Genomic DNA, 102,694 nt, shown 5'->3' with positions numbered 1-102,694 from the left:
TGTTTTCGAAATTTGTCAGCATTGACAAAGATCTTTCCAGCGCAACTCATCAGCAGACATACATTTCCTGTCCTACTTACTGTTGAAGACATCCTTTTGAAATTCGCATTTGTTATTCAAATCAAATGTTTATTAAAACTTTTTCACAACATTTAGGATGCAGTTTTTTTGCTCACCTTGCCAAAGGCCATGTGAGCTATTGCCATCACTTGGGGTCTGTCGTCATTGTCGTCGTCTTCATTAACAATTATACAAAACTCTTCTCCTCTGAAACTACCTGACTGATTAGAACCAAACTTGGTATAAATGTTCCTTTGGGTATCCTGCATAGAACTGGTGTGGGGATTTTTGATTCTTTGAAAAACCTGGCAGCGGTTACTGAAAATAGGTTGGTATAAATGTTTCTTGGTGTATCCTGCATAGAACGGATTTGGGGATTTTTGATTCGTCAAAAAACATGGCAGCCGTTACTAAAAATAGAACATAGGGGTCAGACAGTAGTTTTTCCCATAAATTTCCAAAACCGTTAGGTTTAGCCAAATTCTTTACTGAAATGATCCTTATTATTAGGACTACAAAAGTCTTCAGGGATAAAAGTTGTCAGATGACTCCTTGTAAGTGTTATTGCCCTTGAAAGGGAAAATGACTCTTTTTTTAACAGTTTTCAGTCAATATCTTGAAAGCTATGATAGATTAAAAGAAACTTTTAATTGTTGAAATGATCCTTATGATAAGCCCTACCAAAGACTTCTTGAGTGAAAATTGTTGGACAACTTCTTGTTAAATTTATTGCCTTTGAAAGGCAAAATTCAACCAGGTGGGCGATTCAGACTCCTGGGAGCCTCTTGTTTAATTCTGGTTATGATTTTAAAATTTCAAAACAGTCTATCATGATTACTATCATTTTTGTGATCGTGTTTGAACACATTTACATTTATTTGATCATGATCATGATAATATTTTTCAGTGATCATATTTCATGTTCAAATCTGATCAAAATTGATGTTCAGTATTCAAAATGACAGACACTGTCATCATTCAAACTCAACCTAGGCTTTTAAATTATGGTGTAAAATGCTTATCTGAAAGCCATCTACTGAAACTCTATGTAGGTATGATATATGTTTATATATAAAACACTTTCAAAGAACATGTAACAAAACCGAAAGCTATTTATATACAAGGATGATGTTGATGAAGATTTACAAAGAAAAGTTGCACTGCAACAACAGATGTTGGAACAATCACAGAATCAACAGTCTGAGATGGAAATTATGGAACGGGTACGACAACAACAACAATTACTGGAAGCTGAGAAAACACAGCAGGTCTGTCATTTAACTTGCTTAACTTTACTGATTGATAAACAATATCTGCAATTTCATATTTAAAACTGTTTCTTGAACAGTCCACCATTAGAAACATTTCAGTTCACCTTAACCTGATCATGAATGGTTTGTGAGTGGTTTTTATATGAATATAATAAAAAAGTAGTCATATTATGATGTTATGGTGTCATCCTCATCGTTGTCTGCCATGTTGTCTGTAGAGCATCTTGAGTTTAAGTGAATAGATTTTTATGAATATATACCATAAGGTGCCATACCACAGAAGGAAGGCTGGGATTGATTTTGGGGGTTGTGACTTGAATTATTCATGAAGTAGGGGTAAAAAAAAAGGGTCCAGAATTTGGCAGAAACAAGCATTTTATTGATTTGGGGACTGTAACTTGAGTAAATGAAAATGGACCTCTTCAAAATTGTACCACAAAGTGTCATACCTCAGTAGGAAGATTGGAAATTATTTTCAAGGTTGTGTTTGGGAAGAAGCAATTACATGATATATATAGACAATAACTTATCTTTGAAATTATACCATAATGTGCCATACCACTAAAGAAAGGCTTGTATTGATTTTGGATGTTATGAATTAAACTGTTTAACTATTGGATTTTTGTCAAATATGTATTGTGTGTCCATATTTGCCACAAATATTCAGGGTTCAGCCTCTGCAGCTATATTTAGCTGCACCCTTCAAAGCAGTTTATCTGAAATTATTCTCAGTTTTGTAATAAACAGGGGGGATTTAAATTCACATATTATTTGGTTATTTTTTTTCTTGCCTAAAAGCTAGTAAATAACAGTGTTTTTTTTTGCAAAGTAATTTGTTGCAAGATGCAAAGTATGAATGATTTTGATTTATTTATTTTCAAAAGTCTTTTAATTATAAATTTTTTTGTAATTTTACACTTAGATCTTGTCAGGTATAATCAGTTGCGCTTTACCTTTGAATAGTGAATGAATATAAGTTTGAAATGATAACTATGAAACAAACTTATTGGTCACTGAATATTAGACAGCCCCTCGTGGGTCCCCTGGTATTTTACCATAAAATTATCATATTGAGTTTTGTGATTAGGTTTAATAGGAACCACTTATACTACGTTAAACATATTTGGTTTGCAGTTGCATTAGCATCACTTTATCACAACTTTTTACTTTTTCATGCATATCATATGCCCCCACAGTCTTTGTCTATTGGCTTTGAAATTTCAGATTTTACATTAAAATTTATGTTAAGTTTTGTGATTTGGTCTTTTGAAAATGAACCACTTGTACTAAGTCTGTTGTATTTTGTATGTAGTTGCATTTTTGCATTACAACTTCACAATTCCATATCTATTTCACATATGCTCACACAGTCACAGTCTATGTACTAAAACTGTTAAATACTGAAACTTCACATTGTCACAATTCCATATATTCAAACAATGAACTATATCTGAGGAAACTGTCCACTTTGATGGTGTTAAATGGTAGTATTGATGTTATAAATTGTCCATAATATATAATAGCATCCATGTGCGACAGGTGAAACATGTCTCTGTGATAATAGTTTATTTTATTTGGACCTATGTTTCTACTTATATGAGTTAACTTTTAACAAACTATGTTTTTATTCAAAAGTTAATACAACAACAACAGCAGGCAGAGATGGAAAGGAGAATGAAGGAAGCTGATTTATTGAGGACACAACAGCTGGCTCTGCTGGAGGCACAGAAAGAAGAACAACAGAAACGTCTACAAGAGGAACAGATGAGACAACAAGCATCTTCAGGTAGCCAATAAACAGTTAATTTTTTAATTTGCATTTTGTTGAAGTACGTGAAATAATTTAATTTCAGAAGTTCCATGCTTTTTGATTGGATAAGAAATTTTGTCTATCATCTCATGGAAAAAAATTTGACTGTGATGTCATAACTAAATTTTGATACAGTGAAAGTTCTCCAAACAGGCCACCACTGGGACAAGAAAAAATGGCCGGTTTATAGGGGTAGCCAGTTTTGTGAAAAATAGCAATGCATTCTAAGAACTGTTTCCATTAATGTGTTCTATAACCCTACATCTTGTCAGTTTGTTGCTCAAGACATGTTGAATGCCAATTCAAAACTTTTGGCCTTTTATTACATTTCAAAGCTTGCATCATTTGTAAATGATTTGATTTTACAAACAGTACTACTGACAAAATAATGTTCACGGTTTTGAAAGAATGTGTATTAAAGATCAAAGGGCCATTGATGGTAATTAATCATTTGTATTGTTTTCGTAAATTATCTATCAACAAAGTCTAATAATTTCACCCCTATGTTGTTTTGGTTTGGAAACAGGTCACATTAATTGACAGTTAAAAGATCATAAAGATCGTACTATTAAATGACCCCGTAAACTGTGATCAAACAGGTTGTTGGTCATGTACCTACAACAGTTTTCAGTACAGCATGAACTTATACAGTATTTAAATACATGTTTTAATTTTGTAAAACAAATAAGAGTAATGATGGTTTTGATGATTGTGTGTATCTTATTGACCTTTCTTTTTACCATAACATCATTATTGACTTAAGGATTACATAACATATCAGTGCTTTATTTAAATTACACCAATATACATCATTCCATGATATAATAATTTGCTCATGCAAAGAATATGTGTGACTGGAAGCAGATTTTACTACAAATCTTGTAACTTATAGTACATGTATACTATGGTTATTTATTATTTGTGGGTAACCAGTGTCCATGGTTTACATTGGTATTGTTGAACCACAAAATTATAAATCCAACCTACAATAATCTTCAAGGATAATGTAGTCATGTTTTATTGACTGGGATGTTCAATCTAGGTATCTTCCAAGTTGCATGTGGTAAAGCTATTTAAAGTAATGCATATCCTGTCATTCTTTTTTTATGTTACAGTACCCAGACCTTCTATACCACCACCAGCAGCAGGGCCCCCACAAATTCCTTCCCTGATGGCTCAGCCAGTCAGACCTCCAGCATCAAATACAGGTCCACCACCTTTAATGCAGCAGAACGTTGCCCCATCACCACAACTACAGACAGCCAGAGAACAAGTGGCTATACCTCCACTTATGGCTACTCCTGCTGCACCAGCCATTCCACCATTGATGCAGACCACTGCAAGTCCATCACCTGTTCAACCTCAGATGCAGCCTGGTGCAGCAATACCACCACTCATGTCACAGTCAGTTTCAGCTCCACAGATACAGGATGGTCCACCTAGACCATCCTTACCGCCACCCGTAAGTGCACCTCGAGGTCCAGCCCCTGTCAGTCAGCCACAGAGACCACCTGGTCAGTTTCCACCCCAGCAGATTGGAACCCAGAGTGTAACACCACCCCCTAGGCCACAACAACCCCCTCAGCTTTCACAGCCTACTCCACCAATGGTAAGACCTTTGCAAGGAGGACAGAGACCTGTATTAGGTGGACCACAAGGCAGTGGTCCAGTTACCAGACCTCCTGGACCAAGACCTCCTGTTCCTTCAAGTCAACCTGTTGAAAAGTTACCTCCACCAAAGGTATGATGCATTATAAAATTAATTATAAACAAATTAATGTACAAAAACACTAGCATTAATGTCTAAAGTATATTTTAAATAATTTCTTTATAAAACAATTACAATTTTACATTGGAAACAAAAAGTTACCATATTAAATGAAATTTTTAATCCTTATTTGTTAATCTAAACTGGCTTTCTAGTTGACTTAAAAAAATTGAAAATCAGTTAGGTTACTGGTATCTTACAGTATACATTTGCCGAATGGAACATGGAACAAAGCTCAAAGTCATATTCTCATCTGTCTCTAAGAAGATGTTGTTACTACCATCTCTTATGATTATTCATTAGATGAAGACTTCAGACATATGATGTCTACCTCATAGTTAACTTATATATATAAATAGGAAAGTTCAAATAAAACACACTTCCTTCATATTCCATCATTTATTTATCTTTGAAAAATAACTTTTAATGTTATATTTAGTATACCATAGTTCCGATTGTGTGTTCCTTTGTATAAATTTTTATGGTATGGATTGAAAAGCTAAGAATTGAATTTCTCTTATGATATTTATTTATAAAACCTGGCTGAAATAAAGAAAAAAAATCAGTAAAATAAAAAGTCATGGTGACCATTATATCTGGATATCCATAATACAACAATAAATAGATATTGTGATGAACATTATATCTGGATGTCCATAATACAACAATAAATAGATTGGTGAACATTATGATTTTATTTACACTGGTGTTTATTAAGAGGATGTCATGTTGTAAAATACTACAATCAACATTTTATATACGTGTAGTAACTGGTTTATATAAGCAGCATGTACTCATTATTCATTCTGTCAGTAAATATTGTTTTGAGTATTGATAGAACATCTTACTAGATATAATTGGTGTATTGCTCCTTATTTTTAAGTCAACTTGTCTTTAATTGTATATTTGTTGTACTCATAGTGTTTAGGTACATGCAAATGTAATTGATTTTCATTTTGGAAAGTATTTTGTACAGTTAAAGAGTAATCAAGGGAACCAAGGTTATAGCGGTAATCAAAAGAATGTAATCCAGGGACAAAGACCAGACATGGAAAACAGACACACACAAAAAGAACATGAAGTAACTAAAATTAAACATACAAAGTAACAAAAGCAAATGAGCAACTCAGACTCCACTAAAAACTGGGAGCATGGACCAGGTGCACCGGTAGGGTAAGCGTCCTCTGCTTTTTTAGAAACACTCGCCAAGTTGCTCATAAAAAGTCAAGTCCAGGGTAGACAAACGAGGAAAGGAAAACTATGACCCGTTGAATACATCAGTTTTCATGGTGCTGATGGATACACCATAACGATCCACGAGTTCATGATGACGACCATAAAACTTCTGTAGTGATGACTTCAATCTTGTAGCAACATAACCTGGCAGATAATTGAGCCTCATTAGAGCCAATATTTTGCTGCATTTTACAGGGATGATTTTATTCCATTTTTAGCGGAATTCTGCTATTTCAAATCCGATTCTTTTTTTGCTGTATATTTACTTCCCATTTTGCCAATTCCCACTTTGTTTGTAGACCTTGTAAAATCTTCTTTTATTTTATATGGATTCTGTAGGGAATTTTCAATATTTTAAAAACTTCTGAAAAACTGGTTGATAAAATTCCTTATAACTTTATATAAAGAACACTTTACTGACATTCTTTCATAATTCAAAACAAAATTGGGTGTCACTGAACTCTTTTTCTTTCAGTATTAAAAAAACTAAAATTACCTATACATTTCAGTAGAAGATTTTCCCTTCAATTATCTCCCTTGATATAGGCTTTTTAAAAATAATGTTTTTAATTTTACCATTCTAATTATCATTTGCAATAATTTGAATGTATTATTTTTACATCATTTCAAACAATATTGGTTAATAGAATTTTTATATGTCTGTATGATTTTGCTAAATGACAGCAAAAGTATACTCTGTTTACCTGAATAGCAATACTTAGAGAACAATTATAGAATTTATTGTTTGCTTGTTTTCTTTACCTATTTCCTTGAAATTAACAGGAACATAATGACTATTATCACATTTTTTCAATATTCTGAATTACTATTATTTCATAGTTTGAACCTCCAGAAGAAGAAAAGAAAGAAGTCAAACTTCCACAGGCTTTAGAGAAAATTTTGGCCTTCAAAGATGTTAGAGCTCAGGAAGTTGGTGTCTCAGTTGAAGAAATTGAGGCAATGAACAAACCAAGAAGTAAGAATTTGTAAAAGTTCTCATCTCAAAATACTTTCTGTACATACAGAACAATATATAGATTGCAAACTTAATAACCTTTCACCACCAAGACATGATGAAGGAACATAACTAAAAAAATTAAAGAAATGTAGAATAAGGGCAATGATACTTATAATGGATGAATTTTTGCAATAAACAAAAGAGTTATTTTGTACCCCTTGCAAACAAAGTATATGAGTGGACATAAAGAAGTCACAGAGTCTGTCTTTCTATAATAAAAGGAAAAGGAATGTCCCTTTACGAAAGTAGCACTAAAAAAGTCCTCTTTAATGTTTTTCTATAGTTTTAAATGGAATGACTTGAAGAAAAGATATGTTTATTGTAGCACAAGAGAAAGAAGAGGTTGAAGAAGGTGATGATGATGTTGGGTATGAGACTTACGATATAGATGAAGAAATTGACAAAACTGATGTCAGTAAAGAGGTAATACCTAGTTATATTAAAGTAAATTGTTGGTATCTTTAAATACACACAAAACTTCTCTTAAAGCTATTATATCCCTGCAGTCTATTTATTTCTTTACTCCTCTGCCTATATATCCTGAAAATCAAACTCTGCCTAAATATTTCAAAAGATTTTGATGAAACTTTGTATGAAAGATAGACATCATATATAAATGTACTTTAAAACAGATTGTTAGATTCATACAAGGCCACTGTCTTTTAATTTGTTGGTTTACAGGTCCGCTGACCCAATTCGTGCATATAGGAGAAAAAAAAATAAAATTGGAATTTCAGTTTCTAATTTAGTATAATTTTTACTGCCACCATCTACAAAAAAATTGGCTAGTGCAAAATTGTAACATCTACTTTTTGAAATGAAGTTATGGACAATGCCTGTTTCTAGTTTTATTCATTCAACAACTTGACGAAATTAATTCAATGATGAGATAAAACAAAAATGGCTGCATAAATTTCACCACTACTTTAAAATCGTGCTTAAGGGTTTTGGTAGTTATGAAAACAAGTGAACATTGGCTATAGATCATAAAATCAAAATATCTTTAATTGAAAAGAATGTATACAGTTTTCATAAATTATTTAAGAGTTAAAAAACTTTGTAGGTTTGCGTTTATTCTCATCAGGAAGTAGATAAATAAAGGGGAGATAATTGGCGGGAAAATCAAAGCTATGAAGTTTTGTGTGGAAATAAGCAAGAGAGCTTATAAAACAATTGAGAAAATTCAGTTAAAACATTTGTTGTCTTCTTCTTTTTGTGAAGACCATTTCACCCTCCATAATAATTGAAATTTTATAAACAATTTTATTGTCTTCTTATTCTTAACAAATTACTACCGTATTTTCCGGACTATAAGTCGATGTGGAGTATAATTTGAATTGCCTAATTTTGACCAAAATAAATGAAAAAAACATAGTTAAATCGAATTCGGCAGATAAGTCGAGGGTCAGACCTGTGCATTTATATCGTATGTGCCAGCGGAGATCCGAGTTGAGCGTTTCGTTTTCAACAGCATATTATTCAAGCAATGTTACTAAGTATAAGATTTCTGAATTAAATAAATATCTGTGTTTTTGTTTAAGTGTACTTTGTCCGCAAGTTCAACTATTTTTATTGAATGGTGTGTCAATGGCTCTGAAGCCATAGATCATCAGGAGTACAAAATCGTAAACATGTCCAATGTGGGCAGCCATGTGTGAAATAAGCGGGAAATTCATTCGATGAATTGGTCATAATTACGAGCAGTAATTAGTAAACAATATTACTTGGTATTACGAAATACAATAAAAAAATAATTGTTACCTGCAAATTTGGTTGCAATTAGCCATTTAGATAACACTTTAATTGAATTATAATTTGAGCCACATGTGAATGTGTTACGAAATACTGTAAATGGGTATAAATTTGCATATTACAGGACTGATAACTCCAAAACACTCGATAATGTTTTCCAAGTTGAAAAAAAAGAGTTTTGTTAACATATCTTCTGAAGTTTATTTATATATTTTAATGGTTGTCATCTATATTTTAGCGTTTTCAACTTGTTTACACTAAAACAATGCTCAATGATAAATTAAAACAGTACGTTTTTGTCCAACCTTGCTTTTAAACTTTAATTTCCACATTGATTTTAGTGAAACTTTTTAGTCACTTTTTACCACCTTTATTTTAACAACTTAACTATATCATACTGTAAGGAAGGCTATAGATACAAAAAAAAATAGAGGAAATTAACATTGTTTAAGTATTGAACATTGAATTTATTAGACATTTAAAAAATTGAGAATGAGAACATGTGTTTATAAATGATATGTAGACACATAAATTAGATTAGAATCCAACTTTTAATCTATGTCAACTAAGATAATGAAATTTTTGAAAATAAAAAGAATATTTTTATTTAAAATATAAATAGTAGATATGTATTTCTGGTTCCCACTTAATTTTTTTTATTTCTTCCAACCATCTGATCCAATTTCATCCAGTCAAAAATCTGTAAACCAACAAGTAAAAAAAATATGTGGCCCAATGGGAAATAAAAAAATCAAGAATTTTAAATGTTTAGAACTGAAAAACCGAACTTCTCCATAACTGATCAGTGAACTAAGATCAATTATTAGGCAAAGTTTAGGCAACATGCTTAGTTGATTGCAAGGGAAAATAATCAAACTTAACATGGCCACCCATCAGAACCAAAAACTATATTGTACCTATATTTGTGAATTGTAAATGTGTAATCTGTATATATGTTGATCAGAAGTAGTCAAAAAAGTTAAGAATGTGTAATTGAAAAAAGCATTGTTTTAATTTCCATAGTGTTTATACACATATTGAATATATTCATGTGCTGCCATTTATATATAACATGCAAGTTCAGACATGTAATTGGTCTAGTTATATGATTAAAGGTGTAAAAACAGGAATACTAGTTGCAAATTGACCATAGCAATATACAAGACTGAACTCGACAATATTAACTATTTAAATAGGAAATTTTTAATTTGCCTTTAACTTTTTTTTATTGTTTTAATTATACATTTTGTGTTATTGATCCTTTTCCATGTGTTTAGTTAACTTGTAAAACAAGACAACATATATTTTAAGAGTTTCTAGATAACTTACCATTCTGTATCCTTGTTAATTTAAGTCTAAAAATCGAAGAAAGAAAAAGAAAAAGAAGAAGGCAAAGAAGAATAGACTTGCACAGCAACAACAACCAATTCAGAGTAGTACAAGTGAAGAAGAAAATGTCAATGTGGAGTCAGTAGCTCTTAGTCCTTCCTTTAACACAAGTTGTAGTTTTTCACCTCTGAGATGTTTACAGGGTTTTAGGGAAATTTTTATGTTTTCATCTCATACTACAATTCACTTTACCTTTCTTAACATAATCTTGGCTTTAAGGTTTAAAACCAGACTGCAAGGTTCACTGGACGGAAAAGTTACTAAAAACATACTTAATATAATGTAAATCAGTTTATATTCCCAGGGATAATTTTTTTCAAGGATACCTTAATGAGGAGAGAAAATATTAATTTCAGCAATAGCTTTGGGTATTTTACACTCTGTTATTCTGTAAACAGTTATGACTTATTATTATAGGTGCATCAGAGTGGAATATTTAAGTTAAGATTAATAAATAAGTGAACAATAACCACATTTAAAAGGTAAAAGGGAACTGAATACAAATAAAACACATAAAAATATAGAAAGTGAAGCCAAAACTTTTGGCCTTACAGCGTTCATCATGTGCAAAAAAAGTTCTAATTGTGAAGACTGTTGACCCAGACTGTTGGTACAAGGTGTCCTTTAAAATTGAATTTTTTAAGTTGTTCCCTTGATAAGTGTGGCTTAAATTGTTATGAATTAATTATATTAATTATACCTCTCCTACAAAGTGACCAAGGCATTTACTTATCCACATCTTGTAGCAAATGGGGGCTTTTGATTGGTTTGTTACCTGTTGGTACAAATCTAATTTAACTTGACTAAACCAGTAAATGTGTTTCTGATAATTTTTCAGCACAATATTTTATTATTTGTGCAATATAAATCAAATATAAAATTAAGATATAATCATCAAATCAACTGAAGATTTGAGGGACTTATTTTTGGTCTTGAAAGATGTTTAGTAATAAAATTGCATTGAGGTAATTCAGTTCTTGTAGTAATGTGTTAAGAGTAATCAAGGGAACCAAGGTTATAGCAGTAATCAAAAGAATGTAATCCAGGGACAAAGACCAGACATTAAATATGTTAAGCCTGTTCCATTTTAAACACTTATCAGTCAAAATATTCATCCTATCATTAATATTATATGAATAATAAACAGGAAGTGAAGAGGAGTTATTTTAACCAAGTAAAATTGGTGGGAAAATTCAAATTAATAAAATGTGTCTAGTTTTGGAAAATCTTTGTTCATCTAGGAAATTATTTACTTAAACTGAAATTGGTTTTATTTGAGTATAATTATAGTGTAGGATAAATGCAGTTAAAATAGCCTTTGAAAGTTAATGCAAATAAACTTTTGGACAGGTTTAAAAATTTGGGAAAAAGTGAAATGGAACAAAATTTGTTTATGTGTGCGTAGTTGGATACTGTTTAACTATTGATTACAGTTTATACTTCAGAAATCAGTAGTAATGATTGACACTCAGTTTATACATTTCAAGAGAAAAAGAAACGTTCTAAATAATATGGGAAGCACAAATTTATGATAACAGTTTTATTTTACATTATGTAAACTTTAAAGTTTGTACATGCTTCTATATTCACTAGAGTAAAAAACATCCAGTGCTAACAGCACTTTGATTTCTTGTTTCTATCAATATTTTATGTATTAGTGTATGGAAAACAATTGTTTTCTTAGACTTGGTTTGAATCGCTGATTTCTTCAATGACTTGTATAAGAATAATTTAAGTCATGAAGTATAAGTATGGATTTCTTTGATCTGTTGAATGTATTAAAACGATTTTTACTCAGTTTTCAACTTAGTTCTAATAGGGGTAAAAATAAAGCTTTGCTTGATTTAATTCATGGGATTCTATTATATGCTAAATCCTATAACCATATGTACATTTTTTTTAATTTTGGCCCAGTTTTTGAATTGTTCCAAAATTAGATTTTTTTGATTTCATCAAAAAATTGTATTTTTTTGGTTCTTTGATAAGCTGAGTCTAACCTTATATTTTGATTTTGAATTTTGGGCAAAGTTTTTAAATATTTAGCAATAATATGTTTTTTTTATATTTCGACTAAGCTAGGTATTTCACAGTTTACAGAGAAATGTTTAAGCCAAACCGTGCTAAAAGCAAACATTTTTTTTCTGATTTCTGATTCTGGGTAGTTACTTAAATAAAATTGTTTGGATTACCATGAAATTGTACTATTAGGTTTCATATCACTTACAAAGGTTTTGTCGGACTGAAGTAATTATGGCCCTTACTTTAAAGGTATAAAGGATGAAAAAAAGAAATAAGCATGTTCTTAAATTTAGTATAAATTGTTATTTCATATTCTAACCATACAGTTCTTCATTTTAACATTTTATTACAATCCAAATTAAGAGCTTTGTCGAGTTTAAATGATGTGTTCATACTTGTTTCTACTGTTCAAGGTTCAGTCTCTGTGTTCTTGTCAAGCTGTGCCCTGTGAAGCATTTTATTTTAATTCATAAGATAGATATTATATTTTTCTTTGTAGATATGTTCAGGAGCAATTAGAACTTGATCCTACTGATCCTAACTACTACACATTTGCTAAAATATTTGAAGCTTTTAAAGTAAGTTATTATGAAATATAATAAAGCTGATTGTTATCATTACAACTTTTGCTGCTTTTTAATGGAATTATGAGATGCAATTAACTTTTGCCTTTAGCCTTTTGGAAATTAAAGTGAAAGTTTTGTAGATAGTACATGTAATAATGATATTTTAAAAAAGTCTATGAATGTATAAATTTTTAGATCTCTGAAGCAGAGAAACCTAAAGAGAAAGCGCAAGAAGAAAAGAAAGAAGAAAAAAAGCCTGAAGAGGTCAAAGCCAGAGGAATGTTTGAGGAAGAAGATGATGAAGATGAAGGCATGGAGACAGAGGTTGGATTTAAAATGATTTTTCACATGTTTTGTCTTGTCTGATCTAAGTTGCTTCGAAATTTGCCATTACACAAATGTTCATTTAAGGTCTGTTTTCTTTAAAACGAATATTCATTTTTGTACCTTAATCTTAGTCATCAAACTTTCCTTTTAAAAATAGAGGTGTTTTTTTAATGTTGCACTATATCTCAAATATACCTTATGCAAATTGTTTCAATGATGCAAACAGTTGTTTATAATAGTGGTCTCAAGATTTGTATAATTTTTGGTAAAAGTGTGCTTTTTGTTTCTGAGTTGTTGAAATTAATCACTCTTGTTTTTGACATTGTGTGTCTTATCAAATTGTTCTTAGCCCAAAGTTATGATTAGAAGTGCCTTTTTTATTTTGTTCTGATTGATAAAGGGCTTGTAAGTCTCATTCTTGATTTTATTTCATACCAAATATCTACTGTTGAAATCATAAAAAAACGAAAACTGATTTGTATTTAGTATGCTACTTACTGGTAGATCAACATGATGGATAGTTATTTGATTATCAGCTTGGTTCACTATACTTATGTCCTAAGAAGTATTAATATCCCATATGCCCCTTTTTTCAGGAGCTTAAATATAGCATCATAGCCAATCTATTTTTGTATACTGTTAAATGTGGTTGAGATCCAAAATAAAATCTTGGTAAACATTTGCTTCAGTAATACAACACAAAATCAAATCTAAGAAAGATATAGCAAAAAATGTCAACAGAATGTTTTCAAAAATGACGTTATCAGTCTTACCCTTATTTCCTTATGAATGTTGGACATTGTGAACCAATATTTTTGATTGGACCAAGCCACTAAAAGGGTGGTTAAAATTATACTGGGGTACCCCCATTCCATTGGTCAAAATAATATTCTTCCGATCGAGTTACTGATTTGACCAGACGACACTAATATTATTTATAAAAATAAAATTAGGACATTCTACTTTCCACTTCTGTAAATTATGTTATATGCATGTCTTGATTTAATTATTACACCAGTGACTGAAAATCAAATGTCAATCATCCGCCATTATTGTTGTCGTACCCCAAATCCATGCATTTCCGGTTCAGAGATTAAACAAGTATGGGGAGCCATATGGAATACAATACATTTCCACTAAATAAATAGAAATATGCTAGTATTGGATTTATTGAAAAAAAAATATAGCACTGGACAAAAATAACTATATAGAATCTATTTTTTTAGTCTATTTAAAGAGAAATATTTATATGTGAGAATTTAAACACTTCATTTTTTTAGGCAAATTATTTCAAAATGATGTTTAACTTATTTCAATTCCTATTCAAATAATCATTTGATTGAAATTTATTAAGAATGGAAATCATTTAGAATATTTTAGATTACTTAAAATTGATATACTAGGTGATCTCAATCATTAGATTATTGAAACTTGCTAATTTTTAATTGATAAATATTTAAATATTCTTCTGTAAGTATTTCATTTTTGAACAACTTATTTTTCATTTGATATAATTCTAAGTTAGCAAATTACATCATTTATACATTTGAACAACTTTGATAAAATCAACAGCAGCAAAAAAACTAAAACAAAAAATATCCTTTCGGTACTGCATTGGAGGCAGATTTCTAAGCATCAGGGTGATACTGTTTTTTGTTATTTTTTTATATATCTGTAAATAAAAAAATATACCAAATTAGCTTAAATTTGTGCATTGTGAAAATTTTCTAGTATTAAATACTGCTTAACTATTAATTTCCATTGAATTTTTGTGTGCAGAATGTTTTTTAAAATGAGGGAAAATATGTTTGATATTTAAATTAGTCAGATCCTCAGAAAATGTTCATATTTTGTTAATCTGGCTATCCATATATAGTTAATTGGTATGACACATTTCGTATTTTGGTCACATGATTGTGGTTTGGGAAGCTTTGCAAATGGCAGACGATAAATCAGTATCGATTGATTGGTTTCATGCATATTTTTTACATTTCTAAAAGGGATTAAATAATATGGCATATAGAGGTTTTGGAAAAGTTGGAAATATTCTATGTTGAGCTTAAAACTTGAAAATTGCCTGGAATGCTGGCAATCTGATCTTCATTGTTGTTATTATGAAACAGGCCCGGTTCAGTGTCAGGAACCTATGACCTCTGACCCAAGCACGTGCAATCAGTTCCATACAAAAAGGGATATTAATAATACATCGGAACTAGGTATACATCAGAAAGAGGGTACAGCAGTATGATTCTTTGCAAGTGTTTCAGGTTTTACCTGCCGTATATTATTTGTTAGTAACCTACTGGCAGTCAGTCAGTCTGTTAAATCAATTTTCCACCTTTTTTTCTGTTTTGCTTGCAGATATACATGTGGTATTTAGTATATTGCTTTACCATAGCAAGTTAAGATCAAGTTCATCAAGTTCAAATTTTGTTCTGGCCATAACTTGGAAAATATTTCACACTTTTCTTGTTCACAAATTATGCTTGAAATTTGCATTCTGTTCTATTCAACAGAAATTTCTTTGGGTAGGAATCTTGTTTTATTACTGTATTTATACATTTAAGATTGTAGTCTGTTCTCTTTTCCTATACTTTTGAATGGAGGTTAGGGACACATTCTCGTGAATTCACAGGGTCACGGTACAAGGCTTACAAGCCCTATTGTAAAATGATTGGTAATAAAGGATCCTTAAGAAAGGAAGGCCTGAAAAGCAAAGAATTATTTTTGTGTGGTCTATGATGATAAATGATATCTAACAATCTTTTCTGGTTTACAGGATAGTAAAAAGGAAGATCAACCAAAAATGTCAAAGAAAAAACTAAAGAAAATGACTCGGTTAAGTGTGGCTCAGTTAAAACAGTTGGTTAGTAGACCTGATGTGGTAGAAATGCATGATGTCACTGCCCAAGACCCCAGGCTTCTTGTTTGTCTTAAAGCAACAAGAAATACAGTACCTGTCCCCAGGCACTGGTGTTTCAAGAGGAAATACTTACAGGGAAAGAGAGGTATAGAGAAACCACCATTTGAGTTGCCAGACTTCATTAAGGCAACAGGAATTATGGAGATGAGAGAAGCTCTGCAAGAAAAGGTTTCTAAATGACTTACTTCTATATTTAAATCATCTCTGTCAGAATCCAATGCTGCGTCAAATATTTACCATTATTTTTATTAAAAAGTTGTTGTTCTTTGTGATAAAAAAGTTTTATCTTGTGGTTCTTGAAGAAAATTGTATTAAAGTTTTGAAAAGTTTGTATTTAAAATAAAATCATCACTTATACCATTTGTGAATTCATATGCTTTTTGTTGGTAGTTATTCTTTAGAAGCATGGTTGAAAAATTCATTAAAAACTTAGTATATTGTTTTAGTTGTACTTAAATTTGTCTGTTTATTTCATGATATTTATATACTATGTATTTTTATTGTAGGAGGATCAAAAAACTTTGAAATCTAAGATGAGAGAGAAGATAAGGCCAAAGATGGGTAAAATAGACATTGATTATCAAAAATTACATGATGCCTTCTTCAGATGGCAAACCAAACCTAAAATGACAATTCATGGAGATTTGTATTATGAGGTAGGCTTAATCATAGTAAATTACTTTTGAATTCATATTCAAACTAGTTTTAAGATACTACTTATTAGGCAAATTGGGTCTCTTGAGATGGAGGTAATTTTAGTTTGTGAATGTTGTTGATGAACTATTTATATATATTGAATGTTGAAGGGAAATCAAGGGAATCAGGATTCAAATGGAAATCAAAATAATATAATCCCAGGATAATGACATTACAGAGAAAAAAAGACACACACATCAAAGAATTAGAAATAAACAAAATAACTTGTACAAAGAAAAAAAAGTAAATTGGCATCAAGACTCCACTAAAATCTGGGCACTGGTAGGTATACACATCCAGATTGTGGAAAGAGGAAAGGGAAAACTGTGACCAGCGGAACAAATTATTTACATGTTTGTTTAATTTGAATCAAAATATGTATTTTTCTTTTATGTATAGGTTATAAATTAACTGCAAAAAACTCTGTGTTTTGCATCGTACAAATGTAATATGAATTATTTATGTTATTCAGTTTACACATTGTGATTTTGTATGTATTGTGCCTGTACATGTACAATACTTGTAAAATATTTGAACATACATGTATTACAACAAATTACATGACAGGGTCTAAATCACTAAGAAAAAGAACAAAACTTACTGACAATTTGCTGTGATGGAATAGTAAAAACGATTGGATAAACGTGTATTCGTACATGATACACTTGAAATACACATCGTTTTCATTTTCATCACTTGCACTATCCACTCTTTATCACCAATGTACAAATTATGATGCTTGTTCTGCTTTCATCCACTTGAAGACAAGTTTCGTGTACTTCCTCTTATTAATTAATAGTTAATCCCATACACGTAGAACAATATTTATAAAAACTCAAAGTGAAGTGTGTTCCTGTAATCTGATACCAGAAATTAGTACATGTACATTTGTGTAATATGGAGAAACTTTTCTTTATTACAAAACATTTCAAAACTTCCATGACTTTTGTATTGAGTTTTGTGCTTGTAGGGGAAGGAATTTGAGACACGGTTGAAGGAAAAAAAACCTGGTAATCTATCTGATGAGTTACGGACAGCTCTTGGTATGCCAATAGGACATGTAAGTAGAATATTTAAAAGAAAAATTCATTTTGTAGGCTCTCAGTACTTAGAGGAACATTCATAAGACTTTCAATATAAAGAAAAAAAAATCTTAGATTGTTAGAGGCATGTAACTTGTAGCTAGATATTAATTTGAATACTGTTAGAATCAAACTTGGGATAGAGAAGAAAGTAGTAACTTGGAAACATGGAATTTGTCAAGGGACAACACCCCTATCTAACTGTGAAGAAAACCGCTGAAGATAATCTAACAACCTTCAATGAACAAGGAGAAATTTCTTTACACCTGGAGTCTGCCTTCAACTGGTCTCTGATACAACAAATATACCATTTCAGTGAAATGGTCATGAAATAATTTAATAACAGTAAACCTAGGACAACTACCGTATATAATAGCATATAAGTCAGATTTTTAGGACTAATTTTTTAACGGCTGGGAAGGTTTCCAACTTATAGACGAGATCTGGACTATGAACTAAAATTTTCAGCTTGTAAATGTCAAAAGCTTGATAATAGACATGAGTCTGACACCAACATTGAACAGCCAGACCGGTGTTGTTTACCCCAATGTTAAAAGTTGTAAATGTCAGTTTTAGGAAGACTGTCTTCATCTTCTATCTTTTACAGCTAAAATATGATGCAGTAAAAGAATATTTACTGTTTAGTTTTTATTTTGCCACAATTCTGATTTTATTTGTATTTCCCACTCGTCCATTTTGTGTATTGATTTTTACCTGTGAACACTCATATAGCCAAAAACCCAGAGGTATAATAGAAATATGACCCAATAACATACCGTAATTCGTGACAAAAGTAATAAATAGTTTAGTTGGTAATGACAATTCTTATTATGAATTTCTTTTTCTTTAAGATAAAACTTCTTAACTTACTGAAATACCATCAAATGAGTTGTTAGAGTATCATAAACTTTCTGTTTTATTCTTTGTTGTTCACTGTATTTATGATTTTAATTTAGTTATTGGTTGTACCATAATTATAATGAATGAGAAAATGGCTGAATCAACACAATCCACATGGCTTATTAAGAATTTAATTACTTGCTACTATAAAAACAACTCTGGTTTGGAATTATTTATTTCAATATTTATTGAAGTTATGAAAACAAACAGGTATACTCATTGTAATCAGGGGTAAGGAATGTTAGCAATGCAGCTGTAAGAAATCAGTCAGGCTAATACATGGGTCAAGGCTATGTTCCACAAATATTGGGCTGAAGAGGGGTGTTCGACTTATACCTGATTATATACGGTAGCAGTTACTGACATGCAGGCTCCAGACCTCATATGAACTGACAGAAAGATTATGTCTCATCAAACCACACATCATCTATAATACTACCTTATATAGGGTTCAGTATTTTACACTTTGATCTTTTTAGTCTTTTTTAAATGGATTGTCCAATTGATTAGTGTTTTTCACCAGAGAGAACAAAGTGGCCTGGGCTTATATTTTTATTTTATGGTAACTTGGCCCTGCTTTTCACCTTAATTATAAGTTTGCAAAACCAGTGAAAAAGACATCTAAAATACTGTATTTTTAGCATGCTTACCATAATATATGTATGCATGAAACATGAAAAATGTGACAGTGAAATTATTGAAATATTGGTAAATACAATTTGTAAAATTTTTGAAACTGTGGACTAATAGAGAAGTCTAACTATGATAGATTTGCCCATTATAACTTTTTTTCTTAAAATAAACATGATTATATGATTTCAAATATGTAGATGACACTTATAGGCTTTTTGCAGTTACATAGATTTGAAAAAGAAAATATTTTTTAGCAGTTTTTTCCTTTTTTCAGGCAAACTTTATGATATCATCATTTTGAGATTTGTTATTTTGCTGGAGCAGATTAAATTGATTATCAATATGGGATAGAATTGTTGTACTATTTCACTCTTTTAAGATTGACAAAAGAATTTAACACTATTCATTATGATATGCCCAATCTCACTGGTAACTTACATATTTCTTTGGAAAACTCATTGTACTGGTAGATTAAAATTATAGTTTAGTCAGATTATTATTAAATATTTTATTTACAGAATGCAGAGAAATTTCCACCTCCCTGGTTAATTGCAATGCAGAGGTATGGTCCTCCACCATCTTATCCTAACCTCAAAATCCCAGGACTGAATGCTCCAATACCAGAGGTAAGTTATTACTGTTATAAATAAAAAAAACTCTAAATGCTTCTTTATCTGTTGTAAGTTATGACTAAAAATCCTTTAACTGAACCCTCAAGTACCATATGTTGATTGTGACTCCATAAAAATTCTCAGACTGAATATGCCAATTCAAGACCAGATGTAAGTTATGACTAAAATCCCTGAAATCAACGCTCAAATACCGTGTGTTAGTTATGGCTCCATAAAATTTTCTGGACTGTATGCTCCAAAACCAGATAAAGTTACCAGCCTATAAAATACATAGATTGAATAGTCTTTTACTAGAGGACTAACCCATTTCATTTAATTTTTAGAGAAAAAAATAAAATGAAAATTAGAAACCTATGTTTAATGTTTGTCTTTGTAAGACGTGGTATTTAAATTATTTTTATTGCAATAATTAATGGTTTATTACTTGTATTATATTTTATCTTGATTTTAGCCATTCTTTGATAATTTAATCTTTTACAGGCTTGTTCATTTGGTTATCATGCTGGTGGTTGGGGTAAACCTCCAGTAGATGAGAATGGTAAACCCCTTTATGGTGATGTATTTGGTACCCAGAGTTCTGATTTCCAAGTAAGTACCCCCATACTCTTTAATAAGAATTTTTTATCGTAAGGAGGTTATTTTGTCAATACTTACCAGCATACACTTTTTTTTTGTTGTTGAAAAAAAATGTAAATAGGCAATAAATTGCAATTCTTATTATCATTGGATAAAAGAATTTGCTCATCTACTATTACCGATAGCTGTAGGAATAAGCTTGAACTATACTTAATTATATAGTAGGGAACAAAGAATGGGAATTAAATTGTACATTAACTTCTGTAATTTTTGTCACATAATCTAATTCATGTTTTAAAAATTGTTTTTGTTCTTCCTACAAAAGTAATTTAATGCTATTTCGCCCTAGGTCCCTGTGAAAGAAGAGGAGATTGACAAGACATTATGGGGAGAACTAGAAGAAGAGTCATCAGAGGAGGAAGAATCTTCTGAAGAGGAGGAAGAGACTCCTGATGAGACTGGTCTTATTACACCTGGTCCCGAGGGGTAGTTACAATAATGCATATGTTCTCCAAGAATGAACCTAGGCTTGGTAGTGTGTGAGCTGCCTCTATCATATTAAAATATTTTATCATCAAAGGATATTTGTTTTGAGCAACTGCACGTATAAAAAGTTGCTTGTTAAGAAGATTTCTTTCGAGAGAAAGTATTACTACCTATCTGAATCCATACTCAATATGACACACATTTTTATTTCATTGAACTCAGCCATGATTATTTATGACCCTGCACCTAAGTCGGGGATGTACCACTTTATCTTGTGTGACCATTTGTTCATCCCAATTATTTTAACAGTTTACTCTATAACTAGCCACCTGATATTTTGACACAAGCTTTATATAGCTTGCCATACCATGTGATTTGATAACGGCTTTATATAGCTTGCCATACCATGTGATTTGATATCGGGCTTTATATAGCTTGCCATACCATGTGATTTGATATTGGGCTTTATATAGCTTGCCATACCATGTGATTTGATATCGGGCTTACGCAACAATAACTTCAGGTTTGATGACTCAGTTTATATTTAGAACAAGTCAGTTTGGGATGTGGTTGAATGAATCTCTAGTAGGCATTAATTTACAGATTTCTTGTTAGCATGTTCTTTGTTTTAAAGAATTTTGTTACCTTGAACTCAAATATTGTCAAAAAGTAATGAATATATGTGAATTAACTTACATCTTGTCATATATCTTATTTTTTGTTGTTTATTTTTAGATTAGTAACCCCCAGTGGCATAACCTCTGTACCTCTTGGTGTAGAAACACCTGATATGATAGAGTTAAGAAAGAAAAGAATAGAGGATGCCATGGACCAGGGAGAACAGACTCCTGCATTATATACCATACTCCCCGAGAAGAAAGCTGGAGTAGGAGGTGCCATGATGGGATCTAGCCATATATATGATATGACAGGGGTAAGCTTCTGAAATAAAAAATGTTGATTGGAATAAAATTGGGTCAATACTACACTTAGCAATTTTTTTACAAATATATTATAAGCAATTTTTTTACAAATATATTATAAGAAATTTTGACTATGTAAGACATCTATAATGAAGACTCTTATTCTGAATAAGACACACTGCAGTATATACTTTTTGTTTTGAAACTGAATATGTACTGTGGCTGAAGCTGATAACAATTTTATATCTAATGATTTTTTTCCCAAGCAGCTGAAGATAGATAATGTGGTTCGAAGAACAAATAATGTAATAAAAAATATAATTTTTTTGCGAATCATATTTCATATTCTAAATAATTGTTACATCTTTTTCAGGTTCAACCTGGAGCAAAGAAAACTGATAAAGTTTCTACAGAAGGTATTGAAGTTGCTCTGAATCCTGAAGAATTGGACCTTGATACAGCAGCAATGCAGGCTAAATATGACCAGACAATGAGAGAACAACAGTCCCAGTTGGAAAAGGAAGATCTTAGTGATATGGTGGCAGAACATGCAGCTAAACAAAAGGTTAGTAATTATGTCATACTTTGGCTCAATAATGACATTGAACCTTGCATTTATAGCTCACCGGACCAAAGGTCCCTTTGAGCTTATGCCATCACTTTGTGTCTGTCATATGTCATTTATCGTCCTTAAACTTTTCACATTTTGCTCAACTTCATGAAAACCCTTTGACCAATTTTAATCAAACTTGGAAGAAATGATGTATGCAAAAGCCTCTACAAAAGATCAACTTATGGTTCTGCTTTATTAAACTTCTGATTGGCCAATTTTCAAAGATCAACTCATATGAAACCACAGGTGGCAATGTTTTAAAACTTGATAGGGTTAATGACCTCAATGCACTCTACAAACAATCCATTTGTGTGGCTGAGGTGGTTCAGCGCGTGGCTGTGGCCACTCACTCAAAAGTTGCCATTGAAACCCTATAGGGAATTACATTTTCAAATAAAAATAATCAATGTTGTGAAGTGGCTCAAATTAAACGTCAATAAGAATAATGAATTTATGAACGATAGCCACATTTAAAAGGTAAAAAAGGAACTAAATACAAATAAAATATAAAACGTAAAAACAAATTGATAAATGTGAGCCTAAATTTTCTTTTAACTTTAATTGATCAAATGATATGACCGCATGAATGACGATTTCAAGTTCTCCAGATGAGCCATTCAGGCTCTCTAGAGGCTCTAGTTATGTTTGTAAACAAAATTATAGTATAAAGCAACTTTTTTTACTGTACCCACCATGGAATCCACTAAAGAACCGTCATAGGTAGTCATGTCAAGGAATGTTAAGGTATGCTGTTATACACTTGCCCTTCACACTTTTCACAATACCATTATCTCAAAAACATTTTCAGCTATATCCATGAAACCATGGTGAATTTTTTTTTTCTTTTGATGTAGATTCTTTTTCAATTTTAATGAGTTATGACTCTATATTTTTGAGTTTTGAGACTTTTTTTAAAAAAATGGGGAAATTCCCTGTTTTCAGACTATAACTCATGAACACTTTTAGCAATATTTTATTTATTTATTTTTTTTTTTCTGAATTTTTCAGTGACAGAACTTTAGTAGGGTTATTCTTCTATTTTTATATTCTGCCACACTAAGTAGTGAAGTATTATTGGATACCCTGCGAAAAGTTGCATGTCCATCTGACTGTCCGTCTGTCTGTCCAACCCCCAACTGTTTTCAGATGATAAGTTGAGAACGGATCAATTATTTTCATAATAATTTTTTTAGTATAAGGGAGTTAGAGGTAAAAAGGACAAGCATACTATTCTCTGATGGTGCAGCTCTTTTTTTATTCTTGGGCTATTGCAATTACTTTGTAATCCTTGTTAACTTCTTTAAATCTTCTCTGAAGACATTGAATGAATGGTAACCATACTTGGTATTCACTTTATATTGCCTAGCAACGCATGCAAGGCTAACGATAGGCATTCAGTTAAACCAATATAAGACAGGTCCGCAGAATGGGGTCAGGGATGTGAAATCAAAGTGAAAGTAGCCTTTAAAATTAATATATGCAATTCAAAAATAAAGGAATAATAAAAAAGAATTATTTACAGTGTCTAGATGTATGCTGATTTTTTTTTACAATGAACAACCATTTACCTATGCCTAACTAATATCATTTGATTATGCTAATTAAATGCCACCAATATTACTTATAGAACATTGGGATACAGTTTATGTCCAAAATTATAAGAAATACTGAAAACAAATGTCACCTTTTATCTCTTACTTGGAAAGCTTCACAAAATCTTGGTTGTATGAAGACTCCTGATAGAAGCAATTCCCCTCGTAAGATACAAAAAGTATTTGAATCTTTGAAATGATCCTTATAAGTCCCTATTAATCAAGAGTTGTACATTAACTCCTTAAAGGAGTTGTTGCCTTTGAAAGGCAGAAATTGATTAAAAAAATTAAAACTTATAACTTTCAATTGAAGAAATTATCCTTAGAATAAGGCACACAATAGTTAAAGCTATACAACAAATTCCTATAGTTTTTGCCAAAGCAACTTATATAAAAATGGCTTACAAAAATCAAAGTTGTATGAACCACTCTTATCAATTTCCTTTGATAGATCAAAAATTACATTTTTTGCTGTTTTTGGCACCTATCTTGCAAACCATACATGTAAAAGGAACTTGCTGAAATGTTTTTTTGTATATTTTTAAACCTACAGATACAAAAGTCTTTGGGTTTAAATTGTATGGTATTTTATACTAAGAATTATTCCCCTTGATGCCAAATATGACTTTTTTGCTGTGATTGGTATATTAACTCCTTGTAGGTGATATTTTGCATCAATAATCATAAGGTTATACTATTCCATTATTCTTTCCTTTCTTTTTTTTAATACCTATAATATTCATAATATTTTGGGGTTATCAAAAAGTATTTACTGGTATTGTAGGAAAAAAAGTAGATTTTGGAAAATATTTTTTGTACCCGAGATCAACTGCTGTGAAGCTGCATACATCAATATGTTGACATGATTGGATAATATATAGATTTTACTTATATAAAACTTTCAGTGCCTTGTTAAAGCTGTCATTTCAATTGTATGAAAAAATGCTTTTTAGAGTAGATCTCAAGAAATATTTTTTGCAAATGTAACGAAAGAATGATATATGAGAAGGTTCTAAGGCACAATCCACTTTCAGTTCCACTAGATTGAACCAAATGGCCACCAAAGGCACAATCCACATTCAACTTTCAGTTCCACTTGATTGAACAGAATGGCCACCAGAGGCCTAACTAGCCTCTGGTATCTGAGTAATTCAGGAGTCTTTTTAAAAGGAACTTAAAAAAAACAACAACACTAAAATATCAAAGAAAACTGAACATGGGCTTATATTTGTTATTTATGGACACTTCTTGTCTATTTTCAGAAAAGAAAAAAGCAACAAGACAGTGGAAAATCTTCAAAGAAGTACAAGGAGTTCAAGTTTTAATGACATTATTATAAATCAGACTTTCAAATATGTCATATTTTATGTAATTTGTGTATTAAATTGTCTGTCTATGGTTTTTCTCTTTTTGTCTTTTTTATTTGATATGTCCTGAATGAAGACCTCTGAAGAGTGCAGCATGTTGAACTCTGTTTACTTGGAGCACTTAAGCAGAGTGATTTACAGTTCATTATCAACACAACAACTGGTTTGAACACAATATAGCACAAAGTTTGAAATTCAATAAAAGGTGAAAAAAGTTTTGCTTTGATGGTGCTAATCAAAGACCTTTGCCTTCAATTCCTGTAACTATAAAAACATAAAAGATGTAAATCTGATGAAAAAAATGCAGGCTTGTATTTTCATGAGGAATCCAATAAAAAGAATTCAAAATCAGCCCCCCCCCCCAAAAGTTAATATTTTGGGGCATAGCCTCCTTAGGCCCCTTGTAACATAAGATAACTGAAATCAATTGAAAAATGCAGGCAGGAATTTTCAACATCAGACCAAAAATAAATAAGGCCTATCTTTGTACCACTTTAACACCATAACAGTGAAAGACAAGTCAACGATGTAAAAAAAGTTTTATTTAAAACATAATTTCAAAAGGAAAATATTGATATCTGAATCATCAAAAACAAAATTAGCAATTAACTTGTTCTACCAATCCTATTGATAACACCCATTTTCTACCCTTTTAGCACCTTATTTTCAACAGGGTGGGGAAAAATCTGTAAAAATCTAAGGGTCATCTGCCATGTTCCTAGGAACAATGTTAAAATTTCAAAAAGGATCTGGTAAGTTTACTCAAGTTTATCTGCATATTTAGATCCTCTTGTTTTGGGCCACTGTGTATGTGTTAACTGATCTATTACCATATGCTATTTGTGCCAAAAACCGAAGCTATGTCAAATGTATAATCACAATTCAAACCAGAAATCATTGAACAAAATAAGGCCATATATATGAAATTGATTGCTGCATTTGCATGGGGAAAAAACTTACCAACTCAAAATTTTTAGTTTTTAAAGCTGCACTCATATTCAATAGAAATATTTATCAGTTGAGGAAGAGGTATGGAATCAAATATATTCTGGACACGAATTTTTCACTGAAAAAAAACAGGAATTTGACCTTGAGAAATATAACAAATTTTAGAGGATATAGACAAAATTAAGGACATACCATTAAAAGCATTGAATAAGGACAAACAAGTCGGAGAACACACATAATAGTTCAAATATGGAAAAAAAAAAAGGATTCAATCATATTTTTAATACAAATTGGTATTTTTTTTAATTCTGGTACTAAGGGCCTGTGGGGTTATCAATGTATTGAGAGAGTGCTACAGTGAAACAATTGAGTTAATCAGGTATAGATGCTCTACACAAAATCTACAAAATCTGATTTATTGTGTGTGAATCAGATGGTCTATATATTTAGGAAAATGATAAATACCAGATGGCGTTTTCATTAATAACACCTGATATTATCCATGGTGATAGATATAAATCTATCAAAATGAGACATATTCTTATATAGAATTAAATGAAGACAAAATTTAATGAAATGCTTAAAATAACTACATTTTATTAAGTTTTTGGTATCAACACTGTGCTTTATTCCATTTGATACAAGGAAAAATTTAGTTTTCGAACTAGTGTAAGATGATTTTCAACATATATACATGTTTATTGCATTAGTTGATACTAACTAGGTTCAAGTTGAATAGTGTAATCGCAGTAGTTGAGTTGAATAAACATTAATATATTGTGCAAGTTAATCTTAAGTCCTGCGAGAGTTCACCTTCGTTTTGCATTAATATATAAAGTATTTCTAGTACAACAAAAAGTCGTCATTTAAAGTTTTCACAGGAAGATCATAATCCGCGGTAAACAAAATCAACAAACATTGGAAAATAAATACATGGAAAACTTCAGTTCATTTATTTCAAAAACTGGATGCAAAAATTATGGTTAGAGTTACGTGCTCTTCGTTTCGTCCCATTGATTCCATAATAAGGTTTTTTTTTACAAATGATTACTTTAATCATAACTTCTGCCAGGCGCGTAGCTGAGGCCAAATTGAAGTGTAGGCAAAATTACGGGAGGGGGTCTGGGGGACGCTTAAGGCCCCTAGCAGGTCCAGGGGGGGCAAAGCCCCCCTCCCCCGTAGCTCCGCGGAGATAGCGTTTTAGAGCATCATTTATGCCTCTCCTGGATGTGTTTTATCTAAAAAAAAAATTGGCAAAATTAAGTGCAGGCAAAAGCTTTTTTGGCTAACGGCAGCTACGCGCATGTCTGCCTAGAAAATACATGGCAAATATAGAACTCTATTTTTCCCTTTAAAAAAGTAGAACCATTTCGACCTGTCAAAAATCTGAAATACGCAGTGAATATTTCATCTACATTTCAACACAAAATGAAACGTAATTTTTTATAAATACATAAAAGAATTTATGTCTATGAATAAGGTTCTTAGTGTTTGGTATTTTTTTAATGCACAATTTCTTGGGAAAAAATGAAACAATACAACAAATATTTTCTCTTCTAACTAAGAAATGATATTTCTAAACTTTTGAGCAAAATAGATATTAAAAATTATGTATAAATATATTAGTTCTAAACACGTCTCAACTCCTCTCCAACTAACAGTAAACTGTCGCGTCACACATCTCAACTGCACCAATACCAAATTGTTTACCCGATTCAACGACACCAAGGTAAAGTTGACCGAGTTTAAGGATCTTTCGTATTTTGCAATTTATGTTAGGCTTTGTGGGTAGTTTTGAAGTATCTCTACAGTTTTTTTTTTTTTTTTTCATTTTAAGCTCACCTTGACAAGGCCATGTAAACTATTGCCTTTATTTGGCGTCCGTCGTCGTCGTCGTCCGTCATCATTAATTATTTTTCAAACTTCTCCTCTACAACTTGACCAATTAGAACCAAACTTGGTATGAATGTTCCTTGGGGTATCCTGCATAGAACTGATGTAAGGATATTTGATCTGTCGAACAGCATGGCCGCTGTTACTAAAAATAGAATATAAGCGGTCCGTCAGAAGTGTTTCTCATACATCTCCAAAACCGTTAGGTTTAGCCAAATTCTTTCAATTGCCGAAATGATTCTTAATATAAGGCCTAAAAGTTTGCAATGAATCAAAGTTGTCGGACGACTCATTGTTAGAGATATTGCCCTTGAAAGGCAAAAAAAAATGAAATTTTTTGTTCTTAGCAATTTTAAGCCTAGATCTTGTGAAGAAACTATGATAGATAGAAAGAAACTTTCAATTAATGAAATGATCCTTTTGATAAGTCCTACCAAAGTCTTCATTGAGTCAAAGTTGTCGGACAAATCCTAGTTAGAGTAATTGCCCTTGAAAGGCAAAAATGTAACCAGGTGAGCGATTCAGGCTCATGGGAGCCTCTTGTTTAATGTTCACCCCATGACAAGGATGCACGTTTTCTTTACGTGAGGTGTGATATGCAATCAAAGAGAGTCATTTTAGCTCACCTGTCCTCAGGCCAAGTTAAATATTGACATCACTAGGCGTCCCTCGTCGTCGTTAACAATTTTTCAAAACTCTTCTCCTCTAACACTACTTGACAAATTAGGACAAAATGTGGTATTAATGTTCCTTATGGTATTCTAATTAGAAATAATGTGGGAAATTTGATCTGTCGAAAAACATGGCTGCTGTTCCTAGAAATAGAACATAGGGTTTAGACAGATGTTTTCTCCATATATCTATCTCCAAAACCATTAGGTTTAACCATATTTTGACATGGATGAAAGTGGCGGAAGCTCGGGAGCCTTTGCTTCCATATAATTTTGCACAAAAAAAATGAAATGAAATACAGTGAGATAAAGAAGGAAGAAGACGATGTGGTAATTTTTAAGTGGAATCGATCACGTATGGGGGTTTCTATGCTGTTGATTGATTTACTATGTCCTCATTGAATAAAGATAAGGGTTTATTATGTGAAACTCTAAATCCCATTTTCATGAAAGTAACATATAGACGTTTTTTACACAATTTTAATTTGTCAAACCTCAAAAGTGATCGAATGACATACAATGTATACTGTGTGTGGACCAGTTGTCGTTTCAAAAAGGGCTTTCACAGTCATAATGATGAATAGAGATGACGGTTTTCAGGTAATAAGTCAGTTAATATAATGATTGAACCCCCTAAGAGGTCAAATGTCAACGTTGCCCATGTGCCAGTACTTTGTATCATACATAAATTACAGATTCAAGGTCATTATGATAGCTTTCAAATAAAACAGATAAAAACAATCAGACCTCATAGATGGAAAACATATAGACTCAGGCGTGCTATCGCAGAATGGGCAGCATTACCTATTCAAAAATTAATTAATCTCAAGACACGAATGGGTTTTCCATAACGATTTACAATATTGATGATGATTGCAATAATGACTTCAAAACTTGATTAACTGATTATTTATCTAAAATGTATCAGACAGTTGATGGAATATGTTGCATAAATAGGGTTTTTTTTTTCAAAAGCTTAAAAATCAGGTTAACTATGCAACCCGAGTCGAGATACAATTATTTCCGAGACCGCTGTAAGGAACAAATAGCAATCAAGGGAACCAAGATTCTAGCGCGAATCAAAAGAATGTAATCCAGAGACAAAGAACAGATGGAAATCGACACACAAAAAAGAACATAAAATAACCAAAATAATACGTACAAAGCAACAAAATTAAATAAGCAACTCGGACTCCACTAAAACCTGCGAGCAGGGATCAGATGCACCGGTAGGGTACGCGTCCTCTGCCTTTCTCGAAAGCCGTCGAGGTGCTCACAAAAAGTCAAGCCCGGGTAGACGAAAGGGGAAAGAAAAACTATAATACGCCGAGCAAATCTGTCCTCACGGTGCAGATGGATACACCGTAACGATCCACGAGCTCACGATGACGACCATAAAACTTCTGTAGTGATTTCAACCTTGTAGCTACATAACCCTGTTCCAGAAGCCTAATTATAAGAAGTCTAGCGCAGCACAAAAAAATCCACAAAACGCCTCACAATAAAGCCATTTCAACATAAATTTTGACTAACTTTCATGGGTCTAAAACGCTCAGACACCTGGAGCTACCTGGGCCTTGAGCGGGCCCCTAGATCCCTTACCGAAATATGGGCTTCCACTTCAAAGAAAGTCTGGCTACTCCTGCATGTGGGCATTTTTGATCCGTCGAGGAACGTGACCGCCGTTACTAAAAAATAGAACATATAGATCAGACAGAAGTTTCATACATATATCTCCAAAACCGTTAGGTTAAGCTAAATTCTGACATGGGAAAAAGAGTTCAGCATGATGAGATCTATCCGTAGTAAATTTTCGTTTTAATCTGTTGAGTCACATTGCATTAATTGCCTTTTTTCGATGTTTTTGTTTTAATTTTTAACAAAATTCTGAAAATGCTTGACCAATTTTGACCAATCTGAACTTAATTTGTTATGAATGTTCCTTGGGTATTCTGCATAGAAGAAAGGATTTATATATTTAACTCCTTGATAGAAGCTATGCGGGGATTTTTTATCCGTCTGTTTTTAATCCTATTTCTTTCAAAAATCTCTTCTGATACTACCTCACCAATAAGAATCAAACTTCGTATGAATTGTTATAGGGTATTCTGCATAGATTTGATGTGGGAATTTTTGATCCGTCGAAAAACATGGCTGTTGTTACTAAAAACAGAACTAAGGGCCAGACAGAAGTTTTTTTTTCATATTTCTCCGGAACTGTTAGGTTTAGCCAAATTCTTTCAATTGCCGAAAGGATCCTTTTATAAGGCTTACAAAAGTCTATTGGATCAAATTTGTCAGAAAGTCGAAAAATAAAATTGAAGTTTTATATTGATCGAAATGTTGAAAAAGCTAATTACAAAAACATTGTTCTAAGTCTATGGTGTACGGACTGGTTCAAAAGTATATATTAGTGATAAAGCGATGTATTTAAACTGATTGCCGGATGTGCAATAAATTAAACCGACTAATTAGTAAAAAATACCGATTATTCGGTATTTGCAGTTTTTTTTACCAGTTAATCGAATTTATTGTGGATCAATTCAATATTATTCTCAACGTCCCCTTTCGTTCAAAAGAAAACCATATAAATAGGTCCCGTCAAATTGACGGGTATATTTAAAAACAGGATTGAACCATAAAAAAAATACATACTACAAACTAACGAAAGTCGTAATGTTTAGCAACTTGTATATAATTATCAAAAAGCTGTGCATTGTACATCGCAGACAACATGCTATTCACTTTGATTGACGCATGAACCCGCCTCCAATCTATAGAATTTCTTTTACTACATACACCTAACGACTAACGCCCAGGTAGGCTACCCATCTATGAGAGACTACTCTGACATAAACCGGGCAGATCATAGCTCGTACTCGGATGGCGGTGGATCTAGAAGATGGGAACCTTGACGGCAAATCTCTTGGTCCTCCAGGTTGTGGGTTGAGCACAAAATTGATTACCTCGTCTCACAACAACCACAATAGTTACGGAAACCAGACCAGTTAACAAAACAAATTGCAACTGCATACCACGGGATGTTAGTGGTCATGACAGCAGTATGACTGTTGTTAGAGAAGGCTCAATCGAAGCTAACAGGGGCTGATCCAGAATTTAAATAGACTAGGAGGTAGCACAGTAAAAAATATTTTGAGGTAAAATTTTGAAATATTCTTCTACAGTGAGTGAAATGTGGATATCTTTTGCGGTAAAATTAGCGAGAAATTAAAGTTTCAACCTAATAGCACCAAAATCTATCCTTGGCAACCCTTGTTTTGCAAATTTTAGGGGGGCGGGGCGCACGCCCGCCACGCCCCTGCCTGAATCCGCCCCTGGCTAACAAGAGGAACAGCCATCTGGGACCGTAAGAATATCTTAAGATAGGTGCGTGGAATGTGCGCACAATGTATGAATGTGGAAAGACAGCTCAGGTAGTAAAGGAGTAATCAAGGGAATCAAGGTTATAGCGGTAATCAAAAGAATATAATCCAGGGACAATGACCTGACATGTAAAACAGACATACACAACAAAGAACATAAAGTATATAAAATCTTACATACAAAGTAACAAAAGCAAATGAGCAACTCGGACTCCACAAAAAACTGGGAGCATGGACCAGGTGCACCGGTAGGGTAAGCGTAATCTGCTTTTCTAGAAACGCCCGCCGAGTTGCTCATAAAAAGGCAAGTCTGGGGTAGACACACAAGGAAAGGAAAACTATGACCCGTTGAATAAATCAGTTTTCATGGTGCAGATGGATACACCATAATGATCCACCAGTTCATGATGACGACCATAAAACTTCTGTAGTGATGACTTCAATCTTGTAGCAATATAACCCTGTTCCAGAAGCCTATTTGTTTGAGTTCTAGTGCGATACAAAAATTCTACGTAGTTTTGGCAAGCTCTGGCATAACGTATATGTTGTGATATGAACACTACATACGCAGGTGCTGAAGGGATGTTGCCACAGATGAAAGGAAAGATGACGATGCTGAATGAAACGTCCTCACGTTTGTCGTAAAGTTTGGTCAATAGTTTTCCTTTACCATCGATTTTTAAGTATAGGTCAATACGAGGCTGACTTCACAGTGTCTGTAGTATCCTTTATCTCAAGTTCTTTGGGGTAGATGCGATGTATCAAATCCCCGAAATTAGGATTGTTTAAAGATAATACGTCATCTATATAGCGAAACTGAGATTAAAGGATCTAGCCAGACGATATTCTTTCTTTCAGATCAGATCAGGTATAAAGTCAGCCTTATAAGAGTGAAGGAATAGGTCAGCAAATAAAGGAGCACAATTTGTCCCCATTGAAATTCCGACCGTTTGTTGTCCATTCAAAATTCCAGCATTTTGTGAACATCTTCCTCTGTATTTTTGGGAGATGATTAGGAATTATTTCTTACAAAGTATGAGGAATCTCTAAAACACGTCCACCACACTAGACAAATATGTTGTCCATTAAAAATTCCAGCATTTTGTGAACATCTTCCCCTGTATATTTGGAAGATGATTTGGAATTTTCCTGGATCCACATTGAATTAATATTACTACGGGAGTAACAAGTGTTGTGGTAGGCCTGCAGACCCTCTTTGACAGTTGTGAGTATAGAAGTTAAAAGTTTTGAAAGAGGTTTGGTGGTAAATTTTGCAGATCCAGCTATGAAACGTTGTTTGTATGGATTCTTGTGGATTTTAGGAATCCAGTACATAGACAGTAAATCACAATCAACGTCCTTGGTAGAGAGACCAAAAGAGGTTAGCACAGATTTATGCTTTTCCACAATCTCTTCTTTGGAGAGTGTGGTAGCAGTACAGGTCTTATCACTGCTATTATTTGCTACGTCTACCTCTGATAATAAACATTGGATGTAAAGGAGATGCAATCTTATAACACTGATATCCTTGGAGTAAGTTAATGAAGGTGGACTGACTGTGGATCTGTTACTACACCTACTGGAGAGACAATTCTATACTCCAGTAGAAAAGATAACAAATATCTACAAGGTGTTGCTATAACCATGAACAACAACGCCAAGCAAGCACTCATCGAATGGTCACCAGTAGATGAAATATTGATTGTAGCAAGATTTCATTCTAAATTTGCAAAAATGACTTTGATACAGTGGTATGCACCCACTAATGAAGCTGAAAATGACTCAAAAACATCATTTTATGAGAAATTACAAAGCACCGTGAGTAAAATACATCGGCATGACATTCTTATAGTCCTTGGAGATTTGAATGCTAAAGTCGGTAATGACGACGATGGGAAAGAAAGAATAATGAACAAACACTGAGTTGGCAATATCAATGAGAATGGAGAATTTACTAACAGATTTTTGTAGTGTCAATGACCTTAAGGCTTATAATTGGAGGTACACTGTTTCAGCACAAAGTTGTACACAAGATCATTCGGAACTCTCCAAATGGTCGAGACAAAAACCAGATAGACCACTTGATGATAAATGGACGTTGGAAAAACTCACTGTCCGATGTAACGGTAATAAGGGGAGCAGACTGCTAGACCCACCATCTAATAATTAGAAAAATCAACCTTAAATTAAAAAAGGCTATAAAGAAAGTAATAAGTAAGAGAGAAATGTTTGATATAGACAAGCAGAAACAACCTGAGGTACAAAAGAAATTTTAAGGAATAGACTTAGAGTTTTAGAGAACTTACAGGATTCAGACACTGATACAGTGGAAAGCTTAGAACGGGAATGGAATAAGATTAAAAATATTTACAAAGACACTTCTAATAACATACTTGGTTACAGGAAGAGTGAGAGAAAGCAATGGATAAGCGACAACAACTGGAATAGCATTCAAGGAAGAAAAGACATTAAGAATACACTAAACAACGCAAAATCTGAAAGAATTAAAACCGCCTTGCAGACAGAATACTCTGTTAAAGACAAAGAAGTTAAACAAAAAGCTAAGGCAGATAAAAAATTATCTTGAGACACTAGACATGGAGGCAGAAACAGCAGCCTCAAGCGGACAACTTAGTTCAGTATGTAAGATCACAAAACAACTAAGTGACAAACAAACCAACACATGCAGGTCTAAAGATGGTAGAGTTTTAATATCAGAGATACAGCGGCTTGAAAGATGGGCTGAGCACTTTAAAGAAGTTCTAAATATTGATCATCAGGGTGACATCCCCAATATAGAACAGTTTGGAGAAGAATTAGATACAAGCATTGAAAAAGTATCGAGGCAAGAGATCAGGAAGTCAATACTTAAGCTAAAAATGTGAAATCACCTGATTTGGGCTCTATAACATCAGAACTACTGAAAGTAGATCTGGAAACCAGCACAGAAGTATATAACAACTTATTTCAGCACATCTGGAAATATGACACAATTCCTAATGACTGGGCAAAAGACTGTAGCATTATAAAACTACACAAAACAGGAGATTTAAGTGACTGCAACTACTGGCGGGATATAACCTTACTACCAGTACCCAGCAAGATACTGTTAAGAGTCCTGTTAAATAGAATAGTTGTTGTATTAGATGATCTGCTAAGGAATGAGCAGGCAAGGTTTAGATCAGGCAGAGGATATATTGACTACATTTTTACCATCCGTAACATTATAGAACGAGGTATTGTTAAAGCATATGAATTACCATAAAAATAGCTGTCTTAAAACAAGCTTCCTACAACAACTATGAATGCTGTGTATTACATAATGGTCAAAAGTCAGATTAGTTCCTGGTGTCACCTGGGATACGACATTTCTCCCCTCCTATTCATCACTGTAATAGACTGGTGTATGAGAACAACACTAGGAAATAAAAACACAGGCATCAGACGGACCATGAACTCCTTCTTAGAAGACTTTACCTTTGCTGATGACATCTGCCTTCTGTCTAGTAATGTTAACAACATGCAGAGTAAAACAACAAAATTAAATGAAGTAGCACAAAGTATAAGCCTGAACATCAACGAAAAGAAGACCAAAGTAATAACTGTAAACAGTGATACAGATCAATCAGTCACACAAGAAAATAACATCATGGCAGAGGTTGAGGGTGAGGAATTCAGATATCTAGGCAGCATGTTAAGTAACACCGAAAGACATCAGAGCCAGAATAAGCAAGGCTAGAAATGCATTCTGCCAACTGCAATCCATATGGAGAAGTGGGTCAATCAGTATGAACACCAAGCTGTAAATATACAACAGTAATGTAAAGTCTGTGTTATTTTATGGGGCTGAATGCTTGAGAATAATGCAAACTGACATGAAAAAAACTATCCTCATTCCACAGCACCTGCCTTCGAAAAATCTGTAAAATTTATTGGCCTAAAAAGATATCAAATAAAGAACTATACCTTAAGACCAATTAATGCTGCATGGAAATAGAGATAGAAAGAAGGATGTGGCGTTGGATTGGGCATGTTTTGCGAAAAGGAGGAGAAGATATCACTAAGATTGCACCAAGATGGACACCTGACAGGAAGCGAAAAAGAGGACGCTTAAAAGAGGCATGGCGAAGGATGGTCGAACAGGAGATGAAAGATATAGGGAAGACCTGGGGGGAAATAGAGAAGAAAGCAAAAGATAGGCAGTTGTGGCGTCGGCCGGTTGAGATCTTATGTGCTGATAGGCACGAAGAGGATAGATAGATAGATAGATAGATAGATAGATCGGTGAAAAAAACTTTTGAAGCATGTGGATGTTCACAGAAAAAAAATAGCGGTTAACCACTAATCAAACAAATTTCACTAAACAATTGAATATGCGATATAAATTGTCGATTATACGGTTTTTATTATCGAATAAGCGATATCAAATACCGAATATGCGTTATTTTTTGTCGATTAATCGCTATTTTGATATCGATTAATCAACTTTTCTACTGAAACTCACAAATACATACTTTTGAATCATTTCGTATACCATAAAGGTCCTTAAAATCCTCGTTTGTGCTTAAGCTGCAATACATGATATCTATTGTCAATCCGTTCATGATCATCTTTCTCGCTTGATCCATACCGTGGAGTTGTTCTGGTATATTTTGACGGGGGTGCATTTGAAAAAAATTAAAGCAGTACCCATCTCGTATCTGAGCTTAAGCCTAGATTACTATACCCAAATTCATGTTCGAAGTCATAATCAACCTGATTCTAAGCGAACAATATATTAGAAAATTACTTATCTAATAAAAAACTAATGTAATCATGTATACTGACAAAACATTCTTGACCCGGTATTTCTGTTCATTTGGTAAAACGACATCCATAATATGGCAGATATCATTCATAAATTAAAAGGGTACTAAATATATGTCTACCAGGTAAAAACGGATACCTAAAATCAGTGCAAAATTTTCTGAAGAATGGACCCATAAAAATGCACACCCCATATCTCGTATATCGGGAGTAACCCAACTTCCCCACAGCGCTTGACACTAAGGGGAAACAAAATTTCCTAACCAATTTTCACCATCGGGAAATAATGTTTTGTGCAATACTTTTTAGAAGCATACTATTGTCAAGATAACCATAGCCGCAATTGTAATTATGACTGGCATCCTTAATGGAAGAGTTGAATTAATATTTGCTAACTTACGTAAGTGAGCTGAATTCTTCTTGCGTTATGAGGTTTACAAGAAAATTTAAACACGCATAGACTTATAAGTTAACAGATCTAATACATGTAGCATGTTATAAAATATCAAAAATGACCAGTTCGACATTATATCATATATTTAGATTGAAATATAACTTTTTTGTATATGCATAAGTGTTTGTTTAAATCTTACATCGCATACCCTATATCACACTCCAAGACTTGTATCGCATACCCTATATATCTCACTCCAAGACCTATATCGCATACCTTATTTTGCACCCCTTCACAGACCATACTTGAAATATGGTTAAAATATATGATATAATGAACATGACATCTTAAAATCTGTATCACATGCTGTATCAACCCTGGACCTAACGGTAGACCTTGAGGTGATATAGGAGTCTCGGGTTGATACAGCATATGATACAGCTTTTGACATGTAGTATTCAGTAAGTGCTCCTCTCATAGCCGATTTTTTTTCCTAGACTGCTACTACTACGTGGGCTGAGATACCCCCCTCCCCGTGCACCCCCCCCCATCCACCATGATTTTCAGGTACCCTAATACCTCCCATTTACGAATCTCTTTGTCGCCAAAAACTAATATGAAGCATTTTTGCATTTTTTGGCTACTTTTTATACCTCGTTGAGGCATAAATTTATTTTTAAGTTTTTTGATTCTACGAACTTCTTTTTTCTACAGAACCTACTAAAATGACATATGTATGTATCATCATGTAGCCAAATGTCAATAGTACCAAGAAAGTTGCGGTAACACTAAGGATTTTGCGATAAAATGCGAAAAATGTACCCCTACCCCGCAGAAAAATCGCTAAATTGACATATTTTTCAATGTCAAAACCCCTAGAGTATTAATGCTTCAGTAAAAAATAGCTTATTTGGTATTTTCTGTTTGGGATTATCACAATTTATACTTCTGGGGTTCGTTTGATGAATTTTGGCGATTTTAGTAGTTAGAATTTATCAAAAAAATGCAAAAATGGGATTTTCGATTTTTCGGTCAAAAGTCACATAAATTCGACTCTACAAGTTATTACTCAACAAAAACGTCTCAAATTTGGTGTCATTCGATAGATAATTTAATTTTCTACATAAATAAACCACACAAAAACTAATTTTCATGAAAGAATTTTCAAAACATGTTAAAAATATTACCCACACCCCTAGAAAACTGGTTTCAGTATCAAACAGAATTCTCATTCACAGCATACCGACACCGTAAAACTCATATTTAGGTATTCATTAGTAAGATAATGATGTTCCCAATATATCTAATAAATTTAGGCGCTTAGATTTTCTTTTTTGGGGGGTAATAACTACTATAAAATCGTAAAAATAGGAATTTTCAGAATTTTAGAATTTCTTCTATATCACCCATTATTTCCATTTTTTTCAGAATACCGTAGTTCGATCAATCTTTTGTGCGATACGGTTCATTAATACAATGTCTTAGCTTCAAAATGAGCTCAAGTAATGAATATTTGAACTTTTCTAAGACAAGTTAGATGGAAAATTGCCATACCTACCCATAAATAAAAATCCCTCAACATGAACTCAAATGTTTATAATTAATATATAAACGGTGTACAATAGACATGTTGGGTACTGTTGTTTTAATTATCGATGTATTCAACATATATTCTCATTTCAGGGGCGTATTTTTCATTTTCAATGTGACAATAATGAGTTTTTCATAAAAAGGGAGATTTTCAGAATTTCATATTTCCTTCCATTTCACCTATAATTGACATTTTTTCAATACCGTACCTCAAATAAGCTTTTGTATATTTAAATACAAATATATAGTGTCTTAGCTTTGTAATGAGCTCAAGTAATAAATATTTAAACTTTTCCAAGTCCAATTAGGTGAAAAATTGTCACCCCCACCCATCAAAAATACCTAAATATGAACCAAAATGTTAATTTTCAGCACATAATCGATGTAAAAAAGACATGTTGGGTACTATTGTTTTAATTATCGATGTGTTCAACATATATTCTCAATTCAGGGTCGTATTTTTCAGTTTCAATGTGACAATAATGAGTTTTCATAAAAAGGGGAATTTTTAGAATTTCATATTTCCTTTCATTTCGCCTGGAATGGGCAACGTTTTTCAAGTACACTACTTCAAACAAGCTTTTGTATATTCAAACACATTTAAGTAGCATCTTACCTTTCTAATGAGCCAAGGCAATGCACAATTAAACGTATTCCAGGCCAATCTGATATTCATGTAACAACAATATGGCAGGCCGTTGTGGAATTTATAAACTATCTATTAATATCAATAAATGAATTATTGATATTAAGGATTAATTGTTGATACCAATAAATAGTCAATATTGTTATCAATAAATATAACATTTTTATTCACACGTTGATAAAACATTTATATCAATAAATAATTTATGTTTGTTACATATTTATTAGGATGTTGATAATTAATTATTGATATCAATAAATTGTACGATTTATCAATACGTTAATAAATATTTATTAACGTGGTATTACATCATTTATTGACATTACTAAATAGATGAATTATGAACGTGTTGATAAAGAGGGTGCCAGTAAAAGTAGTTTAATCGTGGTCGGAAAAGTGTTTGTAATTGCTTATTTTATTGGATATTGCCCGGTATGCACGATCTGGAATGAAATTAAATAACACATTAATTAATATTTATTAACATGTTCATAATTCGTTTAATTTAGTGATATCAATAAATGATTAATCAACATGTTAATAAGTATTTATCAACTTGTTACTAATTCATATATTTATTGATATCAATAAATTATTTTTGCACATGTTAATATATATTTCTTAACATGTCATTAAACGGCTTGCCATTAAACAATTTTGAAGCATGCGTAGCAAAATGTTTCATATAGTAAGTAAAGGGACCACTCGATTAATGTTACAGAAGAGTAATTAAGGGAACCAAGGTTATATAGCGGTAATCAAAAGAATGTAATCCAGAGACAAAGACCAGACATGGAAAACAGACATACTCAGCAAAGAACATAAAGTAACTAAAATCATACATACAAAGTAACAAAAGCAAACGAGCAACTCGGACTCCACAAAAAACTGGGAGCATGGATCAGGTGCACCGGTAGGGTTAGAGTCCTCTGCTTTTCAAGAAACACCCGCCGAGTTGCTAATAAAAAGTCAAGTCCGGGGTAGACAAACAAGGAAAGGAAAACTATGACACGTTGAGGAAATCAGTTTTCTTGGCGCAGATGGATATACCGTAGCGTGTAACCCAACCCCACTCACCCCCACCCCCCCCCCCCCCAAAAAAAAAACCGGAATAATTACCGAAGTTGGTTACTATTTATTTAATGATGTGGGATTTCCGGTGAAGAATGGCAGATGCAGCCAAATATCAAAAATTAGCCGCAGAATATGCTAAGGTTTATCGATCTAAACAACAAGTCACAACTTAAAATAACGACCAGTCTTGCTAAATATCATAGCAACTCGTTTCCATTGATTGAATGTTATATTGTTCTACATTACATGTTGCAATTATGGAACGCCCCCTTTCTTTACATCATCGCAAAACAAATGTTTACATCTCTTCCTCCACCAAACTGTCATATTAAAAGCATTTCATCTTATAATAATTGACAGAGAATAAGTCCTTATTTCGCAATGTTACAACAATGATCAGTGGGTAAAATGATCATGTTAAAAAGTTATGCTATGTCAACCTTTGTGTGAGAATTTGTGTTGCCGACATTACATTACAACTGTTATATTTTAAAAATTTCTGCTAAGGTATTGATTAACTCTGGGACTAATAAGTTGTATTTAATCCCAGATTAACTTAAAAATTCTTACTGGTTTTCACTATCTATCTTTACATAAAAAAATATGTAATAAGTCTTTTTTGCCTAGTTTATCTACCTTCACAATTACCCATTACAGTTCTTTCAATATCAAGTGAAAAATCGATTGCTTCTATTTTAAGTGCATTTATTATAATGTTCCATATGTCTTGTTTGGTTTTAAAAATACATACCATTTTTTGTTGTGGACACTGCAAGCAAACTCAAATGACACATGCAATCTTTAAAAATTTAGATTCATGTTAATAATGTTCTTTACTAGTCTAAATTACATGTGTGTAGAATAATAATGGGACATTTAAATGAGTACTACAGTATGTGGTTTATTGAGACAAAATTTACCGTATAACATGGCATCAATTATTTCTAATAATTATACAAATATAATGATATACCGTATATACTCATGTATTAGCCGGATTTTTTGGGGCTAAATTTTCAACTGTTGGGAAGGGTTCCGACTTATAGACAAGATTTAGCTTTGAACCAAAATTTTCAGCTTGAAAATTTGACAGTTCTATCATTGTTGGGAATTTTTCAGACCCTTCTATACTTATATTATCTTCCCTGTATCAACTTGATCCGATGGAGCAGTCTAGCAAATAGAGTTGTCACATTCTGAGACATTGTATAATATTGATTTGTTGTGACATGCATCATTAATTTGATCCTCTGTCGTACATTATAACACCTAGATGAACTGTCCCGTACTACCATACATCGTGTACTAAGATACAGCCCTAGATTAATCCTACTAGGAGGAATGACCCAGCCAGCGAAAGCTATATTTTTATAGCCTATCTGGCAGAATGGTCTAGGACGTTGGACTTTGTGCAGGCGGTGTTGCCATAGATGTCACAGCGGTATGAGTTCGAATCCCATGGAGGGAAAGACCAAAAATTTGCTTTGTAAATTTGACAGTTCTAACATCATTTGGAATTTTTCAGACCCTTCTATACTTATATTATCTTCCCTGTATCAATTTGATCCAATGGAGCGGTGTAGCGAAATTAATTTTCACCAAATTCTATGTTTGAAATAAATATTCTATGTTTGAAATAAATATTTTAAAGTTATTTTAGTGATCAAATAAAATTACATTATATTTCTTAGGAAAAACTATGAATTGAAAAAGCTAGTGCGGACTTTACAAAGCACATATGTCTGCCAGATAACTAGGCAGTTTTGAGCTAGAGTCTAGTTTTATGGTAGATACATTAGTAGCTATACTGCTTTTAATTTGTAAAGAAAAGAAGCATAATTCAATGTGCACAAGCAGCATTCCAAAATAGACACATATTTCAGACGCTATAGAGTTTTGGGATTTTTTTATGCTAGCTGTGAAAAATGTTACATTTTATCAAATTTTGACTTAATATTTACTCAAACTTGCATATAGTATTTATATAACATATATCTCTTACCTCCATTTTGCATAATTTGGCATTATTTTGCCAATATTTTGTTCATTAAAGCATAGCCTATTGAATAAATAAAGAGTAATAGTTTTACTCTTATTTGGTAGTTATCACTATAAACTTTTATAAATCTCTTAAAACTAGAACATGTAAAATAAAACAATTTTTAGCTGCGGCGGCATACACAAAAAATACCCCATTTTTTCAGTACCTGATCTTGAATATTTCTATTGTATGGAACATGGAAGTACTATACATCATATGACCTGTTTGGGCTACCATTTGGTCATTATTTGGTCATACTTACTGTGGATTGTAACATAAATTTAAACAAAGTCTAAGATGTTAACTCCATCTTTCACATATGCCCTGCTAGATGTAGTGGCATGATATATGATGCCCTCTGAAAGATTTTGAAGCTGATTGTCTGTAAACACCTGACAATATTATCTAGATCATAATTTAAAATTTATTGATGGATTTTTTTCCAACTTTTCAGTGTTTTTAAATGCCATGTCATACAGATCAAGTTCCAATTTCATGATCATCTGTTAGATTACAAAAAAAAAGTATGGCAATTTTTAGATAATTTCTAATTTTTGTTGAGTAAATTTGAGTAGTCTTATCTTGAAACAACCCCACATTGATGTATTATGGGAGGAATTGGATTATCTTAGAATTTAGTGCCAATGGCCATTAATTATTCACTTACATTGGATTGGAGCATGGCAGGGAATCATTTGATGTTTCATTCTTGTCCAGCGTTAATGGTTGTTTTTGTATTGCATCATGTTTGAATGTTACTGTCCTATTTGTGTTGTTGTCTACATTGCATTGTCATTGTCTTTAAAAAATATTAAATTTCTTTGCAATTACTTATCTTGAAGTTATAGTTAATTAATTGTATCTCTTAACTGAAGATATATTTTAGTTTAATACCAAACAAAATTCACTAGAAATATGAGCTACCACAATGCATTTTAGATGTCCACAGATGCACATGTGCATATGTAAATGATCACCCAAATATAATATCTGTACATGGGCACATGGGAAAAGAAACAATGTAGAAATACACAATATTTATACCTTTCAAAATAAAATTAAGGGAGGACACCTTCATATTCCATAAATATTGTGTCTGTACTTGTCACAATTGACCAGCAATCATTAACTGTGATTGTATCAAACTGTGCTTTGTGAAAAGTTTTATTGTTTAACTTTTTATATATTATTCAACAGCTAAAGGCACAGATACCAGTTCTGAAGAAAGCATACTTAGATGAACAAACCACTTGTAATGAGGTCAAGGTATGCATAATACAATGAAAATTTGAATATTACTTCTTAGTGGTCAAGTATTCAACTAAAAATAAAAGTCTTTATTTGAAATTAAAATTTGTGCCTTACAATGAGATATCTTAGTTTGTTATGTCAAACATTCATGATTACTATCTGGTACTTTCTGTAGGAACAACTGAAAGAAAAGGAACAAGCAGTCAGGAAATTTGAACAAGAAATTGACAGTTTAACATTTCGGAACCAACAATTGTCTACAAGGGTCTTACTTCTGCAGCAAGAACTAGATGATGCTCAATCTCATAGGAAAAAAGGAAAAGTAAAGTTCTTCAAATCAGTCAATCCATCTCATAAAGGATGGACCAAAAATTCAAAGATTATCTTTTTAATTTTTAGTTCACCTATTCTAACAAATGTTCAAGTGAGCAATGCCATCAGTATGTGTCCATTCTTCATCGTTATTAATCATAGTCTATAAATTTTTGTGTCTTGAAAAATGCTACCCTTGAAGTAGCTGGCTTGAGTAAAACTTTCACAGTAATGACAATCTACTGATGATGTCCGTCAGATGACTCCTTAGGCAGTTATAGCTTCTTACCGGTCATTTTTTTTTTATCTTTCCATCAAACTTGTAGCTTTATTTTCATTTCCATTGGTGCTTATTTAATGCAGATGGAGTCTGACCATTTTTAACTAGGTACACATGTAAATCATTACTTGAAAAATTTTAAATCATCATCATTACAATGTTTGAATATTACTGCACATGTTACTACCCATTTTTTTAATGTATTTTTATACCATAAAGTAAATAGGGCCAAATACAATTTTCTCAATTAATACAGTTTGTCTTCAATTTTAACATTTATATCATGATTATATGAACTTATTTTAAAAAATTCCATTTCATGGTTCTGATGAAATAGTGTAGAGCATGGCATCAGTCTTTTGTGTGATGGAAAGTTCATAGCATGTCATTAGCCTTGTGGTTGATGGAATAATTCTTAATGCTCTTGTTCTTATGAAATAGTGCCTAGCAAGGCATAAGTCTTGTCCGTAGAAAATAGTGCCTAGCAGGGTGTAAATCTTGTTCTTGGGAAGTAGTGCTTGGCAGAGCACCAGTCTGTTATCAATTTATTAATATTTTAGGAGATTGGTTGTTAATTAATTTCTAAAGAAATATTATTTATTTTAGGGTAAACATTCTGATACCAATCATCTGCCATCACCTGTATCTGCTGGAGTTTTTAATGAAGAGCTACAGAGAAAAATTGAAGAAAATGCAAAACTAAGCAAGCAGGTTGGTATAGAAATCTACACCATTAATTGAGTTTACATACAGATTTAAAGTAAGGGTTGAAAAATTTATTAAAATATTATTCTAAAAATCATCCTTTTTTATTAGATTGGCAACAGTGTTCAATGGAAACCTTGTTTAAGATCAAGAACATCACAGCAACATAATTATGCTAGTTTATGTTGTGTCATCAATGACCAGGTTGGTGTCAGGGTGAAATGATGAGTTTGCTGGTGTCTTTTTATATGACCACAAAAATTTGATGAGAAAAACAGATATCAGCTATCTCTTTTGGTTTTCAAGTTATGAGGGATTAAAGGGACCACACCCCATAAAATCGTCTTTTTATTTTTGGTCTGATTTTGAATTTTTTTTGTTATTGAATCCTTTAGGAAAATCCCTGCCTGCATTTTTTAATCAGATTTCAGATATCTCATGTTATTTCCGGTTATAAGGAGTCAAAAGACCACACCCAAAAAAATGACTTTTTCATTTTTGGTTTGATTTTGAAAATTTTTAATTGAATTTCAAATTTGGTGCAACATAGTGTCTAATCCATTTGTTGTATCCATAATGAATTATATGTTCCTATGCTTACATGTAACTAATATTGTGCCTGCACATGCCCCAACTGTTGAGGGTTCGACCAATGGGGTTGTGTCATGCTGTGCTTTGCAAAGCGTTTTATTTTAGTTGATTTCAATAGATCACAGAAAATCTGAAATATATTTATGTTGACAACTTATGAAGTCTGGAAAGTTGATAGATCTTCTACAAATTGACATCAGAGGAAAAGACACATTAACAATTATTATGTCTGCTCTTGATGGATCTTTTAATCTTGTTGTTTTTGTTCTTCTAAACATTTCGTTTTCGAGGTATTTATTTCTAGATGTCTTGATATGTTGACCAGATTTTAGTAGTTACCAAGATAGGTTTCATTTCAAGCTTGCATTTTTTTCTGCTTTCTTGAAATTTTATCGATATATGGCCCTAGAATTTTTAATTTAGTAATTTTTGTATCTGAAGCACAAATTAAATCTATTTAGGGACTTTTTTGAATATGTGAATGAATGAAAGTATTTCTGTATGAAATTTTTTCAATCTTCTAACATATTAACAAGTTATTAATTATGTAGATCTTGAAACACTAGTAAAATTTAAAATGTATTACATTAGTTCATTAGCTTTTTCCTTTCCAAAATTTGTATTAACTACTGGTGTTCCATATCTGTCTAAAAAAATGAATTGAATTCAGATTTTTTTAATTCAATGTTGTCGTCAATAAAATTTTTCAGGAGACAATTTGTCACTTAAAGTGATTTTTTTAAAATTATTTAAATTAGGATAATGATATGAGATGGTTAATCTACTATTTTAAGTTTCTTACCAGAAACATCTTAAAGGTATATATAGGTTTTCAATTTTTGAGTTTTTCACTTGATGATTGTACAAGATTCTTATGATACTCTTCTTCCAAATGGTTTAAAAATGGATGCAATTTACAAGTATGAATGTTGTTTTTTTTTTATTAACCAATACTATTTGTTAGGATGATTGCTCTTGGAAATGGGAATAAGAAATATTGTAGAAATGATTTTGCAGCTGATTTTGATAGCAGCTGGACAGCCTATTGTAATAATAACACTTTCTGCACTAATTTTACTTTTAAAAATTACTCAGAGAAATCTTTTCTCTAGGTAGATGACAGCAATAGATTGTACCAGAGTCAGATAGAAGAACTTCAAAGGAAGGTGAAAGAATATGAAAATAAGCTTAGCAAACACCAGGAAGTTAATGATGTTGCTTCTCAGAAAAATAAAGCCTTAATTGACAGACTGCAAGAAGAAAAAGCAATGATAGAGGTTTGTGTGCTATTTGGGAAGTAGATTTTCCAGAGGAAAAATGATTATTATACTAATGACCTTGGTGTAAGTCTGTCTGTATTATCAACAGTGTCAGTGTTTGTTATTTATTATCTAGAAACCTTGATTTGAATTTGAAAGCATTTTAAAGCTGGTTTTTAGGGTACAAGTAAAATATTATTTTGTAGATGAGTATGATTATTGAAATGACTGTGCAGCTTCTCAGATTGTCAGTAAAAGATTCTGGTTTGATCCCAATGTGTCCTTCAAGAAAAACATATATTGACTGTTTTTAACTTAATGTCATAAATGGCCAGTATTAATTCTAATGACATTGTATTGCTGTCTTGAACAAGAACTATTTTTACTAGTAGCATAATTATTATTTCAACCTTAATGATTCTGGTAAGATATTGAGAATCTAAGACCTGTACAAGTGCAAGATAGGGCAATCTTGGACACATGAGGGTATGATTTTATTCTTCTCTAACGAGGCTCTGCCGAATTAGAGAACAATTCAGTCATACCCAAGGGTGTCAGAGGTTTCCCAATCTTACATGAGAAAAGCTGGTATTTGATTCTTTTTCTCACTTCAAGTTTATTTCCAATGAAATGTTTGAATTGAAATGACCGACATTTAGCAGCTAATTATGATGGTTCAGTCAGTGATAAGTCACAACCTAGTTCAAAACAGCCACTAGATAATCAATCATTGATTATTTGATAAAATTATTATATTTTAAAGAATTTTTAAACACATATTGGTAATATATGATTGTTACTTACTCTTTATTTAATTGTGCCATTATTGGACAACGTAGATGTTCTTTCTCAACCTGTGGGTGAGATAAGGGAATATTGCACAACTAAAAAATAGAAATTTACTTTTTCCTTTACTGAGAAATACATGTGTCATAAAGTCTGTCTGTTCCTCCACCCCCAGTTCAAATCCGCCTCTTCTCCCAAACCACTGTACGAAATTAAACAAATCTTTCACACATTCTTTATCAGATGATGCCATTGTATGCGTCTTATTTTGTTTTCCCATCTGAATGGCTTTTGGGGTTTCTGCATGTATATGTATATGGTTTCTAGGGAGGGAAGCAGGAGAAGTATCAAATACAGTTTTTTTATGGTCTTTTGTTTTAATTATAATTTTGTCACTTTCTATTTCTTTGACTGTTTTAAGGTTAAACAACAGACACTAGAAAATGACATCAAGGTGTATAGGTCAAGAGCAGAAAAAGCGTGAGTATCTTGTTTATGTTTGTTTACTTATTTGAGCAAAAAAAAATATTTAATATTGAATGATGTTGTTTCAGACCTTAACCATTGCTTGCTACCTCTCATTAGTTCTGGTCCAGCTACATTCTATTTATTAACCATAAGCACATAACATTGCTTGGAACCTCTTGTTAATTCTGGTCCAGCTACATTCTATTTATTAACCATAAGCACATAACATTGCTTGGAACCTCTTATTTATATTGCATAATGAGATTGTAGCAGAACACTGTATTACCAGGTATTTTCTTACTCCAGTAACAAGTAAGGTCACTGTTAATCAGCAGGGGTAGAAATGAGTATAATGAGCCTAGTAACCTAAAGAGTTGTTATAATTATATCATTGGTGGTCCACCCCAGTTGTATTGCTTGTAGGTCATATTGCTTGAACTGATTTCAAAATGAAACTGACTGTAATGATTATTAAAATTGCTTGTATGTTATTTTCCATCTATGATATAAACAACGCAAACTAGAAATAACTTTTTTTTTAATTCCAGGGAAGGTAGTCTGACTGAAGTACAGAATCAGTTACAGAGACAGTTAGATGTAGCTAATAAGATAATAGCTGATAAACTTCCATTTATTGATACAAGTTAGTATGTTTATTAGCTAATTATTTCCAGTTTTGTTCATACTTATGACTTGGTTGCCAAGTGACATATAGTTTTATCCTTTTCCCTCCTTCCATCCTCTTGTCATTTTAACGTTTTTCTGGATTTTCTAAACTACTAAAGATATTCAGTTGGTTTATTTCTATGTGGATCTAGGTTGATAGGTTTCAGATCAAAGTTTGTATTTTATTACACTAAGCTGATTTTTGAAGAAGTTATGGGCCTTGAACATTATTTAACAACCAGTTATAGGAATGTTATTGGTAGTTAATTACAGATAAATTTGTACTGATGTTCATTTCATTTAATCCTAGTTATTTTTGCTCATGTTGTATGTCATCATATTTTGATGGATTTCATTTGTTCTACTTTTCTGATTTTTAATGATTTTTTTTTTTGCATTTAAATTTAAACCTTTTACTGAAGATGACAACTTATCTGAGTATTTGTTCTATAAAAATATTCACACTATATCAGAAACTCATGGTTTGTGAAGAACCAAATCATTGTAAAAAATAAGATATCTGTCAAGGTCAGGCCTACTGTTCAAGGTATTTGTAGTTAGGTCACAGACCTGCTCTGTATACATTATTAACATCATTACTGGGGTATAAAGTTTTGACATGGTGTGATTGTTTTCTATTTAAGTAGTTAGTTTTTGTCAAAATCAGTCTGAGGGTAATTCAAATTTTTATTTAGAAACAGTTCCAGACCACATAACCTGTCTTAGTTCTTCATTCGGTAGTGTTACTTTTGAGAAAAAATATTTATATCGATTGTTCATGAAATTGTCAGAGTTACTGTTCTTGATTTGGTTGATTTAAGTGGGCGATGATTGTATGATTTCTACAAAAAACGGACCTGTATGCAGAAAAGACTATTTTTATTTAAAGATATGGCATATGTTGATAAAAAGCAATGTTTGTTAGGTTTTTTAGCACTATGTATCACCATTTGAGACCCAATCTTTGTAGTTTTTTTCTTTTCATTATAGGAAAGTTTTTTTTTTTTTTTGGTAGGAAATTTTTTTACAGAAAAAAGTAATTATTTGAGAGTAATTTTCTTCTAATTTTTCAGATGATTTCAGATATGATATAACAATCTCTTCAGGTTACTTTTTAGAACCCTTGCTACGTGGTTGCAATTAGGTATTTACTAGCCCTTCTGGCTGTCCATCTATTTATTTATGGTTTCCAGACAATTATTTGAGAATGAATTATGTGACTTTCTTCAAATTTTCAAAAAAAAAGCTATCACATCTTTTTAAAAATCTTGAATTATGGCTCTTGATCAACCAGAAATATGAAAGTGTAAAGGTTCAAGACAATTATTTGAGTATAGATTTATGTTATTGCCTTCCAAATTTCAAATTTCTTGAAGTGGGGTAGGATTTTTACAGGAATGGGTAATAAGGAATGTATAGAGTAAATGAGCATGTTCATGAATTATTCTTTAATTAATTGCTTTTCAGAAAATAGAGATCTAAATGGATTAAATTTACCAACACATGACAGGAAACACCAACTTAGAGCCAGAGAGCTAGTCAGTCAGACTGCAAACCATTTGTCTGACATGGTACAAGCACTGTCTAATTTCTTTACCTACTCAGAACAGAGATCCAAGATCTACCCAGCAGAATGTATTAGTGAACCTATGAGCCCTATTAATTTGCAGGTAAAGAAAAATTAATGAAATTCCCTCTGAAAGTGGCTTGTTGTATTTCCATGACAGCAAAAAAAAATTGAGGCGGTATATTGGTATGGCACTGTTGTTGTCTGTGTTGTTAACTTAAGCTGTGGTTGACCAATTGTTATAAAATATATATATGATTTTGCTATCCACTTAAGGAAGTTTCCTTTTCAGTTTGAGTATGTGGCCCCTACCGTTTTTTCATAAGGGGCCAAAAACGATCAAAATAGGTGTTATATTAAAACCCATGTAGAATGTTTGTTTTACATCAGATTTTGAAAAATTTCTTTTATTGTGTTCCTTACTTAATTCTGGTAAAGAAATGTATCAGCAGATTTGATGCATTATGGACTGTTATTAGCGGTCATAGGGACCACCCCCCAAAAAAATTCCTTTTTTATTTTTTGTCCAATTTCCAATTTTTAAGTGGCTAATATTGTTAGCGACTCCTTGCACTTGTAATTTTAGTACTTTACATTCGCGTATGCTTTGCATAACTATATATTACTACATTAAGCTGCTGATTGGTGCACTATTTACTGTCATAGCTTCATAGTTCTAGCTACATAATAGATCAAAATCTACCTCTACATTATCAGGGCCCCTATATATAGCCATTGCCAGTTGTTAATCTGGTTTCTAATGTGGTTCCCTGGTGAATATCATCAGCGACCCAAAGATTGCTTAAAAATTAAGAGAAACTTGTGGAACGAAAACACTACCTGCACTTCCTGGTAACCAGTTGTTTTGATTGAAAAACATTTGTCATTATGGTTACGAAAGAGTAATCATAGCAAGGGTACCAAGATTCTAGCAGAAGTCACCCCATTTTAGATCATATCGTTCATGCAATTTTGGATGTTGAAAGCAAGCCAAAATCAGTGGCATAGAATATTTATCGATGAGCAACTTTGAAGACATAAATCCTTGATATTTATTGGATTCTTTATGAAAATACCTACATGTTATATGGCTACATGTATGCAACACCTGTACATGATTCCTCAAGCACAACAATCAGTTCTCTGGGCTAAAGTAGGTATTTAACATGATTCCTCAAGCATGATTGTCAGTTCTCTATTATGGAAATGTTCAGAAAGATCTGTTGATGGATGAATGTGTTGGAAGTCCTGAAATGGATTTTCTTCCCAAATTTTACATTTCAAACTTTGAAAATCTTCTCCTTTGAAACCATTGGTTGTATTGAACCAGAACTTAGCATTTAATGTTCCTCAAAACAAAACTTACAATCTGTGCATGTGTTTTTTTAATTTTTTGTTTGACTCGGGTAGCTCAGTGGGTGGCTGCAGCCACTTAATGTTGCCATTGACACCCTGTGGTGAAACACATTTTGGCCTGTATCTTTGCATTTACTAATTAAATAATGACTTTGCAGAAATAATAAAAGGGACTACTTAAACACCTGATAAAATTTTGGTTCTGCTTGATTATACAAGATGGCCACCAGTACTCATTTAAGCTTTTAATAATCCAATGATATGACCACATAATTTCAAGTTAGTTCTCCAGGTGAGTGGTTCAGGCTCTATAGAGCCTTGAGTTTATTATTTGTCCGGTTTTAATTGTTTTATTGGATTCCTTATAAAAAGCCTGCCTGTGTTTATCAGTCAGATTTCAGATATCTCTTACGGTTTTCGATTTATATGAGGTCAAAGTGGCCAGTCCCCAAAATAACTTTTTTATTTCTGGTCTGATTTCAAAATTTTTTGCCTGTGTTTATTGATCAGATTTCAGATGCATGTATCTCTTATGGGTTTTGAGTTATAAGGGGTCAAAGGGACTGCACCCCGAACTATTTTATTTTTGGTCTGATTTATTGCATTTAATGTAATAAATGAATTTATTAATTTTCCCAAGCTATACCTTTATTTAACTGTGTTCTGCCATTATACAAGTACATGATCATGGCAATCATGTAAATTGAAGTTCTATGCCAAAATGTACCATTCAATTCATATTGTTTTTAGTTGTTTTTTTATTGATGCAGTGGATATTTTATGTTTGTTTTGTACTTTCATAAAGCTGTGCATATTTATTTTGATTTCAGTATTGTAAATACCTCCATGAAAATGTGCAATATTTAAAGCCATTAGAACAGTCTTTCAGAATCTTCCTTGGTACTTTAAATGAGGATACTTTAACAACATTGGTAAGTATGTGTAAAATTGTACAATGACTGAAATAGAGACACAATCATATATGAATATTTTTTTCGATTTTATTACATGTAGTATTATATATATTGTTGAGAATTGTAAGAGCTTACTATATAATTATATTATCCCCAGGGATTGAATTTCAGAAATTTTTTCCACTAGCTAAATTTAGAAAGTACATGTACTGAAAATTTACTCTCGCTAAATTTAAGTTTTTTGGGTTATTTCTGGACTTTACCTATATGATTAATAGAATTCCACAAGCACATTTTAGCAAGTGGAAATAATTTCTATAAGCAAAATTGAATTTCAACTTGCATTTAGCCAGTATTTCCCGATTAATTCGATCACTGATACCCCCACTCAACTAGGGTGTTGTATAATAGAAACACATCATATGTCCATCACAAAAATCTTGGCTCCACTAAACAGATATATTTCGAATTTGGTATGTGGCTTTGTATAAATAGGGCATGCATTGTAAGGTACTCTTATTGCTCTCCTATATCAAATTTCTGTTTCAAGGAAATGTTGACACATTGTTCCCAGGGACATGGTGTAATGCTATATAATTTTTTGAGCTTTTTGCTCAACCCCGTTTGGAAATAAGGGGTTAAAAGTTGAGAAAACAGGTGTTATCATTAGTATTAATAGGAAAAGTTTATTGTTGGATTTTTATGATCAGAAGTCATTGTGTTCCTTTCAAAATTCTGCTTTAAAAGTTTATAGGATAGACTAATCGTTATTACTATAAAGAATGATTGAGAAAATGTTTGTCTTAGCTGCCAGTGTACAGATTGATTTCAAATTTGGTATGTGGCTTTATATAGATAGTGTGGCATTGTAAACAATTTTAGTTGCTCTTTGATATCAACATCCTGTAGAAGTTGAACCTGGAAAGATAACTTCATGTCAACATCCTGTAGAAGTTGAACCTGGAAAGATAACTTCATGTTGATTCCTGTATTTTGATTTACTGTCAATTCTAATTTCTTAATAGTGGCTACATAGTTAATTGAGTATACGTTCAAAGCTACATTTACATGTAGGTTTAAAACTGTCCTTACTTGTACATTAAACTTCCACCCCTTAGTAAGTACTATCATATCAAATGTATGTACACATATATCAAAATAATAACAAACCTTGTTAAATTTTTGATACCTGATATATATATAGTCAAAATTCTGTGTCAGATTTTATTTAAGAGCCTTTTCCATTCAATGAATGGTATAAATTGTTATCAAGGTCACTGTTAGTTTGTTTAGAAAGACAAACACAAATCAATATGTTCATTACATGTAACAGGCTTAGATACTATCCTGTCTGTCCATGTATTTTGTTAGCACTTCTAACCATTTAATACATTTTTATGAAACTTTATAAGAAGGTCATATGCAAATACCGGTATGTATGAAGGAAGATAATCATTGCAGATACTTGTAAAGAGAAATAGTCCATCTTAAGGGTTTTGCATGTTGAAACATAGTTAAGTAAGCTCCAAATTTTTTAACGATTTAAAAAAAAAACATTATATTTATAAGATTAGCATGATAGATAGATAAATAGAGATTGTTATTGAGATCTTGTAAGCTCAACTCTGCCAAACTGTGCAATGGTTTTTGATTAAATTTAGTATAATATTGGGTATCTCATGTAGTTGTATCATACTAGGAAGATTGTATGAAAGCTTGTGTAGGTAGATAATCTTGTAAAGCATTGGTTTATAGATTGAGAAATTCAGTCACTGTTAATGTTTTTATCACTATATCCACTGCTTTTTAAATCATTTTATTGTTACTTTTAAATATTTTTTTTTATTATAGGAAACAGCCACAGATCTGCAGCTATTTTCTCAAAAGTTTAAAAAGTTTGTGGCATATTGCAATAAGCTGCTACCTTATCAGCTGGCAAGGTATAACCTATCTGTCATAGTGGATATTTATCACATGTTGATTAATATGAACACTTTTTATACATGTATTATGTACATGACTTCATGTGTATAAAAATTCTGTTCATGATATTACAAAAATTTGAAATGACATTGATGAAACATATATCTTACTACATGTACTGTAAGTTGATGGTTAAATTTAATATATAATAAATATATTATGCAAGTCCTCTGGCAAAACTGTTGAGATAATAGTTTCAGCTTCCATCATTCTGTTGTCTAAAACTGTTTTTTATGCATGAGATAAGCACATGTGTTTCTGAGTTTTAAAGTTTTCAGTCCAATATAGTTTGACTGTATTAAGGACTTTGGGCTTTCATACATGTATTTTCAGTCCAGTAGTATGAAAATAGTTTAATATCTAGTGAAGTCAAGGATTTTGTTTGAATTTCATGTAGGCCAAATCTCAATATTTTTTATTAAATGTTTATCATGTGATACCTTCCATTATAATTGACAGTTATGTTTCTTGTTTGTCCCATCCATCCATCTGTCCACCTTGTGGTGGTTTCCAGATGATAACTCAAGAATTGAAGGATTTATTTTTAACTAAGCCCATTTCTCAAGTACTAGAAAATACAGGTCGATTGTTTACAGCACAATCCTATCGGTAGATGCTTTTTTAGTTGTTCTGCTTTTAACATTGGTCATCAATGTTTTAGCTCTCCTGCCCCAAGGGGTCATGTGAGCTATTGCCATCACTTGATGTCTGTCATCATCTTTAACAATTTTTCAAAACTCTTCTCTGAAACTACAAGACCAATTAGAACCAAACTTGGCATGAATGTTTCTTAGGGTATTCTGCATAGAACTGTTGTGGTGATTTTTGATCTGTTGAAAAACATGGCTGCTGTTACTAAACATAGAACAAAGGGGTCAGACAAAAGTATTTTGCATATTTCCTTTAAACTGTTAGGTTAAGCCAAATTCTGACAAAGAATAAAAGTGTTCAGCATGATGAGATCTTTCTCTGGTCAAATTTTTGTTTTAATCTGTAAAGTTCATATTGGAGTTATTGGCTTTTTTTTTCAGATTTTTTTCCCTATTTTTTTATGTTATTTCTTTAAATAATCTTTTCCTCTGAAACTACCAGACCAATTAGAACCAAACTTAATATGAATGTTTCTTAAGGTATTCTGCATAGAACTGATATGGGAACTTTTAATCCATCGAAAAACATGGCAGCTGTTACTTAAAATAAAAAAAGGGGTGAGTCAGAAGTTTTTTACATATAGCTCCAAAATTGTTAGGTTTAGCCAAATTCTTTCAAACACTGAAATGATTCTTATAATAGGCCTACAAAAGTCTGCATTGGATCAAAGTTGTCAGACAACTCCTTGTCAGAGTTATTGCCCTTTAAAGGCAAAAAATTATGTTTTAGCAGTTTTCAACCATTATCTTGAAAACTATGATAGACAGAAAGAAACTTTCAGTTGATGGATTGATCCTTAAGATAAGTCCTACCAAAGTCATGTTTTGAGTCAAAATTGTCGGACAACTCTTTGTTAGAGTTATTGTCCTTGAAAGGCAAAAATTTAAGCAGGTGAGCAATTTAGGCTCCTGAGAGCCTCTTGTTTAGCCCACTTAGCCAAAGGCCATGTGAGCTATTGTCATCACTTGGCGTCTGTCCGCTGTCATCATCTGTTGTTAATTTTTCTTTAAAAATCTTCTCCTCTCAGACCATTCAGTGGATTATTAACAGATTTGGTCACCAGCATCCTTAGGGTAGGTTCTATAAAGTTGTGCCAATTGAATAGATCAATCATAAACATGGCTATCTTAAATCCATAGGGGTTAAGTCACAAATTTCTACGGTACATTTATTTCAAATAGATACTGGAAAAATGTGACCTTCCTACTCTAGCTTGAAGAGCTCTACATAAGTCTCCATTTGGTGGAAGTCCTAATAATCTAAACAATCCATACACCTGGTCCTTATGATCAGTCAGTATGACAAGCTGGTCTGTATGGAAATCCATATTGGCCCTTTGGAAAGTTGTATTGCCCTGTGCACTTTTGTATTTTTGAGTTGCTGATTCCAAAATAAAGATACACTTTTTCAAATTATTTTTTTTAGTATTATGTCATTGATATTTATGATGATATTGTTCTTGTCTACATGTTGTATTTCTGTTATTAAAAAATGTGGAAATCATGGATTAATTCAACATACAACAGTGAACAAAACACAGGGACTTGTTGAAAAGAAATTATATTCTGTCCTCTTTGAAGACAGGATACAAATATTTTTGAAACAAGTGCCTGTGGAACAAAATTTGATAACAATTGCATTGTAAACTTTCTTACCTGAGTTAGGATCAGGAATCTATTCAGACTCAATGAATTCAAGATAGAATTGGCCATGCTCATTTGTTATATTTTCAAAAATAGCTTTGGTGTCTTCTGTGGTCAATGCTATTATACTGTCATCCACAACCATGAATGGTTACATCCATGACAGATGACATCTTTCAATATTTGGGCTGTATGAATTATTGAACCAGGAACAGGACGTGGATTAAGAAACTTTTAAATCAATTTTATTTCACAATTGCCTTGATTATTTAGAGATTTATTTGACTTAGATATATTTTTTAGCATAGAAGAAGAGTGTGCTGTATCATCCTGCACATCAACGTTAGAAGCCAAAAACTGGGACCTTCATAAGTCTTTTAAACAACTGAATGAGGTTTTCAACAAGCTTGAGACCTATACAAGTCTTCTTGCAGCCCAGAGTAAGTAGTAAGGTCTTTTTGATAGCATTTATTATACCACTGTTGTTAAGAGGGGGCTATAACACATTTATTAACTCCCTCACAAAATGTATGTGTACTTCTTTTCATTTATATTCAGTTCAGATTAGACCCCCACTTCCCCTATATATGCATGTACATGATAATTTTTTTTAGAAGACTGAGGGGTTGTGGCAATGAACATTTCTGCCACAAAAATGTTGGCTCCCTATGATGGAAATGATTTCTAATTTGGTTTGAATGACATCAAAGAGTTGTATGTTATAAGCAAGTTTGGTAGCTGTCTACACTATATAGGGTGTACATAAACCTATTTTTTATGTCTGTTCAGCAGTCTCCATGGTGACAATGAGATGGCTTCTTTTTACCACTAAATTGTTATTGAAGATCTTTTAGTTTTCTAATGCCAGATTTACAAGTCTCATCTTAAGTGACCCAAACATATTAAGACATTTACTATGTGTTCAATTAGAGAATTTTTGTCTTAAGAGAATATTTAATCAATTACATTTTTCTTTTTGTGAAACAACAATAATGCCTAGTATAGATTGAGTTCTTTAGAATCTCACTGTATCAGTATGATAACTGTTAGATATTTTTTTCACTTTCAAGTTATTTATTAAATCTCTGTGGTGAGTAAACTTGTTTTATCCTATTTTTTCCCCCAACAAAATGCTTACAATTGAGCTTGTTTCAAAGGGTCAAAGTTCACATGTTATACATTGTAGTTAGATCTTTCCATAAAAATTTCTTTTTCAGGTACTAAATCTTGTCAACACACAAAATTTAATCATCCAAAGTTTTTTGCATTACTCAGTCAAGTTCTAAAGGAATTAGATAGTGCTGTAAGAGGTAAGATTACTGTACATGCATTCATTTTTGTCTTTGGCAATTTTCATGGATTCTGTCAAATGAACATATTCAAGGTGTTTTAAAATGTGATGTTTCAGTTATTGAAATCAATTTGTAGGTACTATTTTTTGCGCTTATCTGTCCACTGCAAAAATTAACAGTGGACAAAGTCCTGATATGGGTTATCAATATCAATTTAACATATGACCTTAGAACCCCTGAGCGTCTGATTTCAGTCTGACAGGAAGTGATCTTCTGCAAATCGCTTTTTGCATGTATGGAAGTTTTACAAATGGTACAACTCAACCCACAGTTAAGTCCAAAGTCTACTAAGATCTAAGACGTCACCCAACTTTATATGATGTTTATGTAATTACCTAATGCATTAGAACCTTTAAAGTTGATTAATTAAATAAACAAACATATACTTACAGATTTGTCAAAACACTACAATTCCAAAGTTTCATTAGAGCACCAATTACCAACAGCATCTCAAAAACTGAAGACTACAGATGAATGTGTTGTCTCATCTCTCATTTCTCTTGTCACATGTGTCAGCAAGGTAATTTTAATTGCATCTATTTTATGGGGTTAAATATGAAAATTATTCAAGGTCAAATCAATTAATAAACTATTTTAATCTGCCACAGATATTACTAATATTACACAGACCTTTTTGATCGTTAAACAAGTCAATGGATAAAGTACACTGACAGGAATAGCATTTTCTCTTTGGATCATTAAAAATTGATGTGGCATGAATATTTAATATAAACCTTGATGAAAAGGGTTAATAAGTGAAATTGTATCAAAAGGAAGGTTAAAATATATAATCTTAGGGAAAGATGATCCCAACAGAAAAAAGGCGACTAAAACAAACATTCTATAATACATTGTCTAGTTTGCCTGTTTCCTAGCTAATTCCTATATTATTTTAAATTCATTTCAATTTGATGAAAATCAGGGCACAGAATTAAAATTAAGTTAAATTTGATTTCATGAAAAAGGTCTTGAAGGTCTATTTTTGCTGAATCAAACAATTTTGGGTCCTTTTCATATCAACATAAAATGTTTGTGGTTTTGTAAATATATATTCTACAACAATAGGGAGTTGATTATGAAATTTCTTACATTTAGAAAAAATATATTTTTTTATATTAAAGATATGAACATTTATTTCTCAAGATCTGAGAAATTTCAAAATGAATGAGCTAAAGTTGTAGATTCCGTTTTTCGTAATTTTTCAAAAACTAAATCTTAGGCCTCATACTGCATCTGTGTCATGGCAGAAATTCTAGCTATTGTCTGTTTATGATGCCAACATTTGTTACGTCACATTATGAGATTTTGTGAATATGAACACAATCACTCCTTTGTATTCAGGTCAATCAGCATCAAATTGATATTTAAGCATATGAATTTTTATGAAATTTTAACACAGGGTTCCATCCTACATTTGAAAGGTTAGGATTGATTAAGGACTTAAAAAAAGCTGTCGCTATGTAAGCTTTTAGGTCATGTTAGTAGTAGTTTCAAAAATATTTGTCCTTTACAGATATCGTCATTTATGTCAGGCAATATAGACTTCTTTGGTCAAACAGGTGGATATAGAACAAGAGGAAGTAGTATTGGTAATGACCCTGAAATGGAAGGACCCCGTTCTAATCCAGCTACTGTACAGTTCAGACAAAGAGCAGCTAATTATTTAAATTTGCTTACAGGGGTAAGTTTTCTGGTTTGAAGTTTTTATCAAAACTAATTATTGGAGAAATGGGAAAAAAAGTTGCATACAACTACAGAACTCTATTCAGTAGAATACATAAACAGAATTGGAAAAGTTCTTAAACATTACAATATTTATATCCCTGCAAATATTAGCCAAATCAAACTACATTGGATGAAGTAAAGTATTTGAAATTTTGATCTTAATTTTTCAGCTATTGTCACATACCTCTGAACAATTTGATTATTTTAATGTTTTTTAATGTTTTTTACATTTTACATAAAGATGCGCATTATCAACTTTGGTTTCAATTGGTAAATAAAGTTATCCAGTTGTGAATGCAAGGCAAGCACTTTAGGTTTGCTAAACATTTATTTTCAGGTCAAGGGAAATACATACTCTAGAAGCCTAAAAGTTACATGAATGGATTCTGCTTGTCCTACAATTTTATGCTGTATTCACAATACTGTTCCTGTCTATTATGACCTTTCACCTGTATTTTGATTCAGATTGACACATTGTGATTTACTGTTGTCTGTTCATACACATTGTCTGAAAACTCCAAACTGTTGTCAGTGATTTTAATGATTTTTTGAAAGAATACTTGTACTCATAAATGAATTTTCAATTTCCTTTTCATTGTTTTTCATTTTTTTTTGTGTGAAAGCTTTGGAGAACAAAGGGGATGAGCTTTTCATGTTCTTTAGAGCAAGTGTTCATCAGTTATTTCTCTTGTAACAAATTGGCATTCAATATGTACAGTTAAACTTTTAAAATTTCAGCAATGCCCAGAATCTGTGCCTCACAAAACTGCTGTACAAAACAGGAAAACACTACTGAGCTCTGCTGAAAGTAAACAAGGACTTTCTAAACAGGTACAGTTGTTAGTATTGTAAGATGTTTGTTTTAACACAAATTGTACTTTGCACTGCAATGTTGAGTTTGTGGTCATTTAATTTTTTTTTATATTAAATTTGAGTTTTAGTTGATGACACATTATTGCAATAATTTCACTATTTATGGTACTGTAAACATATTTATAGTACTGTAAACATATTTACCCCACCTCTGATAATTATCAGTTGAAATCAACTAATCGGTGCTCTGTATTTCGATCATGTGAAAACAGTGTATTTCCAATACATGGTCACTATTTTAGCAATACCTGGTTAGTTATCGTTTTTTAGTTTACTACAACCAAAATGACGACCAAACGTTTTGCGTCGCTTACAGCAGACGATATACAAAAAAAGAAAATGATGGTGAATTCAAAGGAAACCATTAAAAGTAATCAAAAGAAAATTATTGCTATCTAAATAAAGGGTATAAACTTTTTTTTTTACTTAAAAACAAAAAAAAACAAAAACAAATTCATCGATGGGGTAAAATCGTTACATAGTGATTGAGTGGCCGTGTACGGAATTTACCCTGGTCAGTAGATTCCATACCTGGCTCGGCTATGCCTCGCCAAGTATGAAATATACTGACCAGGGTAAATTCCGTACACAGCCACTAAATCACTATGTAAGGGCAACATTTTTTTTATAATCTGTTTTACGGGACCGCCGACCCTATTTTAGCCAAAAATAAAGTAAAAATAAAGGTATGTGAATGTTGTTTTATTTTTGTAAATTCCGCTGACTCCTATCCTGGTTCCTTGGACTATGTTCCAGGTATTAGCTACTAGCAATACACTCTCACGATTCTCCAACTAATAACCATAACTGATCAGTCACAATAGGATCAAATGTGGCGTGGGTTCTGATGTATTTACTTAAGCAAAAATATATTGTCAGAGGGGTCGAAATGTTCACAAATGACTTCAAAACAATTATTTTGGAAATGTAGCCAAAAACTTGGAAAGGGGTACAAATTATCTACACATCAAAATTATTTTTATATATCTTCTTTTCAAAAGTTAAAATTTGTGTGTATTCTCTGTTACATTGTGAAAACAGTATCAATCAGTCTTAATAATTAAAGAAGTGAAATGTATATTAAAATTGGGTATCAAAAGCTTTTACTTTTCACACATTTAGAATATAGCAAAAATAAAAATAAAAACGAAAAACAAATACTTTTATTTTTTATTTTTTCCATTGTCTCACCTAGATTTTAACTTTTATTTTTGAAAAAAATCCTGTAAAACGGATTATAAAAAAAGTTGGCCTAACTAATATTATAGTACTGTAAACATATTTATAGTACTGTAAACATTTTAATTTTTGTAGTTGCTAATTTTTGCATATTCTGTCACGTGAACATATCAGCCAATTTTCCTGGTTTCAAAAAATGATTAGCATTATGTGTTAAAAATCAATTTCACAAGTACTATTTTTCATGGTTTCTGTCCACTGTCACATGCTTCTGTTGCCTTTCAAAAATATCAATTTTCGTGGTTTCAAAAAAAGATTGGCATTATAATTTGTTGAAAATCAATTTCACAGGTACTATTTTTCACAGCTTCTGTTCACTGAAAAATAGCAAAAATTAGAACACTGAAAAAATTAGTACATTTTCAGTAATTAATTTAAATAGAACGAACCTTTTTGAATGAAAATAAACTTATAATATTATCAGTCATGACTCTTACTTTATGTATTTAAACTGACCTTTAAAAAATTCAGTTAACCACTTTCCAACAAAGAGTCAGTCGACTGGAACAAGACAAAGAACATTATATGTTAGAATTACAGCTGTTGCAGATTAAATATGATAATGAAATTCAGGTATTTATATCTAACATTATAATTTTACGTTGTTCATTTTACCTATGGTATGAACATATGTTTTCTTTATTTGAAAATCAGTTGTTTGTGGAAAATGAGATATATAAGTGTTAGATAAGTCTTGTAGAGTACATTTTGACTGCTTATTTTGAATTTCGGGATAAATATTAATGTATAAGATAAATAAATAATTACTTTTATTTCTGCTCGTATGTTTTTTGTATGATAAGAGCATAGTACAATTAGCTTTTGTGGTCTTTAATTGGAATTAAGCAAAAGAAAACGTTATGTATATCTTTATAATAGCTTATGATGGTAAAGGATAATCAATAGGGCTTGGAAGTATTGTCACATGACCCTGTGAATTCATGTGTCCTTTACTCCCATTCAAAAGCTAAGGAAATGGTTGTTTATGGAGTAAAGACTATGCTCTTATCAATGATAACCTTTGATTTGCAAGTATAATGATAAAAACATGACATTTAAACATTTTCAGGGTAGAAATATTGGTCAATAAGAGAGTAGCTTGAATTTTAGTAAGTGTTATGTTTTTTTTTCTTCACATTTATGTTGTATTTTCAGTGTAAATGATTTTTTATTAATTGAGAAATGATATCTATTTAGAAAGTCAAAAAAATTGAAAAAGAACTACAAGAGAGTAAGAGGAGATCTGATTCCATAGAGGATAATATGTCAGCTATACCATCTACCCCACCTATAACTGATAATGTAACTTCTACACAATCATCTGTGGTAAGTAATAGTTCTTGTTACCCATACCATCTACTTAACCTTTAACTGATAAAGAACCCATACCATCTGCTTAACCTTAAACTGATAATACAGTGTCTACTTTTATGGTAGTAATACAGTCTGACCTCAATGTGTCGAACTTGGATTAGTTGAAATCTTGGATAACTCGAACTAATTACAAAGTCCCAGCAAAACTTACTACAATACAATTTTACCTCGGATGACTCGAACTGGGATGAATTGAAACCTCTGATAACTCGAGGTAATCAATCAGTCCCCTCGACAGGACTTCGAGGTTAATTAACCCTGATGTATTGAAGTCAACTAAATTAGTCAGAAAACTGATTGCTTTATTACAAACCATGATCAAAGTGTGTTTATACAACGATTAGTGTGTTTTTTTAAAATTTTTTGTTGACACTCTTTATGGCAAGATTTGTGCATTTGATTAATTTAATATTGCGCATGTAGTGAAAAGAAACAAATTTGATTAATTACACACTGGGAGTCACACTAACAGTGATATCTAATTTTTTTATATTTTGATAAAAAAATTAATAAAATACAGATTAATTAATATGGTATCCGACTATTTAATGAAACATCAAACAGATGAAAGTAAGTGAATTTCAACGACTACACTCGTATCGTTAGTGAATTTGAAATTTTATCGTAATATTGTAGAGCACATGGTTTGAAGAATGTGAGTCAAACAAAGCAGCATGTTATGAACTATGATGTTTTCAATGTAGAAAAAATGAAAAGGAAATTTCACTAAAACACTCGGTGCCATTCAGTATTTCAAACATGATATACAACATACAAAAAAAATATCTTCAGATATGAAACTCAAGACATTACGGAGTACCGTGTATAGTGAACCTCGGATTACTCGAACATCAGATAACTCGAACATTTTGAATTTCGACTTAATGAGGTTCGACTGTAGTTCTTGTCACCCATATCATCTACTTAACCTTTAACTGATGATACAGCGTCTATTTCTGTGGTAAGTAATAGTTCTTGTCACTCGTACCATCTACTTAACCTTTAACTGATGATACAGATCTACTTCTGTGGTAAGTAATAGTTCTTGTCACTCATACCATCTACTTAACCTTTAACTGATGATACAGCTTCTACTTCTGTGGTAAGTAATAGTTCTTGTCACTCGTACCATCTACTTAACCTTTAACTGATGATACAGCTTCTACTTCTGTGGTAAGTAATAGTTCTTGTCACCCATACCATCTACTTAACCTTTAACTGATGATACAGATCTGCTTCTGTGGTAAGTAATAGTTCTTGTCACTCATACCATCTACTTAACCTTTAACTGATGATACAGCTTCTACTTCTGTGGTAAGTAATAGTTCTTGTCACCCATACCATCTACTTAACCTTTAACTGATGATACAGATCTACTTCTGTGGTAAGTAATAGTTCTTGTCACCCATACCATCTACTTAACCTTTAACTGATGATACAGCTTCTACTTCTGTGGTAAGTAATAGTTCTTGTCACTCGTACCATCTACTTAACCTTTAACTGATGATACAGCTTCTACTTCTGTGGTAAGTAATAGTTCTTGTCACCCATACCATCTACTTAACCTTTAACTGATGATACAGATCTACTTCTGTGGTAAGTAATAGTTCTTGTCACTCATACCATCTACTTAACCTTTAACTGATGATACAGCTTCTACTTCTGTGGTAAGTAATAGTTCTTGTCACCCATACCATCTACTTAACCTTTAACTGATGATACAGCATCTACTTCTGTGGTAAGTAATAGTTCTTGTCACCCATACCACCTACTTAATCTTACACTGATGATACAGATCTACTTCTGTGGTAATTAATAGTTCTTGTCACCCATACCATCTACTTAACCTTTAACTGATGATACAGATCTACTTCTGTGGTAAGTAATAGTTCTTGTCACCCATACCATCTACTTAACCTTTAACTGATGATACAGATCTACTTCTGTGGTAAGTAATAGTTCTTGTCACCCATACCATCTACTTAACCTTTAACTGATGATACAGCTTCTACTTCTGTGGTAAGTAATAGTTCTTGTCACTCGTACCATCTACTTAACCTTTAACTGATGATACAGCTTCTACTTCTGTGGTAAGTAATAGTTCTTGTCACCCATACCATCTACTTAACCTTTAACTGATGATACAGATCTGCTTCTGTGGTAAGTAATAGTTCTTGTCACTCATACCATCTACTTAACCTTTAACTGATGATACAGCTTCTACTTCTGTGGTAAGTAATAGTTCTTGTCACCCATACCATCTACTTAACCTTTAACTGATGATACAGATCTACTTCTGTGGTAAGTAATAGTTCTTGTCACCCATACCATCTACTTAACCTTTAACTGATGATACAGCTTCTACTTCTGTGGTAAGTAATAGTTCTTGTCACTCGTACCATCTACTTAACCTTTAACTGATGATACAGCTTCTACTTCTGTGGTAAGTAATAGTTCTTGTCACCCATACCATCTACTTAACCTTTAACTGATGATACAGATCTACTTCTGTGGTAAGTAATAGTTCTTGTCACTCATACCATCTACTTAACCTTTAACTGATGATACAGCTTCTACTTCTGTGGTAAGTAATAGTTCTTGTCACCCATACCATCTACTTAACCTTTAACTGATGATACAGCATCTACTTCTGTGGTAAGTAATAGTTCTTGTCACCCATACCACCTACTTAATCTTACACTGATGATACAGATCTACTTCTGTGGTAATTAATAGTTCTTGTCACCCATACCATCTACTTAACCTTTAACTGATGATACAGATCTACTTCTGTGGTAAGTAATAGTTCTTGTCACCCATACCATCTACTTAACCTTTAACTGATGATACAGATCTACTTCTGTGGTAAGTAATAGTTCTTGTCACCCATACCATCTACTTAACCTTTAACTGATGATACAGATCTACTTCTGTGGTAAGTAATAGTCTTGTTACCCATACTGTTGAAGTTTGAAGGTACATAAGAATTACTTTGTTCATTCAACTACCTGTCCTTTCACCTATGTACCTTGTAAACACAAGTTCTTCTCAAATATTGTGAAACTTCTAAATGGTTTAGCAGTATGTGTAGATGTATATGAAGCAAAATAATTATTGCCAGATGTTTTAAAAGGTAAACAATTATATAAGCAGGAGTATCCCTTAATGAGCTCACTAATGCTTGTGATTAAATGAAGTTGATTGTTATTTTTAAGATAGGAAAACTGGACTCAGTGGTGACTCCTGGTGCTGATGCTGAAACTCGAGAAAGCTTGATTAAGAACCATTTTACAAACCGCGTTAATGAACTGACATTACAGTTACAAGAAGCAGATAGTAAAGCAGTCAGTTTTCATTCAGAGGTATGAATTGTGTTATTACATGTACTTGCAAAACCAAATCACACACTTTTACAAAATTCTTAGATTATCTGCTAAAATTATTGATAACTTTAATTCCAGATGTAAATTGTAGTAGAATACTTTTACATTTATTGGTTAAATTTTCATTCTAATTCCACATTTTTTTTCAAAATATATTTGATTTATATCATACTTCTTGGATTTCGTGCTCACACAAGAAAATTATGTAAATTTGGTTTAACAGTAAGGATTTTACATAAGGTAATTAAGCAATTTCTATAAAGGCTGTTTATTTATCTAAAAATATGCTGACAGCCAGTGGTTTCATGAAAATACTACTTTAAATATTATAATAAATATTCCAAGTAAGAAAGAAGACAGCAATGAAAATATGTACACAGAGAGATCAGTTCAAAATGTAAATAAAAAGTTCATTCAAAGATGTTTGACCCAGGCAGAAACCTACTGGAGTTAAATTATCTCCCATTGCATTGTGATTTTCGTCTGTCGGGAAGGAAATGGCAGCGATAGGCCATTGTTGGTTCTGACACGGAAAATGATTGAATATGAAAGACATTCACGTGTTGATAATATATGAGTGGCCGAAAGTGTTTTCTACATGTATGGTGAACATGAAACAACAAGTGTAGATCGTGCTGTTTGCTTGACAGATTTGTAAAACGATCATTTCTTTGGATGGATAAGTTGTGAAAAATTCTTATATTGGTGGTAAACTGTGGTGTCTTGACGATATTTCTTGGATCAAATTGGATCATGCGTTTTAATTTTATGGTAAGTATTTCTAGTTTCCTAGAAAGTAAAAATTATTTTCCTCCGAAGTTGCATATGGCAGTAATTCCCTTAAACTTAAAATTTACAGGTGAAGACACAACACACGTACATTATTACGTAAACAAAACGGGTCAAAGGTTGTAATGTAGAATGTACATGTACTGTCCTATAGCTTCATTCTTTATTTCAATCATCGTATGGCAATCATATCGATCTTAAAATCATTCAAGATTAGAGTAGAATATGATAGCTAATGCATGATTCTTATATACTCCCAAGATGACAAGTTACCGATTTTTACCATTTTTGGAATAGGTTCTATATTATGCTGACACTATATATATTATATTCCTAGCACATGACAATTAGAAAGCTAGTTAAAATTCATCACAAGGTTTTGTTATAGGCACCATGTATATAAGCGAAGAAGGGCCAGATTGTATGGTCTCTTTGAAAAAAAAAGAGCTTCAAATTCTATGATTTTTAAATCATCCATTTATTGAAAAAACAATTATAATCTGACAATAAAATCTATGCACACGACCCCCTCCTGGAAAATAAAAATGGTTGGTGTCTTTACTGGTAAACTAAATATATTATTTAAAAGTTTAATTTTGAACTAGCAATTTTTCTTGAAGTGCATCCACATAGCACAGGCACTTCTTTCTATCAATATACACAAATACCCTGTGAAGATTTTTTCCCAGGGTACATGTACAAATGTATGTGTGGATAGTGATAGAAACAAGACTTGGTGCATGCGACCCGTACCTATAATTTATTCATTATTTAACAAATATGATTGGCCATTGAAAATGATTATTTTCAGTTCCTTAGTACTTCTTAAATATTAAACATAGTACCTGTACACTGCAACAACTGAAAAGTATTCTTTTCAGGTTTACAAGTAGTAAATTTCTCTATTTCCTTAATGTTACATTTATTTAATATTTTTCTTGTTTTCCGTAACAGGATATTCGTACCTGTTATCTTGGTAGCATTTACATGAAGCTATACTTTTACATGTATATTCATGACATATACATGTATATATTTATAGTAACTATTAACTATTTTATTTAAATATACATACATGTATGCTATTGTTATAAATACAGTCAGTATTACTATATAATGCAATTGTTCTTTTACAGGGAAGGTACAGATAAGTGTGATAGAACAGCTTATGTCAGATTGGATCAACATGTGTTTATACCTAGATGAACAGCAATAGAAGGAACATATTTATCAAATATGCGAAGAAGTCAAGAACTGTTTGGACAAAAAATGTTTAAAAAACAAAATAAATTCAATATTTATTTATCACAGTGTTACTTCTTTGATTCCCGCTATTCCTGGTTTAGTTACTATTAACAAAACGAAAAATTCACAGTTGTATCAAACTTGAATGTTGTGTTAATACTTGTCTATATTGTTTAGGGGTCTACCTTTACAGTTGTGTCAAACTGCTATCTGGGAAGCTTTACATTCCTTGTTGAATTAGAATTGGTTAATATTAGGTTTCATCATATACTTGCAAAAAAGATGAAACTTAAAGAAATTTTGATTGTGGGTAATCGTATTTTAGTATTTACACATGTACATACTATTAGATAGATTTAATAATTTTGATGAGAATGAGGTGTGAGATGCATACTTTCGGCTTTACGAAAAGATTCATTTCTACTCTAGATAGGTTGATATTGATAAAATTTTAAAACATGTTAAAGAAAGGTTTGTATTAATTTTGGGTTTTGGAGGAATGTCACGTAGTCCTCTGACTAACCAAAATTATGTTACCATCGGGATGTTTCTCGGTGCTGCGTCCTGCACAGTTTGTGCACATGTGTAGTGTAATTTCCTTTTGTATTAAAAAAAAAAATTCTGCATAGTTTTAAATTTCGTAAACTATAGAATAAGAGACAGTGTGATTGTTACACAAACATAAGAAATTCAGGACTGGAAGCGTGAGAAAGAAATCAAAAGTAAAACATAAAACTGAATTCATAAGACAAAATGCATGAATGACTTTAAACAAACATAACAAAAACAAAATCTAACGACGTGGATACAAAACCTAATCATTAACTCACATACTAAGTGCTGTTTAACTGACAATTCAACAGATTTCAACAGAATCCCGATAAAACAGATTTTTATTTAGTTTGCATATTTTGACGGAGAGAAAAAATCTGTGAACGGAAACATTTTAAATAAAAGCCATGTTCAACACTACTACAGACACCTCAAAAGCAAGAATTAATCAAATTTTTGCAATTAAAACTCCTAGTAAATAGAGTGAAAAGTGTACTCAAGTAATATCTGAGTAAATATTTTAATTTGATGAGAGTCCTGTCATTTGATTGGTTTGTTGACAAAAATCAACATTGTTTCAATTGTATAAACTAAGTTGCTATTTAGGCCACACCCACCTTTTACAGAACTACTTTTTGTTTGTCAACATCCAAAACAACGTTTTCAGTCACATTGTAACATTGAAACGTTTTTGTGACAATAAACTAACTTTAAATGGACCCAAATTAGGTCATAGCATATAAACTAATCAGAAATTGAATACATTCATTAAATATCACTGATAGATGTATAATTGTATTAAATTACTTTTGGTTTTAAACCATGCCACTTTAAGATATACGCGTACATGTAACCTTGAACTTAATTGTTGACAAGCTTTTTGACGGGGTTATACAGGTATATTTGAAGGTAGATGTATGTCATGTGTACATCGGCAAGCCTTCAATGTCCCGACTCTCTTAACAAATTTTTCTTTGATTATTATGATTTTTTTGTGATCTAACACAAAGCATGATCCAATTTTGATTAAACGTACCTCCACTCAAAATCATTTCAATTAAAGATCAAGGCTTTATCTTAGTATTATTTGATACAGTTTTTGTTGACAGTTTAATGTATAATAATTATATTCATAATCTAAATTGAAAATTATAACTTTTTTGTCTAAAAGTAACTTTTAAGATCATTAGCAACGGCAATTAACAACATGATTCACTTTCCTGCCTCAGCTAAACAAGAGTACGACTTCTATTGTCATCGTCGCGATAGGTTTCTGCCTGGACCAACTTGTAGTAACTATGTAATAATGAGGTATCTCATTGACTTAATTGGTAGATTATTCTGGGTCATCTGGTCTACAGATAATCAGTGTCTTTATTCACAAGTAGTAGCCTTGCAGGTACACAATTGTTGTTGGAGTGGTAGTGTATCTTTAAGAATGAAGTTTATGTTTGCAGTAGATTGCAACTGGCAGTTAACCCAGAATCTTGTTTCTTTATTAAAGTTATTACAATGTTAATCATAGTTCTATTGAATTGTTTATACAGGTGAGGGCACTACATAAACAACTACAGATAGCAGAAAAGACCAAATCCAGAGCTGAGGATGAACTGAAAGACACAGCTCAATCACTTGCTCAACTAAAGGTTACTACATCTTCATCTGCATATTTATTAAGTTTTGTTCTATGACAAGGGTGAAATCAAGGGAGCCCAGATTAGAATTGTAATAAAAAAACAATTTTCCATACCTAAAAAGGAAGGTATGAATTTTATAACCCTAGCTGTTTACAAATAGGGGTCACAGGCAGACATTTGATAAAATTTAACTGTGTAACGTAAGTATAAATGTATAGATCTCTATTAAATTTTCAAGACCTAAGGTATTAATTTTATGATTACCGGTATGACAAGATAGGAATAATTTTATGATTACCGGTATGACAAGATAGGATTAATTTTATGATTACCGGTATGACAAGATGGGATTAATTTTATTATTACTGGTATGACAAGATAGGATTAATTTTATGATTACCGGTATGACTGTGTTGATTATGCTGATAGAGAAACATTGCCTTCAAGGCTTTTTTCTGGGTAAAGTTATCAATTTCAACATTTATCTCCTTAACTATCAGTAGGAGAGGTGTGGCCATCACATTTTATCCCCTCATATTAAATATTATCATTGTACCCCCCCCCCCCCCCACTTGTTAGCATTGGCTATATTACAATCAGATTGTCTGTCCCTCATCAGTCTATCTGTTACACTTTTTTTCTGCAACAAATTTCTCAGATTCTGTTGGAAGGAATGCTTATATAATTAATATGTCGCTTTACCATTCTAGGATCCTTGCTCTACTCTACTTTATGTTTATCATGATTTAGTAATTATTTAGATGATGCGTAATGGAAATTTTCTTACAGGTTTCTGAGCTTCTTAAGATATTTATTATATTGTTTTTGTTTGATGACTTGAACCATGCATCACTTTTACAGGTTTACTACTACTTGTTTACTGTAGATATTCTTAGCTTGGTGTAGCATCCAACATTTTGTTTTATTTTCTTCCCTTGAAAAGCAAATTATGAGTGTTTTTGCTGTTTTTTTAAAATTTTTATCCAGAAAACCTTCATCAGTGTAATGATTATTTTGATCATCAGGCCAACGTAAGTTTTTGTTAGGTTAAAGTTTTATAACAACTTGAGTTTTGTGAAATGAAATTCAATCACTTTTTGTGATTTCTTGTTTTAGCACTTGTGTTTTGGTAATTGCAGGATGAATACCAGACCACTACAAAGAGTTATGAAGGACAACTCAGTATGATGAGTGATCATCTAGCTGGAATGAATGAAAAAATTACTCAACAAAAGGATGAAATTGATGACCTCAGATCACAGGCAGTGTCCTCAAAGGTGATAGATTATATACATTTCACCATTCCAGTCATTTATAGGAACAGATAAAATTTATCTGAATATGAATATTTCACCATTCCAGTCATTTATAAAATTTATCTAAATAAAATTATGAGCATTTGTAGGACAGGTTATTAGGAGTTCCAGTGCAGACCATTTAACAGATTATTCTATACTTAAAGCAGAAGACCATGTTATTGTGCGAGTCATAAATATCGAAACTAATCTGTTAAATGTTCGTGAAAATTAAATTGAAACAAAATAATTTCCTTTTCTTAACAAATTAATCACGATTTATAAATAGGGAATTTGAATTTCCTGCACCTATGGGCACCACCATGATGGGTTGAGCTGTGACATCATGTAGTCGGTTTGTAAAGTGAAAGTAAATAGGTAATTGATTATGATATCCATTAAAATCGCAAATTTTTTACTTTCCCCTATATTTTCAACCCAAAATAAACAGAAGAAGAGATTGAGGCACAACATGTAAGCAAATGTAGACACTTTGACGAACAACAGGATTTGCAGCTAGAAGACTAGAGTATGTCTGAGGAAAATTTTAACGGCTACTTCCAAGGAATTTGTGTTGCCGTCAAAAAACTTTTAGAATTTATCTCTTTTATCATTTGAGTAATCGTAAGCTTGACAAGACAACTTGTTTTGGTGATTAGATAAACAGGATCGCAGAAATTTACCAAATATTCTTTGTTTACATATTATTTGCAGTGCTTGTATCAGTATCAAACTGACTTAATGACATCACGAGCCAATTGGAAGCTATCGGTAAAAATCAATAAAGTCTGCTTATGATTTTTCTTCAGATAGTTGAGTTCTGCAAGATGGTTATCTACATATATTTCAAAGATTTTGAACTTTGCATAGCCTTGAACATTTTATAAAAGTGCATTTTGCATTAAAGGTTATTTATTTTTGTTTACGTGTGTATGATTTATCATTAGAGCCTAACTTAATGCAAAGGTGGTCTTTCCCTTTAAAGATGTTTACTCTGAAAAAAAAGGGACAGCTCTGCTTGTTGCTATTTAATAATCATGGTCTATTGAATTATTTTTTTTCAAAATTATCCTAAAAAACTGTTTATTAAAAATTCAATCAAAATTGGTCTGTAGATATGCATGTACACTCCATAAGTAATGGGTTAATTATTGTGTAATAATAAGACTTTATTTGAAGGCAAATACAGCTCATAAAATGTATTTTACACAAATATATAAATCAAATATATAAACCATCATTGAAATAATAAAATTATAACTTTTTAATACATGTACATTATTATGTAACATTTGTTAAATTTGAGCATTCTTTGGCACTTGGTTATTTACTCTTTCCAATTAATCATCCTATTATCCTCTAACATCCAAGTGAAACACCATGTTACAATGAAAATTTGTGAGGACAAAATCTCATAAACTATACAAAATTATGAACTGAATTTTGTACATATTTCTATTCCCATTTGAAAATATGCAAATGAAAGTCCAGTTAGAATTGAAAGAACTTCATTGTAGAAGCTTCTTATTGTGTTAGGGCATAACATTTGCAAAGCAGTAACTTAAGTAGTGAGTATTGTTAATCTAGAAATAATTGTGTGCATTATAATTGTGATTTTGGAATATTGTAGCAAATGTTTTGCCATTTTGAGAAAATAATTTGCTTTAATAATGTTTGAAATTCCATAATGCTTTTTTGATTATTGGCAATTTAAGTCAGTCTCATTTTTTGTGTAGTAAAAAAACATGAAATTACAGTATATGAATTTTTGTAAACACTTCATTTTGGGTCTTTTCTGACTTAATGGTTGTTTCCTATTTGTAAGCCTGTGAAATCTTTTGAAACAAAGTAGAATATAGTGATCAGGGAATGGTCATTGTGCAGCTGTAACATTGTTTTTGATTTGAATGAAATAAGGGTTTCTGTAAAAGATCTTAAGCATGACCATTGCCATAAAATCTGAATAATTATTACGTAATGTATAGCAGGTTGCAGATTTGGTTTATTTTAGTAGTCGGTCAAAAAAAAAACCAAACAATATAAATTCCACAATATATTTACTCTGGGCTTCAGTATACTGTGCACTACATAGCATCTGCCAAAATAAGAAATGCCAAAATTTTTCATACACCTTTTTACCAAATTTAACACTCGCAATAGGGTATCACCACAGAGTGTTGAATTTGTGGAGGTAGGTATCACACAAAATAGATTATTGGTAATTAAAGTTTGATGTTAACTATTAATGTCTCCAATGTCCATTCAAGGTCTTAAAACTAACCACAAAAATTTTAAAGCATAAATACATGCACATTGTAGTTGTATTTCACATGGTGATATGAAGCAAAGTCAGTCAGTGAGGCACCTACAGCCTGACATTCTCTTTGATTTTCAATCTGAATGAACTTGGCCTTTCTTATAGCTTTACCTCAACTTTGCCATTGACTCAAGTACCCATTCATAATCAGATAAACATTTATATAATGCCTTTGTACACTTCTGATTTGAGTGTTTGGTTTTGGAAAGTACATATATGATTTTATATCTTAGGGGTGCTGGGGTATCTTTTTGCTCACAGTAATTGTAGTTATCATTATTTCTATATTTAATTATAATACTTTTTTTTACAGTCTGGAAAGAGATTTAAAAGATGACACAACATAAATTAGAAACTGCCTTATATTATGTATCTGTGTACGGCTATGAAGTGGTCAAATCTACATGATAACATTTAACTTGTGTGAAATATCATCATCATGCTGACCAAGACTTTAAACTGTACATGAACAGTATAGTAGAACAATGGGATAGTAGTATAATAAGTTCAGGAGTCTTGTAAGTGGTAAATGTCTCCAAAGTTTATTGTGGCAATTATTTCCTTGATGGAATGACATTTGATTCTTTAAGATATAAGTAATCATACTGTATTTAAGGTCCTTGAATTTTTTGCATTCTGTGAGGCATATAAATCAATCTGTAGAAACGACAAAAAAAATTTGTTATTTTTAGATTCATTGTCCATGCAGGTAAAAATTTCCTCAGTATATTATCTGTTATTTAGACTTGCTACAAGTCTCTCTGTAATATATATTTTATTTAATTAAATATCATTACATGTACTATCAAATATCTGTACAGCAGTTGGATAGTGAATGAATATTTGATAGTAATGATATTTAATCAAATAAAATATATATTACAGAGAGACTTGTAGTAAGTCTATCTGTTATTTTTCTTTTTTGACTGATTCTACTTTAATGATATCTGTATTGAACCCATGTTTATTGTCTCCACATTATGGTAATTATATGCTCTGAATTAAGTTGCTGCTTTTGTATTTAATTACATGTTCACTCAAGTCATTTAAGTGTATGTAATGTGCATATTTGAATTTCCAGTCTTTGGACATGAATAATCAATATATATATATACTAGATGTATGTATTAATTGATAATTGATAAGTCTTACACTAAATTTGTGGTTTATTCTTAACAAAAACATGATTTAGACCATAATAAAAAAAATCTTAAAAATTACCTCTCTAAAGTAAGTCCAAAATTATAGTGCTATAGCACTGCCTCAAAGAAGTCTTAGTTTATGTTGAGCTTTAGGGATCTTTAAAAGTCAACCTGATACTATCCACATCTAGGACCATTTTCCTCACTGCAACCCATTGTACCTAGTTCATATTTGTACAGAAGTTTGCTGAGCCAGATTTTTATTTGTGGAAGTGACAAACCATTTCTGCCACATCTCCCACTACCAACATGATTCTACCTCTGATTTGTGGTTCAGTGTGATGTTTGCCCATAAGTGAGAGGAAAAGCAATAACTACCAATTCATTAGGTCTTTTGTATAATCTATCATGTATTGTACTCGTGCAGTATATCATTTTGCTATGGCTAGACCACCAAGGCAATTGAGCTTCTTTTAAATTTGTTCTTTCCTGCTTCTGACTTCTTTGAAGTGATGGATGATTGCAATGTTTTTATGTGATACATTGATTATACTTTTTATGTTTAAGTATTGGTGCAATGTTGTGATATTAAATTGAAGTTATTTTATATTATTTGATTGTTTTAGAAATTAAATAAGTTAGAAATTGAAATATTGGTGCAATAACACCTGTGTATAAGACTAGAATACCCCCAGGATATGACTAGAACACCCCTGGATATGACTAGGATACCCCAGGATATGACTAGAACACCTCTCAATATCTTAAATGAACTTTATTTTCATTCTTTGAGTTGTTAGAAATTGATCTACTAATAAAACCAAACCTGTTAAGATATTGGAGTTAATGGGAAGATATCTTCGTCATTTTCTATACAGCAACATCTACTATGGATGTCCTACCACATCTCTAAAACAGCATCTTCCACTATGGATGTCCTATCATGTGATCTCTAAAACAGCATTTCCCACTATAAATGTCCTATCACATGATCTCTAAAACAGCATCTCCCACTATGGATGTCCTATCACATGATCTCTAAAACCGCATCTCCCGCTATGGATAAATTTACTGAATTAAACAAGTACCACGCCTGATTTGCTTACATTTACACAAGAACTACACTTCAAAAAACTTGCACAACATATGAATATAACTAGGTGAATTTTGGTGGCACTTGACTGTATCAATATAATTATAAAAATACAAGAATACTTTAATCTTTATTGTTCAACAGAAGATATATAATAATACACATTGTTCATTCATAACATGTACTTTGCATTGTTTATGTATACGATGATAAAAATCATTCTGCTCAAGTAATTAATGGCATACATTGAATAAGCTATCACTTAGTTCACCCGTAACTCAAAGGTTTTCAAAGGAGATATCCAAAATATAAAAAATATTTAATACTGAAGACTGGTAAATTTAAAATTCAAAGCAGCTCCTATTATATCAACCTTATTTTACTGTGATAAGATTTCGGGGAAAATATCTTATCTTTATTACCCCAAATTTGGTTTGCAGGGTATAATAATCTTAAAATGTATGAACATGTCACAAACAACTACATTTTTCACATAAAGCATTATTGAGGCAATTTATCAACATTTTGAACTGACTGCATAAGACTAAAACAAGCAAATTAACTACAAAACCAAGCATAATGATACACCTTCAATTCATCTAACTCTTTGTTAACATGCACAGTCAAATCAAGATATATGATCCTGAAATTTCATTCCAAGGGAAAATGTGCCAATTATATAGTACATGTATTACATTTATATTTACAGTCCTATCTAAAATAATTAAATACTTTAAAGAAATACATGTTGTATAATATTAAAATAAAATGTCATATCTTGTTTATTTTTGGTATGAACCAGTTAACACAAAATAATGCATGTAAAGAATGAAGATTGCCATTTTTTTAGATTGCAGTATATTAATAAAAAAATATAAAAAATAATACTTAAGGAAAATCTAACAGCAAATTACGGTAAATGTGGGTAAAAAAAAAAAAAAACACTGATGTTGCATAAAATATAAGTAGACTTTTTTTATTATTTTTACGTAAGAGATAGAAACCTTAAGTACACAAATGAGCAAAAAATGTGTAAATTCTGCCAAAATGGTGAAAAAAATGCTTGATTTCATTACATTTTCCATTGAAGGAAATATTGGCCACATGGGACGACAACTTAAATATCCAAGTCATTATTATCTATTGTGTAAAGGCAACTTTTGACAAATTATTTAGTTTGTCAAAGCATGTGGTCAATATGTCTAGACTGAAAACTTAATTTCATAAGAAATTATTGGACGTTGCATGAAATGATACTTTATTTGTCATTTTGACATGTAAATGTAGTACCAGCCATTAATTCTTTTTGTCCTGATTTAGTCATCTTACGGCAAAAAGTCTATTCAGTGGGTAAGTTAAATTTTTACTACATAACTGGGCCAGAAAATGGTGTAACTAATATAACCCTTTAGCCAATTTATAGAAAAGGCTAAATCCACTTATTCATGTGAGGACGATTGAGTCTGAATTTTTCTACATGCCTTCATTTTCCAAATAAAAAACCTCTGAAGAACATATTTACCTTTAAGCATGATTTTTATATTCTTTTTAGTACATTTTAAGATGATTATTCAACTGCTTATTTGTTGTTTTGTTTTTGTTAGGGATGTGTGCATAGTGGTTCACATATATTGTTTACAATGTTAAACATTTAAAACAATATCCATTAATAACAAGAGGCTCCCAGGAGCCTGAATCGCTCACCTTGTTGAATTTTGTGTTTCAGAGGCTATAAATTTAACAAGTTGTCCAACAATTTTGATTCGAGAAGTCTTTGGTAGGACTTATCATAAGTATCATTACAACAATTGAAAGTTTTTTTTAATCTATCATAGTTTTTCAAGATATTGACTGAAAACTGTAAAAAAAAAAACCCCAAAAATGTCATTTTCCCCCTTTCAAGGCCAATAAATCTTACAAGGAGTCATCTGACAACTTGTATCCCTGCTATCCCTGAAGACTTTTGAAGTCCTAATAGTAAGGATCATTTCAGCTATTGAAAGAATTTAGCTTACCCTAACTGTTTTGGAGATATATGCAAAAAACTACTATCTGACCCCCATCTTCTATTTTTAGTAACAGAAGCCGTTTTTCGACGGGAACATTCATACCTAGTTTGGTTCTAATTAATCAAGTTGTTTCTGTGGAGAAGAGTTTTGTACAATTGTTAACGATGATGACAGACGACAGTGGACGCCAAGTGATGGCAATAGCTCACATGGCCTTCAGCGAGGTGAGCTAGAAAAGTTAATATAAATATCTTTCATTGTATTTCATAAGAATTTTTACTAAACAGTGAAACATGGAGGTAAAACTTCTAAACATATCTTGGAATAAACTAGTGGCTCTAAAGAGCCTGAATTGCTCACTAGATCGATAATCAACAGCTTTGTTTGTAAAAGCAGCCATGTTTTTTCTTGGATAAAAGTTATCACTCGTACCTAAGGAACAATCATATCAATTTTCATTAGTTTTCTGTCCTCTAGTTTCTGAGGATAATTTTTTTTATAAGTAATAACATTAGAAATAGCAAAAATATGTCAAAGAAGGGCAATACCTCCAACATACCTAAACAGATTTACATTAAAATTTCACCACAGATAGATCTCATCATGCGAATTTTGACCTTAGCCGGAATTTGGCTAAACCTAACAGTTTTGGAGATATATGCAAAAAATTTCTGTCTGACCTCTACGTTCTATTTTAAGTAAACGTGGCCATGTTTTTCAAAGGATAAAAAATTCCACATTAGTTCTACACAAAATACCCAAAGGAACATTCATACCTAGTTTGGTTGAAATTTGGCCTAGTTGTTTCAGAGAAGAATAATTTTGAAAAGTTGTTCATGATGACGATGGATGTCAAGTGTTGACAATAGCTCACTTGGCCCTTAGGGCCAGTTGAGCTGAAAAACCTCTACATTTATAATAATAAAAATCTACGTAGAAATTAATGCCACAAGGAATCACATAACATGTCTAAAAGCATAAAAGAAGGAAAAAATAAATAAAATGAAGGTTTTCAGTAACTAAGGCACTGCTGTCTCAACTGTCTAGTTATTAAAAGTATAAATATATAAAACAAACTTTTATATAACACAAAAACCCCATCAGCTTTATCATTTACCCCCAAAAAAAACACCAGTTTAAGAATTCTTTGGTAAAATATCTCCATTTGTAAATGAAATGTACAGAATTTATAACATACAATATATAATGCTGCCATATAGTCTACAAGGTAAAACATCAATGGTCATATCTATAATACAGCTATAAAATTCTACAGTTCTTAGTCTTGAACAAGGGATTCTCGCAGGACTCTTCTTAATATCTTTCCACTTGGAGCTTTTGGAATTGCATCAACAAATTGGACTCCACCTCTCAGTTTCTTGAAGTGTGACACATTTTCTGAAATAAAACCTTGATTTTATTACTGTTTATTCTTCAAAAGATAAAGCTAATTTCTTCATAATTCTATCATTTCATGTTACCTTCAGTACAACTGTATGATTTATTTGAACTTATGTTTTACTTCACAAGAAACACATTTAAGAACTAAGTGAAATGTGTTTTCAAGAAGGACCCAAATTCTCTTGCCACCCCTTAATATAACGATAATAGATATGGTGAATATGTCAAAGAGACAATGACCCCACCAGTATGAAAATGTCAGCCCAAGGCCTCCCATTGGTCTTCAATGGATGACAAGGAAACCCTCACACCACAAGGCAGGCTGCTGCTGGCCCCCAAACATCATTATACACAGGTACAGCGAAAGAGTTGCCCTATATACCGAAGTTACATAAAAATATACTTAAGGTGAAAACGAAAGAAGACATACAGAGGCCTAATGGGGAGAGCACAATAAGAACTATTGTTTGGATTGAAGGTGTTGCAATATGGCAATATCAAATTCCTACCTGCCACATAGATTGAAGGTGTTGCTATATGGCAATATTAAATTCCTACCTTCAACATAATGTGTTATATCAGCAGCAGTTAAACTTGAGTCAGCTTTTTTAACAATATATGCTCTAGGGACTTCTCCTGCTTCATCATCTGGCATACCAATAACAGCAGCATCCTGTACCTCGGGGTGATGAAAAAGTAAATCTTCTAACTCAGCAGGAGCTACCTGCAAGAGTGTACAATGAGTATACAAAGAGCATAAATTGCTCACTTGGGCATAATATGGTTTACAAGGACCAATAAGAAAGATAAATTCCTTTAAGAAATAATGATAATGTTTTCATCAAATTGCAGCAGTTTTAGCCCTTACAGCTTTCATATTAAAATTGTTTATCATATTTTTTAGTAATGTCTGGAAAAACAGAAAATTGTCAATTTTAAGACCTCATAAAGTAATCCAGGATTGATTCTGTAAAAAAACTAGAATTACTGTAAGCATATCTCATTATGGTATTCCCTCATGAACCCCTATACACACATATAATATACTTCCTGGAATATCCATTTAATCCTAAATTTTAATAGGCTAGTAAACCAAAAAACTTATGCAAAAGCAACCTTACAAAGAGCATAAAATGCTTAGTGGGATGCAGCTAAATACACAGGGCTAACACCATTTCATAATAGATGGGGCAAATTTGGACACAAAATTCCATCTTGATATGGGACCAAATGTTGATTGTAATGAAGTGTTTGACACTGGATAAGATTTTGACTAGAACTTGAATACCTGCAATAAGATTCATGAAATATTATGTAATTTTGTGGACAAACAGACGTGATTTCTATAGATCCCAACATTTTGTTTCTGGAGGGTATGATAAATAAAAATCAAAAGCATAAAATCAGAGGGATCAAATACTTCACTATGTCATGGCATTGAGTGGAAGCATTCATGGGATAGAAAACAGGAAATTGGCCCATTTTTGTATGAATGAAGTCCCATAACTCAAAAATGTATACATGTGTATTCCAAAATATATAAAATAAAATGCTTGCAGGGAGCAGCTTGATATGACCAAAGAAGCCAAACCATGAACAGTTGGGGCAATTATGGACACACCATTCAAACTTGACACAGCTTGGAATTTTGATTACTTTAAGATATTTGACACAAGATAAAAAATTGACCAACACTGAAGTGGTCACTTTTTGGCTGCTTTTCCTAAATGGCTCCAGTCAAAACCTAAAAAATCAACCCCAAACTTCCTGTGGGGATATGGCACCTTGTGACACTATTTCAAAGCATTTCCTAACCTTTCACTCAAGTTATCGTCCCGAAATCAGAAAAAAATACTTGCTTATGTCCCCTTTCTGGCCTCTTATTATTACTGTTCTTACTTGGCTCAAGTTACAACCCCAAAAAGCAATCCTTTCCTTTTGTGGCATGGCACCTTGTAGTAAAAGATATATGAGATCCATTCACTTTTACAAACGAGTTATTATACAGACAAAAGAAAAATATAATGAGAATGAATATAGCAGATATGTCAAAGAGACAACAACCTGATCAGGATGAAAAATGTCGGCTAAATGCCACCCATGGGTCTTCAGTGAATGATGTGGGAACTCTCACACCACAGGGCATGCTGCAGCTGGCCTCAAAGCAAACATTATACACAGGTACAGCAAAATAGTTGCCACCATATACTCTAGCAACATAAAAGTAAACTGAAAGTGAAAACAAGACAATACATACAGTGGTCAGAAATTTCATTTCAAGGGACAGGCCAAAAATGCATCTGGGTTAAACTTAAAAGTACTTTGGAGTGATCACAACCCTCCCCCTTTTAAATCTGGCCACAGTGGAAAAAATATTATACAATTAAACATACCTAAAAATTAGTTCAAAAAGGTCCAAGTCCCTTGTTAAAACAGAAATAAAGAAATTGACCATACTTTACACAAATAAACAAACAAAGGACTATTAGCAGTTAACTGACATGCCAGCTCCAGACCAGTTTAAACCTACAAGCTCCAGGCAATTGGTGCAAAGTTTTTTTTTTTTTAATTTATAGTCCAGATACAGAACATAACTACATTTTAAAAAAAAACTAAGTCGGTAACTCATAAACTAAAATGAGAATGACAGATGGAGGGACACCAGTATACCATACTACATCATGTCTAAAAAGACAGTCGTATAGTAACACCCCTTCAAAAGGAGTTACATGTAAATGTAAAATCTTATGGTTGGATTATCTCATTTGTTCTCTGTCTGTCCTCTGATAATAACTATATTTCTTCATGCAAGATTTACATTTGATACCAAACCTTCATAAAAATTTTCAGTCAACTTCCTTGAGGAGTGTAGGAAGAGTTGCCCTTACAAGAAATGTGGTAAGACAGACAGTCCGGATGATTCATATATACATCCCCCCCCAAACAAAAAAAAACAAAACAAACAAACAAAACAAACAAAACCAAACAAGACAAAAAGATAAACTGTTTAAACTAAAATACACAATAACTTCATACACATGTTTGCCAGATAAAGAATCCCTCACTGAAATAAATGGAAGTTATAAATGGCATTACCTGATAATCATTCCTAGAAAGTTTCACAAAAAATTATAGAGTGATAAAGGAGGAATTGGTATCCCCTACCTTCAATCAGAGATAGTGGCATGTTATGTTAATGTACACCCTAATTTCACTCAAATCTCAAATAATAACAGCAGGTGTGGAATGATATATAATCCTGTTACAAATCCCTGAAAGTTTCATAAAAATTACCTGATCAATTTAGGAGGAGTTGCACATTAAAATTGTGTGCCCACAATTCATCTGAGTTAAAGGCAGGGTTACACTTTTGTGAGCTATTCTAGTTAAATTCCTTTTCCGGTTTTAACGCAATTACCTGAAAACCTTTATACTTAATCAGCTCTTTGAGTCTGTCAGTGATCACAAAACTACCATTTTCTTTCACATAGCCAATATCTCCTGTAAGAAAAATTTGGGTAAAACATATAAAAAGGAAACAGGAACTAGAGGCTATAAAGAACCTGAATCACTCACCTGGATCGATAAACAACTGTCTTTTTTATAAAAATAGCCATGTTTTTCTTGGATAAGAATTCTTAATGCTCATATCTAAATAACAATCATACAAATTTTCATTAAATTCTGTCCAGTAGTTTCTGAGGATATTTTTTTTTAAAGAAATAACATTCAAAATAGCCAAAAGATGTTGTAGAAGGATAATTACTCCAACATGACTAAACAGATTTACATTTAAATTTCATCACAGATAGATCTCCTCATGATGAACATTTGACTTAGTCAGAATTAGGCTAAGCATAACAGTATTGGAGATATATATGCGAAAAGCTTCTGTCTGACCCGTATATTCTATTTTTAGTAAACATGGCCATGTTTTCCGACAGATCAAATATCCCCATACCAGTTCTATGCAGAACACCCCAAGGAACATTCATACCAAAATTGGTTCTATTCAGAGGAGAAAATTTCTGAAAGAAACAATATTAAAAATAGCGGAAAAAATGTAAAAAAAAAATGAAATGGCAGTAACTCCAACATGGCTTAAAAAATTAACACGAAAATTTGACTACAGATAGATCTTATCAGGCTGAACACATTAATCCCATATTAGAATTTGGCTTCACCTTAAGGTTTTGGAGATACATGCGAAAAACTTCTGTCTGACCCTTTTTTCAATTTAAAGTAATGGAGGCCATGTTTCTTGACGAATAAAAAATCCCCAAAACAGTTCTATGTAGAACACCATAAGAAAAATTCAAACCAAGTTTAGTTCTAGTTGGACTGAATTGCCAGGGGAGAAAATAATTGAAAGAAACAGCATAAAATACAGTGAAAAGATGTTGATAAAGGGCAATAACTCCAACATTGAACACTGATAGATCTCATCAAGATTAACATGCCTACCTGTTTTTGAATTTGGCTAAACCTGAAGGTTTTGGAGTTATGCGAGAAAAACTTCTGTTTGACCCCTATGTTCTATTTTTAGTAACTTGTCATGTTTTTCAATGGATCAAAAATCCTTACATCAATTCTATGCAGAACACCCTAAGAAATATTCATACCAAGTTTGGTTCTAATTGGTCAAGTTGTCAGAGAAGAAGATCTTTGAAAGAAATAACATTAAAAATAGCAAATAAATGTAGAAAAAAGGCAATAACTCCAACGTGGCTTAAAAAATTAACACAATATTTGACCACAAATAGATCTCCTCATGGTGAATACTTTTATCACATGTCAGAATTTGGCTATACCTAACAGTTTTGAAGATATATGTGAAAAACTTCTGTCTGACCCCTATGTTCTATTTTTAGTAATGGAGGCCATGTTTTTCAACAAATAAAAAATCCAAAAGTTATTTTTGTGCAGGACATTGTAAGGAACAACAGAAGCCAAGTGATGGCAATTGCAGTGCTCACTAATTTGATACCCCCACTTTTCCGTTTCATAACATGCACCTTTTGACCTCCTAATTGATTTAAATTTAAAATTCAAAATGAGAGGTAGACAATGAGAAGATGTAGTAAATATTCTGTGAAATTTTCATTAAATTCCATTTGGTGGAGTATGAGGAGTAAATGATGAGAGATGGGTCCCCCATGTCCTTATATTCATAAGGAACAAAGTCCATGTTTTACTATGTCAAACTTCCAAATGAATTCAGATCAAAATCCACAAAAGTAATATGTAATAAAGGTTATGTGAAAGTTTCATTAGATTCCATTCAGTGCAGTTGTTTACTCATATCCCAGAATGATAAATAAATAATAGTGTAAAAATTATAAACAGTTGTTAACTTTCATCCAATAAAAGAACACTCCACAAACAGTTTTAAAACCAATAAAAATGAACAACAAAATATATTTGTCGATCTCCCTGTGAGATAATTAGAAGGAATATGTTGACATTTACCTTTTACTCAGGTCTAGTTGAAACATTTTCAAACCATGCTACATTAAAATTTGACAAATATAAGCAATTGGTACAAAGTTTCATCAAAAAGATTGTCCCTTATTCCTAAACTCATGGAGCCACAACCTCAATATTCACACAGATCTATTGGTAACAATAATAATAACAATATTTTATCAGTCATATTAAAACAATGGACTTTCATACCTGATAACTTCATACATTTGTAATTTATCTGTATCTTTTTTAAGTGCATTTACCTGTATGTAGCCAGCCATCTTTGATAATATCATCAGTGGCTTTCTGATTATGTAAATAACCTTTCATCACCTGAGGACCTTTGATACAAATTTCTCCCACTTCACCTACTTGATCTAGTTCTGTCTCTGTCTGGGGACACACAATCTATATACAAACAAACATAACCTAAATACCATAGATAACATACATATCATGACAACACACTTTTACACCCATTTCAACCAAAAAATCAATGGACTTTTACTTTGATATCTCTTTTTAAAAAAAATAGGTATTAGTTCTTGTATATGCACAGGCTATTTTTATGCTTTAAATATATTTTCAACAGATATGTGAAGTTTAAACAATTCACAATATATGCATGTTACTCAATTAAATCCATTACCTAGTCATCCTAACCTCATACTGTTGATATGTGAAAAAGTCTACAGTGACCAATCTGAATCTATTGCTAAGACAATATAGTGGTCCCTTTGAAGCAATTCATATACTACTATAATACTGAAAACTACAGGCTCATGAATGGTAAAGTTTGTCCGTAAAAAGGCAGTTATTTCAACATTTGTTGGGGGTATTTCTGATATTTTACACAACTTAATACATTGCAAAAATGATGGTGTATCTCTTATGAATTGTGGTATTCCCCCTCTTTAGAAACATTTTATTGGAATTGCCCTCACAAACTGATTAAGTATTTATTTAAGTTTTTTTGGTGCTTTTGATCAATAACTTACACTTTGACATCTTTGTCCATACATAACAGAACTTAGTCAGACAGTATGAAGCAATCTCAAACTATTGCTAGTTATGGTAAGCTCATTTGCATAAGGTGTCAGAAAATGACACTTTTCATGTTTTGGCTGTTAAATGAAAAGCGGATTAAAAGATAGACATTGTGTGTACACCTTTACTTCCATTTTGGTTAGGCAGGTAGGAAATACATTTTTGAGTGTTTAACCTTACTTTACACAATGTGTTTGGTACTAGTTTTCCAATTGATCCGTTTGTAGGAGGAACAGAATCAACATGAACTACTGGACTTGTTTCTGTCAAACCATAACCTATAAATATATCAATATTAGTTTTTTCACATAGATTTATCAATTTCACCATTTGTAAAAATATCCCATAACATCAACATGAGTAATCTAATTTCAAAATTATTTCAAAGAAGACCATGAGTGAGTGGAAATAAAATAAGGAGTGTTGATAATTTGAAATATTCAATTTTCATGACTTGTTCAACCTACTAGTACTTCCCTTCTAAATCCCTGGTAATATTTGTTTGTGTGCATTACACAACTATCTTGAGAGCATTTCAATGTTTTAATGGTCAATAACATGCTTAAAAAAATGACAGCAAACTCATCACGCCTCAATGTCATCTAAAAACAATGAAAATGATATGATTTTATAATTATGGTATGCAGCCTATCTCACATATCTCACATCTTGGAGATACAAGACTTCTAGGAAGAATCCGATATAGTTATACATACAAATCATTAATAATGTGTCAATTACAATATTAATTGAATAATGTATAAACAGGTAACAACTGTCTGTATTAGGCATTAACCATTTATTAATGATGAGTTTGTGCCAATGAAGTATTTAGTATTTCTAAACACATATGTGTGAAAGAAAAATAGGGCATCTAATGGGACATTAAATGATACTTGTTCCTGTTTTCCTTTTGGGGTCGTGGTGCTTTTTTTCTCAAGGCATGCCCAACCCATCTCCACCTTCTCAATCTGATCATGTTGTTATGTCTTCCTGATTACTTCTATTGAACAGGTCATAGGCAGAGATCTTGTTAGGCCTAAAAAGCCTCTGAGGCTCTTTGTATGAAAGATGGAGAGCTTCATTTATTCTTCATCTTTCTGCACCAAACAACAGGGTAGATACATTGTATAGCTTTAATTTGGTACACATAGTATACTGGCCAGATATCAAGACATTCTGCAAGTTAATCAATACAGCTTTTGCCTTTGGCATCTGTTGATTAATTTCAGTAGTGGCACCACCATCTACTCATACTGTACTGATGAGGTATGTAAATGCCTGAGGCAGTGCTTGTCCATCCAGCATCACTGACCGTGAGTTGGAGATTTTGAAAGTCATGATTTTCTTATTTTGATTTAAGAATGGATGGTTATAATATACAAAAAAATATAGTTGATCCATCAAAAAATTCATCAAAAGTTTAGAGTAAAAATTTCCAGATAGGAAAAACATATAAAAAAACCAAAGAAAAAAATCTTGGCCTGAAAGTATGAAAAAATGGATACATGTACCAACTTTCTCAAAGTGGCATTTTACCTCCATTAATATCTTAAACTAATATACAACTTTTCACATGTGTCCATGGATATAAGGAAATAACATAATATTGTAGTGTACATGTAAACTTAATACACAAACCTTGACAGACAGGAGCATTTAATCTTTGCATAATTTCTTCTGTTAATTGATCTCCTAATGGAGCAGCTCCACTAATCAGCTTGGTTATACTGGATAAATCAAATTTACTGACAACAGGGTGCTTGGCCAAAAACAATATGATGGGTGGAACCAGATGGGCTTGTGTTACCTGTGTACAAAATACCAACAATAAATCAGTCATAAACAACAACTCCTCAAGCAGTTCTCTCCTATTTTTCCCCACTTTTTGAACATGCACAGAGCACTGTATATTCAAAATTTATTACATGCATTAACCCTTGTCGTGCTACACCCAGACCTGTTCAGGATTGGACCTGGTTCCGCTTTATTGGTTCTGGCAGTGTAAATCTTAGTTTAGGAAAGCGCAATTTGTGTCCATCTGCAAGCAGCGTGACTGTGCTTTAAAATGAGGCTATCTGATATAGAGTTTGTTAATAATTAATGACTTGAAAGCTAAAAGAACAGGTCACGAGTTTCCGCTGTTGAAAAAAATGAGATTTTTTTGGGAGGTAAGGTTAATTTCTTGGACCCTCGCCAAAACAGAATTAATCTGTAGTACTCTATTTCGCCTGGAAACAAAATAAGAATGATTTCTGTCCCCACCGTTTTGATGTCAACCCCTTGCATTGATTACTTCCGGTTTTAGGCCAAACAGAGGCCAAAAATTGGAAAAAATCCTCATTTTTTCACACGAGTGACCCTTCAGGAGACTCCTGACCCCCCACTCGTGACTGTAACACACTTTATTTAGTCTTCATGGCGTATAGGCTGCAGGATGAATGTGCTTTGGTTCCTAATTTGTTCCCGTTGAACCCCACATGTAGCAAATAATGACCAGAAATGGACAAAAATGACAATTTTCGAGTGACAGACCCATTTTTATGTGTTGGCCCAACAACCCTGACAAGGTAAGCTAAATAATTTTCAGCCTACTAGAAATATAAATAACATACAAAATTCATTGAAATACACAGGATATTTCTGAGAAATATCGGGTATAAAAAATACATTGCAGATATGTGTGTATTTATCCTTTTAGTAAAATAAAAAAAATACTTGCATATTAAGGTATTCTTACACAGTGATTTTCATACTGGCTTAGTTATAGGTCCAAGGCATGACATATTGGCTTAGTTATAGGTCCAAGGCATGACATATTGGCTTAGTTATAGGTCCAAGGCATGACATATTGGCTTAGTTACAGGTCCAAGGCTTGACATATTGGCCTGAGGCAACGCCAAGGACCAATATGAGGACATATAACTTGGCCCTTATGAACATCACTACATAATAATACCTTTAGTAATTACCAGTAATATAGGTTTTAACTATTATTTTAAATAGCCTAAACTGCTTTTAGTAGTCATTTTGAAATAAAATAATGTACACTTTATAAGATTGCCTCGACATGACTTACCTTATACTTATGCTTGACTTGAGAGTAAGGACCCATTAGATCTAGTGTCATGAAGTCTTTTATGACCTCCAAACTCACACTTACATGCAGTTCATAAAGGGTGAAATGAAAGGTCAATCATTTGTGTCGTAACATCATGCATGGATGCAAAGTTTTTTGCTGTCCTTTTCTTTTACTTTGTTTGACTTCTCCAAATTTCATCTACTTATGTTCTAAACCTACATATTCAAACAGTTCTTCTTGAAAGTTGTGTACAAAAATGTAGCTTTCATCGTGTGTTTACTTCTGCAACAACACCTTGTGGAATTCTCTAGAGTTATCAGAAGTTTGATGTTAAGTCTAGAGGTACTCCAATATGTCAATAACCCTGGCCAATGCAGAAACAATCTGTATTGGCCTTGTAGGATGAAATTATCAATTTGCCAGTTTTACCCGTATTAAGTTATCTACACTGTACTTAATTAAAAAAGAGTTGTTGCAGCTAACCTTGTAAGTTTGAAGAGCTTTAAGAAAGATTTCTGGGTCAAACTTAGGTAAAGTGACAAGTTTTCCTCCATCCTGTAAAACTCCCATCATGACTGGTGACATACCATAGATATGATAGAATGGTAGAACACCTAAACAGTTGTCATCTTCTGTTACACGAATAAGAGGCCTGCAAAAAAGTTAATAATAATATCAACTACAAACAATCATTATCAAAACATAATATAATTATAAGCAGACAAGAGTTACAGTTATATCACTACATATTAAGGCATGGGATTGAAATGCTACAGACAAGAGATAAATTATATCATTTCATATTAAGGCATGGGATTGAAATGCTACAGACAAGAGTTACAGTTATATCATTTCATATTAAGGCATGGGATTGAAATGCTACAGACAAGAGTTACAGTTATATCATTTCATATTAAGGCATGGGATTGAAATGCTACAGACAAGAGTTACAGTTATATCACTACATATTAAGGCATGGGATTGAAATGCTACAGACAAGAGTTACAGTTATATCACTACATATTAAGGCATGGGATTGAAATGCTACAGACAAGAGTTACAGTTATATCATTTCATATTAAGGCATGGGATTGAAATGCTACAGACAAGAGATAAATTATATCATTTCATATTAAGGCATGGGATTGAAATGCTACAGACAAGAGTTACAGTTATATCATTTCATATTAAGGCATTGGATTGAAATGCTACAGACAAGAGTTACAGTTATATCATTTCATATTAAGGCATTGGATTGAAATGCTACAGACAAGAGTTACAGTTATATCACTACATATTAAGGCATGGGATTGAAATGCTACAGACAAGAGTTACAGTTATATCACTACATATTAAGGCATGGGATTGAAATGCTACGGACAAGAGTTACAGTTATATCACTACATATTAAGGCATGGGATTGAAATGCTACAGACAATAGATAAATTATATCATTTCATATTAAGGCATGGGATTGAAATGCTACAGACAAGTTACAGTTGTATCATTACATATTAAGGCATGGGATTGAAATGCTACAGACAAGAGTTACAGTTATATCATTTCATATTAAGGCATTGGATTGAAATGCTACAGACAAGAGAAAAATTATATCATTTCATGTTAAGACATGGGATTGAAATGCTACAGACAAGAGTTACAGTTATATCACTACATATTAAGGCATGGGATTGAAATGCTACAGACAATAGATAAATTATATCATTTCATATTAAGGCATGGGATTGAAATGCTACAGACAAGAGTTACAGCTATATCATTTCATATTAAGGCATGGGATTGAAATGCTACAGACAAGAGATAAATTATATCATTTCATATTAAGGCATGGGATTGAAATGCTACAGACAAGAGAAAAATTATATCATTTCATGTTAAGACATGGGATTGAAATGCTACAGACAAGAGTTACAGTTATATCATTTCATATTAAGGCATGGGATTGAAATGCTACAGACAATAGATAAATTATATCATTTCATATTAAGGCATGGGATTGAAATGCTATAGACAAGATTTACAGTTATATCATTTCATATTAAGGCATGGGATTGAAATGCTACAGACAAGAGATAAATTATATCATTTCATATTAAGGCATGGGATTGAAATGCTACAGACAAGAGTTACAGTTATATCATTTCATATTAAGGCATGGGATTGAAATGCTACAGACAAGAGTTACAGTTATATCATTTCATATTAAGGCATGGGATTGAAATGCTACAGACAAGTTACAGTTGTATCATTACATATTAAGGCATGGGATTGAAATGCTACAGACAAGAGTTACAGTTATATCATTTCATATTAAGGCATTGGATTGAAATGCTACAGACAAGAGATAAATTATATCATTTCATATTAAGGCATGGGATTGAAATGCTACAGACAAGAGTTACAGTTATATGATTTCGTATTAAGTCATTGGATTGAAATGCTACAGACAAGAGTTACAGTTATATCATTTCATATTAAGGCATGGGATTGAAATGCTACAGACAAGAGATAAATTATATCATTTCATATTAAGACATGGGACTGAAATGCTACAGACAAGAGTTACAGTTATATCATTTCATATTAAGGCATGGGATTGAAATGCTACAGACAAGAGATAAATTATATCATTTCATATTAAGGCATGGGATTGAAATGCTACAGACAAGAGTTACAGCTATATGATTTCATATTAAGGAATGGGATTGAAATGCTACAGACAAGAGTTACAGTTATATCATTTCATATTAAGGCATGGGATTGAAATGCTACAGACAATAGATAAATTATATCATTTCATATTAAGGCATGGGATTGAAATGCTACAGACAAGAGTTACAGTTATATCATTTCATATTAAGGCATGGGATTGAAATGCTACAGACAAGAGATAAATTATATCATTTCATATTAAGGCATGGGATTGAAATGCTACAGACAAGAGTTACAGTTATATCATTTCATATTAAGGCATGGGATTGAAATGCTACAGACAAGAGTTACAGTTATATCATTTCATATTAAGGCATGGGATTGAAATGCTACAGACAAGTTACAGTTGTATCATTACATATTAAGGCATGGGATTGAAATGCTACAGACAAGAGTTACAGTTATATCATTTCATATTAAGGCATTGGATTGAAATGCTACAGACAAGAGATAAATTATATCATTTCATATTAAGGCATGGGATTGAAATGCTACAGACAAGAGTTACAGTTATATGATTTCGTATTAAGTCATTGGATTGAAATGCTACAGACAAGAGTTACAGTTATATCATTTCGTATTAAGGCATGGGATTGAAATGCCACAGACAAGAGTTACAGTTATATCATTTCATATTAAGGCATGGGATTGAAATGCTACAGACAAGAGATAAATTATATCATTTCATATTAAGACATGGGACTGAAATGCTACAGACAAGAGTTACAGTTATATCATTTCATATTAAGGCATGGGATTGAAATGCTACAGACAAGAGTTACAGCTATATCATTTCATATTAAGGCATGGGATCGAAATGCTACAGACAAGTTACAGTTGTATCATTACATATTAAGGCATGGGATTGAAATGCTACAGACAAGAGTTACAGTTATATCATTTCATATTAAGGCATTGGATTGAAATGCTACAGACAAGAGATAAATTATATCATTTCATATTAAGGCATGGGATTGAAATGCTACGGACAAGAGTTACAGTTATATCATTTCATATTAAGGCATGGGATTGAAATGCTACAGACAAGAGTTACAGTTATATCATTTCATATTAAAGCATGGGTTTGAAATGCTAGAAAAGAACAGCACATCTTTAACTTTAGGACATGGACTTACACAGCAATACCATAATATTGGAAGGTCTTTACCTAAACTGCAGTAGATTGGACACAATATTGCTGTGAGTCAGCATAACACCTTTAGGAAGACCTGTTGTCCCACTTGAATATGGCATTACTACTACGTCCTCTTTAGGATCAATATGTACATTTTCTGGAAAAGCCTTCCCATCATCCTCTAGTAAAGATGAAAATGGTCTATAACCGTCTGCTGTGCCAATTACAATGACATCCTGATAAATGTAAACAAATATCATTGATAATAAATCCTTAATACATTTACAATTATCAATTAACATTTGAGCAAGGACACAAATAAAATTCATTGTAACTACTCTAATTGTACAGGACACAACGTATTTCAAATAAATGCTACATAGGGAGCATCTTAATATAACTGCAGAAGTTGAATCCTGAACACTGGGCAGTTATTCAATCTGAATTTGACTAATGATTCAATGTTTAACACATGCTAAAAAATTAACCAGAAGCAAAGTTGCTCCTTTTAGGCTCTTAAAAGAAAATGATTGTTTCTGGTCCATTTTTAGCCCCTATTGTGAAACAGCTCAAGTCACAACTCCAAAAATCAATCCAAGTCTTTCTTTGGCACCATGTATAATACTAAAAATCCATTAATTTTTGCTTTAGTTATTGTAATCAGTCTGTGATTTATAGAAAAAATTGATTATTTGGTATAAGGTTTTCTGAACATGTAAGTTGGTGTTAAACAGTAAAATAAATTTCAAAATCTTCAGGCTGAGTGTTGTGTGACTTCTAAATCTTACATCTCTTTTTTTTTTTTTTGTCTTATCCAGTGTTTACAAAACTGTAAGAAAGTTTGGATCAACGGATAGTGTTATATGGTTCAGCGATATGGGGACTCAATCAACATAGACCTGTAAGATACTGTACATCAATGGTCAAGTCATTGAACTTTAATGTGACTAAGTCCTTACATACTTTTAACATAGGAGGCTCACTACAGACTGTAAAGAACTATTTTTCAGAAAATTGAAATGTAAAATAGATTTTATGACAAGCAATCATGGTTTAAAGAAATGTGGAGTGACAATTCAAATAAAATGCCAACTGTTTGATAGGATATCTATTAGATAACTATATTTATACTTGTATAAACCTGTCTTGTTTTTTTGTTTTTTTCTTAATGTTACATACTTAATCGTTCTTTAAAAAAAAATCAATAAAATTTAAACATGCTTAACAGTTAATAGTATTTATTGTTCTTTATACAAGATAATATATTCAGATATTAGTTACATTAATTAAACATTACAAAGTTCTATTTCTATGAAGTTTACAGTGTTTCATAAGCCATGTATGGCTGGGTGTTTGTCCTATTTTATCTACTTATTTTAATGATTGTAACTAATGTGTTTTATTCTATGTAGACAGGTATGTGACACTTAAACAAAATATATCATTATTATTGTTATTAAGGTACATGTAAGATTATAATTAATATGTTAACACATAGGACACATTAGAATATCTTCACAAGTGGATATAAATTAAATTATAAAATGGAATAATCTTCATTGATAAGTTTTTTTTTCTGTTCTTACATCAAACTTGAAAAAAGAACTAAAATGTTCTATGAGACATTTCTCATTAAGACATCTCCCATTTTGACAAAATTTCTGTTGTGGAAAGACAGATACATTAATCACAGAGGTGAAATTTCTCCCAAACGAGGGCAAAATGTTTTTAATTCTTTTTTTACGAGTTCAAAAAGTGAAATAAAATTTTGTTATCCGGAGTACAGTTTAATAATATACCTTAATGGCTCTCTTTAAAGCGTCATCAGTCTCCAATGCATCTTTAACATTAGCAAGTAGTGGACCTATTGTAAATATACTTGAGGCTCCAGAGTGCTGAAGATGTCTAGCTAATTCCCCTAAAATTATACTTTAAATGTCATTACATGGTATCAGTCTTATTTAGATTAACTAAGCTTGACCTAACAATTTGTAAAATTTGGATTTTTTGTCCCTGTAAGCATTTACTTTATTTTAAAAAGTTTCTTTTGAAAGTAATACTCTCTTTATAGATGGTTAAGCTTCTGTCAGTAAGGTACTTGCCTGATGTGTAAGCTGGATTCATAGTTGTTACAATAATGCCTGCAGCTGCTGCACCTAACATCCCAAATGTAAACTCAGGGCAGTTAGTTGAATAAACGGCCAATACATCTCCCTTCCCATATCCAAGCCTAGTTAAGGCACTTGCTACTTTCATACAATTTTCCACTATTTCAGTATATGTGTAGGATTTTTGAGAAACATAATCAACCTAAAAATGCATTCAGATTCCCATTCAATGCTTAATCATTTTTCACAAACAATGTTTATGAATATAAATATGGTAAGTTTTAAATTACTTTCTATCAATTTGCAAATAACAGGGTTATAAAAAAACTGCAATGTCATTGAAATCACAATTAAAAAAAAATTCACATTACAGAATAAAGGGGAAAGCAGTGAAAAAAAGTTTCAAAGGAGAGCAGCTAAATATGCCCAAAGAAGTTGAACCCCAAACAAAGAGGGCAAATATTGGAACAAAACTCAAGCTTGATACAGCTATTAATTTTGATTGTGATTAAATGTTTAACACAGTATAATATTTTGACCAGAATGGAAGCAGACAAATAATTTAAATACTTGAATAATAAGACTTTAATAAGTAAATGAACAGACAGACAGTCAAAGTGCTTCTTATAAATCCCAGAATTTGTTTCTGTAGTGTATGATGAATAATAATCAAAAGCCTAGATCAAAAGAAATAAATAATTCAGTGTCAAGGCATTTGGTGGAAGTGTTTTTGAGTTAGAAGTCCAAAAAAAAGAGATATTGCCCCATATTTGTATGAATTAAGTCCCATAACTCAAAAACGTAAAATCCAAAATATATAAAAATCAAAAGGGAGCTTATACAGAAAGAAATTAACTATTTCACAATGTTTTGTCAAAATTGCTTGAAGCATTTTCGGGTTACTGAACAAATGTGAAAACCCCTGTTTTTTATGAATAAAGTCCCATGACTCAAAAATGAAAATTGAGAAACTTAAAAAACAAAAACTGAAGCTCACATCAATCAAACAAAACAATTCACCAAAGTTTCATTTAAATAGTTATAACTACTATTGAGCTATATTTTGAAAACTGCCAAATTTTCTCCTTTTCTATGAATTAAGTCCCATAATTCTAAATCATAAAATCTCAAATGTTCAAAAATTGAAAAGGAGCTTTCATTAGTATAAATAAACAAGTCACCAAAATATCATTGAAATTACTGCTGGGGTTTTTGAGTTTCAGTCTGGAAACAGAAAACCAAATAAATAAATAAAGCTAAATCTAAATGGAAAATCTTAAATTAATAAAAATCAATAAAAAGAAACAATTCACCAAAGTTTCAAAAAAATTTGTGGCAGCATTTTTGAGTTATTGTGCTAAGTGTGAACAACAGATGGAAACCAGTAATATGCTCTGTCTTAAAAGACGGCCCATTGACTTTTTTGTCCTTGTGAACAGTACTACACCAGAATAAGTCCATCATAAGACAGGTATATAGCAACTTAACAAATTGAAGACAAGAGTTCAGTTAAGTGCTTTAAGACACTAAAGACAGCAAAGCTGATATTGAAAAGGGAGTCAAAAGAAGTCAAAAAGAGAATACAGAAAGTGCTATTATTTTCAACTTTTTTGTTATAGTGTTAATAAAATTTGATTGATTATGACAAATATAATATTAACATACCAATGCAGTGGAGTTGCCAAATTTCTCAAATTTTGGAAACAAAAAATCTGTTAGAGAAATATTTGGTAATTCCAAGTCAGGTACAACACTCTTGTGGATGTATCTACAATTTCTAAAGCCAAACAATACTTTGCCATTATGGTCTGGTGTCCTATTCACTCGGATCAAATTCCAAAATAATCTACTGGGTCGAAGCACTGTATGTACACTGGATGCCATTCTTTTCTCTGATTAAACCATGTAGATCTTATCACAAGTTTGTTACATAGCACAGTTTTTTTGTTTACAGCCTGCTATTTATCAATCATTCAAAAATGTTAAGCATCATTCAATGAATATTTTATATATGAAACAAACACTAAATGAAGGTCAATTCAAACAACCAGAATGCTATTTATAGATCAAATTAGTAGTGAGAACTGTATTGAAAAAGATCATTTTAAAAATGTCTCATGCCAATGAAAAATGGAAACTTGAATAAGAAATTCTTTCATACAATCCTGATTCTAAAAGTAATGAAGAGAAACAAATGTTTAACACTTTCATACTTTGCCTCAGTTTCTATAAATAGACTACCAACTGTTCTTTTAAACATACCCTCCACATCAAGAAATCAATAAAAACTAACTTGAGAGCATAAAACTGTACATATGAATAGCAGAGTCACTAAGGAATTTAATCTTAAGAATCTGAAATTTGTCATATTACAACATAATTCAAATGACAATAGAATGAATAGAATTAATGCTATTTGAATCTACACAATTTGTTTCTTGACCAGAAAAGAAAAACAACCATATAATATATACAAAAGTACTAAGTATATTTGACTTTAATACAACATATACACAGAAAAAGTACTAATCAACAAAAGGAGATTTTAAAGCATTTAATATCTAACATTAAAAGATAAAAACCATTGTGAGGAACTTTTTGTGTAAAAACTTACCTGTTATTAATCAAATCCCTGGGACTCTCTGTCAAAGGTGAACTTTGGACTTAGTATTATCTCCCTTTAACTGAAAAGCGGGTAAATTCAAATAATGGAAAACCTGGTTAACAGAGATTATTTTAAACTTAATCAGGTATTTTATCAACAAAAGCAACAAGCTAAAATGTACACTTAAATGCTTATGTAATGTTTATACATACGATTTTAACTACTATAAGAAATCTAATTGAAACTTGAATTGAAAAACTTGCTACTTTCAATCAGTTAATTCACTATTTTAGAGAAGTCATGATGAAGTCAGGCTTAAAATACCGGTAATAGTGTTTTTTTTTCACACAATCCACAAGCAAAGGACTATTTGCATAAAGGCAGCTATGTCTCTGATAATTATCAATCAAACCTTCTTATGTTAAAAGGAATCTTGTGGTACAATTTCATTGAGATTGATACCTTAGAACTCCAGTTATTGTACAAAAACCAGAATACTGATTCTGAACCAGAATACAGCCCCTTCTTCCTAAAAGTTAATGACACAACCTTCAAAATAACTTCAAAGCTTTCTTCTTTTTGGTATGGAATTTCAAATGGTTCCATACACTCATACCAAAATATTATCTGAAAACAAAATGACTATAGAAGATGACAACAATGACATACCATAATATTTTGGTCATATAAATCACCAAAAAATCTTTCTTAGCAAAAACCTTAACACAATAGAAACTAAAAAAGATACGGTAGTTATGTTTTTGTAACTCTCATAGTTTTATTAGATGTTTGTTGAATTTGGTTACTAAACAGTAAACCCCGGTACCTCAAAAAGCAGAAAGACACGTAAAAAAAGCAGAAATACACCTAATATTAGACTGTTTTTGAATTTTTTGCCAATATTTAGGAAATGTATTACATTTTACAATGTTTTACTAATTGTACAAGCTACTGGACACAAAATATTGTATAGTCAACAAAGCGATCAGTTATGCTAATACCCTGATTGATACTCTAGATTTGTTTTCAAAGGAAAATTATTTTAATTAATATATCAAAGAAATTCTTTAAAATATTAAAAATGATTAATAATAGGCTATTATTCATTCAAAAAAAAGAACAACCAATTTTTCTTGGACCAATTGACATCCACAACAATAGTGATTTCGACAGTTTCAGCAACTTCTTCAATCACCCACGAACAAAATTACAGCATTTTTGGTGAGACTGGCCTTATCCACTCTGACAACGAAATTTGTTTTCATGTACAGTGTGAGCAAATCGAGGACAAGACCAAAGAACTTTGCCCCTCTTTCCACCGCTATTTTACAACAGGTGTTAAAAGTACAATTAAAGAATAGTGGGTTGCACCAACACCACCAGGTTTCTTCGATAAAAGTTGGACCAATAACAACAGTGAATCAGTGAACCACATCTTTAAAGCATCCATCAACTGGGAATCCAAACCATTATTAGACTTGATTACAACAATTAAGGAAATCATGGATGCACAATTCAAGGACTTGAAGGGTTCTTTGGTGTCAAGAGGTCAATATCGTCTGTTCAAATGATTTAAGAGCTATGTACCTCCAGATAAACATGTGATTACTTCCACCGATGGAATGATGAATGTCATAAAACCGTGAGCTATAGGTAAAAAATTTGACAGAGAAATATGATTTTTCGCGGACTATGAAGATATGCCCTTGTCTTGTGCTGGATATCTAAATAGTTTAAAAATTTGGGAAATTAAAATATGCCTATGTTTATTAATTTACAAATATAAGAATATCTTTTCATGTACAATTGATTATAAATATACAAACGGCTTTATTCAATATGATAGAAAAAATTATTAATGACATAATATACAATGAAAAATAAATGCACTTTATGTTGCAAGCTGTAAAATGACATGGCAGATGTAATCTATAAAAATTCTTTGAAAGATTATCACAGAATGAAATGAAAATAATAAACAGTGATCTACCTTATGCACACTCATGGTTGCCATATTGTCGCATACAGTAATGTCACCAGGTTCATTCTAGCACAATTAAAATAAGATTCTTTGAGGTTAAATACATTTCGAAAAAATTCAGGTTATTAATACACTTAATTTTGGCCATTTATAATTATTTTCTTGGTCTAAATACCACAATTAAAAAAACTGAGTGTCTTTCGGCTAATGACAGTGTCTTTCTGCTTTTTGAGGTATCCCATGTTTACAAGCATTCTGAGAGTATTGAATTGCAAAAGGAATTCCCCTACAGAAGAAAAATCTGTTCAAGAGGACAGAATGCAAATTTCATGCATAGTTTGTTAACAAGAAAAGTGTGGAAAACTGAGTCTGTATTGATTTTCAAAACCCAAGATTCATCACTCATAAAAAATCAGCAGACCGGAACAGAACTGGATCCTGTTTGTAACTTGTCATGGTAAAGCAATGCACCAAATATTAAATGTACATCTGCAAGTACGACCAGCAAAAGTGTGGAATCTGAGTTCTAATTCCAAGGCATTTAACTCAGCAAAAAATTAACAGACTGAACAAAATTTAAACTTGATCTGTAACTTGTCATGGTAAAATGTGGGTAAAACAATGTATCAGATATCAAATATCTGCAAGCAAGACAAAAAAATAAGGAGGGAAACAAAGTTTTTGAATTAATTTCCAAGGGAATCAACTAAAAAAAAAGTCAACAGACCTGACAAAATTCAAACTTGATCATTTACATGTCATGAATGAATATAAGTTAACAGAAGGCAAGAAGACAATGATCATTGAATTCTGTCCTGTAGTTTCAGATGAGATGAAAAATATTTACAAGCAATACAATGTAAGCCAAGCAATGGTAATAGCCTATGGCCAGGTGAGCTAAAAAGCATCATTGATGGCCAAGGGTAATGCATGTATAGCATAACTGATAAAAATTTTGGGGGGGTGATACTTTAAGGATGTACTCAGTGGTTTCAGATTTTTAAAGAAAAGTTAACAGGGTTTGAGTCCATAGTATTTATTAAGGGGCAAACAATAAATACATTTATGATCTTATTTGTATAAGTTGAATATTCTTTCCATTTTTTTTCTGAGTTTAGATAGCTGAAATTATTCATCTCAGTTTTATCAAAATGTGACCTACTGTATTTTTGCTTGCTTGATATTTGTTTTTGTTGTTCTATATAGTGAGGGAGTGATTGCAAGTTTTCAGTAAACCTTGCTTTTAGTACACTGTCCATAAAAAAGACACAGGATGTATTTTATATCCAATTTTACTGAAAACATAAAAAGGAAATTCTATTTTAATAAGTGGTAATCAATATACATGAAGCTAATCCCTGCATAAAAATAAGAAGGTCATGATAATACAAAGAATGTCATGATAGTGTTAATATCAGAATCACCAACTGGCCACCAGATACCCATCCAGAACATAACGTCCATATTTAGTAATGCTCCTTCATTTACAGAGTCCAGTTGGTTTTTCCGAGGTCCACTCTGAAAACAAACACATTTTATATACAGTATGGCTACACCACTCAGAAAATAATCATCAACATACAACAAACAAACT

At 32.0% G+C, this 102,694-nt stretch overlaps 4 protein-coding genes across 9 annotated transcripts; 3 read left to right on the top strand and 1 right to left on the bottom strand.

Moving 5' to 3' along the window:
* The first annotated feature begins 1,154 nt into the window (after positions 1-1,154).
* Positions 1,155-25,673, top strand: LOC148623719 (splicing factor 3B subunit 2-like). Its single transcript, XM_088565770.1, has 17 exons — positions 1,155-1,328; positions 2,967-3,117; positions 4,257-4,882; positions 6,986-7,121; positions 7,489-7,586; positions 10,270-10,382; positions 12,823-12,901; positions 13,085-13,213; positions 15,996-16,307; positions 16,646-16,795; positions 17,806-17,895; positions 19,969-20,076; positions 20,563-20,670; positions 21,008-21,144; positions 21,880-22,078; positions 22,441-22,632; positions 25,535-25,673. The coding sequence occupies exons 1-17, from the start codon at positions 1,233-1,235 to the stop codon at positions 25,595-25,597; spliced, it is 2,787 nt and encodes a 928-aa protein (XP_088421896.1). The 5' UTR covers positions 1,155-1,232; the 3' UTR covers positions 25,598-25,673.
* A 10,162-nt stretch (positions 25,674-35,835) lies between these two features.
* On the top strand, positions 35,836-36,273 carry LOC148623718 (uncharacterized). Its single transcript, XM_088565617.1, has one exon. It carries the CDS (start codon positions 35,836-35,838, stop codon positions 36,271-36,273), a length of 438 nt encoding a protein of 145 aa, XP_088421743.1.
* A 4,831-nt stretch (positions 36,274-41,104) lies between these two features.
* On the top strand, positions 41,105-77,052 carry LOC148623717 (protein phosphatase 1 regulatory subunit 21-like). Of its 2 annotated transcripts, XM_088565762.1 has the most exons (21): positions 41,105-41,184; positions 44,283-44,351; positions 44,512-44,658; positions 45,535-45,639; positions 47,337-47,501; positions 48,691-48,749; positions 49,286-49,380; positions 50,871-51,073; positions 53,157-53,258; positions 55,092-55,180; positions 57,821-57,957; positions 58,735-58,827; positions 59,262-59,389; positions 60,383-60,550; positions 61,333-61,425; positions 63,178-63,279; positions 63,904-64,032; positions 67,296-67,442; positions 71,597-71,695; positions 72,826-72,963; positions 75,612-77,052. In XM_088565762.1, exons 1-21 carry the CDS (start codon positions 41,137-41,139, stop codon positions 75,633-75,635), a joined length of 2,340 nt encoding a protein of 779 aa, XP_088421888.1. In that variant the 5' UTR covers positions 41,105-41,136; the 3' UTR covers positions 75,636-77,052. The 2 variants fall into 2 exon arrangements, with proteins under 2 accessions (XP_088421888.1, XP_088421889.1); XM_088565763.1 differs by lacking the exons at positions 67,296-67,442; positions 71,597-71,695; positions 72,826-72,963; positions 75,612-77,052 and adding an exon at positions 64,717-65,055.
* A 598-nt stretch (positions 77,053-77,650) lies between these two features.
* LOC148623716 (putative 4-coumarate--CoA ligase 1) lies at positions 77,651-102,224 on the bottom strand. Of its 5 annotated transcripts, XM_088565765.1 has the most exons (13): positions 99,582-102,224; positions 99,129-99,198; positions 98,180-98,406; positions 96,509-96,716; positions 96,206-96,324; positions 94,440-94,642; positions 91,022-91,190; positions 89,098-89,266; positions 87,637-87,734; positions 86,673-86,817; positions 84,362-84,444; positions 81,502-81,667; positions 77,651-80,940 (listed from the first exon to the last, which is right to left on the bottom strand). In XM_088565765.1, the coding sequence occupies exons 3-13, from the start codon at positions 98,396-98,398 to the stop codon at positions 80,822-80,824; spliced, it is 1,698 nt and encodes a 565-aa protein (XP_088421891.1). In that variant the 5' UTR covers positions 98,399-98,406; positions 99,129-99,198; positions 99,582-102,224; the 3' UTR covers positions 77,651-80,821. The 5 variants fall into 5 exon arrangements, with proteins under 5 accessions (XP_088421891.1, XP_088421890.1, XP_088421892.1 ...); XM_088565764.1 differs by having other exon boundaries at positions 99,129-102,224; XM_088565766.1 differs by lacking the exons at positions 99,129-99,198; positions 99,582-102,224 and adding an exon at positions 98,728-99,053.
* Between the last annotated feature and the right edge of the window lie 470 nt (positions 102,225-102,694).

Source organism: Perna viridis, chromosome 2, assembly GCF_037379345.1.
Source record: "Perna viridis isolate PV_CMFRI_1.1 ecotype Kerala chromosome 2, ASM3737934v1, whole genome shotgun sequence".
Lineage (NCBI taxonomy): Eukaryota > Metazoa > Mollusca > Bivalvia > Mytilida > Mytilidae > Perna > Perna viridis.
Note: the sequence above shows the minus strand (reverse complement) of the source record. Positions and strands in the feature narration are given on the sequence as shown.

What these genes read in the sequence shown, in the direction of transcription:
- LOC148623717 (XM_088565762.1), top strand. Translation starts at nt 41,137, where the DNA reads ATGGCAGATGCAGCCAAATATCAAAAATTAGCCGCAGAATATGCTAAG. An exon ending in ACTTCCATTTATTGATACAA is followed by an intron (nt 49,381 to 50,870) that starts GTTAGTATGTTT and finishes ATTGCTTTTCAG; the next exon opens with AAAATAGAGATCTAAATGGA. An exon ending in CACAGGCAGTGTCCTCAAAG is followed by an intron (nt 72,964 to 75,611) that starts GTGATAGATTAT and finishes TTTTTTTTACAG; the next exon opens with TCTGGAAAGAGATTTAAAAG.
- LOC148623716 (XM_088565764.1), bottom strand. Translation starts at nt 98,398, where the DNA reads ATGGCATCCAGTGTACATACAGTGCTTCGACCCAGTAGATTATTTTGG. An exon ending in GAATCCAGCTTACACATCAG is followed by an intron (nt 96,325 to 96,508) that starts GCAAGTACCTTA and finishes GTATAATTTTAG; the next exon opens with GGGAATTAGCTAGACATCTT. An exon ending in CTTTAAAGAGAGCCATTAAG is followed by an intron (nt 94,643 to 96,205) that starts GTATATTATTAA and finishes TACATTTATCAG; the next exon opens with GATGTCATTGTAATTGGCAC.
- LOC148623719 (XM_088565770.1), top strand. Translation starts at nt 1,233, where the DNA reads ATGTTGGAACAATCACAGAATCAACAGTCTGAGATGGAAATTATGGAA. An exon ending in TTGGTATGCCAATAGGACAT is followed by an intron (nt 17,896 to 19,968) that starts GTAAGTAGAATA and finishes TTTTATTTACAG; the next exon opens with AATGCAGAGAAATTTCCACC. An exon ending in AACATGCAGCTAAACAAAAG is followed by an intron (nt 22,633 to 25,534) that starts GTTAGTAATTAT and finishes GTCTATTTTCAG; the next exon opens with AAAAGAAAAAAGCAACAAGA.
- LOC148623718 (XM_088565617.1), top strand. Translation starts at nt 35,836, where the DNA reads ATGAATGCTGTGTATTACATAATGGTCAAAAGTCAGATTAGTTCCTGG.